The 122,535-nt window shown below is 49.9% G+C and overlaps 1 protein-coding gene and 1 pseudogene across 1 annotated transcript; both read right to left on the bottom strand.

Moving 5' to 3' along the window:
* Nucleotides 1–12,804: 12,804 nt before the first annotated feature.
* Lipc (lipase C, hepatic type) lies at nt 12,805–114,725 on the bottom strand. The gene is given in 11 exon segments (XM_013159945.3): nt 12,805–12,936; nt 12,939–13,021; nt 15,826–16,050; nt 17,002–17,119; nt 22,585–22,827; nt 24,900–25,133; nt 27,383–27,500; nt 27,798–27,971; nt 28,908–29,095; nt 99,271–99,404; nt 114,344–114,725. Coding segments are annotated over 10 exon segments (1,497 nt in total). The 5' UTR covers nt 99,356–99,404; nt 114,344–114,725; the 3' UTR covers nt 12,805–12,907.
* LOC134477122 (prostate-associated microseminoprotein-like) lies at nt 17,130–22,548 on the bottom strand (annotated as a pseudogene).
* Nucleotides 114,726–122,535: the final 7,810 nt, after the last annotated feature.

Genomic DNA, 122,535 nt, shown 5'->3' with positions numbered 1-122,535 from the left:
AGGTGAGTCAAAGACAGGATGACGAAAACAAAAGTTTTGGGAACGGGAAGCGGGAGGAGTCCTGTCTGTCTCATTAGACCCGCAGAGGTCGGGTCCTAAGTGGCAGTGGGGACACAGAACAGTTTAGCTTGTTAGGATTCGAGAATCAGTCTTTTAGATTCCCTTATGCATATGACTAAAAGTGTAATATATACACTTTTGTAACCCAGCATTTCTATTTAACGATACATTGATGTTATATGTTAATATAGTGTACATTTTTTACATTGACCACTTCCCTTTTATTTGGACATTTAGGTTCTAAGTGGTTCATTATTTTAAACAATTCTATGTAGGAATCCGAAGTCTAATAATATGAAAATTTCTAGGCAGAATTTTGGAGTTGAAGGTTTCTTAAAAGTCTTTGATAAAATTATACTATCTTTTACCACTAATGTATTAGAATACTATTTTAGAAAATGAGAACCCCAGGCTTAAAAAATGTGTCTCCATCGCCACACAAATACACCAGAACTAATAGTGAAAGGCTTCTGCTTAATTTACTTTGTCAGCTTTGGATTAACTTAAATGAAGTTCAGATTTAGTGCCCCAGCTATGGTTTCTAAATGGGTTCTTTTTGTTTGTTTGGATTTGTTTATTTGTTTGTTTTTGAGACAGGTCTCACTAGGCAGTTCAGGTTGGCCTTGAGCTGCCTGTGTAGCCCAGGCTGGCCTTGAACTTGCAGGGATTCCCCTGCCTCAGCCTTAGTCATGGGCCACCTCACCCAGCTTTAAAGACTATTTCTATAAAAGCAATCAAATCCTGGCCACTAATCCTAAATGGTTAGTTCCCGTGTAGGGGACGATATGTAAAGAGAACCCAGAAAAGTACCACTCTGGAGGTCTATTGGATCACTCCAGAATGCACCCAGAGTAACCGCAGCATCTGTAGGAACAATATCTTTGTAAGAGCTGGAGACCAATTCACAGCGCCTACTGGGAGGGATATGCTGGTACAGACACAGCATAACTAGCCAGCCTGGAATAAAGCTTCAGGGCAACACCTTCGTCCAGTGATGAGTGGGTCCAGACATCCAGCAGTTAGCCCAGCGCTGCCAGCCTCCCAAGGATCATGCACAGATTGGGTGCCTTCCGCCAGTCAGATGGGATGGTGGTCAAACTTCCACATCTACCCAGATGTCACTAGAAATGCAGGCCCAGAAGAGAGAGGATACCACGAGGCATCGGACTGGAAAATGGTGGGATGCAGGAGCCTGTCCAGCCACCAAGATGCGAAGAGAACAGAAAAATGAGTTAAATGGAAATAGACACATACACAATTTTTTTTTTTTTTGTACCCAGAATCAAACTCAGGACCTCATGCTTGCCAGGCTTGCATTGTGTGGCTGAGCTATATCTCCAACTCCACATACACAATTTATGGACTTGTGAACAAATTAAAAAAAAAAAAGACAGCTGGCAAATGTGGAAATCGTGTATTTGATCACCTTAAGCGTTTTTACAATTATTTTTAGGTGTGATAGTAGAATTGTGGTTAAATTTTTTTTTTAATATTGTGGTTACATTTTAAAGAAGCCCATATCAAAGGAGAAGATGCAAATTGAAGTGTTTAAAAGTGAAACATGATTGCCGAGATTCGTGTGAAGGTAATCTCGGTATCGCGGCTGGCTGGCGTTGGGAATGCAGTTGGTAACGGTTGATGCTGGGTGGTGGGTACCTGGGAATTACGTTATTTTCTCTGTCTGTATTTATATTTTAAATTTTCCACTGAAGCATCTTAAATGTGAATTGAATTCTTAGCCTTAGTCATTACTGTTTTTATTTTAGCAGTAATTCATGGTAATAACCTCTATCCACAATGATTTTGTTAGTGGAATTAAACTTGAACCAGTAAAACTAACTTAATTAATTATATTCTGTTCCAGTTAACCATGGATGATTCATTGGTTTTGGCTACGAGGCTGAACTTTTAAAACTATCAGTCATTCAACGATTTTCTTTAGCTGGCTATTGGATCCTCCCTTGCTGTCTGGTTTTTGTGAGACTTGCTAACTTTTGTGACGTGGTACTGGGGATTAAGCTCACGATTTTACACTTGCCAGGCAGGCACGTGTGCCACTGAGCTAAATCCTTGGCCCAAGACCTGCTAACTTTTTAGAGGAAATAATTATTTTCTGCTCATTGTGTTAGGGAGTCACTTGGTGTAGTGAGCCGGGCACTTCCCTTGTGTAAATGACAGTGACCCTTGGAGGTAGAAAGGTAGCTCTCAAGAGGTGCCCTAGAATTGGTTTTAGATACAGCATAGGTTGCCTTATATAAAAATGTTCCCATTGCATGCGTTTTTGGAAACCAAAGAAGGCTGTTTGAGAATACAGGTAATTTTGTTCTTCTAAGTGTGTGTTTTGCCATCTTTTTTTTGCTCACCTTTCGACACAGGTTTTCTAAGTTGAGGTTTCCCTATGTTATGGTTGTTTCCCCAGCTTGGTTAATTTCATCTCTGTGAGGACTGGGTGCCTCCTTGGTCAGCACCTCCTTCCCCCCTGAAGCCATGGGAACCAGGGACTCCATGGCCCTAGGCCCAGACCCTCACCCCACCACTCGTCACCCCAAAGCTCCTTTTCACTCTAGTTCTTTGTGATGCTGGGGATGGAACCCAGGGCCTTTGCCCTGAGCTGCATCTCCAGGCCTATTTATTTTCGTATTTTAAGGCACTAAGTCACTTAGTGGCACAGGCTGGGCTCCCTGCTGGGGTCCTCCTGCCTCTGACTCTCAGCCTGCTAGGGTTCCAGGCCTGCCTTCCTGTGCCTCCTCTGCCTCTCCTGGAGCTTCCTGGAGGGAGATTAAAATACATCACCATCACAGTGAATTCCGCCTCAATTCCCAGTCACTGATCAAACCGTCACCAGAGCAGGTTCTCGGTGGGGTGGGGTGGCATGTGTAGGATCTTGTCTATCGAGCGCTTTGGGGGGTGAAAATACAGAAGTGGAGAAGTTCTGAGAGGCGAGGAACAGTGGGTTCCTGGGGGAAGCAGCTGGAACACCTCCTGTCTCTGCTTCTCAGGAGAGGCGGCTGCCAGATCCCCAGCGCTGACACAGCCACAGGCCCCGGCAGACCCCGGCATCAAAGGCCGGGCCAGTACTGGCACTGAGCAGAGACTCTCCGGGGCAGGGGCATACAGGTTTCCCTGGCTCCCAGGCAGGAGCACAGAGCACACGCTGCTGCCATCAGGGCTGGAGGCTCTTAACAGGGCTCCTGCAGCACTGGGAGTGCTGCCACCATGGGAACTCAGGACCAAAACAGCCCTGAGTTTACCAGCAGAGGGGAAGACTCAGGTGCGGCCAGCACCCAGGGAAGGGAGGTGGAGTGGGGTCCTCGATGCAGAAATAGCAACTGGCGTTGGTGACTTGAACCAAATACAGAAAGAGGTTAAGTGCAGGAAACCCAGATTTTCATTTTTTTAAAATTTTAAATAATTATTTTAAAGGGAACAAAACAGAACCTGATATTGGATTTCAAAAATAAATCAGTAGGGAATCTGCCATAGTTGCTACATTGTGTATTGTTATCCTCCAAATAGTTGCTCAGACTACCAGCTTTAGGCCTACAAAGTCAATCAAGACAATACAAGCATTAGGTTGTAGGTTGTTTCTTTCCTTCAGATGTTATCATCCCTGTGTTCCTCAGAATCAGCTGATTGCTTATGGAGGGGGGTGCGGGTGGGGAGAGGGCTGTTCTCTTCTGGCCCATGTGTTGGTTGGCTCCTGGGGGTGGCTTGGCTTCCCCCCTGGTTCTCCCCCAGCTGGCGGGTCCCCCACCGGCTCATGGTGGGGGGGTGTGTGGCTTCCCCAAACAGATTTTCTGGGACCAGAAAATAATAATTTTGAACTGAATTTTTGAAAGAGATGGATTGGAGAAAGTGGATCCTGTTGATAACTGAATGAGAGAAAAATACACAGATCAGAAGGTAACAAAAATCCAGAAAAGCGGTGGGGGCAAAGGGTGTAACGGAAGAGACCACTAAAAATGTAGAGATGGTTTCTGAGGGGAAGAATCTCAGTGAGCTTCAGGAAGGTGGGGAGGGGAAGACACATGCCTGTGTCTGAGCCAGGAGAGCAGACAAAAGCAGGTGACTTTCCACGGGTGATGGAGAGAGAATCGTTTTGGGCTTGAACTACTCTGCTACAGCATTGGAAGCCACAGTATGGAAAAGTGCCAGGCACGGCACAGACAGAAAGCAAATGCCAGGCAGACCTGCCACTGGGCAGGCACATCGCCTGATCCTTTCAGTTGGTGATGAATAAGCTCAAGGTCTCCAGGAAACGTGGGAGAGGCCAGGAGAATATGGGATCTTAGAAGAGAGAAGGCTAAACAGGGAAGAAGATTACCCCAGGTCAGCATGTACTGCAGCATGTGAACGGCCAGAGACACTTACCGTCTCTGAATGGCACTGGGCCCTCCACTCCGCAAAGGTCTGTTCTGCTTCTGAGTGGATCTCATCACCATCTTCCTTGATGGCTCTTCTAAAACAGTCTGGTGCTGAAAACTGTAAGTGAATTTCAGCAAATGTGGGTATCGGGGGTGGGTGGGAAGGAAAGAAGAGTTCCAAAGTGCTCATCTGGGGAGAGGCCGTGCAGCTGTGGGGGTAGCCGAAGTCTGGGTATGAGGGATGAATTGGGGGAGGCACAGTGTTCTGGTGGGAGAACATACATGGTCCTGGCTTCAGAAACGGTAAGGAAATATTTATCTGATTATGAGCAATGGAAAGGGAAGGTAGAAGGAAACAGAATGGAAGTCTATAGAAGAAGCCATATTAGTAAGACAGAAAGAGAAACTAATATCAATTTGACCAATGTACAAAAAGAAAGGCAAGCAAAAAGGATGAAGTAATTATTAAAACCAATAAATATTAGGAGTCCACTCACTACACTAAATATGAACGGGCTAGATTTTCTCTAGAGTGAGAAACAGACTTGAGTTAAAAATTTAAATTAACTATATTCTACTAGAAGAAATAGTTAAGACAAAGTTTTAATTTTTAAATTTATAATTTTATTAGTGCACATCTGTAGTACATAATGATTACCTTCATCATGGGGAGTTTGTGCCTGTATATAACACATCTGAATTCTTTTTGTATCCCTCTCTTTTCTCCTGCTCCTCCCATCTCCTAGAACAAACTTGTAAAGAAACTTAACATGTAACTAAAAATTGACAACAAATGAATAGATTGAAGATACAAAGAAAGTATTATGAGAAAGAAAATACGAATAGGACAATTAATTGTCAAACAAAAACTTTAAATGTTATACAGCAGCATGGTTGGTAAACAGAACTTACCGGAGTAGTTCTAAATCTTTTTTTTAGAATCATTTCTAATATGCAAAGGATAGTGATATTTTTTGAATAAATATAATCAGCAAACTCATCATAATTTAATGTAGGTAATGTTAAACCTCTCAAGCAAAAAACAGAATATTTTACTGTGTCCAACAAAATATTATAAAAATTCAATCTTTTTTTTTTTTTATTGGTACCAGGGATCGAACTCACTACTGCCTGCTTGCAAGGCAGGCACTTATGCTGCTGAGCTAAATCCCCAGCACCCCCCCCCCCAAATTCAGTCTTTGATTACACAGAGCAGTTTAGGAAATTTAGACATGAAATACTTTTGTAGCCACGTTCAATAAAATTAGAAATAAATACCCTAAAAGTGGCCAGAACATCCTATTTGTAAATTGAGTAATGCTTCCTGGGTAACCCATAAATCTAAAACTGCAGACTGCCTAGATATTTGGGCAAAGGAAGGCTTTCTATAGACATCTATACTCAGAGGAGGATTTGTAGGCCTAGACACCATTATACAAGAAGGATGACCATGAGCAGGAGGATAGTTGTGAGTTCAAGACCAGCTTGGCTACACAGCTCAAGGCCAACCTGAACTGCAGAGTGAGACTCTGTTTCATAAAGACAGAAAAAAGACTAAAAACAGAAGTTCTTTGGGGAAGACAGGCAAAGCCAGCCCCTTCCTGTTAGTCGGCACCAATGGAGGGCTGCAGGGAGACCAAGAAGCAGCCACTTCCTATGAGTTGGTGCCACGTGTGGGCCTCAGAGAGGATAACCAGGCCAGATGCCAGCCCTACCCAGCGTGCAGGCTAGGAGACAAGAAGAGCCAAGGTTTGTCGCTCCTACCCCTCTGAGAATTTGAGACCAGCGTGGCCAGCATGGACTGAAAAAAGAGATGAAGAGGACAAGGTCACGCCTGCATCAGGCCCCACTGTGCTGACAGTGTCACAGTGCAGGCTCTGTGTCACTCCCTGGGCTTTGTGACCTTTGACCCTGGTCATCCCACCCTACCAGGAGAGGAAAAGCTGCTGACTCCGGAGAAGCATTGTGGTATAGATTGTTTATAAAAAATTGAACTAATAACGTACACATGATTTATACTCGCCATTGTGATCCCTTTAACTTTAGTGTTTTATCCCCTGCCTAAAAGAGAAGAATCAAGAGAGGTCTTAACAAAATAACCTACTGTAGTGTGTTAAATGTTTGTCTTTTAGAGACTGGTTTTTCTGTGTGTGCATCAGACCTATTTTGCCTTGTAGTCCCAAAGTAATGGGCCTGTTTTATGAGTCTGCATATGTCATTGTGGTTATTAAAATACAGAGGAGGTCCTGAGACTGTACTTGTAAATCCACTTGGCATTTCAGGGTATAAGGCTGTCTGTCCTTGGTCACCAGACCCAGGGAAGGAAAATCCACCCTCAGAGACAAAGCAGAGTGAGAACTACTTCAGATACTCCTAATAGATACATTCAAATACATTCCAGTGCTGAGCAGCTCTAGAATTCAGAGGAATCTTGCCATCCTCCAGTTTAGTTTTCCCTGCAGTTTAGCTAAGCTATTTAACTATTTCCAGAGTCTGTGAATTTTTATTTAAACTTGATGTTGGATGAGGCGCTGCTTAGAATTCCTGTGGCTTAATCTTATTTTCCACGGTAAATGTGTGTATTTGCTTCACATCTCTCAGAGAATTAAAATTGCAGAATTAGTTTTGGATTTTTCCCGTGCCTTAATGTTAGACCTTCATTTTCCTCTTTATTCTGTTTGTGTATAACTCTGTGTCTCTCTTGCTTGAAGATATTGTACAGAAAAATCTTTTTTTTTTTTTTTTTTTTTTTTTTGAGACAGGGTCTTACTGTGTAGCCCAGACTGGCCTTGGATTCACAGCAATCCTCCTGCCTCAGCTTCCTGAGTGCCTGGATCACACGTGTGCACCTCCACGCCCAGTTTTGTACAGAAAATCTTTTTTTTTTTTTTTTTTTTTTTTTTTGGTCTTTTTCTTTTTTATCCGTACCAGGGATCGAACTCACGACCACACACTTGCAAGGCAGGCCCTTATGCCGCTGAGCTAAATCCCCAGCCCCTGTACAGAGAAATCTTAGTAAGTATTGTATGTAATAAATGAGCACAAGCCAAAATTCTAAGAATATTACATGCAAAAGCACCAATGCCAGATGGTTTTGCAGCTAAATTTTTCTCTAATTAAATAAATAAGATTTTAAAATCTTCCTAATATTACTGAACTATTCAAGGCCAAAGATAAAAGCTGTAAAATGGCAAAGTACCACTATGACAGCTTCTTCCAAAATGTTAGAACCACTTCTCTTACAAAAACAAAGGCAAATTTTTAAATAAAATCAGAAAGTCCAGCAATGTAACAAAGAATGCATTGTTACCATTGCCAGTTTTACTTCCAGAATGCACATATTGTATAAAAAAGAACTCGAGGATAGGTCAGGACCAAAATAAATTATACTATGAGTAAACTGCAGAGTGAAAACCATGTATTACTGAGGCGCTTTCTAGATTTTGGGATCCATTTCAGGAGAAAATAGAAAACCAGTTACATAAAGTTTACTGGATGACTAAGAGCAAAGGAGTCCCCAAGGAAACAGATGATAATGAAAAATGTCGCTGCCACTTTCCTGGTGCTGGGGGTCGAAGGCAGGGTGCTCTGCTACCCAGCTACAGCCTCGGCCTTGTATTTTTACTTGAATTGGGGTCTCACTGGGTCACCTGGGCTGGGCTCTGTCCTGCCTCGGCCTCCCTGGTCGTGGGGTCATGGGTGTGCGTGCAGCAGGTGTGGGCCGCTGGCTCATGCACCAGGGACAGATGGCTGCACGGCTGCTAAATGCTTGGTCCACAGCACGCAGAGGCCTCTCCGGCCTCACAGGGGCCACAGACCCCACCGTCAGCCTCGCATCCAGTGGCCCGCATGCAGCCCTGTCCCGAGTGTGGACCCTGGAGAGCCACACCCAAGAGGACAGAGGTCCACAGCGCACGCTCCCCACAGGATGCTCCTGGGCCCACGTGGGACCAGGCTGTGCCGGCCCATGCTGGGGGTGCACAGCTGGCCTTCCGTGTGTGCAAAGCACACTCATGGTGAGAATCGTCACAGCCCTGATGTGTGGCAGCCTCTGCCCTGGAGGAGCTTATAGGCCGTGACGGGGCAGGTGGGATGCGGGAGGAGGGTCCCCTTTCCTGAGGAACCCTGTGAGGTCCCATGTCCACCAGAGAGGAATTCAGAGCCAGAACTCCCAGGACCGCCGAGTCCTTGGGCCAGAACTGGCATTTCCATGAGTGATGCAGATCATGAGGGGCTGGGGGGCTCTGGGAGGCTGTGGGGATCCTGGTCTGCATCCATGCTTGTCCAGGACCAATAGTCAGGAGGGCCTCACCCCAGATCGTGGAAAGGAGAACGCTAAGGTTTCACTGGACGCAGGCAGGTACAGGCTGAGCCCGTCAGGGCGCTGGGAAGCTGGCTCTGGAGCAGGATGGTCGGACACAGTGCACCCAGACAGAGGTAAGTGACTCACTGTTCCACCTGCGTGCATTGCAGATGCCAGCTCTGCTCCTGGCCAGGGCTGGGCACTGAGCACCAAATGTGGCGATCCCACCAGGCTTCAGGTGCAGGGAGAGGGCTGGGTGCTGCAGCAGCAGGTCCCACCGCCGGCAGGGACCAGGCAAAGCTGGCAGGGCACTGGCCTTGTGTACGAGATTTAAGGGGTGGGCTGCAAACATGCAGTTATCAAGATGAATTACATTTTTAAGGCCATATCTCAAGAAACAAAATCTGTGCAAAAATCCATGAGGAATAAAATATCAGCATGTTATGTAAAGATAGGCTTACTATTCCTGATATTTCCTTTTGCCTCAAGCTCCAAAGGGTCCTGCCCCGAGTGACCCAAACTTGCTTTACCAGAAGAATTAAATGTTGTTAAGACTGTGGGCATCGAGGGAGGCCACTTAGGCTTGGACAGGATGGGCTGATGGCTAAGCAGCCCTCATGAAAGGACATACACTGCAAAGCCCTTCAAAGTTTCCTTGCCTGATGGGCGTGGTGGTGCACACCCTGGAATCCTAGCATTTGGGAGGCTGAAGCAAGAGGATCCATGCAAATTCGAGGCCAGCCTAAACTGCACAGTGGAACCTGTCTCAAAAAGACAAAAAGCAACAATAACAAAAATGGTCTCCATGCCCAGGCCACACCCAACCCAGGCCCTGGGCAGACGACCTAGTGACCGGGTCCACAGTGGAACATGAGGCTGGAGACAAAAGCAAAGGGGCCCTGTGGGAACTTGAGGCCCAGGGAGGCTTTCTGGACGTCTTCCAGAGTCCTGGGAAGTCACTGAGGGGCATAATCGGGAAAATGGTACCAGTTAGCCTTTTATAAAAACCCTCTGATTGCTGGGCGCCAGGGGCTGAGTTGGGAAGTTGAGCTGGCCAGGTCCAGGCTGGGTTAAGAAAACATCTTGGGGTTTAGTGACTGAGCCTCAGGGGCCAAAGGGGCAGAGACACAACCCGAGACCCCCAGTTGGGCTCAGCTGCTGCAGGGCCTGCGATGACACTGGCAGATGACAGCTGAGGACAAGAAGTGTGGACCAGAGCTGGCTGCAGGGCCAGGATGTCCCAGGCTCCCTGGAGGGTGTGTGAATGAGGCTGGGAGTGGGGGCACTGTGTAGGAGTGGGCACAGGGAGGCAGGGTGGAGCAGAGGAAGACAGGACAGCAGGAGACCCCCAGGGGTCCCTGGACCCCAGCAGAGCTGGCAGTGGCCTGGTGTCCCAGCTGGGTTGCATAGGTAACAGTGCCTGGGGGAAGCCCGGGCCTGGATCAGTTGCTAGGGGACATTGCACAACAGGGGGAAGTGGAGGGAGCCAGGCTTGGACGGATGTGAGCCGCATGGGGCAGGTTGGTGGGGCCTGCAGCAGGTGGCTCCGGAACCTCCCTTCTGTATTTCCCGGCCCTCTCACTTCCTCTCATTCTGGCTCAGGGGGCACAGCCTGGCCCCAGGCAGCTTTGTATCTGGCTGTTGCCCCACAGATAGGCCAGCACCCCGCAGCTAGCCAGCCTGAGGGACTCTGGCTCCTCCTCACCTGCCTCGTCTGGGCCCAGCTGCAGACCCACATGAGCAGCGCAGGCCGGCTCCACCCACCAGGCAACACGGACAGCACCACCCTGACCCGACCTGAGAAACATGACAGCCACTCCCGCAAGAGCCTGTCACAGGGTCCCTCGGCTTCCTGCTGAAGTTGGGGTGTTCTGGGCATGCAGAGAAGTGCGTTCATGCAGCTGCCCTTCCTTTCCTTGCATCTCCAGGCTGTGGCCACGGCTCTGACACCAGCACCCCTGTGTCACTGCGCCCAGGGGAGATGAGAGCATTCGGATCCCGGGCGCTGCAGGGGCTGCCCCTTCCCTGAAGTCCCGGTAGCATCTTTGTCACAGGAGTGATTCTATTGCCTTTACTTAGAGGTTTCTTTGCTCCCTGCCTCTCTGTCCCTGACAGCACACACAGGCCTCGCTGGTACCACGCTGCATGCATTTACTGTGTTCTTGTGCAAATGCACACCCAGAAGGCCAGTTGGACAGCTCACCTGGATGCCCTGCTTCCCCTCAGGGTCCCAGTCCTGTTCTGCCAGTGTGCCCAGCTTTGGCTCACCTTTTTCACTGCTGCAGAGTAGTCCACTAGTGAGACCTCAGTGCAGTGCATTTATCATTATAAGACTATCTGAACTGTTTCCACATCTAGTGATTCCAAGGCCTACATAAATGTCCTTATACATGTTGTCTTAGTCACTTTCCAGTTGCTGAGACCAAGTACCCGAAACTCACAGTTTAAAGGATGGCAGCCTGCGACAGCAGCTCATGTTGGGCCAGCTCCAAGGAAGGAAGGACCTTGCAGCAGAAAGCCGCTCATGTGGTGTGACTAGAAAGCAGCCAGTGAGGGAACTGAACTGCAGCAAGCAGAACTAGGCTCCACCCATGGGCACGCCCCCAGAGACACACCTCTTAACCAGGCCCCGCCTCCCAACTGCAAGTCTACTATAGTGGCCCTCATGGCCCAATCTTCTTCCAAAAGCCCAGCTATGCTGCAGGAGGCCTTCAGGGAGCATCTAGATGAAACGTTCCGTGTGTCTCCTAAGCCGCATCTACACAGATTCGGATGTACAGGACAGTGTTCATGCTGCTTTTTAAAAGTTATATTTTAAATTCCTCAGGATTGCTAATGATAAAATGTTTCAGTCCAGCGCAAGTTATTTTATTGTGATCTTTCATGTCTTAGACGTAGCGGAAAATATTGTTCCTCTTCGTATCTATGTGCAAAGGCGCACGTACGCACACACACAGGTGAGCATTTTACCTGCATACATAAGGTAGGATCTGCACTCAGGACAGAAGGATTAATTTTGTTTTGTTTTGTTTTGAGACAGTCCAACTAATTCAGGCTGGCCTTGAACTCACCATGTAGCCCAATCTGGCCTTGTGCTCCCGATATCCTCCTACCTCAGCCTCCTGAGTGCTGGGATTACACACGTGTGCCACCGCGCCCAACAGAATGATTAATTCTTCATCATCAGATTGTCCCCTTCTCCCATCCTTTAGACTCTTGGGTCTTCAAAGGGGAAGTATCTTGCAGATAAGTTAGTTGATCGGGCCGCAGCAGACCTCTCCTCGGGATTTCTGTTTTCCGGCTGCCTGTCGCCAGTGATCACAGACCCAAATCTTGATTTCTCACAGCTCTGGAGGCTGAAGTCCAAGGCTGAGGTGTGGGCGGTCTGGGGTCAGGTGGCCGCCTTCTCACGTCCCCTTGGGCCGGACTGCAAAGTGCTCCGGCCTCTTCACCCACGAGGGGACGCTGGTTTCTGGGGGTGCGGTCATGTCCCACAGGCACAACCTCCAAACACCGTGGCTCTGAGGATTTAGGCTTTGATGTAGGAACTGGGGCCAGGGCACGCACATTCAGTTTGTAGCAATTCTTTGAAATATCCTGTGTTCTGTTAACTTTCGGGGCAAGCATTAGTAAAAGAGGGGGCCTGTGTTTATTTAATTAGCAACCTGGTCATTAAAATGACCACCTGCTCAGTTTTCACTTTCCCTGCTCATCGTTTTAATAAAATTCTACTTCTGTGCGTCTGGTTCAGTGAAACAATTGTGTGATTTGTGTGAGATATCTATTAGCTTAATTAAAATTATTTTCCTTTGGGCTGTATTGTCTTTTTTTTAAAAAAAAAGACCAGGCTCGTGCTCCGGTGCACAGAGCTAGTGATTAATTACAGTGTTGCTCTATAGAAGTGCTAGTTGTGTAATAAACCTTTTCCAGCACGGTTCAAAAACAGATCAGAATAAGCCATCCAGGACAAATTTGTGCTTACTTACAATTATTAACACTCAATCAGAGATAAGATGGGAACTTTTTAGTTGCACTAAGACTTGAAAATATTTGTATGATATAGTTTTTAAAACTAAGTTTATAGTAGTGAAATATCCCCCTCTTTAAACTTTATTGAAACTTTATGCAAGATCCTTTACAAAATTTTGGTTTCTTAAATTCACTTTACACCATGGCTCATTCAGCTCATCTGCTCCTGGGCTTCAATGCTTTAGAGTTTACTTCACATCTCAGGAAGACTTTCTCCTGGGCTGGGTAAAGGAGGTCTTTCTTGTTTCCTGAGCAGAACGTCATTCTAAAAAGAAAACGTAAAATAAACAGGCATTAAGTTTGAGACAGAAGTATTTCCTGCTTGGTCAAATACTACTCAAATTGTGTGGTACAGGTGATGGGCATTTCTGCATTAGATTTTTTGTTGTTGTTGTTGCCTTTTTGAGATGGGGTCTTGTTATGCAGTTTAGGCTGGACTTGAACTCACTTTATAGTGCAAATTTATAGTCTCAAATTCACAACAATCTTCCTGCTTCAGCCTACTGAGTGCTGGGATTACAGGTCTGCACCATCATGCCTTCCTTCTGCACTAGACTCTTATATTTGGAAATATCCTCAAAACTCAGACAGAAATAAGACCCCAGGCAGTAGAGGCCTGGCCTGAAGACCTGGGGCTCTGCTCTGGGTGAGGTGCACTGTTGAATGCACACAGCCGGGGCTCAGGGTTCCCACCTCCCCCTTCCAACAGCTCGTACAGACACAAAGGTGACCATTGGCCTCCAGGCTAAACATTCTCGTCCCTTGAGTCATCCCATGTGAGGCAGAGCTGACCCCAGCTCTCCCCAGTTCTCAGGGACTCGGGGTGCAAGGCCCGCCCCCTGGTGCTGGGTCAGCCTGCTGCCCTGCCTTCCTCGGCTGGCCCAGGGACCTATCTTCTCTCTCTGCAGCAGACAATGTTAATATATGGCTTCTTCTGTTTTTGGTTTGCATCTATAGCCAGATCTTTACTAAATCATACTTTTTAAAATTAAAAAGTGCTGTGAATAATTTAGGAATGCATTCTTGGAAAATTCAAATGGCAAGGAAATATATAAAGCCAGGTGTTAAAGATGGACTTTCCCATCGCCCCTTCCCTTTCCCCAGTGCCCCCCACTTCCGTGGTTTGGTTCATGTCTTTCTTAGCCCATTTTTATCATTATGCACATAGCAATGTTCACATACAAATGCAGCTTTGGAACAGGAGTGCTGTTTCACTGTCTGCATTCTCCACAGCTTTTCCTTTTCATCAGCTAATGGTTCATGGGGCCTGCTCATGTAAACACATTTCAACTCATTTTACTGTCTTTTTTTTACCTGCTTCATGACGTGCCATTTTACGGATGCACCACAGGGCATTTAGTATTTCCCACTGATGAGGGAATGTTGAGATTGTCTGCAAAGAGCTCTGCAAAGTACATTTTTTGTACACACATACCCCTTGTGCACGTTTTTAGTGTGTGTTCAAACACCCCAGAGGTACAGCAGACACAAGTAAAATCCTGGGCTGGCATGTGATGCAGATTTAACATACTGATAATGTAAGCTCCTCGAGGCCAAGGATGGCATCTTTCCTGTCCTTGGCTGTGTATCTGGTGCCTACCATGCTGCCTGGTTTAAGTAGGTACTCAGTAAACATCCAGTGAGTGAAATTTCTCTGGAAAGCTTCTGTAATATAATTTTTGAGGATGTCCATTCTTGTACTCTTTACCTTGGATATTACCTCTTTTAATTCCTGCCAAACTCAGGGGGAACCAGTGATGATTTATTGACTTTGGCTTTGCGCTTATGTAATTGCTTTGGAATTGAGTATCTACTCAGCATGCCTAGCCGACTGCTTAGGTCTTACTTTTTCTCTTCCCTTCCCTATCTGACCTTGTTGGCAGGGACTGGCCTTGTGGGGAGGGAGATCCCTCCCACTAAGGCACAGAGTACAGGGCTTAGCTTACTTTCCCCTTGTGTCTGCCAGCGTGGGTTACAGCTATGGGGGCTGGTGTTTGCTTCCTGACTCTAGATTTTGGTTTGCAAAGGGTGCAGAGCGATTGGTAGTTGCTACTGGTTCTGTGACTGACACCTTATGAATCCCTTTTAGGAAAAAAAGTCCAAGGGGTGGGCGGTGGAGTCGGGATCCTGGTTCTCCGGTGCAGCCTGAGCCGGGAGCCCACCCTGCCCCCTAGCACGTGACACATGCGAGCCCTAAATGTGGGCTCTGGTGGGGAGTTCACCATCTATAAAATCAGTTCATCTCCTTTTCCTAGCTAGGCCCTGGATTTCTTTATCCTGAGAGCCACACTCAGAGTATTTTTGGGGGTGGGTTGGGGGTGGGGCAGCCCCTCAGTGGCACTGGGTCCTGTGTAGACACAGACACTGATGCTTCCTACTTGAATAAATGTTCCCCTTGAACGCGCTGGCCAGAGCCCTGGGAAGGGGCAAGAACCAGCAGATTTGCCCACGGCTCTGCTCAGGGGGATGCAGACGAAACTAAAGGAGCATGGGCATGGATCACATGGAGCCAGGCAGATCTGCATGGCAGCAAGGCCCTGGCTGTGCCCCTGCCTGGCCACTGCCCACAGGGCCTTCCGTCCCCTCTTTCCTGCTGCAGCCCCTGGGGCAGCAGCTCTGTAACTCAGAGGAGAGACGCGGCCTAGTCTTCTGGATTGCTCATGGGAGAGATCACAGAGAGAACTGAGACAGCCTTTCTGGTAAGCAGAACTGCCCATCATCTGCTTTCCAGGGAAGTGACCCTTAGCCCTAGGGGGTGGGAAGAGGCAGCCAGGGAATTAGAAGACCAGGTGCCACCGGGCATGGTTGGGCACACCTGTCAGCCTAGTGCTCAGGAATTGAGGCAAGAAGATTGCTGTGAGTGTGAGTCTAGCCTGGGCTACAAAGAATTCAAGGCCAGCCTGAAGTGCATAGTGAGACCCTGCCTCAAAAAAGACTAAATAGATAAATAAACAATATGAGGTACAAATCTCCATCCTCTGCCTGTGGCTGTGAGGACCGGGGACAGGCAGGGTCGCTGAGTGTCCAGGGGGCCCCTCCCTACACTGAGTCCACGTGGGTCACTGTCACCTTTGCTGTGTCTCGCCGGCTTTCGCCTGGAGGGCCCCCAGCTTGAGGCCGAGGTGAGCGGAGCGTGGGTCCCTTCCCCACGGCATGATGGCCTGCACCGAGCTCCAGACGCCGGCCCAGCCTGTGCCATGCTCCCACTTGAGCTTGACCAGGACCAGCTCGCCCACATCTAGTTCCAGGGGAACCAGAACCGAGTAGGTCTTGTTAGCAACGATCCGATCGCCCCTGTAAGACACAAAGGAGATCAGGAGCAGCTTGGTTTGGTCGTAGCGGTGACAAGAAGCTCTGGGGATGCATGAGGCTGTGGGGACGTGGGTGACACTTCTGCCCAGTTTTGTTAAGGCAGCAGAGATGGCAGTGAGTGTCGCTGGGTGAAAATGGACAGAACTGGGAAAGCTGCACATCCCCGAGAGGCAGTCGTTACAGACTGAACGTGTGCTAGCAGACATGAGAAACAAAAATTAAAAATGGAGACGGGCTGGAGAAACAAAGATCTCTCTGAGAGGAGCAACTGGGGAGATTCAGTGAGTGCCCTCTTCCTAGTTCCTGGGAGAAGCCCCTGAGACTGGGGCTCGGGCCAGGCTGCACCCCGATCTCTGCTCCTTGGTGTCCTACCCGCCTTGTAAATGTCTGCACAGCACAGAGCCCAAGAAGGGTGAAAAGCACATAGAAAAAGCACACATCATGCTCAGCAGGGTCTTGTCAGCAGCTTTCATCGCCAGGCACTGGGGAGGTCTGGATGGGGCTGGGGTGTGGTGGGGAGTTGGAGGGGCCCTCAGATGAGCCAGTGAGTGTGATGGCTGGAGGCTGACATGTGGTCTTCAGAAGCTCACAGCCAGCCCAGAGGGGTGCGGGGTCCTGACCTCCCAGAGTCTGTGTGAGGCTGGGGTCCCAGGGTGCTGGGGAGCCCTGAGGTGAGAGGTATGGCAGGTACACAGGGTGTGTGGCAGAGGACAGGCTCATTGGGAGGGAACCATGGAGCCCACAATACAGCCCCATCTTGCTGTGGTTTCCCCGGAGCAGTGGACAGGATTTGGCGTCTCCCTGTGGTCTCCCCTCCGCCCTGCCAGCCTCCTTCCCACATAGCCTCTGTCACACACACGAGCTGTCCCCTCCAGGTCTGCCCGAGAGGACAGTGAGCCTGGTGTCCCCACTCCTGGTGGCCGTTGTACTCACAGTGTGAGGGGCACCCGCTGCTCTGTCTCCTTGGTCCCAAGCAGTGCCAGGGTGAAGGTTGGCTCCACAGGGCTCTCGATTTGGTTGAGGAACTGGATCTTGAACTGGTAATGATAGACTGTGGCGGAGAGACAGTGGGGGCAGTTCTGAATCTTATAGTCACATACATTCTGAAATTTAAAAATGCAGGGAGACCCCAGATTTAAAGACCTAGTGCAACAATGGGCATCTGAGATGAATACGCACTTCTCAGATGAAGAAGTATAAACGGCAAATAAATACATGAAAAAATGTTCAACGTCCTGGTCATTTGAGAGATGCAAATTGAAACAACACTGAGATTCCATCTCATCCCAGAAAGAATGGTTATTATTAAGAAATCAACCAGTAACAAAGGCTGGCAGAGCTGTGGGGAAAAAGAAACCCCTTTCCACTGCTGATAGGAATGTAAACTGGTGCAACCACTGGGGAAATTAGTGTGGAGATTCCTCAAGACACTAGGCATTCTCTTTCTTGGTATTTTCCCAAAAGATTTAAAAAGTTATACCACAGTAATATTTGCACGTACATGTTTACAGTGGCACAGTTTATAGTGGCAAATCCTGGAAACAGCCCATATGCCCATCAACTGGTGAATGGAAAAAGATGTGTTTTTTTATACAATACTCTGCCATAAAGAATGTGCTCAAGACATTTCTAGGTAATGGATGCCCCTTGAGACCACACTCTTATGTGAAATAAATCAGACACGTGTAAATACATTGTTTCTCTGGTGTGAAAAACTGAAAGTGTTATTAAGGACCAAAATGTGTAATAGATATTGTGAAATAGGAAGAAAACTGTTATAGCTGATACACTGTGTCAATTTGAGGTTAAAATTTTAACTAAGAGACTGAGCAAGGAGCCAGGATCCTTACTTTGTAAATATACTCAGCCTTTGTAAATATACTGCAACAGGAGGACACAGACATTTCGTGAGTGCTATACCTGCCCTGGGGGGTGTGGGGAGGTGGCCTGTGTACAATATAAGGGAGAAAAGAGAGGCTTGCCCCTTCCTTTGGTTCTGGCTGCTGCCTTGATGTATTGCCCCTCAGCCATGCCATCCTGCCTGGGGCCAACTGATTATGGACTGAAACCTCCACAGAGGTGAGCTAAATAAACCTTTCCTACCTTCATTTTAGGGTTGAGTGTTTTGTCCCAGCAACGAGAAAAAAGTAACCAAGACAAAAAAGTTCAAATGTGGAGGGGAACAAGGGAGGGAGGAGGGGGAAAGAAAGGAAAGGAAAAAATGAATGAGAAAAGAAGGAAAACATAGAAACAAAGCTTTTGTGAATGGGGAGGCAGGAGGGGTTGAAAGGAGGGTAGAGGGATGGAAAAAAAGAATCAGAGTATATCATGTACAGGCACAAATTCTCTGTGATGTATGTGATCATTATGTATATCTAAAATGTACCGATAAAATCTGATTGAGAAAAATAAATGAGTAAATAGTATAAAACACTCCAGGGGGAAAATGTGGATGGACAGATACCAAAAGGCCAGCCACACCCACCTGGGTGGGATTATGAATGAGTGCTTTTTGTCTTCATTCTCCTTCTCTGTCTGAAATATCTATGTGGGACTTACATCGTGTCTGTGACATAGTAATGATAAGGGACCAGGACGTAGCTCAGCGACACAGCGCTGGTTTGGCATCTGTAAGTCCTGGGTTCAATCCCCGGCACTGCAGGAGAAAAGCGGTAAACAGCAGGAAAGCCTGCCAGGTGCCCGTGGACACCTGGGGTGGTTCATGTATGTGGCCAGGGCACCCTCTGGCACCGAAGGCACGGTGAATGAGAACACTCTCCACAGTACTCTGCCTTTGTCTGTGAGGCTGATTAGTGGGGTGCATACAGTCCCGGCTACAAAGCATGGGCCACAGACCACAGACCACACACAGTCCTGGAAGCCCAGGCTGGCCCTGAACACCTCTGCCCAAGTGATCCTCCTGTCTCAGCCTCCTGAGTAGCTGGGAATATAAGCACACACCACCAAGCCTGCCTAGTAATAATTCTTTAGCATTAACTTATTTATTCAGAATAAATTGGTGGATGCTAGTGGTCTCTCTGGAATGGTGGCAGCAGTGAGCGGTCAGCAGATGGGTGGTTAAGTGAGTCTAGCTGGGGTGGGGAGCAGAAGCCCCGGGAATAGGGGTGTTAGCTGAGCCCCACTCGAGGTCGGCCCTCCACCTCTGCAGGGCCACCAAGGATCAGATTTTTGCACCAAGGAAAACTGGCAGGCTCCAGCCTCCCCCCCAGCCTCACCCAGCGGGGAGTCGATGGGGATGCTGAGCCACACCAGGCAGCCAGCGCTGACAGGACGAAGATGGGCAGCAGAGAAGTCCTATCGGAGCTCAGACTCCCCAGGGTGAACTCTGTCCTCTCCTCCCACAGGGAGCTCGAGCTTGGAAGCAGCACTTGCTGTGGGCTCCTGGGTACTACAGAGAAGCAGCACCAAGCAGATGACTCCTGGCCTCCCAGAGTCCCCCCTGGCCTGGCCAGCCCAGCACATCCTTCAGGCCATTCCTGCGGGACGGCCCTCTCAGACCCTAGATTCTGCGCAGGCTACTCTGGTCTGGCCCCTCTGGCTTTCTTTGCTTGGCTCCTTGAGTCCCACTTTTTCTCGCTCCCCAGACTCACACCACTTCCATGCCTTCCCCACCTAGCAATAATCCTCACAACTACTGTTTAATGCTTTGCTACGGCACAGACACCGAGCGGTTTCACAGGATGCTCTCATTTCTCTGCGAACTTTCTGGGACACTCACCGCATCCCTGCTCCTAGGTCACTGTACAGAGAAGGAAGCCAGGGCCCTGTCATATCCTCCCACTACCGGGCTCTTACTGGCCTCTTACTGGCAACTCACCGGCCGCATTTCAATCCCAAGTCAGACTGCTGGACCGAATTAGGAGCCCTAACCGAGTGGTTTACTCTTAGGAAGCCATGAAAAGGTATTTTTGGAATGATTCTAATATTCACGAATGAGGTGAAAAAGAAAAAAAATCCCAGAAGGCTATGAGATTGTGTTTCCAGTACAAGGCCAACTCCACAAAGCAGAATGTGCAGAAGTGGGGAATTCACAGAAATACCGACAAGCTCCAGGGAGCACACAGGCAATTTCATTCTCTTCTTCATGCTCTTCTGCCCAATCCGTTTTCCACGGTAAGCACCAAGTTTAATTAGAATGGAAAAAGAAAAACTTTTCCCGCAAACAGAACACATAAAAGACCAGAAGCCATCGTGCAAGAGGCCCCTCGCCTTCTGCCTGCCTCCCAGGCGCCAACCTCTGCTGTGACACCCTGATGATGGCTGAGGGGTTGTGTCAATGGCTCGATTCTCTGCAAGGCCACGGGGCTTGCCGGTTACCGGGGGTAGTGATGGGCACTGTGTGTGGAGGCCTGGACCGCACAGGACCGAGCTGCACCGCAGAGCCGCAGGAGCAGGAAGCCTGAGCCACACCTCGTGTCTGCAGAAGTCCGACACGCATCTGCCATGCGCTAACTCCACGCTGGGCTCCTCTGCCTGCCTGGGCCCTGGCCTCCGTGCTGAACTGCTGCTGGTAGGGTTTCGCCCCTGGTGAGGCCTAGCAGGAGATAGAGGTACGGGACAGAAGCAGGGTATTTCCTTCCTGCCGAGTGGCAGCTGTGACTATCGGCGGCACCTCCAGCCTGCTCTGGGCTTGGTGCTCATGCTCACATCGCTACCCTGCTCCTTCCTGCGGTTTCCCTACTGCTACTGCCTCTGCAAGGCGCACCCCTCTCCTCTCTTTCCCACTGCCGAGGTGAACTGAGCGCTGTTTCCTGTGGGGACTGCGTCTGATCTGATGGTAAAGATGCTGACGACCTGCAGGCGAGGAGGCCGAGGTTTGAAGAGCGGTGGTTGCCTGTGGTTAGACAGGGGACGGAATTTGAACCCAGGCTCCTCGGTTCTGGAGGAAGATACACCCGCAAAACCGAGTCAGCACTCGATAATCGCCAAGGCCTGACAGTGCAGGCCGTCCCCAGGGGTGTCACCGGGGCCGAGCAGGAGGTCGCATCTGCGGAGCCCCAGCGGGTGTGCCCAAAGCTCAGGGGGACCAGACCCGGCACTGCGAGATGGGTGCAGCGAGGCTGCTGAGATCGATTTGAGGCAAGGCCCTCAATGCTGCACGGCAGCGAGGGTTCCGACCCCTGGCCGGCCCGGCAGGTGGGACCCGGCAGGTCTGGCGTTGGGGGGGCAGCGCAGAGCGCCCCGACCCTGAAAGGACAGCAGTGCTCCAGAACCGAGGAGAACGTCGTGTGTCTCCTCTTCGCAGAGGAAGCTGATTCGGATCCAGAAGATGCTGGCTCTGGGAGGCCTCACGGCTCTCACATCCCCTTGGCCGTCGGTGCGGGACAGCAATGGTGAACACGTGTTCGGTGAGCGAGTGTTTTCTCGTGGCGCCTAGGTCCCTGCTGGGCATGAAACTCTGCCTAGCTGGAGACCTTGGAGCCCCAGGATCCCCACGGACGCCGCTGGTGCCTGACGCAGTCGCCAGGGAAGAGCAAGGCATGAGGGCTTTGTGGTACACATGCGTACATGTGTGTGTGTGTGCATGCGGGCGTTTCTGCGAGCCTGTTTATGCGCATGCATATGTGCGTGCACATGAATGTATGTTCCGGCGCCTGCATCAGGCTGTCATAGCACGGCGGTTCATGGTGCCCTGACACCACCAGAGAGGTCGCAGAGGAGGCCGTGTGCTAGGTGGGCAGGGCTCTCTCAGCCACCAGCCTCCAGCCGCCAGCTCTTCCTTCCGGGGTGCTGCCTGACGACTGGGCAAGGGGGACCCGGTGGAAGGGCAGATCCTGACTTCAGTCCTCTGCCACCATGATCGTGTTGGCGTCCTCCCTTGGGGCCGCTTTGGAGGGAGCTCAATTTCCCCATCTGGGAGGCGGCGGGGGCGGGGGGCATGGAGGTCCCTTATTTGGTGATTCGTCCCTGCCTGTCACTCCGTTGCTGAGGCCCACGACGGTTTCGTCACCAGGTGGCCGTCACAGGAGCGGCTGGCAGCAAAGCCACGCTTACCAATGCTCTGCCTCTTCACCCAGGCCTGCGTTTTCTCACCAAATGTCTCCCCGGGTAGCTGCAGTGAGGCTGTCATCTCACCAGCCAGGGTGACAGAGACGCTGGCCAGCTAGAACCATGTTCTAGTCTGACGTGGAGATTGTCCAGGTCACTGGACCATGGCAGTGGGGTGGCCCAGGCGACTTCAAGGACCTTCGGCATCCAGCCCTCTAGGGGCCACGGTGATGAACACAGAAGGCAACTCAGGCACCATTTCAGAAATGACAAGGGGGAGGGATTTAGCTCAGTGGCACAAGTGCCTGCCTGGCAAGTGCAAGGTTGGGTGTTTGATCCCTGATACTTCCCCCCCACCCAAAAAAAGTTAAAAGATCTCAGGGCTTCTTCTTCTGACCCTTGACCACAGGGTGGCCTGTTCTTGGGACAAGGAAGTTGGCACTGTGCTGCCCAGGGCCTGAAGCACTGAAACCTCAGGACAGGTGTGGAGGGCTGCGTGGTGCTTACCTCGGAAGGGTGCCTGGGCGCGGGTCACCAGGAAGAGGCTCTTGCTCTTGGCCCACGGCTGCTGGCGCACGTGGTAGCCCAGGGTGTTGCAGCGGCCTTTCCTGCAGTCCAGGCACAGGCCCTGGCTGAAGCTATCCATGCCGCTACACTGGTAACCCGTGCTCTGTGCATCCTCGTGCAGCAGGGAGTCGATGAAAAGGTGCACAGCCCGCTCATGGGCACACTTTATGGTCCGGGGGATGGCTGCGACACAGGCAGGAGGACGGCGTCACTGACCCCCGCAGCCTCGGCTCAGAGGATCACCTGGTTTCTCAGCCCCGAGAGGTCAGCAGTGATATGCGGGGTGAGTGGGTTCCTGAGGGTTGTGTTGGATGGAAAACTACAGACGGTTCTCCCTCAGGCCAGCTAGCATCTGGGAGAAGCCCTCTGTACTGCGGGCTGGGAGGACCCTCAGGGACGGACACCCCACTTCACCTGGCAAAGCGTGGATTATTTAAGGAAGCAAGGAGGTGAAATGGCCAGAGGTGATTTCTCCAGTGGCTAAGATGGCCAGACACGGGTGGGAGGGTGAGCTGCTGGGAGTAGATTGCCGGGACGCCTCTTCTCTTTTCTTTCTGCAGTAATGGGGATGGAACCCATGGGCACTCTACCACTGAACTGCAGCCCTGTCTTTTTTAAAATTTTTTATTCTGAGACAGGGGCTTGTTTACATTGCCCAGACAGGCTTGAAGTTGTGATCCCTCTGCCTTCGTCCCCCGGATTACCAGTGCTGGGGTTATAGGAGTGTGCCACCACGTCTGGGTAACTTTCTTTTCTTAAGCTGGATCATGAGGTGTTCCTGGGTTGTGGGGGTGCCCAGTGCAGGCCAAGCCTCTCCCACAGCACCCACCTCGTGTCCCAACTTGGCCACTGAATCCCGAAGACCTAGGAGTGGATTCAGGAGGACGAGCCTGCACACCAGGGTCAACAGGCCCAACCTCAACAAAGTTGTGACCCTTGAGCCTTCTTTCTTTTTTTTTTTTTTTTTTTTTTTTTTGGTCTTTTTCCTTTTTATCGGTACCAGGGATCGAACTCATGACTGCCTGCTTGCAAGGCAGGCGCTTATGCCGCTGAGCTAAATCCCCAGCCCCGAGCCTTCTTTCTTTCTGGATTCCTCTGGTCCCCAGCTGCAGGGGACATGGGAAGCTGTCTTCAGGTCAGAGGTGACTGGGAGAACAGCTCCAGGGTGAGGACACTTAAACTCCGGGCTGAGGAAACCGAGGATCCCCCACCCCAAAATGAGGCTAACTGAATGCATAGATTGTGTCATTTTGTTTTTTGTTTTTGGTATTTTTGAGCCAGAGTCTCACTGTGCAGTTCAGGCTGGTCTTGAACTCACTTTGGAGCCCAGACTGGCCTGGAATTCACAGCCTCAGCCTCCCAAGAGCTGGGACTACGGGCATGCGCCACCACGCCTACCTAGTGGGTTGCATCATTCTGAAGTTTAGCAACTGGCCAAGCTGGAGATGTCAAGGCAGGAGTGGGCTGGCAGTGACTCAGGGATGAAAGAAAGAAAGCCGCGGGGCTGGGGATTTAGCTCAGTGGCATAAGTACCTGCCTTGCAAGCAGATGGTCATGAGTTTGATACCCAGTACCGATTTAAAAAAAAAAAAAGAAAGAAAGAAAGTCGGGGTGAGTGTGTCTCTAGCAGGTTGCTGGGGCAGGGCGGAGGCGGGGACTGCAGCCAGAATGGGGTGTACAGGGACAGGGGTGGAGAGGTCACTCTGGGGCTTGGGGATGGGTGGCCCTCAGAATGCTGTGGCAGAGGGGAGGGGTGGGAGGTGGCGTGTGGCCAGCCTGCTCTGGAATGAAGTTCTATAAAAGCTGCGGCAGGCGCAGCTGTGATGGCTCATTCTGTCCTTCAGTCCTGTGCCTTTTACTGCCCTGTGTGGCACTACTTAGGCCTGGGGATTTGAGAGGGAGGTGGGGTCACGACCCAGGGGCTGTCATGTAGGGGATTAGTCCCATTCCTGTGAGTCAGGGATGGATAAACCAGGCCCTGGTAAAGTGGATATGCAGTTGGCTTGGGACAGAGGGCCCCCTAAGCTGGGAACTTCCAGAGAAGAGACAGCACCAGTGCCAGGACATGACCTCTGGGAGGCCTGGCGCCCTGGAGAGGCCTCTGTGGGGACTCCCAGCAGGGTGAGGAGTCACAGCACCAGAAGCTGGCTCCTCGGCTTGCCCTAAGAGTGGCCTGCTGGGGACTACCAGCCTGGCCCCTGCCAGTAGGCTTAGGGACTACCTCCCCAACCCCCTTCCCTCTGTTTCCCCCTCACCGTTCAGACCATACTGTGCCAGGTGTTTGTAGAGCTCCAGGAAGTGGCAGCCGGGCTGGAAGCTGCCCCCGTTGGGGTAGAAGTCGTAGTGGGCAATGGGCTGTTGGATGCCCACACTCAGGCCCATGTGCGCCTGGGTGAAGGTGTGGATGGCGTCCACAAAAGTGGCATCATCTGGAGACAGGCGCTCACTCTGGGGTGTCCCCTCGAACAGGGGACCGGCAGCGTCCAGCCCTAGCAGGAAGGCGAGGCAAGGTGAGGCGGAGGCAGGTGAGGGCTGGAGCAAGATGGGAAAGCTCGCATAGCCCTTCCCTGGTGAAAACCCACAGCAGTTCATGGTGCTGGAGCTTAGACACAGGGGGCATGGTGGAGGGGAGAGAGGCAGGAGAGTCACCTAATGTACTAAGATTCTTAAGGGGATGGGGACACTGGATTGAGTTAAGCCACCTTCAGGAGCATCTGTTTGCATGAAAAAAAAAAAAAAAACAAAACCCACCACACTCATCATCTGGAGTGCAACTACCCAGCAAAGAAAGAATTCATGCCCTGCAATCACCGCAGTAGCTTTGTCCTTAAGCACAGCGGCCTTTCTGGGCACTAGCATCATTTCTCTGGGACACCCAGAGCGGCCTCTGTTTGGGGGGAAGATACAGCTGTTGGACAGGGCTTCTTGGGGCCACAGGTGCTGGCCAGGCTGCTGCACTTACCCAGCAGATGAAGATGAAGAGAGAGAGAACCAGGAGGTGACACGCTGCTTTGGTGTAAGTGACTGCCACTCTCTCCTTCTTTATTAGTGTGTGTCTATGACCCATAATAATTACATTCACCATGTGGGAATAGGCACGTAGCCTGTATTTCTCCCAAAGGAAGACCTAGCCAGAAAATAACCCCCAGCAAGATTTTTCAGGATGCTTGTAATCATAAGCCTGGCACCCCCTAAATAAGCCTGGGTTAGGATCCTCAGCCTAGCAGACACGTTTAGTACCTTGCTTTGTGGCTCAGGCCCAGTGTATGGAATTAGAAAATAATAATGCTAATATGGAATTAAATACTATAAATGACACGTTAACACTTAAAATAATGATAGTATAAATCATAACTAGGTGTTAGTGAACACCCAAGCCAGTGCCCTGCATGGGAGGTGAAGTCCCACGTCCACCCAGGATGCTGACTTGTGCCCAGGGACTGAGCAGAGCGCAGACACAGCGCGGACTGCGCCTGTGCGAGTGGGAGGCGTGGTCATGGTCCAATCGTCCGGGGGCCTGGATGCAGTGAAAGCGGCTGTGTGGGCCCTGGTCCCGTGGGAAGAGGAACTCGGCCAGAATTCGGAGCTTGGAGACTTAGGGGTGATGCTCAGGTGATGGGAGGATCATGTGCAGATGAGTGTGGATTGCTGTACGTGGAAAAATAAGACATTCCCCAAAGATAAGTTCTAGTTTGCCTTTTGGGGCAAAATTTTATATAAGAACTGGGCTTGTTTTGGCAGGAAATAAGATACTACCACATGTTGATCTCATGTTAAATATGTTTTTTAGAATGAAGGATAGTAATAGAAGATAATAGAAGTTTTAAAAAATGCTCCTAACCCAGTATTTAATATAATTTTTAAAAAGTTCTTCCTTGACAGGAAAGTCCCTACAATTCTGTTTTTTATCTTAAATATTCTTTGGTTTAGCCTGGTTGGTCTTGAGGGATGAATAGGAGTTTGGTAGGTTGGCTAGGGCTTGGAATTATATTTAATTCTATATAAGCAGTATTATTTTCTAATTCCATACACCGGGCCCGAGCCGCAAGGCAAGGTACTGAATGTGGTGGGCGCAGGGGATGTTGTGGGCAAAGGCTCCAGACACAAGAGGCTATGGTGTGTTTGTAAAGTGGGGAGGAAATCTTGTACTTTTGAAGTCTAGAGCTGCAGGAAGGGCTGGCAGAAGGTGGAGCACTCTGGGTCCTGACTGAGAAGGGCCTGCGTCCACAGCTGCAGGTGTCCTGGCCCGGGAACCTGGAGGGGATGATCTGACCAGAACCGAGTTTGACATGTCCCCGGTGTGGGGACCTCCTTGTTACACACGTGCCAGGCCCTGCTCCTGGGTTACCGAACTTCCTCCTTCCACTCGGGGGCTCTGGAGCAAGCCTGGGTGCTCCATGAAAGTGGAAACTGAGGCACACACTGTGAAGGCTGGGACTTTCCCTCCCAGTTCATCCCCTAGGGTCTGTCCCTAGAGCATAGGTTGGAAACCTGCTGTTCCGTGCGGTTCTCCCTGTGGAGCTGCACCGTGGGCTGACTCTGTGCCTCGGGGTCTGGCTGGCCTGCCTAGGAGGGGTTACCACACAAGCAGAGGGATGGGTGGGCCACCGGGCTGTGGGTGGCACCCTTTGCCCTGGAATCTTCAGGCACGGCAGCAGCTTGGACAGCCGGGGAGTTAGAAGAGGAGAGGAATGTGCCCCATTGACTCCCCACCAATTACCTGTGGCCTACAGATTACCTGTGATCCTCCCAATCTTGTGCCTTCTGTCCATGAAGCTGCCTGCGAATCCTGAGACGTGGGCACCCAGGCTGTACCCGATCAGGTGGACATCACTCGGGGAAAAGTGCATGGATTCCTGGGAGACAGTAACAGCCCGGGCAGGGGAGGCATCCTGTGGGCTCTACTCCCACCCTGGGAAAGCCACGTCTCTGTCCCTTGGGGGGCTGTCTTGGGGTAGGGGTGCAGCTAGCTAGGACCCTGCATGCCTGGGACACTGATGCCCTGCTGGAGGGACAGGTCTCCTGTGTGAGCTCTGTGACCTCCAGGTTGTGGTAGGGTCACGCAGCTCAGCCTGGGTCACCCCTGCCTGTGTCCCTCGACCTTTGCTGCCTCCCTGGGGGACCTCAGCTGCGCAGGTAGGGAGGGGCCTCACCTCCAGCCAGCGCAGCATCATGGCCACCTCCTGGCCAACCAGGCGTATGTTGCGCACGGCCACCGAGTAGTGCTGGTGGGCCAAGGCCAGCCAGTCCGCCAGCCCCACGTTCACGGGCCGGGTCCCCAGTGCGGCCACCAGCTGATGTACCCAGCCCTCCAGTGCGCCATCCATCTGTGGGTGGGAAAACCACATGTGCCTGAGCTTTGGCAGACGTTCCTGGCCTGATGACCACAGTGTGTCATCACCCGGCAGGGAGCTTCGTGAGCCTGTAGCAAGGGGAAAGTCTGTGACCAAGGCCCTGGGAGGATGGCCCCCTGTCTCAGTGTCCCCCCATCTGCTCTCTGATGAGTTCTGGGGCTCCCTGAACTTCCCAGCTGCAGAGTTGGAGGAGAAGCCCCAGCTCAGAAAGAGAAGGAGGACGGCAAGGAGAGTGGTGGCCTTAGGTCTAGGGAGGTCCAGGAGGAAGGGGCAGCAGCAGAGAGGGCAGAATCGTGATAGTACAGGTCCTGGGTGGAGAAGAGACCGTAGAGGTGAGGCGGGGCTGCTGTGCTAAGGTCCTGAGGTCATCCCCTTTACCACGTCTACCAGGTGCCTTTGGGCACAGGTGACATCTGGCTTCCAAATTATCTTGTGCCGCCTGGAATATAGATGTGATGGCTGGCTCCTTAGTGCTACTTCAGATTATGAAAACAAGAGCTGGAAGGAGTTGGAGACTTGACTTTGCTGACCAAAGCTGCCTGGTCAGTGCTGCTTTAGGTTTCTGGAAAGGAGCCTCTGTTTTATCTGAACCACTGAGGACCCAAGTGTGTGTTATTTGCAGCTGGCTTTGCACCTCTCCGATAAGACATCTCACTAGGCATCCTAGTCTCTGGTTTCCTAGCCACTCCTCAAAGCCCGAAGCACCAACAAGGGCCTCACTCCTACCTGTGTCCCCTCCTGCACCCCAGCGAGCCGTGTGGTCTGGGGCCTCAGTTTGCCTAGAACATGAAGCGGCCACAGTGGAAGACGTTGGTCACTCGGGGCTCCCCACCTGCCTGCCCCCCACCCTCAAGCGTGGCCACCGGAAAGGAGAAGGTGCCCAAGCACCAAGGCGGGAGCCCCACGTACCGACCACCCGTGGATGATGAGCACCAGCGGCTGGGACGCGTTGAAGCCGCACTCCTGCAGAGAGTTGGGCAGGTGTGGCCCGATCTCACAGCCCTGGCTACGCCCATCCGGGAGCAGCAGGAACTTAGTCTCCGGCCTCTTCGGGACTTTCTCTGTGTCTGAAGCTCCAGGGCTTCTCCCCACCAGCTCTGCAATATGGAATCAGGGGCTGAGCTCAGCCTGGCATCCATCCCACCTCTGCCAGCCCCAGGACCACCACAGCTTCGGAGGGCAGGGCCAGCGGAGCACCTGCCACATGACAGCCAGGCACAGAGGGTGACCTGGAGGGCCTCTGTCCCTCTGTCCTGCCATCCCAGGGACTGGCCAGGAAGACCCGGGAGGGGTGACCAGGGTGTGAGGAAGCAAGAGGGGTGAACCTCATCCAACCACGCTGACAATGGAGGAGCCAGGATTTGAACCTAGGCCTTTCTCCTAACACTAGGCAGACAGCAGTTGGAGCATTGTTGCCAGGCAACCCTGTGCTTGGCTGGCAAGGTGCCCTATGTGCCTTGCAGGGATGCAGCATTGGGTTGGGTGATGGACCCCACTGGAAGGAGGGGCTCCGCAGAGGCCATCTGACCTGGACCGCAGGAGTGGACAGCCCTGCATGTTTGTCTGTAGGGGCTCATGGCCTAGGGGGCAGCTTGAACACCCACTGAAATTGCAAAGGAGGATGCTTGGATAGGCCAGGCATCCTGCGGGCTCTGGACCCTGGATTACTGGTGGCTACAGGAACTTTGGGGTAAGAAGGACACAAGATTGTCCTCAGCAGCCTCCAGAGACCGAGGGGAGATGAAGCGCTTGAATCTCACCCTGAGCACGGCTCCGCTGGTGGGGTGGGTAGTACCTCACTGCAGACAGCCTCCCAGCCCAGGACAGGACGCTGAGTTGGAGGTCTCAGGAGGAGCCTTTTCCATGGGGCGGATGGCAAGACAGTGACATCCGACCCTCAGGGGCAGAGGTTGGAAGCTTCACCTCCCTTGCAGCCAAACGTGAGGCTGCACCTCTGGTCAGTGACTCTACTCTGCCCCCTTTCACAGTCCTGGTCACTCTTCCTGAGCATAAAATCACCCAGGCTTCCCGAGTAATAGGTCCTGGGCTGCTGATTTCTGGGGACAGACAGCAGGGCCAAGGGGTGGGGTGGGGTACTAACAGAACCAATTTTCCTACTCAGAGGTTACTAATTCAAAAGATTCTGACTTTCCAGCAAAGAGCTGTGCTTTGTCACCGTGAGGACAGAACCAAGTGCAGCGTGTTTTATTCAAAGGCAATGTGAGTGACTTTCTGGGTACCCTTCTGAGGGAATGCAGGCAACTCCTGCCGCCCAGCAGGGCTCCCCACACCCGTCGCTGCTGAGGTCAGCCTCGCCCCCTGGAAACCAGCCCCAGCCCCGCGCGTGGACCTCAGTGTCAGAACCAGCTGTCACCTCACTAGTGTTCCAGTCAGTCCGAAGCCTGGTGTCCCTAAACGCCCTGGAACCTGGTGCGCTCATCCGCACACTCGCCGTTTTGTGTCTGGTCGGTTGAAGCCGCTTCCTGACCGTTCTGTTTGGGTTTTTCCACCCTCACACACATAGCTGCTTAAATGATCTTTCTGGATCAGAAACCATGGATTCCCTCGAGACTCCCAGTTTTCCAGTCTCACAGTGAAGGCCACCACCTTATCCCACATCCCCAACCCTTCCCGTCTCTTAGTACCAATGGTAACCCCCAAGCACTTAGCACTAACGCGGTGCAGCTTTGGACTCTCCTCCCCTGGGTCTCTGCCTTGAGCTCTGGTCCACATGGGATAGAGATGTGCACCTTGTAGGAAGCCTGCTCCTGTGGCCAGAGGTGACAGTGCCCCCCTCTGTCACCACTGCTGCTGCTGTGCACTGCATCCCTGGTCCTTGCCACCTGTCATGTGGGCTGGAAGTGTGTTTGTTTAGCTGTATGTTCCCTCCACTGTGCTGTGACCCCACAGAGGGCAGTGCTGGACATGCAGTAGGTGTCCAGTGCCTGCTCCGGTGCTCACAGGATCAGAGGCCACCACTCTGCCCAGGCCCCTTGTGCCCTGGACCTGGCGTAGCTGTGATCCTTCTCCTCAGTGACCCAAGAGCTCTGCCTTTCCTTGTTTCAAGACAGCTGCTTCGAATGACAAGGGGACCACATGGAAATCAAACTCAGATAAAAATAGTCCCTGTCTCAGGAGGTCAGTACAAGGATTAAGTGAGATATTTGTAAAGAGCTGGCAGCAATGCCACACACCTAATTAGCACCTGTGCACTGGCGTGTTTGCAAATGCTGACGGGACCAGCTCACAGCTTGCAGTTTTGATCTGTGAAATCCCTTCTTTGAAAATGCACCTTCTTGCCCTTGGAGGACCAGTTCTGCTTTGTACCTATTGACCCTGGATTTAGCTCTGAGCATAGCGTGGCCTGGTGCTCCAGCTCGTGGCTGTGCAGCACAGATGGGAAGAGAGCAGAAATGTGACTGAATGCAGGGTGCTGCTCCTCCTCCTCCTCCCTGGGCTGTGGGTTCCTTCATTCTGGTGTGAGTGAGGGAGCAGTGTGCACAGTGGACTTAAAATTGCCAGCGGGCCAAGCATGGTGGTGCATGCCTGTAATCCACTTGGGAGGGAGGCTGAAGCAGGAGGATCGATGCAAGTTTGAGGCCAGCGTGGGCTACACAGTGAGTTCAAGGCCAGCCTGAACTGCAGGAAGACCCTGGTTCAAAAAGGGGCAGCAGTCATAGTGGCAAGCGGCACCTAAGTCATAGCAAGGCCCTGAGGCACACCTCACTGTGCCCCCACAGCAGCCCCATGCTGAGGGAGGCTGTCGCATGGGGACGGATGGGGTGAAGCCCAGAGCCACATGTCTGACCTCCACAGGAATACAGGCTGACCATCCCCTTCCGGAACCTGTGTACACCCAGGCTCTCAGCCAGGCCATGGCTATGCAGACTCACTGCCCGGGCCTTCATGGCAGCTCCCCCCTAGCCTCAGCTGTGACCTCATGGGCTCTGGGCACCACTTTCCCTGGGGGTCTCTGGCCCTGCAGGACCAACGGGCCATTTGGAGTCCATTCTCCCGCCCTTTCCTTTCCTGCTTCCTCCACTGCCCAGTGGGGGTCGATACACCGTCCTGCCTCCCTGCCTGGATAGCTTAGCATGTCTGTCCCCTCCTTCTGTTTGGTGGGTCCCTAGCTACTGGAGACCATGCCTCAGAATGCAGTGGTCTTCTGCACATTGCCCCTGACCACCTCATCCTTCCAAAAAACAAAAAACAAAACAAACAACTATAGTATTGCAATAGACTCTCAGCTGTTTAATATTTTGTTTTGCTTTTTGTAGAACACATGCTCATTGCATATATGCAATTTAGAAAATCCTGAAATGAGTAAAGAATCTGCTCACATAGACAAACACAAGGAACATTTTTCGTATTGCCTTCCAATCTTTTCTTATGGAGATAGTTGTCCTGTGCATGTTTGTTTGGGAGTGTTATCTTAGCTACTTCTCTTGTTGCTAAGACAAAATACCCACCACCTACAGTTAAAGGAGGAAAGGTTCATTTGGTTCACAGTTTGTAGAGGTTTCAGTCCATAGTCAGCTGGCTCCAAGGCAGGGTGGCGTGGCACAGGGGAAACGGTTCATGGTGGTTGGAAGGCAGCAAGCAGTGAAGCAGAAGCAACAAGCAGCTTTCTGTCCTTTATTTTCTAACCAGGCTCCCCACCCTTAGGGCAGGCAGCACTGGCACCCAGCATGGGGAGCCTGAAGCCTAGCATCGCACCATGAGTGGATCCCAGCATCACACACCCCAGATGCAGCCACCCCTGGAAGTCCCACCTGTGACGAAGTGAGGTTTCGGGGGCATAGCTAGACACAAGGCCTGACATATCATAGAAGTGGGTTTATATCCCTCTTTATCTGTCAGGACAGTTTTTGTGTAGCACCAAACATGCTCACAAATGTGCTTTTGAAAAGTAGCATAATTTACTCCTTCCACAACTGTTGGAAATTTAGGTAAACAACTCGTCGTTGGAAACTTACATAAAAGCAGGTTTTTAAAAATCATGAACAAATCTCTGCTGACCATCTGTACACAGAAATCTCTGGAGCTATGATTTTTTCCCGCAGGATATTCATGAAGTAGAATTGTCCATTCCTTAAGTACAGTCCTATTTATATCTCTTTTGTGTGCACCTATATCCACGCTGGATTTCAGCCTCTTAAAAGCTAACATATACATTGAGACCTTCGCAGTCACCGTAGAAAACTCACAGAGGGCAGAGACAGGCAGAGGCCCTGAGCCACTGAAACTTAGGGTTCACGCAGGCTTTTAAACAATCGTGTTTGTATCAACTCATTTCAACCTTGCAGCTCTACGACTGGCTACAAGGAAAACAAATGGCTCTTTCAGGGGTGAGGAAGTTGGTGCTGTGTTGTATGAAATAGGAGCAGGCCCTTCTCCAGAAGCATCTTCTGAGATTGTCATTTTCCCAGGTAAAGCTACAACACTGATAGCATTCACGGATCATTCTGTGGGTTTTGGAGAGAGGATTTCACCTGTGACACGAGAGAGGTCAGATGGTTGGAGTGAACCAGCCTGTGTCCTAGGAAAGGAAGTCACAGGTGGGAAGGTTTGGGAACGAACTCTGTACCAGTGACTCCCAGAGGCAGCCAAATTCCTCTCTGAGTTAGGCAGGAGGGGAAACTGGGTCCAGCGGTTAGATTTCTAATACCGTTAGTTTCCTTGCTGCAGGTGAGATGTCTATTCCAAAGCCGGGAATGGAGATATCACAAGAACAAATGATTTTGCCTTTTTTTGGGTGAGGAGTTTGCTGGAGCTACAGGGTGGGCCATGGGCAGTGGGTGGGCAGCCATAAGCCTTCCCCTGCAGGTGGAGTGGACAGTCTCGGCAGGTAATCAGGTCACCAAGTGCCTTCTGGACTGGCAGGTTAGGTCAGTCCTGGTTTTGGTTTGAAATTTCATAGGGATGCACAGTGACAGGCCGGCACCTACCCTGGGGTTTCACTGACCTCCCTCACACACCTCCCTCAGCTTTGGCCTTGACTTTTGAAATCACTGTAGGAAGCTCACAGAGGGCCGCAGCAGGCAGAGGCCTTGGGCCACCTAACCTCAGGGCTCATGCAGCCTGGGGAGCAGGTGGCACTCTGGCCTTGGCATTGCCTGTGCCCATGAAAGGCAACACAGCTGAAGAGAGAGAGGACTTCAGCCCCTTTCAGTGCGACCCTGTGTAAGGGGAACCTGGGTGTCCCACGGGAGAGCTCAACAGCCTTGCTCTGTAGCCCGGTTGTCTGGCTCACTCCCTGCTTTGTGACTCAGGCTGGTGCCCCTGGGCGTGTTATCCAACCTCTCTGGACCTTACCTTTAAAATGAGACTAACAGCAGTGCCTACCTTATTGGATTACTGTGATTTACAGGTTAAAACATATCGTTTGAAGACAACTTGATGGAAAGATCTATAGATTTCTTCTCGGCGAACCTTAGGCACAATGCACAGTCCAGTACATTTGTCACATGACCGGTTGCTGAAGGGAGGGAACGTGGCGATTTGCTTATGACAGAAGGCCAGCTTGTTCCTGAGGAAGGGTGCCCTTCAGCGACAGAGTGGCAGTGTGATGCCCAGTGGGCTCTCCGGGAGCACCTTGAGCTCTGTCGCTGAGCAGGACCCGAGGGGAGAGCTGCACGGACATCGTGAGCATCTGGTGCACTCACCTGGCTCCTCCACCCCTGTCTACCGCCCAGCTCTGTGCACGCTCAGCCTGAACGCTGGCCGGTTTGGCGTTTGTCGAGTGGGATGTTACATCATGGATTTGAGTTAGCAGAACTGTTATTACAGTGTTGGAGGAGAGCACTCATTAAACACAGACCCACACCCAGGTGCGCAGCACAGAGCTGTGATCCAGCACTTACAGCCAGGATGCAGCTACCAGCAGAGGCAGGAAGATCTCGAGTCCAAGGCCAGCATGGAGCACGTGAATGAGACCTTGTGTTAGAACAAAAGCAAAAACATCAACACACACACATGCGCACACACACATACCCCAAAATACAAAAACCCAGGCTTGCCACTGTGTGAGATCTTAGCTCACAAAGCATGGTGAGAGGTAGCATCAACCTAGAGAGCTCCAGGGCCCCACTGGGAATCTGAGGTCCCTGACTTGGCAGGATGTCCCTCTGTGAGGTCCCTGCTTCCTTCCTCAGGTCCAGCTCTAACCGGGCTTCATCCCTGCTGCTCTCTGCGAAGCCTTCGGAGTGCACATGCCCCTCATCAAAGCTGCCTGGGCTCGTGCCACCCCGAACCCCATGGCCTGTCCCTTCCCGGGCGGGGAGTTAAGGACCTGCTCTTCTCTCTCCCCTGGGTGTCTGGGATAATTGTTTGGATGCATTTAAATTTTTACAAACGACAGGAGAATATGCTGGATTCCAATGGCTTCTGCTACTTTTTGGTCTTGAAAATACCTTTCAACCAAGGACTGGCGGGGTGGAAAAGCAAACACAGATGATGTCCCGATAGCTGCTTGTACAGTAGGAAGGTGGGGGCTGAGACGCAAAGAGCTCACTCTTCTAAGCTCAGCTGGCAAGAGGGAGCGGAGCCGGAGCCCAGCCTCAGTCCCGTGCCTGCCTGGTGCAGGCCCTGGTGGTGTCTCCCGCCTTGTTCTGTTCCAGTCCAGTCCACTCTCAGTGGCCGTGTGTGTGCTGAGCTGTGGGCGGAGGTGGTCTTGGTCCTGCTCAGAGTCGCAGTGGCGTTGGGTGGGCAACCATACTGTCACCCACCTGCTCCTCCCTCAGCCCTTCATGAGGACCTGCTCTCTGCCAGGTGCTTTGCCACAGGTGGGAATCGCCCTCAGCAACATCGCTCCTGAGCAAGCAGCAGTTTTTCATGTTTCTTTTAAAAAATGTATGTATCGTGCAAAAACCGAAGTGAGAATAGAAAATAAAATTTGCATAACACAAATACATAATTACAAGCTCACTGTCCCAACAGTTTGGCTTTTTACTTATCTGTGTTCCTATTCTGTATCCAAAGGCAAATACATTTTTCACATAGTTGCAGTTACAACTGTCCCTGCTTTCTTCATGTCACGTGACATATCAGACACATCTCTATGGTCCTAGGATGTCCTGGCCGTCCTTTCTGAAGGCGGAGTAATATTCCAGAGAGGGAAGCGGGCTGATTTAGCTAGTCACCTTCCACACACACATCCAGCCCAGGGAGCCTAAGGGTCCACGTTAAGGGCAATGATGGGGTTGGAGCAGGGAGCCGGGCTGTCTGTGGGGTCTCCCTGACTCTTCTGGTTGCTGGGCACAGTGCCTTTATCCAGTCCTCAGTCTTCCGGTCACTGTTTCTGTTCCAGGCAGTCTCGACCGAGGCATGGCCCAGAGGGGCCCTCCGCACCACTGGCCCTGGGGCTCGTTCTTCAGCATCCTGTGAGCGGACCGCCTGGAACATACTGTTCTGGGCCGGCTCCTCTCCCTGGCCCTTGCAGGCTTCCCAGTTCTGTGTGCAGAGCCTGCGTCCCTACTGTGGCTGTGGAGCCATGTGTGCCGCCTCTCGCCACCTGGGTAACTCTGTGCCACCTTCTGGAGATGCCTCCTTGGAAATGGTTTGTGTGGTGGCTGAGCCCGAGGAGGTGGAGTTCAGAGGGGCTGCGGAGAGCCCCAGCTGTGCAGTCCTGTCTCACTGCCAAGCCCTGGGGCCTGGATCCCCCTCACAGCTCAAGTTCCTCCTCTATTCTTTTCCTGCCCTAGAGCTGCCTCCATCCCACCACTTCTTCAGGCACCACTTGGAGCCTGGTTTCCAACAGAGTGTTTGTGCCCCCTCTTATTATACCTGGGCAGCAGAGACTATCTAGAGAAGCATATAGTTGTCAAACCCAGGGGTAGAGCGGGGTGTAAGTGCCATCCAGTGGGGAGAGGCCCAGGATGCTGCCAGTCCACAGTGCTGGGGCAGTCCCCTCCCCACCTCTGTCCTGAGCGAGGGTCGCACAAGTCAGCCCCGCTGCTGTCCAGGGACCCTGGTCCCCCAGGGGCTCCGGGACGCTGTCTTTTTTTCTGACACAGGAAGACAGGAAGCAGTGCAGATGGAGATAGAAGCCTGGAACTGGGGCCTCACCTCCTGCCTCGTTGAAGTCACCCATCCTTGACAGGAGCGTTTTCTCCTGTGTTGCTGCTTCTGTCCCTGCCGGCCTGTGAGGATGGCGGGTGGTGTCAGGAGAGTCTCTTGGAAATGCTGCTTGTCCCAGGATCTGCCAGTGGTGTGGGTGTGCAGCGCCAGTGGGAGGGACACTTGTGGTACTTTGTCTCCTGTCTCCAGTGTCATGGCCTCATGGTCCTGTTGGTTTAGGAAAGGAGTCAGCCACGGGGTGTTTCCTGGAGCTGTGGGTGCACCTTCTGACATTCCCGAGATTCTGAGTCTGCAGCTCCAAACATTACAACATTTGGTCTAGAAATTGTCTTTGGAATTTTTGCTCCAGAAAAGAAAGCTGTTATTATTATTATTATTTTTTTAAGTGCTGAATCTTGGGTTTGCTTCTGTTGCTTGAGATACCCAAGGCTCCAGTCTGCCTGGATCACACTGGGTTGGGACAGCATTGGTCTAACAGCGCTGCTGAGCTCATGTGTCATCCTTGTGCTGAGAGGCACAGGCTCTACAGGAGGCCAGGGCCTGGTGCTGTGCGTGGCAGGGGCAGAGGAAACGTGCTCTTTATTAGAAGGCATCATAAGCTGTGGCAGCGAATGGTTCTGCACAGCTGGAGAAGGCGACCTAGTGGAGCGGGCATCTTGTGTCATCTTATCATCATTAACCACCTAAAGGATGTTTTCACCATGGACCAACTTTTAACGAAAGCCTCAAAACGGTTCCCAAGCAATGTAATAGGACCGAGGGGGTTTTATCCTTGAAGTGAACCACGTTGAATTCTGCATTCCAAACTGTTGCAAGGACTCCTGCTTTTCACAGTTGAGTCACGGTGCTTCTGTATATCACACAGAACTGGACAAAACCTAGGCCCCCACGTTAAGTTCTGATCTCTGTACCTGTGGGTGCAGTGGGGCTTTTCCTCTGCTTTCTTTTAATACTGCCTTTTTTAGGAAAGCCGAGGATGCTTAACTTGATGTAGGTTCCTTCATGTTTCTTGCTGGTCAAGTTGATGAGAATAGACAGCGTAGGGAAATGAGGCAACTGTGACAAGATGACCTATGGCAGCAAGGGTTTTTCCACCTCCTCCAGACCGCAGGACAATGACTCTGTTCCTTGGTACCATCAAACTAACCGGGACACAAAGCACTGACACAGTAAAATAATACAGAAAGGAGACACACGGGAAATCCCAAAAAGCAATCTTTTATCCCGGAGGAAGACTGACCTTCCCAGACATTCTGCCTGCACGGTGGTAATTATTCACCGCCCCTGGAATCCGGGTTCTATGCAGCACAGTCTGGAACCAAGGAGTTCATTTAATAGTGGCATAGCAGGTTCACATTTTGCTAAAATCCTGCTTCCCTTTCTGTCGAGAAGCTGTTTTGAAAACTGACGTTCCCTTGATGTGAATTTGCAGCCTGCCCCATTAACAAGGCTTCACTCAGAAAAAATTTTCAGATCCACCCTGCTCCAGACATTTGCTCCCAAGGACAAATGAGAAGAAACTGCAACCAGTTCAAACTTTTCCGGGCTCTTTGAAGATCAGAAATGAGGGGAAAATACTAAAACAAATATTATTAATCCAAATATCCTCAGCGAGCTTCAAAGCCAAGCGCTGCTCTGTGCTCCCGGAAGCACGCAGGGCTGGCCCCTCACCCCCAACTCCTGTTAGCCAAGCTCCTTAAAAACAAACAGGGCTCTGAACAATGCTGGAAGCGTTAGAAATCAGGGCAGGGAAATGGACAATCGAGAGAGGCAGGCCAGTAAAGAAGGGAGTGAGAATCGGAAGACTGACTACCATTAAAAGTGCCTCGTTTTAGATCTATAAAGAGGATGCAGCCCCCAGTGGATGCAGGGCCCTCGTGGAAGCCCCCTCACCAGCTCTCATGCAGCTGGGAAATCTGCCAGGTCCCACATGCAGCACAGCCACCACAGCCCGGCTCCACTGGCATTGACTGAGGACCCTCGCTCCTGCCCAGACGCAGTGCCCCAATCCTCTGGGGTGCGGTAGGATGGGCGGCTCCGTTTCCAAACCTCAGAGCCATTTGTTCTCAGATACACAAACATCTCCTCAGCCAATGTCCCCAACAGAAATTAGGAGCCTTCAACCACTTCCATGGCAAGCTGGAGACAGACTGGCATGGGTGAGCAGGCTGGAAGAGGTGGCAACGGGAAAGGAGAAGGAGCGAGAGCATAGAGTGGGGGGACGTGGCCCTGCTTGTCGCTTTCCATGTGCTCCCCTGTTCAAGGTGCATGCTGATCTCCACATCATAGGATTGTTTGGAGGTCTGGGTGATGCCAAGTTTGGCAGGCCAAATTTACACTGGGAATGGGCCAGGTGTGGTGGTGCAAACCTGTGATCCCAGAACTCAGGAGGCTGAGGTAGGAGGATCGTTGCAAGTTCCAGTCCAGGCTAGGCTACATAGTAAGTGCAAGGCCAGCCTGAACCGCACAGTGAGACCCTGTCTCAAAAAAGACAAAAAAACAAAAAAAAAAAAAAAAAAAAAAAAAATTACTGGGAATGGTAGAAGTAGCGGCAGTGGAGGGATTAGAAGTATTTTCCATTCTTTTAGCTGGCATATTGTGCTGTTCCATGTCACCTTTTCCTCTCACAGGAGAGATTTTTTTTTAACACTCTTTGGTTGAAAGCAAAACAGACACCCAGGAAAGTCAGATGTAAGAAGTTAATGGGGAAGCAAGGAGTCGGCATTCGACTCCTGCTGATTCTGTGACAGACACTGCCGATTTAATGACCTGAAACAGGCACCATGCTCCTGCCCTTCTGGAAGTCAGAAATCTGGACACTGAGGTGTTAGCAGGGTTGCGTGCGTTCCGGAGACCCCGACGGCCTTCATCTTCCCTGGCTCAGCTTCAAAACACAGCAAACCTCGGTTCCAGCCTATTCCGCCTCCCTTCCAGAGCCAGGCTCTTGGTGTCTTCCAGCTGCTTTTTCTAACCCTCCTGCTGTCTTATGAGGAGCATGGTGACCACATCGGGCTCATCCAGGCAGCCCAGGATCCCGTCCCCTTCTCCAGACCCTCCACTCTGTGGCCAGAGCTTTGCTCTCTACCATAACATGTTTATGGGGGCGTGGGTGGGGGTTGGGTGCTGTCAGGGTGTGAACATCACTGAGATGAGTTACCCCTCTGTCTACTGCAGGCTGGATCTTACTCTGCAGAATATAACTAGATGGGTTCAGGCTGAGCTTTTTGGTCAGTGAATTTTGTTTTGCTTTTTTACTCTTAGACATATTTATTCAGCAAATGCTGTAGAACAGCTATTATGCTCAGGGCACATGTATAACTTCTAACCTGCACCTCTCCAGATAGAGCCACATCAGAATCAAGCTTTACTAGTAAGAAATGAAAGTGATTGGGACACAGGTTGCCTAAAATATCACAGGAACCTGGACTTGAAAAGCAAAAAGAGCCTTGGGAGTCCATTAGTCAAGCACCTTTCTTGTAAAGGGCAAATTCAGACCCAGAGGAATAATATGACTTCCCCTCAGTGAGGCTCTGCGGCCTGAATTTGAGATGGAAGGAGGAAGTGAACCAGGAGGCATTTGGAGACCAAACCAGTGGGCTTCAGAAACCGTCTAAAAGTGCAGTGAAAGAGGAGCAGGGTTAAGGGCCTTTTTTGCTGAGCTACAGTCAGGCAGAGAGGGAGAACGTCTGCTCAGGAAAAGAATGTATTAATGGGTTCTTTTTTGTGGGCTGTGAACCTATCCCTTGCTCATGCCCTACCTGCCCCCTCTCATGCCTACAGCCACAGGGCTGCAATTGCCCTCTGCTTGTGGCCCATTCTGGCCCCTTCTTCTTGCTATCTTGAGTGAGGCTTCGAGGGTGACTTTGTCTCAACTCTGCAGACTCACAGTGGATCCTCTTCCTGTCGGGGGTTGGCCGGGCCACCTCAGCCAGAACCCCCCCCTAAGGTCTGCAGCTGAGAAGAGCTTAGTGTCAGTGGGGAGAGAACTACCGGAGGCCAGGGAAAGAGCAGAAAGGAGCAGGTGGCACGATCCTCATCTAGGCCTGGAAAGAGTGAAGAAGCCTGGTCAGCAGGGATAGGCTGGGCCACTCAAGAGGGCTCGCGGGAGGAGTGGGCAATTAGCCCTGCACCAGAGACTGGTCTGCCACTTGCCAGCTAAGTTTTAAAGTCAGTCTCAAGAGGCTCTAACCGTTCTTAAGTAATTTAACCACATCCCAGAACACAGCTAAAGAAAATCAAAGTAATGCAAGAATATCCAGCGCCAGAAAGGCATGAGAAGGTGGTATCTGATGAAAAATTAGCAGGCATTCAAAGAAGGCACGCACAACCCACAATGAGACCAATGGATGAAACCCAGAGAGAAAAAAGACTGAGAAAAACAGAATGAGAGGGCGGGGCAGGGGTGGTGTCCAGAGGCCTCCTATGTATGTATCAGAGATTCCACAGGAAACAAAGAGACAAAGGACAGAAATAGTGGCAGGAAAATGTCTCAGTGTGACAGAGGCGGCTGCTGCTGTGTTTTGTGGCTGAGGCCGGGACTTCACTCCCCTGTGCTGGCTTGTGTCTGGAGCCCTGGAAGCTCAGCCCGTATTTGATGCTTAAGCTCGGGGTGCCCATGTCTGCTAAGGCTTTGAAACCCTGATGGGGCCACTTGAAGATGGAATGGAGCCCTCCAAAGGGTGCATTTGCTCCCTCTAAAGACTTCAGGCTGGAGGAGTCTCCTCATAGTCTTCCATCCTGGCAGCTTCCCCCAAAATGCCTTCCTTATCTCATGGGCCCAGCCCAGTCCATGTGTACCCTATATGGATAGCTTTTTTCTCTTAAAAAACAAAACGAACCAAAACCTGAAACCAAACATTTTCATATTAAATTCAAAAGAACACAAATGTCTATCGGATTTTTTTTGAGACAAGGTCTGGCTATGCAGTTCAGGCTGGCTTTGAACTCACCAGGCTGGCCTCAAACTCAAGGCGATCCTCCCGTCTCAGCCTCCTGAGTGCCAGGATCACAGACGTGTGCCACTATGCCTAACACAAATGCTGGCTATAGGAAATGCAATGTCTTCATTTCCCTTTGATGTCAGTAACTGGCTCTGACAGCCAGAGTGTTGTGGCACCAGCGTGACCCAGGCAGTCTGTGCTACAGTCACTTAAGCTGTCCCCATTTTCCCCGTCCGGGTAAACAGCTCTGTGCTGTGACCTATGCATGGACTGTTCTCTACACCCTAGATGAACACCTCCTACAATGCATTCCTGGAAGTGGAATTATTAGGTTAAGTGGCCTGAGCTTTGGAAAGACGCTTCACAAAGACGCTGTCAGTTGCCTGTTGGCTCCAATCCAGCCCTCGGTAATGCAACCGATGCAGCCTCTTTTTTTTTTTTTTTTTGTCTTTTTCGTTTTTATCGGTACCAGGGATCGAACTCACGACTGCCTGCTTGCAAGGCAGGCGCTTATGCCGCTGAGCTAAATCCCCAGCCCCAGATGCAGCCTCTTAACAGAGCCCTGCGTTACAGAGGAATCTTGTGGGATCTTTAGCACAGTGCCTGGCGTGAGGGGCCTTCAGATTCCGGTTATTTCGTGAGTTTGTGGGTTGAAGAAGCTGGGGTGTCGAGGGGACCCGGGGCAGCGCTGGGGGTTTGCCTGTCTCCGAGCGGCTGTCCTCCATAGGAAGCTGTTCCCTAGTTTTTGGCTTTGCCAGGCAGCAGGCAGGGAGCAGTCAGGGTGGGCTCAGACCATGCTGCTTGGCTGCTGTTTATTCGATTGGGAAAGACATAAAAGCCAGTGGCAAAGCCCTTGGTGAGGAAGCTGCAGAAGGCTCTGAGGGATCCAGGGTCGCTTACAGCCAGGCGCTTTCAGTAGAGCAGCAGAGGCCCAGGGACTCCCCAGGGTCCCACGCTGCACAGTGGGAGAACCAGGACAGAAGCCCAGAATCTTCCCAGGGCGAGGGGTACACAGCCGAGTCCCCCCCCGTCTGGGGATGGTCACTACTTGGTGCCCTGGACAACAATCTTTCAGCTCCTTATTTTTCTCTTGAAGTCTCCCTCGCCCAGCACAGAGGTGGGGTCCCCTCAGCCTTGGAAATGTGCCATAGTGGGTGACAAGGGAGTGGGCACCACAGGGGGGTAGGGCTGGCACCTTCAGTCCAGGGACCGCACCCATCACATCCCATAGCCCATTGGAGATTGCTCCCCTTCTGGGAAGGCCTTGGGCATGGGAGTGGCCCGGAGGCAGCCTTTGGGGCTCCTTCACTGAAGAGGTCACCTCCCAGATCTGGTGGGGTGAGGCCCAGTGTGGGGCAGCATTTCCATTCCAGAGCCTGCAGTGGTGGGGTCAGCTGAGGTGCAGGCTGCACTGTGGCTGGGCCCCTCCCAAGGCCTGCACTTCCCTGAGCGTGGACCCCTAGCTGCTCCCCCAGGGTCCCCTGCCCATGTACTCTCTCAGCACCTGCCTTCTAAGTTCCCAGACTGTGTCCTTGTTAAATAAGGTCCAGCTGGCAATCCTAGGAGCTGTTGAGGTTTTGCCTGAGAGTAAATGAGACAATGGCAGTGTCTCCAACTGGGAGACACTGTGCCCAACTGGGCTTTGCCACGCACATTCACGATGGAAAGAAAGGTTAAAAAGGTAAAATGTTAGGGGTTACTGAACAGTTGAATTTTCCTACCTGTGATCAAGAACTTCCCTGAAATCTGTCCACAGAAAACCCACAAGGTCCTCGAGCCCTGGGTGAAGAATTCCCAATTTAGAAGTTTAAAAGAACAAGACAAGGAAAGGAAAAACAAACAAAAACAAAAACCCAATGTAATTACATAGACTGGTTTACTTTGCCAAAAGGGTCATCAGCATAGAAATCAAAATACCTGTTGATTCAAATTTTAGGTAAGCAGTGAACTGTTTCAGCTCAAGTGTGTTCCATAACATACTTGGGGTGTGTTACATTCAGTCAGGAGGCAGCAGTACTGCAGGCCGGGGAGGAACAGGGCGGAACTCAAGGAACTCCCCGCTCCAGCTGATTCGGAGGAACCACCGAAGTAAAGAACCTAATGCTTGCATTGTTTGATTGACTTTTCAAGGCCTAAAGCTGATAGTCTGAGCAGCTATTTAGAGTATAATAATATGCAATATAGCAACCATGGGACATCCTACTATTTTTTTTTCTTCTTCTTTTTTTGGTACCAGGGATTGAACTCATGACCTCACACTTGCCAGGCAGGTGCTTATGCCCCTGAGCCAAATTTCCAGCCCCCCTTATCACTGTTTTGCTTCTATTTTTTTTTTTTTTTTACTTTACTCCCTTTAAAATTAAAAAAAGTCAGGAAAACTGTTCAATGGTTTGAAAGAGTTTAGGAGTCTTCCAAAATACATGTTGTAAAGGACACAACATAAAGGCATGGGGAAACTTCAGAGAATAAAACATTCCAACTATAGAAGCAAAGATGCGGGATTTGCCCTCTCCAGAGTGGGAATTCACTTCCTGCCCCGTTTTCCCATAGGTGGTGATGCTGATGCACACTGGCTTTCCCAGAAAAATTAGAATATTTTTAACTCCACATATTGATGGGGTGTACTAGTATTTTTAGAATATTTTTATTATGTTTGTATTATTTGTATTATTACTAAAATATTTTTATTATGTTTGTAGCAGATTAGCTATGTGGAGGTCTGGCTTGTGACCTCATGATGTATTGTTTGTGTTTCTAAGTAGGACAGGATTTCTGAAGCAGGGATCAATCCACTCAGTGCACATGGATTCTTTTGCACCTCAGGGCATTTGCACCTGGGATTCCTTGACCTGCTTGACTTCTCCTTGGCTACTTGTCCTCAGAGAGGCCTTTGCTTCTAGCTTTCTTTCTTTCTTTCTTTCTTTTCTGAGACAGGGTTTCACTATGCAGTTCAGGCTGACCTTGAACTCACTTTTTAAGTGAGGCTGGCCTGGAACTCAGCGATTCTCCTGCCTCAGCCTCCCAAGCATAGGAATTACTAGTGTGTACCATCACACCAGGTTGGGAGAACTGCCTTGATCTTTCTAAATAAATTCAGTTCTTCTGTTATTCCCTATCATGGCCTTTAGTGTGCTGTTTCATGATACTTGCAGGACCTGGAGTGATTTGCTCACTTGTTTAGTACCCTGTGCACTAGCTCTAATGTGTCCTAGCAAGTTAGACACCCCACTGTTATCTGCATCCCTGGCAAGGAAAAAGAAAAGCTGCAAATTAAACTGTGGCGTGATGTCTTAATGACCGCCCTGTGTCATGCATGGATCGGCCGCTGTTTGAAGATTTCTTTCATCTACTTGAAGGGTTTGGCGGTTTCTCTGTCTGTCATTGGCTCAGACTACCCTTTTCCGCACTCATCATTAAAACCCAACGTCCTACATTGTGATCCTCTTTCCATAAACCGCTTGTTTGTTATTCTGTGAGAAAACAGGCCGAGGTCATCACTCATCCAGCGAGGGTCACCTAATTGATGCTTCATTCTGTCCCTACGCCTTTTAGCGTCCAGACCTCTGGCCGGCCACTTCAGAGACACTGCAACCGGCAATTAAGCTCGGCTCTCGCAGCCTTGCAGCAGTGCACAGCGGAAGCAGAGGGGAGATGAGCCCTTGTGATTAATGTCACAACTGTGACTTAGGCGGCAGCGTTTGTGAGCTATATCCCAATTCAGAAGCTGTTAAATATGAACAAGGCGAGTCTTGGAATTGATGACTAAAGTGTCTGTGTTCTCTGTCAAGGAGCAAAATCCCTATGTATCGTGTCCGCTGCCAGGCACCCAGCACCCAGCACTCCGCACGACCCTGCGTCCCAAAAGTCCTTGGGAGCCTGTCATTGGCGACGGGAGAATCAATGCACATTTTATCAATTGCAAAACTAATTGCGGAACTTAACGGAAATACAACAGTACATAAATATACTTTGTCATTTCTAAAAACTCCTTTGTTCTAATCAGTTAAATCCATGATACCAAATTACTAGGCCATACTAGGCAGGGGGCTACCATCATTTGAAGGATGATTTCCACTGTTCCAGTGCATGTGACGGCATGGCCCTGGGTGACCAGGCAGCAGGCATTCTGGGAGAACAGTTACATCCATGAAAACGATTCGGCAAAGCACTCAGTGCAGGGGGCAGGCAGGGAGAAGCCGGTGCTCTTGAGAATTGCTGGAAAGAGCTTTCGCCTAGCTCTGGCTCTGGGCTCTGCCTTCAGGGTTGAATAATCTGCTTGCAGGCCAAGCCCATCCTTCCACCTCCCCTGTTAACTAGTTCATCAGGTTTGATTCCGACCAAGGGACTGGGAGTGGCTGTGGGAAGGAGAGAGCCCTGTTCCTCTTCAGAGCAGGGGAGTAGAAGCAGAATTTTGTCTTGTCTTTGGGGTCCAAGCTATCCTTATTTCTAGAGGGACCACTTTAGGGAGCCTTTTTAGTTATTGGAACTAAAGCAAATATCACTGCTTTTGCTGGTGGGGGGAGCCTTGACTCAAAAGAATTCCAACCTAGACAGGCCCTGCCATCTGCATTTAGATGGCAGATAACATTTTAGGGTGACTTGTACGTTTACTGTGGGTTAAATCAAGTCGGTTTGGCTTATATCAATTACTGTTTTTAAAGAAAGAACAAATCAGAAAAGACCTCACTTGCTTCTCTCTCTTTCTCATCTATTTTTCTCTAAGGGGAGATAAAGAGAGTAAGAATTTCCAGCAATTAGCAATGGCAGAAGCCAATGTCATTTCCTGAGCCATGAGAACTGGAAATCATCCTGGCCTCCCCGGTGGCCCACACTCCTGATGTCTCCTCCACAGGGGCTGGGGTGCAGGATGCCGGGGTCTCTCAGGCTTGCCAGGCTCTGAGTTAGAGCAGAGTGACAGGGGAAGAGGGATCCTGGGTTGGCTGAGACCCCTGGGCTTTGGCCCTCACAGCTAGTGGTAGCTTTCATGGAAGTATATCTTGTCATCCTGTGGAGGTGGCAGGGTGACAGAGCCCACACAAAGCCCCTGTGCCAAAGCAGTTGGACATAGCTTCTGTTTCTGCCCATGGCAGAGCTGTGGTTATTTACAGGGCAGCAACACAACGCCCTGTCCCCAGTGATGGCCTGGGGATGCAGTCTTCTTCCTGGAAAGCCCCTCCGGCCCAGGTGCACGCAGTTGCCCCACTCAGGGGTGTGTTAGGGACCAGCGTTCAGGGTTGTTCCCGAGACTCTAAGTGTGGCCTGGGCAGGGTGCATGCCATGGGAACATCAGAGGACGCTGACTATGGAGCAGTGCTCCACCTGCAGGGGCAGCCCCTCCGCATTAAGGACAGATGGACGGAGGGAGAAGATAGATTCAGTGATTCCCTGTCACAGGTGCAGGAGCACAGGCAGAGAGGCCGACAGTCATGTCCCGTGGGGAGGGGGCTGTGAGGAGCAGCTCCCCGTGACAGAGGGGATATAAGTGGTGCTGGGTGAAGGCTTCGGGCTGGGCCAGGTGGCTGGGATGGCACTGGCCATGCAGAAGGAGGTTTAGCACTTTGTGCATATGTCAAGGAGAGTGGTCAGAGGGCAGGGGGCCAAAATAGGGTGTCACCCAAGGACCACAGAGGACGCTGTTCTTGGGAAGACAGCAGGACGACAAGTCTCTGGGGAGATAGTTGGAATCCTCTGAGGAGTGGGTGCTGAGCAGGTGTGCCTGTCTCCCCACATGCGTCCCCCAGCCCGGCGACTGTTCAACAGCAGCTACTATGGAGCGCTTGTCCTGTGCCGGGCCCAGTTTGTGACACCGTCTTGTATATCAACATGCTCAGTCCTCAGCCCTACGAAATACTTCCATCTTGTACTACCCTCCCCCATAGAGACAAGGAGACTGAGGCACAAGGGCTACACCACCTAGCCCACACCTAGGGAGAGGTGGGCAGGGCAAATGGGTGGCAGAGACCCTGGCCTGTGTGTGGCCGGGTCCGATCCGGCCAGCCCTGCCTGCAGCCAGCACCCGGTGGTTTGTGGTGGCATCTGTATCCTCAGGTCTCTGCCCCTGCACAGGCAGCTGACCTCCCCAGTGTGGGCACATCAGGCTTCTGATGTCCCAGAAAACTGGGGTCCTTTGGGGTCCATTCTTTGCCTTTGTGTCCCTCCCTCTTTTGGGGCTCGGGTGTTTGCAGCTAGCTATCGCTAACCACATCTGAGCTTGCCTTCTGTTCTTCCTTGGTGTCCCAGGGCTTGAGAGGGAAAAGAAGCTCATTTCTTAGCTAGCAGAAGCACAGCAGCCTTCTGAAACAGAGCTGGGGTGCCCACTCTCCTCGTGTCAGGGTGATGGGGCGCTGGGACCGGTGGCTCTGGGTGGCCCTCAAGATCCATTACGCACCCTGCATGTTGCTTTCTGGTGAAGAGAACATGGGTGTTTGAAGGCAGCAAGTTATTATTTCAGTCTTGTTTCTGACAATAATGGTAGAAATTTCTTCTGATGCATTTGAGATCACCAGGAGGAGAGAAAGATGAAAAGAGAGCTGAATTTATTCCAGACAACCAAAACACTAAAAAATGAATCATTGGAGGCAGTGAGGAGCCCAGATGCCTGGGGCTGCAGGCAAAGGAGTGGGGTGTCAGGGTTGCCAAGCCCCGAGGATTCGCCCTTGCCCTGGAGTCCTGTCCCGCCCATCTGCGGAACCTATGGGCCTGGCCCTGTAAGGGTGTGAGGCCCCTAGAAATGGAACTGGCTAGGGTAGGACTGCCTCTAGCTTTGGCTTAAAAAATTTCCCATTTGAGATTGTGAAACCATCTTTTTCTGCAAAGTCCAAAGGTGGCCATACAGTGTAGAAGAGAACAATTTCCAATGGGTACCTGCTACTGCTTTTCTGCTGTGGGCTGTCTGAGACGGCATATTTATTTTGCTCTGCTCTGAGAGGTGACACCCTCAAATGGGCTGGCATGACCCCACCATTAAGGAGACGTTTATGTCGGCAGCCGGCAGTCTCAGTGGAGCCTGGTGGCCTGGGCACTGACCTGTTACAATACGAGTTTAAACTGGTGGATGGAGTTCTCAGAATTTCTCATCTTTCCTCCACTTGGAAATTATGTCCCATCAGACCTGGAAACAGATTGTGGCTCAGCAGTGCAGCTCCCTGGTTTTATGAAAATGCCCACCTGTGGCAAGGGACCCACGCACATGTGGCTGCATGCAGTGTGCATGTGTGTGAGCATGCATATGTGTGTGCGTGCACATGTGTGCATGTGTATTGCATATACAAGTCCATCCATGGTTTCCTCATGCTGCAGACTCAGAGCTGCAGAACACCCGCCGGGCCAGCCTCCCCCTCGGTTTCCACACTGTCCTGGCTCTGGGGACCCTGATCTGCTTTCAGCGGCTCTCTGGGCTTTGTCCCTGTCCGTCATGATGTGTGTCATGTCGGCTCCCTGGCCACTATTGACTGCACTTGCATGGCCTCTGTCCTCAGCAGCATCAAGAGCAGGACCCTGCTCCACACCCTGCTCTGAAATGAGCAGGCAGCTGAAGTCAGCCTTGCTGGCTGTGATGCACTGGTGGGTGGCGCCTGTTCGAGTATGCAGCAGGGTGGTGACGGATGCTGGTGTCACACGCAAGCCTCCACTCACACACGCTAAGCCCTTCTTTCCCAAGGTCCTGCCAGAGAAGCCTCGGACCTCCAGGCCCTGCCTCCCAGCGGCCCGTGATGCCCCTGAAGCCTTGGGGAAAGCCTCCCCTCTCACTTCCTTTTTCTGCTCTTCCACCTTCGTCCTGCAACCTCAAACCCAGCAACGGATTCTGGCTGGGCCTGAAGGGACCTGCTGTGCCTCTTATCCAGGAAAGAATATTCTGGGGGAAATGTTCTGTCCCTATCCCTTAACAGGAGTGTGACTCTAGGCAAATTAACAGATTTTTTTTCTGGTTATATCCTGGGCAAATTTGTTGGCTTTCTGAGCCAGACTGGCAGTAATGTCCTCATTCAATTTTGAGGGTTAAAAACGACTGCAAGTCATTGTGCTGTCTGCACCAGAGCAGATAACCAACCGTGGATCAAGTATGCCAAAAGTTGCATCTGACCTTAATGGATACAGACTTTTTCTTTACCATTATTTCCTCAATATAACAGAATGGTGCTGGGGTGTGGCTCAGTGGTACAGCTCTTGCCTTGCATGAAGGCGGCCCTGGGTTCCAACTCCATTTCACACACATGAAAGCAGAATAGTAGAATGGCTATCTACATGGCACATTTTCATTTAAAAGAGGGTGGGCACAGGTTACATGTGGATCTACACCATTTTACATGGGCAGATTGTGGGGAGGGGGTCCTGGAACCACATTCTGGGGATACTAAGGGACAACTGTATCCATCCCTGATAATAGACAATTAACTGTCTGTGCTTTGTGGAGTTGTTACGTATAAAATGAATTGATATTTATAAAGCACATGTATAAATTATTTTTAATGTCAGTATGCTGCTCCAGTGTGTGCATGTGTATGTGTGGGCAAGCCTATGTGTGTCTCCAAAGTTTGTACTTTGGAAATGAAATCCCCATGTAGTAGTGTGGGAGGCAGAGATGACTTGGGAGACGCCCAGTGAGGAATGTCATTATCTCAGGAATGAGAGGTTGCCGTGAAAGTTAGTTCACCTCCCTTGCCCACTCTCACCCTGTGATAGCTTCTACCATCTTACAGGCAGCAAGAAGGCCCCTTATCAGGTGTGACCTTTGACCTTGGACTTTCCACCCTCCAGAACTGAGATCCAAACACATTTCTGCTCATTGTAAATTACAGTGTGATGTGCTGTTATCACAGCATAAAATATATTTATGTACTGTGCTCACCAATGCTGATACATAGAAGTGTTTGATTAAAAAAAGAGGCAGGCAGGGCTCAGCGCCTGCTGGGTTCAACACTGCTAAGCCATCAGGAAAGGGCGGAGAGCAGAGTTCCTCGGGTGGGGTGATGGTAACCATTCCTACCCATGTTTGTTCCCCAAGTTCAGTGGGCTGTTTGGTACGGGGGAGTGTACCCCTCAGGTTGCACATCAACGCCAAAGTGATGAGTGAATGTGCCCTGCTCCCCTTCTGCCTCCTGCTCAGCATCAAGAGTCTTAGCCGTAGAGCACCGATTTCTGATTCGGGAACATCAGCTCTTTGGAGCTGACTGCTTAGGCATCTGTGACCTTAAAGCAAGTGCACTAACAAACTGAATGATGGTGCTTTTGCAAAAAGGAGACCAAACGACAGGGGATACAACATGACATTTGGGAACCCAAGCTGGGGCTCTGTTCACTGAGCACCTGACCTGGATGTGTGGGTAAGTGCATGTCCTGTCTCGGGGCAGAGGTGGGCTCTGCGCATTCAGAGGGGCATTGACCACAGACCTGCTGTGGATGGAGCGAGGCAGCACCCAGGGACAGCAGAGGAAGGAAGATAAGAAGGTGTCATGGTGTGTCACCTTCCAGGAGCTGTAATGTCCCCAGTCTTGCCTGGCCCTGTCTTTCTGTCCCAGAGTCAGCCTGGTGCATTCTCTGCACCTGCTTCAGCCACACATCCAGGACGCCCTTAAATCCTAGCCTGCCCACCATACAGCTAGCTGGGCTCTCACTTCTACAGCTAGATCTAGAGACATCCCAGATGCCTGTGTTTTCTCCGTCTCCCAGTTTCCCTTTCTGCCGAAGGCAGCAAAGCCCAGAAGGGCGGAGAGCCAGAGGTTTCAGGATGGGACCAGTCTCTTTGGAATCACAGTGCAAGAGCCTGGTGAACTGATTTAGGTTAGGAAAGAAATTTTGAGTTTGCTTATTCTAAAAAAAAAAAAAGCCTTGGAAAGGAGAATTTTTCTTCTAAGGAAATTGGCTTCTGCAGAGTTTTAAAATGATATTGTAAAAACTGATAAATACATTCAAGGCAATTGAATGTATCCTTCCCTTTTCTGACTAGATCCAACCAGATGTCATATCCCGCTTCAACTAGCCCTGATGGAAGTTGCTGTAAGAGCTAAAGCTGATTAAATCCCCATCTTTCTCTAGCCCCACGCCTTTGCCAACCGTAGTTTCTTTATTCTCTGATGCAGATGTTAAAAATACGTTAAAAGTGTTTCTAAATTCTTTGTCACTTTGGGAGAAGAACTGTCACCACCAAAGAAATACTAAGAGTGTAGAACTGAAAGCCAACAATAAAAAAGAAATCACAAGGCTTTAAACAAATAGTAAGAGTCCCTTCCAGGTCAGGAGTATGCTGGCGTGTGGGGGGGTACACCTGAATATACGTCGCAGAGCTACCTTGGATCTGTGCTACCTTAGAGGAGCAAATTATAAAGGGAGCTGTGTATTGCAGGTGGTAACATCCCTACGAGGGGACAGAGTGTGGAGGTGTGGAGGAGTGGCCGCCTCAACAAGAGCAAGACTGGGGACCCAGGGGACACCTCCAGATGGAATCCAGGGAAGCTGGTGTTCAGCCGGCGAGGAGGTAGAGGATGGGGCAGGACAGAAGACCCTGAGCAGCGATTTGGATTTGTTTTCCTGCGAATGTCCATGTGGAAAAATGGGGAACTGGACACTGGCTGCAGGACTGGCGAGGCTGACAGTCTCTGTGCCCAGTAGGAACCAGTGAGTGGATCATGTGCTTGGGGCAGGTGCTATGTCCTCGCCTAGGTCTGGTCCTTGGCTTTGTCTTAGTCAGCAGCTTTGTGACCGATTTGGAGAACACCATGGAGTGGTGGCAGCGAATCTTTGAGGGACAAGGGACCAAACTGTAACCCCAAACCAGCTTATTTATTACAAAGTGCTGGCGCCACAATTAAACCTGAGTGCTGAAGTTTTAGTTTAGAAAGAACAACTCCTACATTAACATCCTTCATCTTAACAGAAACAAAGAAAAACAAATATCATGCATGCCATGGGTTCATCACCACTGCTGTAGGGTATGACTTTCCTCAAATTTATGGGGTCAAACATCTGGAAGTAATTCCAGAAACAAATGTTAAAGGAAGGAGAGAAAGAGACAGATTGACAGACAGACAGTGCGAATCTGAAAAGCTGCCCTTTTCCAGGGCTGTGTGTACGTGGCTCCTAAAGCCACCTGCACCAGGGAAGGATGGGCTGCTGCTTGGCCAGCACACAGGGAGGACCCGAGTGTCCGTGTGCCTCTGAGCCAGAATAAACACTGCACATCTCTTCCCAGGTCCCAGGTGACTACAGACTTCGCACATAAGCCTGTCCTTCAGAAGGGGGACAACAGTCTGCAGTTCTGTGCCATTTAAGGACAAAACGGCATTACGTTCAGATGAGAACAGCACAGAACCCTGGAAGCCTTCAGGGGAGAGCAAACCACCATGGCTGGGGGCAAATGTGGTCACCTGGACCCCAGCATCACTGACACCACTTAGTAATACTCCCCACTCAATCCTCTCAGAACTCAGAAGCAGGCATTTTTATCCCCACTCACTGTACACGAATGGGAAACTGAGGCTCAGGGGTGACACCACTGCCTCTGCTTCCACAGCTGGTATGATCCACACTTGCACCCTAAGTGCACCCCTCCTCCCTGTATCCCACACCTCAGCATCTGATTGGTGAGACATGGGCGCCCCGAGTTTCAGTTGGAACCAAGCCTGTCCCCCTATCCTGCCTCTGAGGTCTGTTCTTGTCCAGGCTGTGCTGCAGCCTTATCTATGTATCTGTCTGTCTGTCTGTCTATATATTGGTATAAATTGTGATCATTAGGATCTAACATATTCCCACAGGGCCAGGCTCAAACATGGGTCAAGAGTACATGCAAAGTTCATTGTCGGTCTGTTTACTCAGGTTCTCCCTGATACTCCAGTTTTGTGACGTAATTTTAGTGGCACTAAAGTTGGACAGTGGTAGGAGAGATCCACAAGAGCAGATGCCAGCAAATGCAGGTGGGCGGGGTGAGTGCAGAGAGAACCCCTCCAGCTTCTTCATGCTGCTGAGTATACTTTGCTGAGAAGCCCTGAAGTGGCAATGGGTGCTTTGGTCTGGTGCTGATGTGGGCGGGAGGGTGGGTGGGAAGCTCCCTTATTATGACTTTGTTTATGAAGTCAGTTTTCTTTTTTGACAGCATGGAAGTTCTGGCTAATGGGAATGATGAAAGAGATGTGGAATTAAGAGGGTCATCAGCAGAATGCAGACTCTGATGTGCATTCCCATCAAAGCCCTCCTGCTCCAGCATCCCCCCGGGGGACCTCAGCCCTGTTCTGTTTGCATTCAAGGAGAAGACAAGGCCTTAAAATAAGGGAACACACAAATGAATTTCAGACACCCAGTGAAGATAGGATGGAGCGACGTGTTGAACAGAGCAGAATTCCCCAACCCTAGTTGGTTTCTTAGAACTTTGTCCCTGGAAAGTGGCAGCTGGGAGAACAGGACCACAGCCAGGTCATCCTGAGTGGGAGTTTGAACTTTTATGGACTGTGTTCTTCAGCAGGAAGTCAGACTTTCTGGATTGCCCTTCTCTATGAAATGGGATTGAATGATGTAGCTGCTGCCTAACATGTTTGTGGGGGAAGAGGCTAAGAATGAGAGAATGCTCCCGGGTGTGGTGGCCCACGTCTGTAATCCCAGCACTCGAGGGGCTGAGGCAGGAGGATTGTGGAGAGTTCAAGACCAACCTGGGCTACATTGTGAGACCAAAACCAAGCCAAAACCAAAACCAAAACCAAAACCAAAACCAAAACCAAAAATATCCCCCAAAACAATGGGAAAATGCTTAGCACAGACCTGCCACGTTGCCAGAGGAAAGAGATGATAATGTGTTTTGTATTATAGCTTTCTATGTATAATAGCAATCTCATACTAATTATAGTAACCTTGATCTAGTAGAGCTATAATAATAGTGTCCAGATAGTCTCCAGGGTCATAGCAGAGAGCCTGTGGAGGCTTCTGTCACCAGCCTAACTTCCATGATCAGACGGGCCTGAGGCTCTTTTGCGGACTGCGATTCCAGTGGGCCACAGGCCACCGTGGGGAAGGCAGTATGCTTCTGGGGGAAGGGTTGGGCACCTCTCCCTGCTGCCAGATCAGGGTGGCACTCTGTCCTTGGCAAAGGCAGAATGCCCTCATGCCAGGGTGGGCTGAACAATGGGTGTTCTGTTGCTCACTGGGACCATGTAAACGTGTCCAACGGGGTCAGAGCTACAGCTACAGAACAGGCCCCAGCTCTGGGCCTCCTGTGAAAGTGTAGGCAGAGAGGTCTCCTCATCTCCAGCTCAGAAGGGTCACCCCGAATGATGTGGCAGGAGGCACTTCCGTTACCACTGAGCTGTCCCTGGATCAACAGCCCTGTGCTGGCCCAGAGCTCCCAAGGTTGACCATTCGAGCTGGGCGTGGTACAGGATGGCAGGTTCCCTGGCAGCCTGGCTGGCCAAGTCCTTTCTGGGAAGCTGTGCCTTACACTGATCAAAGATGGAAAGGGGACTGGACTGTGCCACTGCCCCTGCCTTGGGACACCGTGTCCTGCCCAGCCCCAGGCATCGGTATTGAGCAGGGACATCACTTGGGTGTCCATCAGGATTGCTCTGGAGTTGGCAATGGGTGGGGGTAGAGAGGACGGTTTCAACTTACCCTGGTGGCTTTCAGGGCTCCAGGAAATCTGTCTGGTACTTTCGAATCCTCTTGCCTCTCAAGAGGCAGGGTTACCAGTCCCTTTCTATGCCAGCAAACTGAGGCACGGAGTTGAGTGACTTGCCTAGATGTTGGAGGCCCTGAGAGGAAAGGTTAGAACTTCTGATGTCTGGTGGAAGTCCTGGCCGGGGAACCCTGGGACACAGACACAGCTGGATCTGCTTTTTGCATGACCTCCGAGATGCCTGCTTCTGCACCCTGAGCTTCCAGTGCTCACTGCAGCCAGGCAGTGTGGCGTGGGCTGGATGCCTGTCCTCTGGGGATGTGGCTGTCAGAGCTGAGGTCAGGAGGGGGTTTTTCACTCATCCTCCAAGGGTGTTTTTGTTACTTCTCCTTCAGGTTTTAGGAGATAAACTTGAGAATGACGGAGCTCCAGTCCAGAAGCCCTGTCCCCTGTGAACCCCATTTCTTCCCATTGTCTGTGGGTTGGTTTAGGAGAGCTATGGCCTGGCTTCCCCCCCCCCCCCCGCACCCCCCCCTCCCCGGTGACTCTCTAATCTGCTCGCCCTAGCTCTGGTCCTGGAGGCTGGATAGCTGTATGTGCTTTTCTCCTGTCCCTGATAACTGGCTGGCAGCAAACCGATCACCAGAACCGAGCCACAAGTCACACCTGTGCTGCCACCTCCCCTTCTCTACCCCGCATGTGCTTGGGACACACAGGGGCCTTGCCCACTCCCACCTCGGGCTCACTGTGGCTTGGTGAGAGAAGAAACAGCGTCTCCATGTTTCACTGTTGTGTTTTCCTGTTTATGCATCTGGAGAGTGGCAATTTGAGGTTGTGAGATTATCAGGGGTAAACAGTTTCTAAAAATACAAGTGTTGCTAGCATGGTGGGCAGGACCTGGAGAGGGGGTGCGGACTCACTCCCAAGGTGAGGAGATGAAGTGATTGTCCACTGGGCAGCTGGCTCCCACAGGCTCCTGGGCCGAATATCTGTGACCCTGTCCACCCACTCTGCCACCACGGGTGGTTTTCAAGGCACCCCGAATAGTATTTCTAGGTTGGCTGGAGGGGACATGTGGTTTCAGGAAATGAACAGCATGAATATTCTTTATTCCTTTTCTGGCAGGAACTCTGATGTCTTTGTGGGAGGGCAGAGCATTTGGGGGACAGGGCCAGAAGTTAAGCATGCTGAGTGTTGTGGGCCCCAGCCTACTGCCCTTTGAGCCCCTTTCTGTTCATCTGGAACCTCCTCGAGGTAGTGTCCTGATTCTATCACTCCTGTGACCCTTTGCAGGAGTTTCCTAAACTTCTCGAGACTCATTCTTTTGGTTTTAAAGATGCATTGAATCATTATCTTTGTCTCAGACTGGTTTTGGATTAAGTGCCCCAAAGCACCTGGGGTATGTCAAGGGCCCAGGGAATGTAATTTCTCTTCCTAGCGTTACTGGGTCATTACTGGCAAAGCTACTAACTCAGTTTCTGGACAGGAGAAGCTAATAACCCCCACCACCCACCCCCGTGCATCCTAAATAGCTGAATTTCAGGTGTGGGAGGAATAGTTTTGGAGAGGTGAAAGTTTGGGTATTATTCCAATTCTATTATGGAGGTAACCATCTCTACAGTGTGCACGTAAGCTGACAGATGCTATTATCTGTATCTGTGGGGGACAGAGCTTATCGTCTACTTGCTTTTCTGAAATAGAAGGCCAAGGGGTCAGGAGTAGAACTCAGTGGCACAGCACCTGCCTGGCAAGTGCAACGTCCTAAGTTTGATTCCCAGTACCCACGAAAATTTACCAACGAGACCAGAAGTGGGGGGCACAAGTTGCCCAGGCCCCATGGCCATGGCAACAAGGCTGCATGGTGCAGTCAGGTTGCCCGAGAACACTCAGCTCAGTGTTCTTAAAATAACTGTTGTGATCAGGTAATGTGTCGGAGGCACTGGAGGGCAGTGGGGGAAGAAAATCCTATAAAACCCGCTAATTGCCCGTTTATTTCAGTCCAAGCTCCCGAGAAAGCGCAGCCGCCTGGTGGGTGTGTGAGGGAAGGGCTATAATTAGCCGGCTTGTTGAGGCTGTGCAGTTCTCGGGTAGACTGTCAGGTAGGAACCACTGTGATAGGACTGAGATTGGAGACACCAAAACGCACCCGGTTTGCAAGGATGAGCCATCTGCCTGGGGGGCGATTTATTAGGGGACTGCCTTTTGCCTCAGAGACCTGGTGGCCTGCCCAGATCAGCGGCCCAATTTGAAGTATGAAAGCTGTGCTATCCCCACCACTAAAGATAGCAGCTTTGGCTTACTGAGCGCAGGTCTCCCTATTTTACCCTCATCACGACGAGGTTGCGAGGGACAGGCCTGAGCTTCCTTCACACGTCGGGGGGGACCCAGAGTCCTGCGAGCTGAGGTCATTCATTACAGAAGATCACTTTGCCACCAAATAGTATAGCCGGAGCGCGAACCCAGGGGCTTTGACTCCAGGGACTGGAGGCTGAGTTGTGGTAAGATCAACATACACCAGAGCAGCCTTGGGAGTCTAAACACGAGGCAAGCAAGTGTGGGGCTCAAGGGCGTCAGGTGAGATCTTTCCCTGAGGTCAGGGCAGTGCTAGAGAAAGAGGCACTTCCTCGGAATCCTCACTGCAGCAAGGTGCCCACAAGGAGGGACCACTGCGGGGCACTGGCTCCATAGCCCCTTTGGTAGGCCCTTGGAGGGGAGACAGTTGTGTTTCCATGATGACCCTCTCTCCTGGACCTGCTCACTTGTTCATGGTCAGGCTTGGAGCTGAAACTCTGCATCCGTGCAGGACTCCCCCAAACCAATGTGGGCAAATGAAAAAAAGAACAAGTGACTTCTTTGGCTTCCAAGCTGGTTCATGTGCCCTTTTTCAGGTGCCTCTGAGGTGCTGCTTGCCCTCACCATCTGCTGGGATCCAAGAGCCATCATCTACCACAGATGCTCTGATTTTGCACCTCACGGCATGCGAGGTACAACCCACAAACATCACCTGCACAGCTGGGCCTGCGGGCCACACTCTGCCTGGCAGGGACCTCATCTGGAGGAGCAGCGTCTTTCGTCAAGGGGGACACTTGCTGCCTGGCAGGAGGCAGAGGCGGTACAGGGAGGTACCTAATCGGATGACCAGCCATCCCGGCTTGCACAGGGCTGACCTGATATGGCACCCCAAGTCCGGAAAACTGGAAAATCCCTGAGTCCCAGGCAAACCAGGGTAGCTGTTCACCCTGTGCTGGGTCTGGGAGGTGCTGGGAGAATGCCCTGGCTGAGACCTCTCCAGGGGGAAGAGAGGGAGAGGAGGAGCCACCGCTGGCCAAATGAGAGGGTGCAGGAGAAGCAGGTGAGGAAGCAGGTTGAGGGCAGCAGGGGTAAAAGTTCATGGAGAGGTCCAGCATTCGAGGGCGCTCACTTCCAGGAAGGCAGGTGGGGGGGACCCCTGGGAGTGTGTGTGGGAGCAGGTGCCCTGGAGGGATGAATTATGGAGGAAGAGAAGAGGCTTGTGCTGAGGCGTACCCCTGGGCTCTGGCTGATGCCCTTAAACACTGCAACATGCATCTCCCCACGCACACCCTGCAGGCTCTCGGTGGTGGGCAACCCCATGGCTCGAGAAGAAGAGGGGCTAGCCCAGCATCCTGTGTGCTACCATTTGCCCCCAAATGCCTGGCTGGCTTTGAGGACTTCTCCAGCCAGGCATGCCCAGATCTTCCTGGGTGTGGAGATGCCACCCTGCATGGTGCTGCCCACACTACAACCCTGAGCTGTCTTCCTCCTCTACCTCCTGGAACCCAGCTCCAGGTCCCCCAGGATCACTGCTATCTATCCCCTCCTCCTCCTGTCTTCTCACTCCCGCCCACCGTGTGTGCTGCAGTACAGCCCTGGCATTCTCCGCCTGCATTCCTATTGCAGATGGTTTTAACCAGCTGTCTGAATTGGGGGCAGTGCCATCCAATGGTTGGGGCACAGGCCCCGCAGAAAGACTGGACTCAGAACCTGGTTCTGACACTGACTGGCTGCTGCAATTTGGACAAGTTATAGCCTGGCTCTATGCCTCAGTTTCTCAGCAGTGCAAAGGGATGGGAATAGTATGCATCTAAGTAAATGATTGTGATGATAAACAATGTTGGTAAAGCCCTCCCCAGCCCCCGGCCTCGCCTGAGGAAAATAGCATGTAAGCTCCTGTCACATAAATACAATAGGTCATCCTGGTTCCTGGGCCCCTGCCCTGTGGCAGTGACTTGGCTTCTCTGGAGTAAGGATTAATATCAGGGGTTGCTGCAGCTGGTGCCTAGGAAGGTTTTAGGTCCTGGAGCATAGGGTGCCACCAGCAGATATAGCTGGGCTCAAACGACAAGGTAAGGACAAAGAGGGACAAAGGGGTGTTGAGACGCCGGGCCCGTGTGTGTGTCCTGTATCAGCTTGCCAGGCACCTGGTAGGTGACAGGCAGGGCCAGGAAACATACAGTGCCTCAGTGTTCATCAACTGCTTCTTGTGAACTCTAGGAAGAGTCATCCCACTTTCCACTTGCAATTTTCTGAAACAGCTCTCATTTCAAGGAAAGCACCCTACAACCGGGATTCCAGTTTAACAAGATGATGAAATGCAAAAGTGACCTGGAGCAGCTGGGAATGTCTCTTTCAACGCCCCCTTTAAGAATGGTGAGAAATGAAGGTATTTGATTAACAGAGAAATCTTCCAGAGAACAAATTAGAAAATGTTTAGTTTTCTTGTTTCAGTAGCAATTTTTGCAGTTATTAAATTACAAATACTAAGTAAGAAAAAAAAAAACAGATTCATTAAAAATTGATTTAGGACAACTTGCTAAGAGATATTTTTATTCAGTACCATTATCGGAGGCAGCCATGCTAACTCCTCAGATTTACTTAAAAAATAGGTAACGAGCCCTCTTTTTCCTTTCTATCTGTGGCTTGTTCTGCAGAACGGAGTTAAATGCCAAAGGTGACAGCACAGCTAGAGACAGGAGAGAGGGAGCCACTTCTGTCCCCACAGCAGGGGCCTCTGAGCCTGGCCCTACCCATGCCACTGATGGGATGGGTGTGTATGAGTGCATGTGTGCGTGCGTGTGTGTGTGTGTGTGTGTGTGTGTGTGTGTGGACTGTTCCTGGGAAACCTCTCCCGAGTATAAAGCTCCCTTCTACCTCCTGGACCCTGGGTGTCACTGTACATTGCAGGTCTAGCATGACGGGTGCCCCTGGCTAAGGTCGGTGCTGAGCCCCTGAGTTGGAAGGGACCCTAGAGTAGCTCTGCCCATCTCCCGCCTCATCGATCTGTGCTGGTAACTTCTGCCCCTGACAGTCATTTCTCAATCTCTTTGATACTGGTAAACTGGAGCTCGACAGAAGGGACGCCTCTCGGTCAGTGTGACACAATTAATTTCATAATGATGAAAGTGAATGTGAGATCATACGCTGGTTTTGAAGAATTTAATCCTGCCAGCTTGGAGGAGTTTAGTTTGTCTCATCCACACATCATATATAACTATGTGGCAGAGGAATCACAGTGCAGCTGGGACTCCACCCTGCCATCTGGAGTGCCCTCCAGCCACCCTTCCCTGAGTGAGAGGCGCTCTGATGCCTGCCCAGGAGGCAAGGGTGGGTGGCTGCCAGGGTCTGGGTCTTATGGCCATCGGATCTATACAAAGCTCAGGCAAGACAAGGGTTGCTCCAGAAGGCCCCAGGAATGCAGGGTCGAGGCTCAGAAACAAGGTTCCTGAGCTAACTGTCATGGTGCATGCTGTAATCCCAGCCCTCTGGGAGGCTGAGGTAGGAGGATGGCAAGTTCAAGCCAAGCCGAGGCAACTTAGCAAATTAGTGAGACTTTGACTCCAAAACAAAACAAAAACCAACCAACCAAACAAACAAAGCACATAAATAAATTTAAAGAATAGAAAAGGATGAGGACATAGCTAAGGGCACAGAGTCAGTCCCAGTATTCCTGTCCCAGAGCTCTTTTAAAAGTCCCCAGCTAGGCTGAAGAACTGGGTTAATCACCAGCTCTGCAAAGTTTCCCGTATACTGGGGCAGCGAGGAGGAAGTTGCTCCGTCGAGCTTCAGGGTGGTGGCAGCTGAGTGACCTGTGTGCTTCTCCAGGTATGCTTTACACGCTTACAACAGCCTCGGGGGATGGAGGTGGGATATGAGGGGGATCAGATTCCCATTTTACAGATGCAGCAGTGAGTCCTAAGGGTCTAGTAATTCCTGGAGTCCCAGGGAGCATTCTCACTTATCCGAACAAGTGTTCAGCCCCCTGTGGAGGCCTGAGGTGGCTGTGGAAGGGCCCCAGGTTAGGCTGGAAGGCAGAGACAGTCAGTGGAAGCTTCCCCAGTTCATTTCCCGGTGATTATTTTAAAAGAGAACACCGCAGTGCACAGATGGCTCTGAAGGACAGAAGAGTCCCACCTGTGGCCTCTGGAGTGGAGACTGAGTCTGGGTGCAAGGCTAAGAGGGAGACGCTTTACTGTATACTACTCTGTCCTTTTATAATTTGGTACATGAGAATGGCGTGTACCAAAGCATTAAAATAAATACAATGAAAATCCAATCAGGAAAAAGAAGAGGAAGATAACATACACATGCGTTAGAGAATTTAGTCCGTATGGTGGGAACACAGACACAGCGACAGTCTTCCCTGGCCGACCCACGTATCAGGACTTACTCCTCAGCCCTTGCCAGCAGACAGTGAAATAGTGAGTAGTGTCTAGTCTTTCGCTGCATACGCAGCTAACCTGGTGGTGAACATGGCCCTTGGTGCTTTGCATCTATGTGCTGCTCAGTCTGTAAGGTAAACATTCTTACAAGTATGATTACAAAGGATATTTGTGGATCTTTAAGTTTCTTAAAACTCGTATGTTCAGTTTAAAATTTGTAATAACTGTTCATGGAAACTGCAGTTTTGCGGAAACCATAAATGTCCTCCTTGGTTGGTTTTTTGATGGGAATTTTGCAAGTGGCCAATCCCAGAGTATTATGTGGTTCTCCTTGCTGCTGATTGGCTGCTGTCCTGTACCCCATCCCTGGCAGATGCACCAAGGTTCCCACTAAGTGACACATTGCTGTAATCCAGCTCTCTGGAGTATCCTTAAAGCCCTAAGGTCCCTTAGATGCCACCAAATGCCCTGTACCTCATAAGTACAGTATTAAATTAATTTGCATAACTCCTGGAGATATAGCATAGTAAGGATTTAAACTGCGAAATAGTCATCTCTAGGCATTTTTCAGACCATATCTGAAATTTGCATTTTTTCATAACTCACAGGTGCTCTAGGAACGTAACCCCCATGAGTTTTGGAGGTCAATTGTAAGGATGGTATGATCTAGATTTTTGTGGTTGATTTTAAGATAGGTTGAAATGTAGCAGAGTAATCATACTGAATAACATGGTACTTACGTAAATTATTTCAGGGACTCTGTTTAATAAAACTGGCAATCCATATTTACATGTTAAAAAAGAAGATAAAATCCGAGAGCTATTGGCCCCTGTGCCCTGAGGGGGTTTGCATCATCCCTCACTGTGAGGCAGGAGTTCTCGGGAGAGTTTTGGCAACACAGAACATGTCTTCTATGGAAGATGAATCTTCAAGGACATGGTGAATTCTGTCGAGAGCCACAGGGAGGGTGGTTGGGCTCTCCAGGGCAGTTGGGGGACCCGCATAACTCCAGAGCATCTATCAATTTCTACCAGGCCTGGACAGTCCCCTAGCTGATCAACCTGGGACTATTTCCTGAGAATCTTGTGGTGTGCCTTGCTCTTAAACCAGGAACTATGGACATCATCAGGAATCAAAGACACTGGCCCTGTCCCCAAGAAACCTGTGATCAAACTGGGCAGCTCAGAAATCCCTTGTGAGAAGAGAACCAACAGTCCTAAGCCTCAAATCCTAAGTTCTCAGGGAGGCCAACTGAAATCTTGGGATTCCGCGGAGCCAGGTCACACTTTATTGGTGTGATCTGGGAAAGGAAGGCTTCTCAGACCAAGTGGAGGTCGCCTCCAAGAACAGTAAGAGTTTGGCGGGTTACCAAGAAGGTGGATGTTAGAGGTGAAAGACGGAGTCTTAATTTTTAAGCAACAATTGCCCTGTGCTGATCGCATGCCAGCTACTGTGTAAGATATTTATGCATCGTTCAAGCAGCATGTTATGTCACTCTCTGAATCCCCGGAACTCAAATGATGGGAACCCACCTGCCTGTCTGTCTCGTTTCACAGAGAAGCAAGCCGAGGCCAACCGAGTGTTTCCTGTTGGTATTTGAAAGGATTTTGCAGTATTTACATCCTAATGCTTTCCGAATGCCAGCACTGGAGAGCAAATACACGGAAGGAAAAACACAGAAGGCCCATGCAGGAAACAGGATAGAGGCCTCACTACCAAAGACAAATTGGACACTAGATTTCAGGTCTGTTGTAATTGTCTGAGCGGCATTCCTTTGTAACAAAACAATTCTGTAAGAAAAGATGGCATTTCTATGGTCTGGAATGTCACACCTCATATCAGCAGTATTTATTTTTTTTCTCCCTGAATATTACAATCTGCATTGACATAATTAAGGAAATCACATGGACCTAGAAGAAAAAGAAGAATTCAATTGATTGTTTTTATTGTTGTAGAAGTCTTTTGTAGGCAGGCTGGGCAGAGACTCAGTTTTATTTGCTTGTAATATTGCAAGCACTGTTAATTGCCTGTCTTTAGGAAAGGATAGAGACAAAGGAACAATCAAAGGTATTTATTAGAAATTCTGTTTGGGCAAATTAGCTTCACGTTTCAGTGGCCTTCAGCACCGAGCACCACGACTGTGCCTTTAATAAGGACAGTGGTGACATCACCTTTCCTGCTGTGTCTCCAGCTGTCTCCAACGATGATACCACAGTACTACCGAATAGATTATTTTCAGGCTGATTTTTCTTTCCCTGCAGAGTTTGAGTTATCAGTGGATTGCTATTCAATTCAATTTAGTCATTATGACAGTTGGAATAACTACATTGCATCTTAATGTGTGCGTCTCATGCATAAATCACATTGTTTGCCAAGCAATAATGAGCAGAGGAGCTGCTAAGACACTGGAAATCAGTCCTAGGAGGCTGGCATTGTAAGCTGGAAAGTGGGGGTTTATCAAGTATCTGAAGGTCCCATGGACCTTGGCTTCCATTCTGGGGTTCAGAGACCATCGGCATATGGGCCATGTGATCGGTGCTTAGCAGATCTTTGCTGACATGCTGTCCTCTAGTCTTCGTGTAAGTTATCCTCCCTCTGATGAGCATTTTCTTATCGCTAAGACTTGTGCCTAGGGATCCCCAAGGCCTCATGTGCTCATAGGCCATAGGTGGGGGTTTTTCAGAGGTCCTGGATCTGGAATGTGTGCAGTGGCATTAAGGGCAGGTGATTACTGAAAGAATCTTGCCCTAGGCTAGACACTGTAGCTGGGAGGTGGAGCCAAGGGGCTCTATCTTCCCTGCCCCTAGGAATTTACCCGTGGCTCAAAATGAATACCAATGGGCTACCTGTGCATCACTAATGCCCCTCAGGCACCACCCCAAACCTAAGTTACATGTATGCCCCCACACCACGTGTCTGACAGAGAGAATGCCAGCCCCCTGGAGACAATGCCGGACCCCAGAGGGTCAGGGTGTCTCTCCCCACATTCTTAAAGGTCATTTATATTTCACACTTCTTATCTTTTCAGCCGTGCCAAAATTCTATCGATTACTAGATCAGCACACTGATCGCTTGACTTCCACTGTGAGCCAGGTAGCCTAAACAGACTATAAACGAGGCAGGAAGAGACTGCTAAGGTCACTCAGACTCTGCTTGCCCTCCTTTGCTAGAACTGTTGCTCCCGAGCTGTGCCCCTCTGCCCTGTGCCCTGCCTAGGAGCCAGCCTTGGAGCACTGTAGCCTTTATATAACCCTTCCTCCTCTGACTTGGGTGCCGGGTACTTTGTCTTAGCAATGGGAAATGTAGCTAAAACACTCAGAACCGTGTGTGGTCTCTGGCTGCTGAGCTGTGGCCCTGTAAATGTTATAAACAAGTTTGCTGAGATTTTTACAGGGTTCGGTGGGAAGCCATTGGGTTGGGGTGTGAAAACAGACCTGCAGGGAACTGATTTCAACTCTGGTGGAGATGAGGACTTGGGCAATCTGTGTGACTTCCTGTCCTCAGTTTCTTATTTGGGAAGTGGGGCTGAGTTGCAGTGATTCTTCCCCGGGAGGGTAGTTAATGGCTGTAATGAAAGCTAGCTTTGAAGAGCTTAGATCTCCACTTCAGTAATATGAGTTATATTATTTATTATTCTGGAGGTTCAGTTATTACTTGTAGCTTCCAGGCATAGCAGGCAGTGGTAGAGTTATCAGTGATGCTGGGGGCTGATCAGGGAGCCTGGGCCCCCTGGGATGGGGCTGTAGGGTGCAGACCCCTCTTGCTGGAGAGGAGGGAGCTGGGGAAGGTAGGATGGTCACATCACAGAGGAACTTATAGACTCCTACTTGAGGTTCAGCCTTTCCCCAAGAATCTGGCAGGTCCTGGAGGTCTAGGGGAAGTGACACAGTAAGAACCAATCCCCTGAGGCCTGCTCCTCCAAGGGGAGGGAGATCAAGCCTTTTATGCTAACCATGAAATTATATCATTGCTCAGCCTGGCAGTTCCCTAAATTACAGCCGGTAGAAAACACAAGCATCTTCTCTTTTACAGGGTCATCTCTGAGTCTCTGGGGAGGGGCAGGATGAATTCAACCCTTTTCATTTCTCTCTGTGTTGAATTTGTGCCCTTTAAATGACAGTGCACTCCACAGGCCTTTCCTCTCTCGGCCCTTTCTCACACTCATTGTTGGTCACAGCGGGGCTGTCGCCCCTCCGCTTCCTTCCTTCCCTTCTCTGAGGCTTCTCTTCCATCCCAGAGACTCACGCCTCACATTCTTCCTGGAGGAAGGTCTCCTGGGCTGCACACCCAGCATGTGCAGGCTGGAGCAGGAGGGGACACGTCCCTGTGAAATAGCTTAGGGACAGGTCTGTCACGGCCCGATGTGACACTGCCATGCCATAGGCCCAACTGGTTCTGAGACAGGGCTGGCTGCTCCCGAGGCATGAGCATCTGGTTAGAATGAGCCGATTGTCGTCAAAGGGCAGCAAGAGCCTTGGGCACAAGAAACGGGACAGAACAGCAAGGCGAAGCAGGCCGAGGCTGCATGAAGATCCCCCTGCCCTGCGCACAGTTGACTGCGGCACTGCAGCCTGCACTGCCTGTTTGGTTCTAAGGCGGCCGAGGCACAGGGGTGCTGGAAAGCTTGTGCAGAGGTCATAGAGCTGGCCTGGCACCACCAGGCTCTTGCAACCTCACGCTCCTCCTCTGCATTTAGTGCATGAGGCCTGCAGTGTGGGAGGACTGACTCCAGGTCACCGTTGCAGCCTCAGTTTACCCACATGCCCAAGGCAGAGGACTGATTCCAACCCTCTTCCCCCATGCTATGAGCCAAGGAGTTGGATCTTTTTCTCATCTGCAAATACAAAGAGCAAAACAGGTTCTCAGTAAATACTGGAAGCAACATTTGGCCTGCCATCTCCGAGATCCGAGGGTGAGATTATACTCTGCAGGTTCAGGAAGGGCACAGCTGTGCTCTGGGCACAGAAGATGGGCTCCTCAGTGGCCAGGACACTACTGAAGGACTGTCTTCTCTTCCTCTGCCCAGTCCCTGGACACAGAGAAAGGCCATTTCCTTCACGGTCCATGGGGAGGACTTGGGACCACAGGGCTTAGTTGTGACCTTCCCATTCCCAGCACACACCTTTCTAGATATGTCCGGTGTGGCTGACAGCGAGTCATAAATAAAAATCATAGTGTTTTTCCTTTACTGGCTTTGTTTCAACACAAGACAAAGGATGGGAACCAAGGTAGACTTCCAGGAGGGCCAGAGCAGACAGTCCGATCTAGCCAGGTCGGGGTGGTCAGGCTTTAGGGCGTCCTGCAGGAGGCCTAGGTCACTGGACTCAGCACAGGTCAGAAAGGCTGGGGTGGACATGCCTTTGTCCCTCGCCAATGGTATGACCTAGGACAGTGCCCGGCCTCTGGGGCTCACTTTCCTCCTTCTCTGTGTTGTCTGATACCCTGGAAGTCCTGACTGTGCCGGCCATGTGGCAAGAACACAGAAAATATGGGCCGAATCCATCACTGGATACTGACTCGAGAGAGACGCTGACGGGGTCAGCTTCTTCCTCCCACTTCCCTGTGTATCCCAGATCCTGGCCCAGACCCTTCCTGGGGAGCTGGCCTCGGTTGTCATTTTGTCCCACACTGGCCGAATAGGAAGTAGGTGGGGACAGCTTCCTTCCCCTGGCCTCCCGTGGGTCTCACTGTTGTGTTCCGCACCACAGGGGGCTCCTCTCACCTCTAAGGATTGTTTTCCTTCCATAAACTGCGTATTTTTAGACAAAGCATTTCCTGTTTCCCTGACAGGTCTCTGGTTTTTCATCGGCATCCCTCTGCCTCCCTCTGGGGACAGGAAACCCACTGTAGAAGAAGGAACACAGGAAACACAGGGACCTGGGCCCTCCTGTTACGGGCAGCTGAGTTAGTCAGAAATCTTAGAGGCAGTCAGACAGGGCTGAGGCCTGGAAGGAGCCAGTGCAGAAGACCAGATATCTTGTGACCTTGAGGGAGACAGACACTGCCTGTTGTGGGCCAGATCTCAAAACAAGAGATCAAACAAATACACCTGCATCCTAAGGACTGATATTCTAAGTGGGTGTGGATAACTTTTAGAAAGCTAGGAGTCACCATCCCAGCCCCCTACAACAAGAGTCACTGCTTTGTATGCAACGTGCATGTACAGGCTTACAACATGACTTGCTTCCCCATTGTTCCTGATTTAATCAATTTTACCCGAGCAATTAATCTTACTGGTTTACCATAGTTCTGTCTCACCCTATTCCCACCTTGCGAGGTCCCAGGTTTTCTCCACCTTGAATCAGTTGCTGTACACAAGCAAAAAGAGCTGTGTTGTGTTTGTGTTATGCCTAAGTTATATGACCAAAGTACCTGTAACACTGCCGTAGTGTTCTGTATGCGTTTTTTTTTTGGGGGGGGTGACCTAATTGATATGTTAATCAATGCTCCCCTCTGTAAAGAATTGTAAATCCCTGGGAACCTGACTAATTGATATGTTAACCACTGCCACCCTCTACAAATAACAGATGTTGTCTAAAATTGAGTGCTGGAATGAGTTGACAAAGTTGACAAACTGCTAGACTTCTCTTTCCTCTGCAAAAGAAAACAAAAGTCTTCCTCATTCCTTAGCAGATTTCCTGATCCACGCCCACAACCCCTTACTTTGTAACTGTGTTTTCTACAAAAAGTCTGGAAAGTTTTGAGGGAGACACACAGCTTTTTGCAAACTCCAACTGCACTGCGTCACTGGGCCCAGGATAAAATACATCAGCGTTGCTTTTTTTAAAAAAATGTTTTGCCCCATTTTTGGACTAGAGGTTGGGGGCTCTGGGGAGTTCGTTTGTGGATTACAAGATCAGTTTCACCTCTATAAAAGTCCCTAGAAAAGACAGAGTCTTTAGCACTCCACTCAGGACCCTGTCTGTCTCTCAGACAGAAGCTTTCTCTTAACAAATATATTCTGCTCTGAACCTCTGTTGTTCCTAAAATTCATTCTTTGATTTTAGAGAGCACAAACTCATACCAGACATATAGTAGGTCGGGAGTTTTGTTCCCTTACATCACTTCCACTTTCTCTGCTCTGAACCTTCAACCTGGGAAGGCCAGGGGGTGTGGCTGCCTCCCCTATGTCCAGCTCCTCTCTGCTGATGCTGCAGCGGGTGGCAGTGAGGTGGTGGAGTGACCGCAGATCTGTCCTTTGCTCCTTCACACCCAGGTGGGGACCACATCCTCTGCTCTACTCACCCACACTCTGCTTAAATGTTCCAAGCTTCATTTCTTTAAATGTCAAAGGGAGAGGACTGCTTCACAACCCTCATGGTTTGGTGTAGGTGATGTGCTGAGCTCTGTGCCTGATACATAGTTGCTCTTATTATTTCTAATTTAAATAATGATGAGGATTTAATTATATTTTAAATTTATAACTTTAAGAGTTCCGTAATTTGTCATTTAATTACAGTTATTTATGGATGTGCGTTGCCTCTTCCACATGGCATGAGCTCCATGAGCTAAGGGATTGGATTTTTTTAAATTTGCAAATACAAAGAGTGGACTAAATTCTCAGTAAACACTGAGCATGTGGCCAGAGGTCTCCAAGGTCCGAGAATGAGATTATCCTCTGCAGGTTTGGGAAAGGCATGAAAGAGTTTTGGCCCAGACAGGACACTGTAGCCGGTAAAGCCTCAGGTGGAACCAAGGAGCTCCATCTTCCCCACCCCTAGGAATTTGCCTCTGGTGCCAAATGAGTGCCAATGGGCTACCTGTGCATCACTAATGCCCCTTAAGTTCCACCCCAAACCTAGGCTACTTATATGCCTCCACTCCACGTGTTCCATGGAGAGATTGCCGACCCTGGGGGGAGATGCTGTGCCCCAGGGGATTGGGAGTGTCTCTCCCTGCATTCTCAAAATAAAGGTCATTTATATTTCATACTTCTTATCTTTTCAGCCACCGCTGGTCCCCCACAGTTCTATCATATGGTTCCCTGGTTGGGAATGACAGACAAGAGATTCCTGGGGCCCTCCCAGTTTGAGTCCCCTGCCATTCAGGACCAGGACCGACTACATCCTGCATTAATTCCTCACTTCTACACTCAGGAGCTGTAAACTTGTCGCTGCTGGTTTGCAAACAACATCGACCCAATTTACCACAGGTGAGCAACCCCTGAAGATTGCTGCTGGGCCAGGCCCCAGGCGGGTTTTCTCCCCCTTTCTGTGGGTTCCCGTGATGCTCTCACATCCTTAGATAGCCCAAGGCAGAGTTTTTCTGGGCCAATCTGTGTCCAAACTGGGAGACTCTCATGTCCTTCAGAGCTTTTTAAGTTCTCACAGGCAGAGTGGTTACTAAAACCCACGAGAAATCCACTCATATATACTGGTGACAGCCAATTATTACAAGCTTTGGAACCATATGATACTAATCAGTCTAAAATAAGTAAAAAGTGATGACTTACACTTAGTAGACCACGGTCTGTTGCCTCATCTGGCTATAACTCTGTGGGCCAGACTCCACACCAGACTTATTTTGGGGACCACTTCCTGTCCCCCCCAAAAAAACCATACCTATCTATGGCCTATCACACTGACAACAAGTTTACAAAACTCTCTATCTTTAAGCCTTTGTTTTGAGAATGTGTGTCCTTTCCCACTCTTCCAGGATCCCTCCCCCTCCCCATACTTAAAGAGATAATAGCATCTTTCCTTGCAGCCTTTCGGAGCTTTCTCAGCATCTCCTTTCCTCTGCTTTCCCACCCCCTGCTGTGCACGCTGACCCATTCCCCGCCGAGATGGGAGGTACACCCAAACAGTGTTGAGAGATATGTGCAGGCTGCTTTAAGCTTTCACACCATGCCCCGACTCTGCACGGTATCTCGGCTCTCATGCGGTGCTCCAGGTCCACGTGGGGCCAGCTCTAACGCCATGCCCTAATCCGCGCGCCCTGCAAGCAGTTCCGGCTCCACGTTGTGGCTCAGCCGCCTCCCAGCTCTGCGCCCCCGTGCACCTCGTGCCCGCCACCATCTTGCGTGCATTTCCGGGGCAGTCCCAGCCCTGCCCTGCACGCCATGTCCTGGCGCTTGCCCCACCTTCACTCTGCATGTGCTGCCCCCACCCTGGGCATGCCCGCCCAGCCTCAGAGTTCTGTCCTGCCTTAGGTACTGTGCGTTTCCCAAACAAGCACGTCTTCCAAACACAAGTGCCCCTTTAAACACAAACACAGATAAACAGCAGCTCGGCGGTTCGGCTCAGAGATGCAATTTTTTTACATTTTCAAACCATTTAATCCAGGTTAAATAAGCTGGCAATAGATAAGACTTTGGCTGATAAATGGGAAAGTGGCCACCTGTTAATTTTACCAGCCTTGTTTATCAATTAAAGTCTTCAGTAATCTCCTAAACATTTAACAACAAAAATTAAGAGGTATTTATAAATTCCTTTTGTTGTAAACCACCAGTAATATTCTATGTTAAGCTTACTGCCTATATTATACTGTATTGTCACCGATCTCCTGTTTAACAACTAAAATTAAAAAATAATTATAAATTCCTTTTGCTGGGAAACACTAGCTCTTTTCCAAGACAAAGGTTGTATGATATATATAAAACAACAAGACCAACACTGTAGCAGAAGCCAAACTTAAACCTTTCCAGCCTGTCTGCCTGCCCTGGCTCAGCCCTCCACCAAGCCGTAATTAACTATATTCAACTGATATTAAATAACACCATAGCTGATTTCTCTCCTAAATAAAAAGGTAAAAATTAATTAAACAGGTCATCCTCTAAAAATCAGATGACATTAGACATTTTAATAACATAAAGAGATAATCATATATATGACATAAATAACATGTCAGTTCCTAAAATTCTCTGGAGCTTTCCTCCTTATGGGAAGTCATTAATAAAATTATAAATACCCTGTTGATTATATTTGACTCCTGCATACTTAATTCTACAGATAGCTTCTACCGTAGTCCGGATCCCAAACAAAAAAGGCAAAACTTGACCTTTAATCCTCATAGAGACCTTAATATGGCTTTTCATATTTTCAACAACAGAGATAACAATAACACTTGTGACACTTGGAGTTCTGAGACAGGTAAACCAACACAAGGTGGAGCTGCCTGGGCCCCCCCATGGACCATGCTCAAATGCAGCAGGAGACATTGGGCAAGAGAGTGCCCCATCCTTGCGTTCCTTTGAGACCTTACCCCAGGGCTACTACTGGACTGTCCTAGCCACCAGAGAGTGGGTAAGCCATCTTAACATCTAGCCCTCACAGGAAATGCCAACACTGCCAGATTCATCGCTGATAAATCTGCTTAAACTTGCTGCTGAAGACTGACGGGGCTCAGGGCCAACAACAGCCCCCTTTAAGGTGACCTCCTCAGAGCGCTAAGTCCCACTAAAAGTCTCAGGTAAGACATTCTCTATACTTGTGGACATAGAGGCCATATGTACAGAGTTCTTCCTGAGTTTTCAGGCTGCGATAGTAAGTCCTCAATCTCTAGGAGACATAGAGGGTCAACCTATGTCATTTACAAACAGGCCCTATTTTGTGCAGGTTCCAGACTGCTTCTTCCCAATCCACCCAGTGATGCCAAATATTCCCTCCACCACTCACTCTTCAGTCCTAAATCTTAAAAATGCTTTTTATTCCTTTGTGTTTATACAGGCTGCCCCAGACACTGAGGCCTCAACAGCTTACACCTGATATCACTAATAAACCTCTCCTCAATGATATTAGACTACCCCCTTCCTTTCTTAGTCACCAATTTCTCAAACAACCCCGGTTAAGACTGACAGATTAATTTTGTCTTCTATTCCAAGGACTACAACCAGGTTAGAGCGACCCATACCTGATATTCTTGGCAACCTCAACAGTGATCAAAGTTGCTAGACTGCCATCCTAGTTTCACATCACTCAGGCTAAGTGGTGTCCTTTCAGCCCTAGATCTAACTATCCTGTTGCCTACTCATCTCTGCCTTACCAAGGCCTCACAGCCACGACTCTCAGAGTGTCATGTTTTGTTATCCAATTTGATTTCTAATTTCTTATATGTTTTTACAGCAGGATTCTCAACAATATTTCCTAAAGGCTCCAACATCATGCATACCAGAGACAAGTCTTATCCTCTTAACTTTTACCCTTTCAGATGGGGGAGTAATCACCTCTCATAACTTCACTCCTCCTAACTCCACATTTATTTTTCAGAATTCTACCTCACTGTGACAATGATCCTACCTCAACGTGGTCCTGATATAATGAATGACATGTCTAAATCAAAGGCACCTTTCCTTTTACCTCACCTGGGTCCTTAAATATGACAGTGCTATGCCTCCTCATAACATCTTGTCTCTTTGTTTTTCCAGTCTAACATACGTGCATTCACCAGTGAAGTTGTCCTGGCTAAAACACCTGGCACCAGTTTCTACCTGGGCATTAACCGTCATCCCATCAACTCCCCTAGACACCAGTACAGTGCCCCCTTCCAGCAGGAACCAGTAAAAAAGAAATCTTTGCCCCTTTTCATAATAATAATCATAAGACGGGATATGAAAGAGTTTTGGCCCAGACAGGACACTGTAGCCAGTAAAGCCTCAGGAGGAACCAAGGAGCTCCATCTTCCCCACCCTTAGGCATTGACCTGTGACTGTATCTTGCCCACCCCTAGGAATTTACCTCTGGCACCAAATGAGTGCCAATGGGCTACCTGTGCATCACTAATGCCCTTTAGGTTCCACCCCAAACCTAGGCTACTTATATGCCTCCACTCCACGTGTTCCACAGAGAGATTGCCAACCCCGGGGGGAGATGCCATGCCTGAGGAGATGGTGGGGGGTGTCTCTCCCTGCATTCTCAAAATAAAGGTCATTTATATTTCTTTTTTTTTTTTTCATCTTTTTCGTTTTTATTGGTACCAGGGATCGAACTCACGACCACACACTTGCAAGGAAGGCGCTTATGCCGCTGAGCTAGTCCCGGTCATTTATATTTCATACTTCTTATCTTTTCAGCCACCGCCGGTCCCCCACAGTTCTATCAGGGCACAGCTGGGCCAGGGAGGCCTGATGTGGCATGAGGAAAGCCATGAGAGGAGGCACATGACAGCAACTCTGCCCTGGGGTGCTTCTATGGGACCAAGAGGCATTCTGGCAGGGGAAAGTGGTTGGCCCCCTGAGGACCACCATGTCTTCCCTTTCTAAATCTCTACCCAATGAAGACTGGCCAATGAATGGTCATATATTTCTGTTTGGTTTAACTGTTCCTTCAGTTGAGTCACAGTTCTGCAGCAGTGACTGGGATAAATCTCCATTTTCTGTCCCTTCCATCACTAAGATGTGTGTGGCATTCAGACCACGCCTGCTCACTCCCAAGGTCATGACAGACATAACTAATGGATAACAGCATCCAATCAGTTTTCAGTCTTTCAGCTGCTCGTCATCTTTAGCTTAGACCTTGGATTCCTGGGTAGATCCAAGGGTTCCATGAATCTCAAAAGTTTATCACTCTCCTTGCAAAATCCGACCATGCCTCAATTCTTTCCACCTTTCTTTGTGGAAGCTATTTCCCACTAATTGCTGGAAAGATTAGCAAGTTTGTGGGAGACAACTCCAGTGACTCCCTTTGAATGCAAAACAACTATTGTGACTTTGATTATTTGGAGACCCATTTCCTTATACAGATATGTAAAAAGCTGGCTGGTATTTCCTTCTCTATTCAATTGGCTCTGAGCATTGCAAATAAGGCTAATATGTAATCTCTAAAGCGAACAGACAGTCCTGTTTCCTTGCACAGTGTTCTCCATAAGATACAGATATGTACAGGATAGTAGCACTGTGGATGTTACAGCAAATAGCTCCGGGAATGTCAGCCTCAAGAAAAGAGGCTATGACTCCCCAGGGCACGAGAGTTTGCATATCAGAAACCAAAGCGATAGCCCCCCAAAACAATTCCACTGCTACCTTAATTGGATTATGTAAATTGATCCTTCTGCATATCTTTATCTCTGCAATTTACAGAGTTGCCAATCTTGCACCTGGCCAGCCAGCTCAAGTTACAGTACACCCCCCCCCAATCCTTACTGTCACTCATCCCTAAGCCACCCACCCCTTTCTTCACAAGATAAATAAATGCTGGGAGAAGCCTAGGATCAAGGCCTTTGTCCTCACAGGGATTGGATTTATGACCCCTTGGCTGCCCTTAACTTGGAACATGTCTTGGTGTCTTTACTCTTGATGACCCTCACTTTCCCTTGGGAGATCAGCTCTTCCAGGGTGTGACTTCAGTGGGCTGTGGGGTGCAATTTCCCTCAAGGCCTTCTGAATAATTAGTCACTGTTTACTGTGGCTCATTTCTTGCTGTCACCTTCCCAGAGGCAGCAGGCCAGCCTTGGCCCTTGAGAGCCAGGGGGATTAGTTTAATTCCTCACAGGAATGGCAGGAATGAAAGCCGCTGGATGGAGTCTCTGCCAGACAGAACCCAAGGCTCACAGGAAGAGAGGAACCAGTGTACTGGCCTGGACTGCAAAGCCTGCAGACCTTAACAGGGTGAAACTCTGACAGGCTGAGCGATCCACGGAGCCTGGTGATGGCTCTGTCACTCTGGTTGTCTGAGGAACCTGGGAAGCGCTGGCCTGGTGTTGCTAACCCCTGCCCTGTGGGATTCTCCTGCACCTCCGGTGGCGGCAGCCGGAACAGCATTACTGTTGTTGATCAGACATGCCTTGGTCCTTCTCAGCAGGTGAGGTGATTTCACATCGGGGATCCCTCCAGGCTCTGGCCACCGCCCCTCTCGGAGTGATGGAAGACTCAGAGCAAGAGATGAGCTATGACTCTGTGGAGCAGGACCTCTTCTGTTAGTCAACAGCTGTGCCTCTCCTTGGCCTCTGACCCTCAGGACTGGGGTGGGAACCCCTGATTGTGCCACAGCTCCTTCTCCACTGTGTAGAATGGAGCGGGCCACAGAACCTCTTTTGGTTCCAAGTGTCACTGATGTCCCTGTGGGGTGCTCTCAGGGGCTTTGCTGGTCCCCAAGTTTGGTGATGAATGGATAGTGATTCTCACTGGGCCCTTACCAGAGCCTGATCACTTTACATACCTTATTAATGATTTCAGTGAATCCTTCCCGCGTTATGGGAAGAGTCCTACTATTCTGCAGCCTTAGAACCTGAGTTCAGGAAGTCACAGTCCTGGTTATGGAATGCTCCTGGCTGACCCCAGCACCCAGGTGTGTGGTCCTTAACTCTCACTGAGAAGCTTGGGCTGGGCCACCCGTCCTGGAGCTGACCTAAGTGAGCAGGACTGGACCGAAGCCTGCCCTGGTAGGGCGATCATCACACGACAGTGAGGAAACCCAAGAAGGCAGGTCTGGGCAGGAAGGGAAGGCTCCAGGAGCAAACAGCATGTCTGTGTCTCACTGTTCGAGAATGGGTTGCTCTGATTAGATGCAGACATCAATTAGGAGGAAAATGGAATGGCAGACTGTGGGCTGGCGGCATGATTAGGGATGTTACAGCCTGCCTAGAGCCTGGGGAGGCCTGGAACCAGGTCGCAAACCCCACGGCTGGTTCATTAACAAGGGAAAGAGGTCATCCTGGGCAAAGGGCAGCTCTGAAGAATGAAAACAGCGCTCCGCAAGGGGACCAGAAGAAGCTACCAAGCAGAGCCAGCAAGGCCCTGGGAAACACACACCTTTGGGTGCCTGTGAACAAGAGCTCGTGGTCAGGGGTGGATGGACAGATGACTACTAAAGTCTACTTCAGCTCTAATCCCCCAGATTGGACTCACGCTGCACTGATCTACCAGATTTCTTTCCCAGGATATGTGAACATTTATATATGATTACAATGAATTTTCTTTTTGACTCTCAGAAACAGTTTAAGAGATGTTGTGCTACAGTGAATTAGGAACACAGGGGTAGGAATGTTATATACCCAATTACTTTCTAGAAGATGAGATTGTCCTCAGGAGTCAGACAAGACCATGAGTGTCAAGAAGGGCTTTGAAAATTGCAATTTTTATAGATGGGGGTGGTAGCACTTGAGGCTGATGCAGGCCATTTCAAGGCTGACCTGGGCTACAAAGTGAGTTCAAGTCCAGCCTGAACTGCATAGTGAGACCGTCTCGAAAGAAAGAAAGAAAGAAAGAAAGAAAGAAAATTGCAATTGTTCTTTATTTTTTGTTTTACTTTTTTTTGCAGTTGTTATTAAATAGTCACGTCCAACAGCTGCGATCATACGCTCCATGCGGAAAGTAGCCTCATTAGTAACTGTAGTAACTTCCACAGATGAGTTTTCCCTGATGTAGAAAGACAGAAAGACATCCTATACATTTAGGAGGTAAAGCACTCAGCAGGTTATGACAACAAAAAAGTTTTACAGGGCTATAGGAACAGGTAGGAAAATCGAAGGTGACCTTCAAGGCACACAGAGCTGTGATGTGTTCAGGGCAAAGTAACTCCAGGCAAGTATGAACTGAAACTCTGAACCACCCGGTACGCACTGGAGGAGAATTTTCATCTTTGCAGCCCTTTTCTGTCCTGACTCTAGTTTGGGTAGGACCACAAAGAAGGCATCTAAAATATCTCTAGCGCCTTGGAGATCGTGTAGTCTGTTGATCACCAGAATCTTACAGATGGATAAACTGACAGCTAAGTAGCCTGTCGAGGTCCAGCAGCTATGTAGAGAACGTGTTCTATACAAGATGGAACATATCCGTCTGCCTTCCGTGATACTAAAGTACTTGGGGAATTTCCAGAACCCTCTTAGGTTACTGAGGTTAATGAGGTAGAAGCCTGCCAAATGCACCCTGAAATGTCCCATTGCAGACAAAACACTGAGATGGATAGACAAACACCCCAAGACTGGTCAGATTGTTCCAAATAACCTTATGAAAGCAGTTCCTAATAAATCAACTAAGGCTTCATGGTGAAATCATGCCTGAGTTTACTACCAACATATTACTGATAGCCCAGATGCCTGTGAGTTAGGGGAGGAATAAATCTGCTTTCTGGGATGAGGCAGGGAATGACCAGCAGACAGTAGCTCCTAACTTGAGAGGCCTTTAGATTTCCTCTCCTCTGTGTTAATTAGAATCGGCTGGCATGGGGGCTGCCCCCCTGCAGCTTCAGCTCTACCTAAGAAGACAGAAGCCGCAGCATCGGCACCCTCAGCGTGACTCCCAGTGATGGCGTGCTGTGTGTCCCTGGTCTGTGGCCCTGGGGAATCGCTGAGCCTCTCCACCCTTGTCATGCTGAGGCCTGCGCACTGCATTCTCTTGGCCTCTACATCAGACCTCGCACGGTGAGCTGAACGGTTGGTCTCCGTCTCTTCCAACCAGGCCAATCCCGTGCTTCAGTAATCTCCAGGCATCTTTATTTCATCCATCACTTTAATTAGCCATTTAACATTGTTGCCACTGTTCATGTGGAATTTCATGGAATTCTCCAGGCTTAAAAATCTTCAGCCTGCCTTGGGCCCCCCTAAGAACTTGTCTGTGTCACAGTTGCCTTCCCAGGAGGTGACAGTCGGAAGTCCCCTGCCGTGGACAGTAAACGTAGTGTGATCTCAGGTTCAAAGAACCGAAGTGAGGCAAGCAGCAAAGCAGAGGATACCCCATTTTAATCAGAAGAACGGGATCGACATGGCTCATGTGAGGGGCATATGACAGCGTCTTCTTCCTCCATTGGTCCCCAGAAGGATGATGTGCACCCAGAGGAGCAGCAAGCAGCGGCCATGGGAGCTGGTCTTTGCCCCTGGGCAAACCAGTCACGGTCACATATGGATTTACAAATAAAGCAGATAAAAGACCCCGCACATCTGGATGGGAGGGGAAGCCATGGAAACGTCTAGGAAAGCAAGAGGCCTGGGAAGGATTGATCACAGGAAGGCGGAAGGCGAGCTGGAAGTTTGTGCGCTGCTCAAGTTTGAGAGAATGCAGGATTGGCTGGGGCCCTGGGCCGAGCTCTGGTGTGCACCGTGGCTGTCCTGGAGTCTCGCTCTGGCAAAGACGCCTGTTGGCACTGGAGGAGTGTTCGCTCCGATGTGCAGGTTGGTGGGTGTTGGCAGGGTTATTTATGACTGTGTAGATGGGGAATTCGGCTCCTCAGGCCCCAGTCCAAGCCTTTAGGTGGCATCAGGACCCAGCAGAGCTCACCGAATAGGTGTCAGGGATGCACACCAGCTGGCGGAGTGGTAGCCTGGGACATGGAGCTACTAAAGCCACAGCCCGGACGGCAGGAGGGATAATCATTAGGGGACCAGAAGTCTAGAAGGTACGCCTGAGTTTGGCCATCATCTTTTTAACACAGAGTAGTGCTTTCGGCAAAATTTTTTTTTCAAGCCAGAAATGAAAGCTCTGGATTTTCAAATGGGGTTATTTGCCTTTCATCTGTGCTTTCTCCACTGTTCTATTTTCTGACCCATTACTTTTATCTTTGAAACCTGTCACTGTGACTCTCGTATCAGTGTAATCGTAACTTAAAAGGCTTTTTGCTTTTTGAGGGGTCAGAAATGTTTAATATCAGGCAATTTAAATGATTTTATTTGTATTGACCTCATATTTGAGAGTCCCATAAGAACTATTGTGAAATCAATTGCTCCAAGAAATGAGCGCTTTGATTGGACTTTTATTTATTTTTTACCCAGATGAGCAGGATATTTGAGGGTCCTAGGGGGAGGGGGAAATTGGGAAGCTGGTCAGGACCTAGGTCCCCAAGAGAGAGGGCAGGAGACGGGTAGGGAGGTGGAGCCAGGACAAGGACCACATATGCATGGTCTTGGGCTTTGTATCTGAAAACCTAGATCAAATCCGCTCTGCCAGTTACCAGCCTGAAGGGCTCAGCAAATCCTGCATTTTCTTGGGGCCTTGCTTTCCTCATCTGATGAATGGACTTGTAAGACTATGAGCAAGGTGGGAGAGAAGAGCTCAGTACCTAACGTGTTGAGTACCTGAGTACTTAGCATGAATTAGCAGTAGGTGTGTGTGGTCTACAGAGGGAGAAGGGGAAGCGTCAGTATGAATGGGCTGTGTGCGAGACCCACCGGCTCTGAGCAGCCACATTGAAGAGGAGCTGGGGTCCTGTGGTTCCAGCCTCCCGTGCTGCTGAAGCCCCTGCCCGGCCTCTGGTGTGGCTGCTCAGCCTGGGAGGAGGGGGTGACTACCCCCGCGTGTGTGGCATGAGCCCGTGTATGCAGTGAGTCTGTAGGGGAGCTGATTGTGAAGCCTGCCATACCAGGCAGAGGAGACAGCACAGAGGGACCAGCCACAGGGATGAGGGTCCAGCGCTCCGCCCTCCCCAGGTGTCTGCTGATGCATGAGCTTCTTGGCCCCCCATGTCACATCAGCCCACTTCTCTGTGCTTGGTCCCCCATGTCTGCTAATGGGGGCTGTGGTGCTTGCCCCTGAGCAGAGAGAAGTAAGAAGAGACCAGTGACATTGTTCCGAGAGGCTGGAACCCAAAGGGCAGGCGTAGCCCCAGCCTTTGTTCTGGGCAAGTGGCTATTGGGGCCTCAGAGGAAAGACACCCTCACTTGGCAGAGGTTTTTACATCACAGTCCCTTCTTCCCTGGAGTCTGATTCCTGGCTGCTGCTCTCTCTCTCAGGATGTCTCAGTGTGGACCTCACCTGGGAGGGGCAGGTTGGAATCAATCGATTATATTCTCCTAGAAGATTTCAAAGGCTGGGAGTCTGCAGCCTTCTGGGGCCACTTGGTGATGCAAGTGCTACTCAGTGCTGTGGATCATTCCTGGGACCTGTCTTGGGCAGGTGGGGCCCAATGAGGAGCTGAGCTGCCCTGGGAGGGCGTCCCCTGTGCTGACCTGCAGGGCCCAGGGCACAACTGGGCTCCCCAAGACTTCCCTGGGAGGAGTGGGCATGAGATTCAGGCACACAGTGTGGCAAACCACACTGGTGTTACAGCGGCACATCCTCCTTCCAGGGCTCAGTCCTTTGTGCTTAGAGTTAATTTCTCTAAACAAATTGACAGAGCTGCACGGAGATACTCATTTCTTTGGCTTTGATCTGGGTCCATCAGGAAAAGAACGCATGTGTGTGTGTGCACGGCAAGCGTGTTTATCTAAGCCGCAGGGCTGGGTCATGGACAAAGCAGGGTGTGGACCAGCGCTACCAGCCTTCAAGAAGGCATCAGCGGCCTCTGCAGGGAGCACTAAGAGTGGGCGAATTGACTGGTGCAGGAGGGGCTGGGACCGGAAGGGTGTCCTCCTGCCCCACTTCCTCCCTTCCTTCACCCCACAGTTGGTGGAGCCACAGGGTTCATTTGCACTGATGCGATCCAGCCCTGAGTTGCCTTGCACAGGGAGGCCCAGGAGCCCCATTGCTTCTCTTACGGAGCTGGGACGGCCAACTGCTGCTGCTGCTGCTGTACCTCAGAGCTGTTTGAGGGGTCCTTAAAGAGAACAAGGAGCCAGCCTTGATGGACAAGGCCTGAGAGCAGAGGGTTTTGCAGTATTTGGGAGTGGGTTTAAAAGGGGCTCAGAGAGGCCCCCTCCTGGAGGACGCAGGGGCTGTCCCCCGCAGGCGTGACCCTGCCATCTAGCAGCATAAGCTCAAGACAGAGGACTTCTGTCCCCAGCCCAGGCAGGTGTAAGCTGGCTGCACCTCCTGGGTCATTTTGCCCTCAGAGAGCTGGCCCATCCTCAGGCTCCCGAGTGCCCAGGACGTCATGGCTTGCTCAGGGATGCAGGCTGCAACCTCCTCAGGTGACAGAGTGGAATCTGCTGTGTCCAGGCCTTGGGTGGGGTGGAAACCCCTTCCTCGGACAGCCATGGAAGCAGCTAGAATGTGCTCAAAGCATGTTAGAATAGGCCCATTTGGGAAATGTAAACAAACCCAAAAACAGGAACAAAAGGTTGCTCATGTGATTTAGAAAAATATGGAAGCACCTGTTTGCTGGCGGACTCTCTCATCCGTCTGTTTTTTCTGTTTTCAGGAGTGGCTGGGATTTCCTCCAGAAAGTGCCACTTTCCTGAAAATTGGGGGAGCCTTGGGACTTTTTATATTTTTTTATTTGATTTATGTGTTTTATTGTTAACTCAGGACCCCTGGAGGGAAAAGCCACCTTCCCAGAAGTTTCAAAAAGATTTCCCTCAGTCTTTGCAAAGTACAGAGATACAGCCTTTCCCACACACACAGGCCCGTTCACTGTGAGAACCATCTGAAGCAGGGTCTTGAAGGACAGACAGACAGACAGACATTTGGACACATGCACAGTGTCCGTTTTGCTTTCTGCTTGTCGGGCAGGGTCAGAGGGCCTCCCTAGGCCCCCTTGAGATTTCCCAGTGCATTAGGGGCCCTCCTACTGCCCACCTGGCATTGGCCTGAAAAATTGCTTTTGTCCTGGCAGAACTAGAAAACTCATTCCTCACCTGAAAAGAGGCAGCATGACCCAGAAAGGTGGTGGATGACTTAGGGACCCAATGGCCAAGGCCAGGGCTCTGGTGGCCCCATGAACAAGGGTCCCATGTTAAACTAGTAGGACCCTCGTGTGCAAATGATGGAAGATCAGTCCTACCACACTTGTATTCATACTGCTCTGAAAAGTGCCATTGTTCCACTATTTTAGAAAAGTTACAGGTAAGGCCCTGGTGAAGGTTTGCTTGCTATGTTCCTAGAGTTCCTATAGACCTATTTCCGGTCAAACTTTCTTTCCTGTGACCCAGTAGGTTGACTTGACCTTGAGAATCAGATCGATCTGAGATGCAGTAATTTTTGTGCATAAAAACCTGTAGACAAGCCAGGTGTGGTGGCACACGCCTGTAATTCCAGCACTTGGGAGGCTGAGGCAGGAAAATCACCCTCAGTTCCTGGGCATCCTGGGTGATGCAGTGAGTTCAAGGCCAGCCTGGACTACATACTACGTAAGTAATAAAAACAAACAAGAAAAAACAAACAACCTATAGATGAAGAGTCCCCATGGCAACCTGCTTCGATCCTCTCCTAGTATTAGGAGCTTTTTGATTTTTCTCTCTAATAAATTGTTTTTCTTGATTCTCTCTTGACTTTCTGCCTTGCAGTTCTTTCTGGGTTAAGAGGAGAACCCACCAGCCAGATGGTAACAAAATGCACCCACCATCCTTCTCTCTTAGACAGTACTGCACCCAGGGCCAAAGGGAAACACCGCTGCCTCCCATTCCATGCTCTGTGACTGCTGCAGTCCAGATCTGGAATGTTCCCCAAAGGGCCGTGTGTTCAGGGCTTGATGCTCCTGGAAGCTGGTGTGAAAATTAAAGAGATGGCGTTTCCATGGAGGGTGTGTTCTTGAAGGGACTCTGGTCTTTTCCTGTCTCTTTCTCATCCCACTCACTAGTGGCCCCACCAGGAGGTATGCTGTCTGCCATGAACCCCAAAGCAGAAGCCCAACTGACCATGCACTGAAACCTCCCAAATGATGAGCCAAAAAGTTGCATTTCTTGAGGTGTTTGTCACAGTAGTGGAAAGCTGACTATCACAATCATGGTTTCCTCTTAAATATTAGAAAAGAAATAAAACCATCTGAATCAGGACTTTGATGGTGTTAGCCAGTGAGATTGGCTTGTTCAGGGGTATGGTCGCAGACTTGATGGTGTTCGAAATGGCAGACTTGGTGGTTCCCTGATACACAACTTAGGTCACCTCTTAAAGACAGGAACGGGTTGTAGGAGACCCTTCTCAGAAGGTGGCATGGCTGCTTTTTCCTTATGCCCCTTGGAAACCACATCAAGGGCTGGGAACAGGAGGGTCATCAGATTCTGTGTGAGAGGGTTGGAAAACAGGGAATCCTTTAATTTCTGAGCTTTGAATGGGGGTAAGAACTCTGGACTATTATTTAGAGCTGGGGGAGAGTTGGTCCAGGACCTGAAAGCACCTAAGACTATTAGAAGCTGGAGGGAGGACAGCCTTGAATGAAGCTCCTTCTTTGGGCGAAACTGGCCTAAAGCTGGGTGAGGACAGGGTCTCTGCTAGTAACAATAGCACAGATACTAAGGGAGAGAGCAGTGGTGCTAAGGCCTTGCCTACAATGGGTCAGCTGCAGGAGGGAGGGTTTGCGGGGAGGGGAAGAGGCCCAGCAGCCTCTCTAATGGATCACACACCCAGCAGTCCAGGGAAGCTGATTCCCAGACCTCAGGGATCAGACCTCACATTTTGTAAGCACTTCCTGATGACCTCACTTAAAGGTTTTACTTTTCTTCCAAGAGGCACTGGACAGAAAATATGGGCATAATATTTCTCCAATGATTTCCCCATCTCTGTAGGAGAAAAAAATAAAACAGGAGCAGATGCTTATTTATTTTATTTTTAAAGCTCTCAGCTACTGGGGACAGCGTGGATTTCTGCCATTTAATTTTTGTTATCATCTAACTCAGGAAAATGTATTCCTTAATCCTCTGGCCACCTATGTTCCTGATCAGAAAATGCATAAACCGGTAGTCAGTCTATCCCTTGCACTCCAGAGGCACCTCATTTCACACTTAATGATGTGGCCGCCCACAGAAGGATGTGCAGAAAATCCCCAGCGATCAGCGTTAGAGAGGACAGGCCTGACTCGGAGAGAACGAGGAATTGTGCAAAGCCTAGCTGTGGACAGGTGTTTTATGTACGACATGGAAACCCTTGGTATTTATACCCACTCTGCTCAGGTTCACAAGAGGAAATGACTAACCTGGTGTTTTTTAACCCCCTTTTTGGGGGGTGCTGGGGATTGAATCCACGGGGATTGAACTTCACCAAGCCCTACCTGCAGCCCCTCCTGGCCCCTCAGATTACCAAATGGGATCAGCCAGCTGATTTGGAAGAGGAAAAATAGCTGCGCAGCTGCACGATTCCCAAATGAGGCAGCTTTAGTTGTACTTAGGCTTCTGTGGAGAAGGAGCATTTGGGGTCTCGCTCACCAGCGGCCAGGTCAGGGCGGCCTTATGCACGTGGGAGACAGTCCAGGCGTTTGGGGCTCAGGGGCAAAAAGGCCCGCTGCTGGCGTTCTGCCTGGAGAAGCCACACTATGCGTTCTGACCTAGCTGCCCCAGAGGACTCAGGAAACTGAGGAAAGATTAGATTTCTCTCTGAACCCTCCGGCTCTACAGGCCCCTCCTGGTAACCAGGCCCTGAGTTGTCTGATGATACCGAATGCGGAGGTGGCACTCCGTCTGGGCGTTGTCTCTGCTGGAGAGGAGCCTTTGCACAGCTTCTGTCCCTCTTGACAGCTGCAGTTTTCAATTTGTTATTTGTAAACTGGATGCACTCGGAGAGGTGATCTCTCTGTCTCTTGCAACTTCTCTATTCCTTTGCATGGTACTTGGGACTATGCTTAAAGACTACATCTTCCATTGGCAAAATAGCAGAGAAAATCCTAAAAAGACAGAGGACCACTTGCTTGTCCTAGTTTACTTTGCCTTTGTGAATGTGGAGGGGGAAACCTTTGCAAATGAGGACCAGGAGGTGAAAGGCTGAGCAGACCTCTGTCCGAGCTATGAAGTGGGGGGTAGACCCCTATGTGGACAGGGTTACCTTTGGCCCCTGGAGAGGAGCCATTAACGGGCGGCCTTCCAGCAGCTGGAGATTCCCCAGCCCACCCATCTCCAGTGCCCCGCATACTCTCCTGCATTGGGCTCTATGGGTGTGGTCTGTGGCTATGAACTCAGGTCTGGCCCAGGACTTGGTGCCCTTCATACTGCAAATGTGCATATGTTTCATGCTATTGCAGTAATACGCACTGCTTGGGAGCAACAGGAAGGTACAAACAAGTGTGAGAAGTGGGGAATTGGAGCCAGCTATAATCTTCTCACTGGTGCTATTCACATTTCAGGGCATTTTCCTCTACTGCGCTTTCCTCCCTTAACGTGGATGTGTATTCTGTAAACTGCCATGGATGGCATTCTGTAAATTGCCCATTTTGGCTCAGCCTCCTCACATGGTTCCGTGTCATTGTTTCCACGACCTTCTGTGCTAGCCCTCTTCTCCGGGCCCCGGTATCCAGGTCAGGCATTCCATCACCTGCCCGATAGCAAGCCTTCTCCTTTCGGCTTTTCAAGCTTCTGTTCTTTGGGGTCCTGTGTCCTCTGCAAGGCCTTCCAGGGTGGCATGGACAGCTCTCCTGGTAGTCTGTCCCTCCCTGCCCAGGCTTCCCGAACTTTGGGAAGACTTCTGGTTTCTGGCAAGTGCTGCTCTGGACTTTATTGTGAACCCCATAAAGCCAGTTGGTCATCACAGAAAGCTATTGGTGAACTCAATTCACAAGCAGATCCACTGTGGCAAATGACAAACCTGTGTGTCTCCTCTGAGGTAAATATTGGTTGCGGTTTTCATTTAATGAGTAAGACAGAAATGAAGCAACAAAGACATATATTGGAATTCTATTCAGCAATAACACGAGCTGCTTCTTTGCCGCATCATATAACTATTTTTCAATATACAAATACATGGTTTATGTCTAAATGTCCCCCATGTCCCCAAAGCCTCATGTGCCCATAGGTAAGGGCTTTTGGAGAGTGGCTGGATTATGGTCTTGTGTTCACTGGCTTCATCCACTGACTGGTTCAGCACATTTTGGGTGTGAATGATGGATTCACTGAAGAAGGAAGCCCCACCCTGGGCATGGGTGGCAACAACCAATAGGCTCATAGTGCAGATGAAAGAGAAACGGAAAGAAGGCAGGCAGGACTGCCGCCTCCTTCCGGCACTGCCATGGACTGCTGTCTTCTGTGATTCCTCTCTGCCTTGCTGCCCTGATTTGGAGACAGCCAACTATGGGCTGAAACTGTACAAACGGTAGGGTTTGTGCAAACCTTTCTTCCTTCAACCTGCGGGTATCAGGTATTTTGTTCCAGCAATGAGAAAATAACTAAGACAAGAAAGAAGGTTTTCTCATTTTTTTGGTGTTATTTATAATCAGAATAGTTACAGACATAAGACACTTTTAGATTTAATCTTCGTTATCAGTATTTTTTCCATGGTTTTCTTAAGTCTGAACCAGGGGCTGGCAATTTATGGCCTGACACATTTAGCCCATCATCTGCTTTTGCAAATAAAATTTTATTGGAAAACGGCCATGTCCATTGTTATCTATTTGTTGTAGCTGGTTTTGGCCAAAACGGCAAAGTTAATAGTTGGAACAAAAAGTTTATGTCTTACAAAGGGAAAAATATCTACTACCTTTTCTCTCATAGGAATGTTTGCTAACTCTTGCTCTAGGCTGTCAGCAGAACCAGAAATGAAACCCTTGTAGATAGAGTTTGCAATTGCCACGAGTAAATATAACCATCGTCCTGGCTATTAGGTCACCCTTGTGGTGTTACAGGACATGGCAGTGGGCAGAGGTGTCTGTTAGCACAGGACTGTGCAGTGCACATGGTACAGTTCATGTAAAGACCAGAAGGACAGAGATAAAGTCCACGGTAGCACAATCATTAGGAACAGAAGTTTTCAGTATTATTGCTGGTTTTAACGTAACTGATGGAAGTTTTCTAATTTCACAATAATGGCTGTGTTTAAAAATCAATTCTCAAAGTTCTTGAACCCCTAATAGTTGACTCTGTGAGAGGTCAAGGCTCTGACCTTCCATGTGGCTGGACATCTGACCCCACCCTGCTTGGGGGCAGCTCCTGTGCCCCGCTAGTCTTACACGTGAAGGAGGAAGGCCTTTGCCTCTTGGGGCTGTGACCCTATTGACCAGAAAGTCCTGAGCCCTCTGGACAAGGGGGAGGAGCACAACATGGGCCTTTGCCTGCCACACATGGAGCTGAGTCACACTCAAAAGGGCTGGCCAGAGGGCATGGACAGTGCCCTGACTCTATCTGGCCTGGATTGGGTTCTTCATGGAGCCTGGGCACAAGGTCTGGCTGCTCAGTGCTTCAGTCAGAAAGCCCAGCACTGAAGCCAGCGCAGGCTTCCCTGAGCCATGTGCCCTTGGTCTGGGGAGGCAGTCTGGGATATAAACTCAGGTAGCTGGACATTGCTACTGTGTGAGGAAATCATTTCCTGTTTTTGCTTAAGCTAATTTGGGTGGATTTCTGTCCTTATGACCCTAGGTCCCATGTGCTCCAATCACTGGGTTTTCTTTCTTCCTCTTATCTTCTCCAAATACACAGCCTCTCCTCTGTCTCCAGCACGCTACATCACCTTGGGCCTGGGTCCCTGTCAGAGTTGGGGCCTTTGACTGTTCTGGGGACGCCTGCACCCCAGGGATTACTTCCGACGCGGAGGGTGCGGGCAGTCTGGCTTCTGTGCACAAAGTTTGTTCCATTGCTGGAAGAGAAAGGCAGGCTGAAAAGCAGCAGTCCTGGCCTCCGTGTAATTTATACGTAGCCTCCCAGACAGAGCAAACTCTGTTGTCTGCCTCTTCCTGATGTCTTCAGCCTGTACCCGTTACTGCCCTGGGCTTAGCTTCTCGGGAACCCTGACTGCCGCAGGGAAAATTTCTTCGGGACCACTAGTGTGAGCCAGCAGCACAGCTGTTGTGTCAGCACCGCCCCCACCAAGTTTCCAAACACTAGGGTGGCAGGAGCATGATGTTCGGGTACCTCAAGGTTCTGACTGACCCAGCTGGAGGCAGAATATCCATGGCTCCTGTGATTCAACTTCATGTGTTCCCAAAGACAGCCAGACTTACAGCTTCTTATAACCGAAGAGGTCACAGAAGCAGAAGTCACATATCACCTAGCGAAACGTAATAAAGCTCCCTCTCTTTCAGATGGCACTGTTTTCCCCGAGATGCTGAACCCTCAGGCAGCCCATCACCCCACTCATGGCCTTCAGTATCCCCACTCTTGTTCTAAGTGAGTCGTCAAGCGGACCCAGGACAGCACAGTACAAGAGTTCACATTTCTGGTCCTCCCTTAGGCCGCCTAGCCAGGAAATCTGGAGAGGTCCAGCAGCTATGTAGCAAGCTCTTCCCGGGGTTTGGATGCATGACCCAGTCCGGCTGATTCAGCTCCTGCACCACTGATTCAGCTTCCTCCACGCCCCACCCATGACACCAAGGTCCAGAAATATGGAAGAGGGGCCGCTGGTCTCCTGCGCCAAGCTCCTTGGGCATCTCAACCCTTGGGCGGGCGCAGTTGTGCTGCTACAGTGCGAGGGTCTCTCTGGGTTCTCACACTGGTGACCCTGAAGGAGGAGACACAGGCTCCTTTTGTCATTGCTGCAGAGCCTCAGAGAACATAGGGACAGAGAGATGGGCTCACCCTGCCAGGCAACATGGCGTGAATGGGAGACGACATCTCCAAGGGAAGGCAGGGGAGGACCCAGTCCTCTTGGTGAGCGGGTGGAATATAAAACACATCCATCTTTCAAAGTAAACACAGTTGGTTCTCAGGATGGAGGAGCCTTTCAACAACAGTAACCTACACTGATACCCACAATGACCCCCGCATCTCCATTTCTTTGGGAGAGAATGTTGGGTGGCTTTTTAATTTGAAGCCACAGAATAAGAACAGAGAGAGGTTTCTCTGCCCAGATCCTACTGGATCCCAGGAAACCCCTGTGATGAGTGTGGAGTTGGCATGAATGCTCGAAGCCTGGAGCAGCTGAGTCCAGGCCGTGGATCACAAGGATGTGGGGCCCGGAGCTTCCCTGTGGTGGGGTCCCTTCTGCTCTCCCATTGTGGGTGGCCTTGGCCTTTAGGGTGTGGGGACACGAGCTCTTTCCCCCACTTGGTATTCGCTGTGCCTGGGACTGCAGGTGGCTGCTTCCATTCCTGCTCTGCTACATGGAAAGGATTTCTGGGTGCCCTGATTTACTGCCGGCTGGATGCTGCTGAGTGTTTTGGGGTTAACAATCTCCCATAACACTGGTTAACTGTCCCTTTCCCTTTGTAAGCTTGTTTTCTCACTTTTAAAATAGGGACAGTGAGATCACTGTGTTGTCAGCTTTCAGGCAGGGTGGGTCTGCGGGGAAGGGTTAGCATCCAGGCACCTACCCTTCCCTGTGACTCAGCCTCCTCAGTGTCTGTGGTCTAGCCGGGTCTCCTCCCTGGGGAGGGATGGCTTTAGTTACCTCGGGTTTCCTGCCCTGGGCACAGGGTCTAGAGCTCAGTGTGTGTTCAGTGTGTAAGCATGAGGGATGGGAGAGAGAGGGTGCAGGGTGAGCCCCAGAGACCCTGGGACCTGAGCCAAGAAGACCGGGCCAGGGTCCCTGAGTGGGGACGTAACAAATGCTTTCACCTGGCTGGTGGGGCGGTCAGAGAGCTTTTATCAGAGAGGAGGGAAGTGCTGTGAACAGCTGCCTGCCTTCTGAGCCCAGAGAGGGCAGCGATTTACCCAAAGTCACACAGCCAAGGGTGAGGTGACGTTGCTGGATCTGCCTATGGGTCTGCAGGTCAGCCTTGGTTTTAGCCTCTGCATCCTGTTATCCCCCTTGGGAGCCCATGGTTTTTTCTACCAAGCCTGGACCCCTCACCCAGCAGTGTCTTTCTGGCCCAGCTTGTCCCGGGGCACTAGCCACCACACTACTCTCCCTCAGACTCTGCCAGGGTGAGGGGAAGGCAGGTGGGCAGGCATGCGGGAGAGGGCAGCTGGCCTGGGTCCCTCCTTTGGCTGGCTTGAGCCCTGCCTTGCAGTGGGCTGGCTGGCAGTGGGGAATGTGTAGGGAAAATGCCCCTCACCAGAGTGTGTGTCTTGGACTCCCACCTTCCACACCCATGCAGATATGAAGGGTGAGAATTTTCATGACCCGCAACACCAGCCAATCTAGTTTCTGGCCAGTGGTTGCCTGGGCTGCCAGGAACCATTAATCACCCCACAGAAGGGGCCTGCTGCCCTGTGCCCTGCCCGGCACCTTGCAAGCTGCCGCTGGCTCCAGGTTCTTAGGCAGGGTTGAGGCTCCCCACGCCCTTCAGCAGGGGCCCCCTATTTGGGTCAGTCAGATTTAATACGCCCTTCCCAGTCTCAAGCATGTTGAAGCCTCATTTCTAACCCCAAGCCTCTCCTGGTGGGCATCAGCAGAACCTACCATAGCCCTAGTCCTGACCAGGGACGTGCCCAGAGCAGGGTGGGAACTGCTTGGCCAGGTAATGGGGTCCACATTAGGCAGAGCCGCCAGGTGAGCTCGAAGGCTGGCTGGGGAGCGATGGGTTTGGAGTCAGAGACAGGCCTGGCCAAGAACCTTATCATTTCAGAACCCCAAGCCCCGAAGCCTTCATCTGCAGGACTGGGATGATAAAAGCAATCCCACAGAAGGTTTGCATGGATTTAGTGAAATAAATAGGTACAGCACTTGGCTTGTGTAAAGGTTCTTAAAAATAGCAGTTGCTATTCCATATATCTTGGTTCCATTCCACTAAGGCAGGGTAGGGGTTCGCTTCCAGAAAGCATCAAGTGTATGTTTTCACTGCAGAGTTGGGTCCCAAAGTGATGTGCTCGGGGCCTTCCTGCAGGAGTCTGGGGACCCAAAGGCAGCTGTGTGAGCTGAGGAGAGCTCAGGGCGGAGCCTCCCGTTCCAGTGGGTTGAACCCTTGCTTCCTCCTCTTCCTGGTGGTGTTTGGGTGCGGGTTGGGGGGGGGTGTTTGCTCTCCCAGAGATTGGTGCCATGGTAGCCACCAGAGCCTCCCTGTTTGACACCCAGCTGGGGTCAGAGGTTAAGGGGGTGTCCCAGCCTGTGCCATCTGCCCTATGCATAGTGCATCCGTGTCAAGAGACTTCAAAGACATTGCTGGAATTCCTCGGCAAGAGAACCGGAAGATGGCACAACAAAGCCAGAGCGGCCAGGCCCTGAAGTTGCAGCAGAACCCAGGCTATGCCCACAGAATCCAGCCACACGTGCTGGACCCCAAGACAGGGAGGGGTCCACTCTGAGATCAAACGCCTGGTGATGCTGTCCCACCCTAACTGGCCAGCACCAGCTCGGCCTCTTCTAGTCCCCCTACCTGCTGGATCCCAGCTAAGTACTAATTAGTCAGCCTCAAGCAACTGCTGGATTACTGTGCTCCCCATCACTGAAGCACCTGCCCCACTGGGAGAATCCAAACCAGCACCCTGGACCTTGCTTAGCCACAATCAAGCCTGCCCCTGGGCAGCCCCTTTGGATTCTGCCTGCTCTGGGAACTTGGGCTTCTCTGAGGAGCCTTCTCCCTGTCTGCACTGAGCTACAAAACCATACCCTGTAGGATATGCCAGTAAAATAGGGATTTAGCACCTGCCCAGCATGGATTATGGGTTAGTGTAAGAATCTGGCGATCTAGTGCTGGCAGGAACGACTTTTTTTTTTCTTTTTTTCTCTTTTTGAGACAGGGTCTTGCTATGCAGTTCAGGCTGACCTTGGGTTCACTTTGGAGCCCAGGCTAGCCTCGAACTTGCAGTGATCCTTCTGCCTCCTCAGTGTTGGGATTCCAGGAGATGAAATTGCCATTGGTTGATAGCTAGTATGACATGGAATTTCCAAACACTTCTCTTTGGGAAATAACTGTCCAAGCTTCCTGCTTTGGTTTCACCACTGTAAAACTCCCATGCTTTGGTGTGTGGAGCCCCGATTAACAAGAACACTGCAAAGAGACCTGCCCAGTGCCCCAACCTGCCTTGGGGACTGTTGAAGGTTTCCAGGGTGCGGGGCCAGGCTGGGTTGCACTACTGGTGAGCCTCACCCCAGTCTTCTCTCTGCTGACATTGCCTCCCGCAAGTGCATGGAGGGGAGATCAGCTGTCAGCCAGGCTGCAGGCGGTCAGTGAGCATCCTCCCTGGGCTCTCCAGTTTCCCTATCATTTTCAAACCTCCACGCAAGGCCCGGACTTAAGAGTTTTCCTTCAAGGCTCCACTCAGATGTCACTCCTCTGTGAAACTTGGGCTTCACACATAGTGCCATTTGCACACTTATTAGGTGGAAATTATGCCACACACAGTCATACACAAACACAGTCACAGTCACACATATGCATGCACCTCTGCAGGGGCTGGAAACTCCGTGGTGAAAGGTTTTGTGGGTTTTTTTTTTTGTGCGGACCCTGGAGCTGGCACACAGGAAATGTGCCAATGCTGTCTTTTGCTTCTGCCCCTCTTGGTTCTCAGCACATTGGTGTCTCTTGGGACAGGAGGTTGGCACATTTGTCACCAGAAAGCTTTTCTCTGTCCTGGTCAACTGAGAAGCCCTGGGCCCTGCCAGCTGGTAATGCCCAGCTCATGGGAAAAGAATTTCCTTGACTGTATTTTCGGGCTGCTAAGGCATAGTTCAGAGCGGATGGTTAATCAGCCCTGGAGATGACTGCTTCCTACCATCATGAGGGAGTCTCCATTTGGGAATATTTCTTCAGAAACTACTTTATTACACGAATGAAAATTTTACAGAACTGCTTTCTTTTCAACCGGCCAGTGTCTTGTTTTGGAAGAATGCATTTTCATGAATGTCTTGGGTTTAAAAAAAAAAATTCAAGCTGAGGTTGGTGGAGGTGCAGAGGCACCGTGTGAATCTCCCCACCCCCCCACCCCAGCCACCTGCAGGCAGAGACCAGGCCTCCAGGCCCGGAAGCCAGGCCACCCAGGTCCATCTTGCTCTTCCCAAGCACTAGTTTTGTTTTGCTGGTGGTTCTCTGTGGCCCCCAGGCCAGCGGCACCCCGGGAGCACCGATGTCCAGGCCACGGGCGGACAGGTCCAGAGCCGGGCTCCCCTACCAGCCTGTACCCTCGCAGAAGTATTTTAAAATGCATTTTTAAACCATTCAGATCAGTGAGGAACGGACATGCAGTGCTGACCACTGTGAAGCGCGGGGGGGGGGGGACAGTGACACACACACGTGCCTGTGGGGCATACGAGGCTCGACATTTCCTCCCTGCCGCTTCCCCACGCGGGGACCACGCCACACGCAAGTCACGCCCGCTGCCTTCTGCTCTTTTCACGTCAGAACAAAACGCCGCGCGGCGTGGTCAGAGATGCATTTGCCTAAAAACAGTTTCCAGGCCACGCAGCACGCGTGGACACTAGACTGCAGGCACTTAGTCCTCCCGACCCACTCCCCCCCACCCCGCCCCTCTCTGTCCCCGCGTCTTTCCGGTCCCTTCCCCGCCCCTGGCCCTGCCCCTCGTCCGCCCTCCCCACGCCCCCTACTCCCGTCCCAACCTGCCCCTCCCAATAGCCGGTGGGCGGTGGGAAGAGGCTTCTCCTCTCACGCCTCTCCTCCTGCTCCGCAGCAGGGGAGGTTATGAGTGTGCCTGGAAACTGCTCGCCTGCGGAAAGGCTGCTCGGCCACCAGCCCAGGGATTCCCAGGGTCACCCCGGTCCAGGGGTCCCCAACCCTAACCGCGCTCCGGGACCTTGCCCCCTGGCGGCCGTGCTGAGAACTGCATCGCCTGGGCGCCCCGCCCCGCGTATGCTGCCCCTGTGACCCTGCTCTGCCCTCTCTGGTTCTCCGCGGGTGAATTAAAGAAACGGCCCGAGACCTGGGTCCCTGTGACAGGCAGGCCGACGATGCCAGGCGTCTGTGCTGCCCGGGGCCAGGGCGCCCCAAGGGGTCGGGTGTCTGCGGAGAGGGGGACGGTGCTGGGCCCCGGGGCTGGCCCTCTGCTGTCCGCTGTGCCCACGCCCTGCAGCCGGGCTCCTCCTCTGCAGCCGCCCGGGAACACCCTGCAGGGCGCTGGCTGAGCCCGCTGGGCGCCCAGGGGCAGGTCTGAGCCAGCACCTTCCGGAGTGATAAATCCAAGCATCCTTCTGTCTCCAGCAGTGCACACGTGCGCACAGCTATGATCCAGCACGTGGGTTATTCAGTTCCCGTGCACTCCCCACATCGGTGTGTATAAAGTTTCCTTACACCTACTTTTAAGAGCCAGGAGACGCGTCGCTATTGAATTTTTCTAAAGGTCACAGGTCCCTTTGAGAATTGCACAGCGATGGTCATCCCTTCCCCTTCTCGGGTCCTTACACCTGGCTTGGTGGGGGGGGGTCTTTGGATGCTCTGACCCTGCGTGGAGTTAGGGTCCCTGAGCTAACGCGGAGTGCCCCAAGAGGGCTTTTCTTTCTGAACCCCCTCATTTTTGTCCCCAAAAGTTTCTGGATGTTTTAATGGCAGGTGCTGAAACAAGGCTTGGGTGAAGGGCGTTGGGGTTGGTGCTATCAACACTTTTCAGTGTGTGTGTGCGCGCGTGCCTGTGCGTGAAGGTGCTCGTGCCTGTGCATGTATGTGCGCGTGTCTGTGTGTGTATGTGTGCGTGCCCTTGTGTGTACGCATGTGTGTTCTTTCCAGGTGGCCTGCTTTTGGAACACATGCTTTCTCAGCTCTGTACCTCTGCTTCTGTATAAGGAAAATCTCTCTTCTATCTGGATCCATCCTTCCAATCCTGCATAGACACTGTCTCCTCCCGGGATGCTGTGCGACAGTTGACAGTGGACTCTGCCTCTCTGTTCTCCTCTAGGGGGACTCCTGAGATTCCCTGCTGAGTTGGTACAAATGGATATATGCGTGTCTTACCCTGCCGAACGCTTGCTGGTCTCTCTCATGCACTGTATTAACCCGCCAGAAGGAGTTGTTTTTTTTTTGTCTTTTTCAGACCAGGTTTAACTATGCAGTTTAGGCTGGCCTTGAACTCATTTTGTAGTAGCCCAGGCTGGCCTCAAACTCACAGTGATCCTCCTGCCTCAGCCTCCTAAGTGCAGGGATCACAGGCATGCACCACCATGCCTGGCTACGATGAGCAATTTTAAAAGAATAAATTTCAACTTGAAAATATTCAAATGCAATAATGATATTTCCTGCAGGAACTGAAGCTTCTACTTTCCAAACCAAATCTTTTTTTTTGTCTTTTTCATTTTTATCGGTACCGGGGATTGAACTCACGACCGCCTGCTTGCAAGGCAGGTGCTTATGCCGCTGAGCTAAATCCCCAGCCCCTCCAAACCAAATCTTATGCCCCACAGTGCACCATCTTTTTTTCTTTTTTAACTGCTTTACATTTTAAGTGCATGCAAACATTCTCAGGGGGAGTCACAAAGGATGTCAGAGTTGCAGTCATTCAGGTTTTGTGTTTTGTCTTGCCTGGCACCATGTGGCCATTGTCTACTATGAGCTTCTGTCTCCTGCATAAACTGACAGACAGGCACTGCATGGCAGGCTCTGAGGCAGGAGGTGCACCAGGTGAGCCGGAAGGTGCCGGGCCATTACTGCCTCCCTCCCGCATGCAAACGGTGCTGGTGTGTGTGTGTGGGCCAGCAGGTAACTGGGAGTTTTTTCAATTAATGTCGAGATAGAACACAGTATTTATTCAAGAGTAAATAATAAAAATACCATCATGTGAAATATATACATATATATCTCCATGGTAACCATAGAAGTGTTTTTAGAATTTAGGCCAAAAAAATCTGTTTTCTTTGAGGAGCTTTTATCACTAACATTAATAAAAGGAAGACTGATTTTTGCTTCTAATGTATTTAAATTTTGTCATGACAAAAGTCCTGGTTTCCAGCTTCCAAAGCTGAAAGCTGCCATCTCACCAGGTGGCCAGCAGGTTCCTGCATGGCATGGAGGGTGACAAGGACCAGCTCCCCAGAGCAGCATCGCTCAGCCAGCAGCGGCCACACCCTGGGGTCACGAGGACATCCCCCTTCCTATATGTGGCCGGATTTTCCATGAGGGGCCGTACAAAGCGACATATTGCCAAGGTTGGATACAGAAACAGGTACCAGAATCCAGCTGTCTTTATCATGCCACATAGACCAGAGGTTGGCAGAATTTTTTTGTAAAACACTGTAATTCTTCTGATTCTTTTTGGGGTTATTATTTGGAAGACACAGCTTATTCTTCATAAAGCTGTGTTACATAGGTTAACAGAGGGTGGTTGTTTTATTCTCACTCTGAAAAGCACGGATTTTATGGCTATACAGTTTGGTTGGGGTCTGGACTCAAGCCCTTGACGAGGGTCACTGTGCCTCCTGGCGGTGGGCCCTGCTGTCCCTGGGCTGTGGGGTCAAGGCCAGGATGGATGGGGTGGGCAGGTCCCTGAGGGTGACCGTGGTTCACAAGCCTCTCTGTGTCTGGTGGCCCTGGGTATTGAAGCCAGAAGTGACTATCACCCTGCCTCCTGGTGAGCAGAGGTCTTGGGGCATTGGCCGTATCTCTGGGCCCAGGTACATGCTCAGGGCTGCAGTCTCTGCCTCCTCTGCCCCAGCAGAGGAGTCCTGGGGTCCTGCCCTGGGCAAGATGAGGACTGTGTGGTTCTTGCAGTGAGGGGTGAGAAAGACACATGACACTGTTGGACCTGGTATACTGGGCTGCAGGCTCGTTGGTGACACCAGTAGGAGCAGGGCAGGGGTAATGGGCTCAGGAGCTGGTGGCCTGGGATCTGCTGAGGAAGGCGGGTCCCTGATGTGGTTCTTCTGGCCTTTGACAGGGCCACCGAGGCTCGGGAGGGACCCCAGCTCCTCAGCCTGTGTCTTAGGCCAGTCTACGGCGCAAAGGTCACTGCATGATAAGTTTGGCTGTGTCCCTGGGCTCTGCCCACCAGAGGCTGGAGGGACAGCACTCTGTCCCTGTTCGTGACACCCAAAACATCTCCAGATACTGCTCATGCCCTGTGGCAGCCACCGGTACAGAAACCATCAGACAAAGCTCTGGCATGGGGCATCAGCAGCCCAGGGGGTGTCATACTTCACACACACCTGGGTTTCTGCTCCCAGGGATCAAGGGGCCTCTGCACCCCGTCTCTCTCCTGAGGACCCTCTGGCCCATCGCTGCCTTCTCTCCCAGCGCTTGGATAAAACAGAACCAGCAGTAGAGAGTTCTGAGAAAAATCTGGGTGACACCAGGCAATTAGAGGAAGCCATGCCTCCCTTTACCCTCTACCCCAGCCCTGCGGCTTCCAGTTCCGAGTTGTGGCAGAAACAATGGGGCCATCAGCAGTGGGGTAGACAATGAACATCTCTGCTAGGACGACGAGAATGAACAAGCCACAACTGCAGGACAGTGGGAGGACCCGGCTGACCGACGCCCGCTGGAGGAGAGAAACCACGCCAGGGAGCGGCTACTGTGTCTCCATTCCTGAAAAGCCCCCACTGGCAGAGCATTTGGTGTCAAAGCTCAAGGGGGACAGGGAGGCCCCGGAATGCTGGCCTAGGCTGTAAACCTTGTGGGGCCCCTACAGTACACCTCCTAATTATGTTATGCTTCAGAAAAAAGCCAGCAAACAAACACAGCATTTGGGCCAAAAGACGGTCTCACAGGGCATCAAGAAATAACCAAATACAAAGAAACAGACCTTTTTATCAAAGGGGGGAAATTTCTAGGATTCTCAGGTAAGTACCCTGTTGTGTCCCAACTCTCAAAGTATTTGGAACTCGGTTCAAACATAGCCCCTAGGAAACCGGCACCAGCACCACAGTGTTATTTGCTCCTGATTGAAAATAAAGCCCCACTCATCTGGGCGGGTCAGGTGGTTTGGCTAATGTCAGAGCCATCATTTATTGATCAAATGCACTGTTCTGCTGGGAACCTGGACTCCACCTGGCTGATCAAGCGTTTGGAGCCGTCTTTGGCCAACAGTCTAGTTTATGAAGTCACAGACAAAACAGGAGAGACTGCTACCCAGTTCTGCTCCCAGCAAAACATTGGCAGAAAAATAAAGACCAGAAAATAACACAGCAAGCAAGGTTTCTCGTTTAGATCCAACTACACGCATCACTCATGAATTCCTCCCTTCAAAGACGGCTAGGCCAAGGGACAACCCCAGCAAGACAGAGCATTTCACCTGTGCTAGGCTCCCCGATTGCAAATTAGATGCCAGATTAACTCGCAGGAGTTCCCCAAGTCTTTCATTCTCTGCTGACAATGTCTTAGCTCCACTGTTCCCCATCACATCTTCAAGAGACTTCCCTGGGAGCCGCAGGCACCTTTACACTTTTCTTCCTGGGGTGGTTTCCTAAAATTTCAGTCCTGTTTGCAAAATGCTGCATGTACCTGTGGACCCTCGATGCCGCTCACAGACCCACCCAATACACTCTGCAGCAGGCTTTGTCCCCACGGCATGTCTGTGTCACATGAATTTAAGAAAGCAAAACCTCGCCCATCTCTAGAGCAGAGATAGGCTCTTACCTGGCCCCAGGTTTCGTCCGTGGGCACGTGACTGGGTGAAGATGCATAAAAGCAAGACAATGGTAATGCACTGGGCACTTCCCATTTTTCCTGTCTCTCGCTTGGGTGGGAGGCCTTCTTTTTCACTTCTGGAGCTAAAGAGACCAGAATGTTTATGGATACTGTGTGAGGGAAGGCTGCCCATTAATCATTAACCCACCACGTGTTACCTGGTCCATGGGCCCTTCCTTCATGCCCCCGGCCCCACACCCAATCGTATCTCATACGGAAAAGATTGACCTACAGCAGTACTTTTTACCCTGATGTGTTTTGAAAACCAAGGGTCTTGGTGCATCTTCTTACCTTCTTGGGCCGTGGCTCTAGTTCCCAATTAATCCATTTTAGGTTAATGTGTCATGTTTGGAAATTCTGTCACAGGTCAGGCAGGTGACTTCAACTTTGCCTAAGTCTCCCTCGGCTGCAGAGCGAAGGGGCATGGGCCGCGCTGGTGTCTGAGTCCAGGCAGTGACACACAGCCCTGCTGCACTGGGCCCTAAACCTTTTCTGGGCCCCGTTCAGCCCAGACTGACAGGAGTGGCACTCACAGTGCTGTGGACATGGACAACGTTTCTAGAGGGACAGGAAGAGAAATCCCGGAATCTCAGAGTAGGGAGCAGCCGGTAAGGAGCACAAATGCCCAGGCCGAGCCTGCGGAGGGCCTGCTCGGAGGGACCCCACTCTTTCCTCTGTGCACTGCTGAAAGCTCAGCCGCGAGGCTGCCCAGCAAACTAGCCAGCGAGATTTCTGCCATGTGCAACTCCTATGCATGCTAGTCCTTGCATGTTACTTACATTTAAAGTTTAATCAACACACACACACACACACACACACACACACACACACACTCACGCACACACACACACTTCCTGCTACGTGCCTGTACCAGACCCTGGTCTAGGCACTTGGGCTCTACAAGTGGTTACAGCAAAGATCAGAGTCCTTTGGCCCAGTAGGGGTGGGAGGGGCGGATGACGTCAGCAGGGGCCGCGGAGGAGGTTCACGTTGATTGGCTGAGCGCACTGGGAGCCAAGCAGAAAGAAAAGGCTTCCCAATGGAGGGGGAGGATGGTAGCGGTATTAAACCGCGTGTCGCAGTACGTCTTGTTGGGAAGTTGGCCTAGCGCAAAGGATTGAGGGAAGAGAGGGCACTGCCCCCGTGGACACCCAGGAAGTTCAAGCAGTCTGTGCCAAGGCCCTGAAGCTGGCACATGCTTGGTGCATTCACAGAATAGCAGGAGAGCCAGAGAGCGGGGTTCGCCCTCCCTGCACTGTGCATGGCTCTTGCACTGTGAGCTGTGAGAGCCATTCTCTCTCTCTCTCTCTCTCTCTCTCTCTCTCTCTCTCTCTCTCTCTCTGTCTCTCTCTGTGTGTGTGTGTGATGTGCTCTGCCTCAGGTTTTCACGAGGCCACTGATTGGCGAATGAGCAGGGGCGATGGGGAGAGGCGAGGACAGCTGGGTCCAGCATGGCAGTGTGGGTGCTGGATATATTTTGAAGGATCTCCTGACTGCTGGCATATGGGATATGGGGGAAGGAGAGAGTTAAGAGGGACTGCAGGGTTTGCATGGAGCAGGCAGAGGAATGGGGTTTCCAGCCACCGGGGCAGGGAAGGCTGCGAGGAAGCAGCTTCGGCCTGTGCCATCCAGGGGGCTCTAGACCTCCCCGAGGAAATGCCGGGTGGGCAATGAGATGCCCCAATCACTCTCGACTGGATAAGACTGAAAAGCTTAAATGGTCATGACCCCAAGCCAAAGCCGGGCTATGCACTACCCCAGACTTCCGTTTCCTTCTCAAGGGCTGCACCTTAGGGACCATGCGACAGACACGTGACTTGTGATCCAGATTTTGCCTTGGACACCTGGCTGGCTCTTCTTACCGTGTGCAATTAAGGGCAGCGCCTGGAAGGTCCACTTTTCTTTTCTTAAAAGCTGAGTCCAAAGGACTCCCAGCCTTATCCCTGAACCTACTCTTGTCACTTCTCTGCTGGGCACTGCCGGGAACCACCCTGAACTCCGCAGCTTTGCAGGTTGGTTACTGACGATACTCACAGATCCGAGTGCCCCACAGCGCCCCCCATTCCACCAAGAAGTTCTGCAGAATTTGCTTTCTTCCTACTTTCTACACTTTAGCCTTGTGCTAGTTCTTGGAATTCCCACCCCAAATTCCCCTCTGATCTGCTCATGCCAGCTCCTGAGGGTGGCTGGAAGAAGGGGTGCTATGCCTGCTTGAACCTGCTGTTTCCTCTTGTACCCCAGTTCCTGTGCATCTATCACCGGTCCTGCCTCCCTGCTATTTTAAGGCACAGTCTGTGCAGTTCTCTGAAGGCTGCTAGGAGGGAGAGAGTTGGGGCCTCTTGGGGCGGAATAGGAGGTTCCCAGAGCCCGAGATCCTAGATCTGCCGTCCATTAGCTTTGAGGGACATCCTACTTTAATGAGTCCTATTTCCTCACCTGCTAAAGGGGGACACACTTGCCTGAGAACATAATTTGAGTTATTAACGAGGACTGGGGTGTGGAGAACACTCATTTTAGGCCAGCTCCGGGTTCCTCTTGTCCTGTGGACCTTGAGACCCATTGCCACAGAGACTGACTTGGGCATGTGGACAAAGTAAGAAACTTTCCAGAGTTTTCTTTACATCATGTTTAGAAAATTTATGTTTGCATATGCATGCTTGTAATATATTAGTGCTCTACTATTTCTAAGTACAGGATGTGCTCAAAGTTTCTTTAACTAATAAAGATGCTCTTGTCCAAGAGGGGATGTCCCTGGCATAGAGGGACAGAGTGGCCATCGAGATGGCATAGCAATGTTGCCTTCTTCAGTGCATCTGAACAGTCATGTTGGTGGCATCTTTGGTCATTTTTGCTTCTGAGGAACAGCAGAGATCTCTGGGAATTGTGCAGTTTCTGTGGGTTTGGAGTGGGCACTGAAGTGCCTCTGAGGCTGGAGCCTCATTCCTGCAGAGCCCAAGGGCTTCTCCCTGTGCAGCTCATCAAAGATTTTTCTGTCTGGGTAGCACTGTGCTCTGGTGTGTAATCCTCAGACTTAAATAATAATGGCTTTATAATTAGATTCTTAAGAGTTGCCCTATTCTTGCTCCCTTTTAATTGGAAGAGGTGCTTGAGAAAATAGAGATTTCAAGAGATTGGCGTTTAGTGACCTGGACGACCTCCAGAATCGTGGTGATAAGGAAGTGAGCCCAAAGAGGAGACGCACGCTTTATAGAGATAAAAAAGGGCAAGCGCTAGGGGTCAGGGTGGGAAGCAGGCACACGAGGTGCGGGCTCGTATTCAGGAGCACACTTGTCTTCTTTCTTTCCCCTGACAATGGTGAGTCTTGTTGAGGTCCTAATAGACGAGCGAGCAGGACTACAGTGTTTGGACTGGCACTGTTATTTCTCTGATTTTGCCATTGAAATGTAAGAGATCAGGAACTGTATCTCAATGGGAACAGTCTGTATCTCACCAGAAAAAGAGCCGAAGATTGGGGATATTGGGACGCCTGAGTACAGTGCCCAGCGACAAACCCAAAGTCCCACAGCACTGGTTTTCCGTGGCCCAGAGCCGGACTATCCCACACCTCACCAATTCCACATCCGAGATGCAGTTTGTGAAGTTTGTGGGGCTCACGTCATAGGCAAGTGGTTCACCCTGTTTCATTTTTGCCTGGGCCCAGCCTGCCTGAGGGAGATGACAACTTTCTGTCCTATCACCGATCGATCTGTGTGGACATTTGTGTACTCTTCAGGGACATAGAAAAACAAGCTGAACAGAGCAAACCAAATAGGGAAACCTTGTCCGTGTGGGCTGGCTTGGGGCCTTCCTCCATTTGGAAAGGGGAAGCTGAGCTGGAGTTTAACCTTGTCTTTATCTATGTTAAAAAATGAAACAAATGTAAATGAACCAAGGGTGGAAGCAAGATTGCAGAGGATAAGTGCAGGTTTCAGGCATTCCGCCGTGTTCAGTCATGCAAGGGTACGGCTCCCAGAGATCAGGTCTTTGCCTGGCTCTGCCTCTGTTTCTCAGACTGGAGGTGAACTCTGCCACCTCTCTCTGCCTCAGTTTCCTTCTGTATCAAATGGGACTGTGAAGATTAAATCATGATGGCTAGGAAAGGTGGGAAAGTTAGGCTTCTTTGATTTTCATAACAAATGAGGTAGAAGTTATTTCTCCTGTTTTACAGATGAGGAAAACGAAAGCCGGAGATTCCTTATTCCAGGTCACTGTGCCTGACCAGTGAAGATTAGACCTAGAACTCTAGGTTGCAGAAACAACAACAGGGAAAAACCAAATGGGAATAGGAACAAAACTCCAAAGCCAGACAGTCTTTTATTGTGTCTTGGGACTGAGGTTCTAATAATCCCTTGTACGATTTGAGGTATCCCAGGAGACGAGAGACCTTTTTTTTCTTTCTTTGTATTATGCTTGGAAGCAAAAAGAAGGAAAAATTTTAATTGGCTTCAGACAGCCAGATAGTGGACAATGCTGACCCCTTGAAGTGTGCTTTGCTGGGGGAGGGCAGGCCCTATTCTCCCAGTGCGCACGCAGGGTGCTGGCTGGGCTCATAAGGGTGGTCGAGCTGGGCTCCTCAGAGACACCAAGTAAAGCCGAGAACTGTGTGATCCATGGCAGCAACAGGGGGTGCCAGCCAGGAGGAAGGAGTGCCCCCTCAGCGCGGGGGCTCTCCGTGGGTGCTAGTGCTTCTGGTTGTGGCTCTCCAGAATCCTGTCCTCACCTGGGGGTTGGGCCATCTGGGGACACTGGACAGACAGCACAGTCCCCGCCTCTCTGCAGCAGCTGGTCTTACAAGAAGACACTGTGCCTTGTATGCTTCTTGTAAGAGCTGAAGCTATGGCACCTGAGCGCAGGGCTGCAAGAAACCAGGTCCAGATTCCCATTTGTCACCTTATCTCCACCAAATCCCTGAGTCCCGAGGAGCTGGTCACTCACTTATCCCTGTGCAGGCCTAGACAGTCGGGGTTAAGGAGCTGCAGGGCTCAGCTCCAGCTGAGGTTAAGAATGTAGGTTTGGCTGAGGTCAGCCGTTGTGCGACCTCAGCTGACCCTCAGGAAGAACTCTGGACGCAGGCACGATTATCTCTGGCTACAGAGGGAAGCCTGGGGTAAGCGGGTCACCAGATTGTCCAAATCCACATGGCAGAAAGTGGCAGGAGGGATTCCAACTATGTTTGCCTAACTGTGAGGTCCATCCAACGAAAATAGCTTTGCCAAGCACTATAGTAGTTGGTCATGAGATCTTTACACAGCTGAGATTTTGTGTTCAGTGGAATTGTGTTATGCTCCTCTCATGCATTGCATATGTATAGATCACATAATTAGTATTTTTTGCAACAAGTGATTTGAAACCCTTTCTCAGCTGTTTAATGGAGATGGTCCTGAAATAGCCTGGCAGAGGATAGAATTAATGGAGGTATTAGACTGGGATTGGACGACATCATTTATGAAGACCTGAGAACAGGCTCAGGATGTTCTGTATTCGATCTGATGTGGTCAGGGTGAGGCTGTGCTAGCCTAGGCCCAGCTCAGAGCTGCTGTGGACAGGTTGACCAGCTTCCCTGGAATCCCTGTGGGCTGGATCTGCTGGGCATCTCCAGAAAGTGGCAAGCGAGATGCTCTGATGTGTTTTGAGAATCCTGTGAAGAGATTATTTCTAAAGGGACCATCATGACTCTTGGTTCCATCATAAAATGAATGAACAGATGGTAAACATTTTAGTTAATTCATTAATGAAGAGATAGGTAGTGGGGTTCAAAGGAGAAGCCAGAACCCACAAATATACATGGACAGCAGATGTGCGAAACTGGCTTTTCCCACAGCACGGGAACCGAGACAGTGGAACGTCTGCAGGGTGGAGGTCAGTTTGCATTTTGTGGTGCTGTTAGTTATCTCCAAGTTACTGAGCTGTAAGATCCTCGGACGCTGGAATCAGGTAACCAGGAAGGTGGCACTGAGGGTAGGCCATGCATTAATGTCCAGTGAAGCACATACATTTCTCTGTAACTCCTAATGTCAAGAAATGATTAGGAAGCCAGGTGTCACTGTAGCCTACATCTGTGCTCCTAGCACAGGAGGGCTCCATGTTTGAACCCAGCCCAGGAAATTGAACAATTTAACAAGACCCTATATCAAAGTAAAAAATTAAAAAGAAGTAAGTGGCAGCTGTTGATGTGTGTAGCAAGGGGTGCTTCTGGCCAGACTGTAGAAGTACATTTGTGTTCCAAATGTATCAGAACCCAAATATGTCCACAGTCTGCAGTGTTCCTTTTGCTTCTGGGAACAGGCTTGCTAACCACAAGATGTACGAGCTGTACCCAGCCTGTTTATGTTTTCAGTTTGTTCCCATACTTGCAAAGTTCCAATGGCTCACAAAGGATCCCCGCCCTACCTGGTAAACGGTATAAAAGTAACTTCCTATGCTAGCTCAGGGCTCAGACTTTGGAGTATGCAGCTCCTCTGAGTCCCTGGTGTAATAAAGCTTGTTTCCCTATACTTCTCTGAGTGCTGCTGGGTTCCTTCATCTCTGGAAAGCTTAAAATTGCTGTTATAAGATCTGGATTGTAGGTACCCAGGCAGGAACCCACAGGGTTAAACCCCTGTGCTTGGTGGGGCAAAGCTGCCTGTTTTTTCAAGGTGTGTTTTTTGTTTGTTTTTTGAGACAGGGTCTTTCTGTGTCACCCAGGTTGGCCTCAAACTCAAGGCAATCCTCCTGCCTCAGCCTCTGAGTACCAGGACTACAGGTGTATGCACAATGCTTGATGTTTGTTTTGTTTCAAGTAAGGTCTTCCAGAGCTGATCACAAGGAACTGGTTTAATAGCCACCAGAGCTGTGCGGCCCTTTGTTCATTGTAATCTCATGCTAAATCCTGGCTGCCATCTGAAAGATGCACTGTCTAGAGAAGCAGGATGTCCTCTCCACAGGGATGGGAATGCGCTTGCCTCTTCTGTCTGGCCACACACAAGCGCCCTATCCAGCCCCACCTCCTTCCTTCTCAGCATGCGGCTTTGGGGCCTTTTCCCTTGTCCCCACTGGCTGCAGGCCATAGCCCTTCTTTGCTCTGTGTCCTACTTGTGCACTTTGGCTCTGTGTCCCCTGGATGTGCCCGCTGTGTCTGCTTACAGGACCAGAGAGAGGGACTGGGTGGGAGGAGGGCAGGACCACTGTGACCTCGATGGAACAAAGGAACGCAGATAACAGAAGCGGGGTTCCTGTCTCCTGAGGCTGCAGAGGAAGATCAGAGCCCAGACATCCCAATGTGTGAAGAAGAGTGCTTGGGAAGCAGGCTGGGAAGGCCTGGGAAGAGTGCCTGGGAGGAAAGGACTGGGCTTGATGACATGGAGAGACCTGGGGATGTGGGGAGCGGAGCTATTCCTGGTCGCAGACGGGGGAGCAAGCAGCACAGGCCTGTTGCAGGCAGCCCCTCACCCCCGTGGGTTAAGATCCTCCTTCAGGAGAGCAAAGCACAGTGTGTGAGCTGTCACCAAAGTCCCGCCCTCCGGAACGGAGACAATGGGAACCCTCCACATGGCTGTCTGAGGTTCCCTTTCTGAGGCTCATTTTCCTAACCAGCAATGTGATCTAAATAGGGCTCAGAGGACAAGCAGGAGCCTGAGGTGGTGAGGGGCTTCTCAAGGGGACCCTGGCGGAGTCTGGAGGGAGACATGGAGCGGGGAACAGGAGGTCTGTGTGAGGTCTCTCGAGGTCGTCTTTGTTGTTGGCTGATTTTACAGCGCTCCCATCATCCTCTTCAGAGTCAGACTTCCTGTGTGTGACCACAGGGCGATCCCTCTGGGCTGCGGCCGAGGCAGGGTCATTCCTGGTCCAAAATCCTCTGCTGAGGACTCCTTGGACTGGGAGGGGGAGGTGACTTTTGCTGCCGTTTGACGTTAGACGCTGCTTTCTGCTTTCACTCTACATAGAGACTCTTGCTCAGTCTTCTTTTCTCTCTGTACCTTGCAGTTCTCTCTGGGTTGAGCGAAGAAGCCAGCCAGATGGTGAGCCTCAGCCTCTGGAGTGGGTGCCTGAGCTCCGGGCCCCTGTAAGCTGAGTGCAGTGGCATGGGGGTGCTGCTGAAGACTCCCGTGCTCCTGGGGGCCAGGCCAGGGCTCATGGTGTTGGCACTGCCCTCACAGCACGTGTGCCAGGTGGCTTGCTTTGATGGCCCTCTGACGCTTTCGCTGTCCCAGCTTTTCTTCAGGGTCCACTCTGGCCAAGCTCTGCACTCCCAGGCTGCCCTAAATCCCGCTCCTGGGGAGGCCTCTGCTCCAGCCTGCTTGCTTCCTGGAGCCCCCAGGAGACAGGGCAGTGCGGGAATCAGGTCCTCTGAGCAGGGAAGGTGTCAAAGGACTGGCCTCAGGGATTCTGACTTTGGTGAGCCAGGGACTTGAGGGACCTTTCTGATTTTTCCAATCTATTGAGTGTGTAAAGAAGACGTGGTATTTATATGCAATGGAGAGCTACTCTGCCATCAAGAAGGATAAACGAGGCATTTGCAGATATATGGATGCAGCGTGCAGCTTGAGAGCATAATAGTAAATGAAATAAGTCAGACGCACAAGCTTAAATGTAGCATGGTTTCTGTGATATGAGAAACTCAAGATATATGCTGAGAGGGAGAGAGAAAGACAGTGAGAGAGAAAGAGCAACATAGAAGGTAGACAAGCGAGGGATCTTTGTCAGATAGATGGGGAAGAAGAGATGTAGGGAGAGGGAGGGAAGGGGAAAGAGATGAAAAGAAGAGAGAATTGGGAGAAAAATGAAGCTTTTGCAAGTGAGAAGGGGACCTAGAGTTGGAGTGAGTGAGGAAGGAGAGAAAAAGAGAATGAAAAAGAGAAGGAGAAGAATCAAGATGTGTTCTGAGCAGGGACCGATAAAAGAGGATGGACTCTTAGGGGCAGCATTCCTGGTAGACAGCACAGACAGCACGATTCTAAACGCATGCGTGGGTAGGCAGCTCTGCTAACAGTAGATATTTTTTTGGTACCAGGGATCAAACTCATGACCGCGCACTTGTCAGGCAAGCGCTTGTGCCGCTGAGCTAAACCCCCAGCCCCTAACATTAGATATTAGCATTCAACATGTCTTGGTCATTCCTTTATACTATGTAAACTGTCGTCTTCTGACTGTCCTCATTTACATTTCTTTGATTTCTTGTAAGAATTAACATTGCCCCACTGTGTTTGTCTACTAATTGTCTTTCCCTTGTGGGAATGGTCTTGCCCTTTACCCACTTCTCTTTTGCAGTCTAGACATTTATTTTACAAATTCGAATTAGCTATTTATGATAGATTTTGGTACTTCAGAATGTTTGATAGAAATATTTTCTCTCTTAGAAAATCTTTAGTGATGCTAATTTTTATAGCATAATTATTTCAAGTACTTCAAAGCTGAGAAAGTTAAAATTCCCCCCGAGAGATGATAAACACTTTTTCCAATTTTCTGCAAGTTCTTCCATAATTAGATTTTAGATGTTAAGTCTTTACTCAACCAAATCTTATTTTGGTGACTTTTATTTTTTATAACATTTTGCATGATAAAATCAATAAAAGTTTATTATTAAAAAAATAAAGAAAAACACAAGTAGATCCATCATTTTATACCTAGAGAAACCACTACTGATATTTTGATGTGGGCACCTCAAAATCATTTCTCCTGTGTACATATTTATTTTTGAAAACCTAACTGTAACACAGGTTATAGGTTTGCCAGTATGCTGTGTACCTCACAGCTATGTACTGACAACTTATTAAAGACAAATGTCAGTGCCCTTAAATATTACTTCAAGAGCATTATTTGAAATAACTAGAGTCGTGCATGCTATTGCTGTATCTTAGAAGACTTATTTGCCTATTGTTTTTATTAACTTTAAAGAGTCTACGATATCACTCTTAGGAACGATACTGCTGCAACTACTGAAGGAAAGTTTTTATATGTATGTACCGACCTGCCTACCATCCACATCTGGTTTGCCTTTTCATATATATTGTTAGATAAATTTAAATCATTGTAAGTTTCTGCCCACAGTGAACGGGCATTTCCTCCTTTTTGTCCCCCATTCCGCCTTTGTTAATATTATTAACAATTTCGTAACTTCAGGCCAGGTGTGGGGAGCACATCTGGGATCCCAGCACTCATGAAGCTGAAGCAGGAGGATCATGAGTTTGAGGCCAGCCTGGGTAGCTTAGCGAGACCCTATCTCTAAACAAACAAATGAACAAAAACAAAAACCCAAATCATAACATGAAACCTTATATTTTTATAATTTCGTGCTACATTGATAAACTCAAATGGCACACACATTTTTTAATTTATATTTTTTAGTAGTGCATCAAAATAAGATTTACCCCATCCTCATTTTTATTACATATTTTCTTCATTAATTCCCTGTTGATATTCTTGCCATATTTTATATATTTAATATGCTTTTATATATTTTTAAAATTGGGGAGCAAAGTTTTAAAGTTTTAATGAGTAGAGTGAATATTTGTAAGTGTTACCTACCTCCTGGCTCCATCAAATCCTGTTGGGTCTCTGAAATAGGTCCCCAGCCAACTGGGAGAGAAAAACTCCCCCAAACAGATCTGTTATTCGCACCTAGTGGGTCGTGGTGTTCAACAGGAAGCGAAGCTTCCCCACATAGCTCAATCCACAAAGAGCTGGTTCCATGAAATCCACGAGAGACACGCTGTGCCTGCCAGCATCCCCTGTACCAACACTGCCCTGTCACCTGGCCTTAGACCCCAAATCAGAGACCCCAAGTCTTGCACCCGTTTTAGCAGTATCTCCCTCCCCTACCTGAACTCTCTGTAAAAACACCCTCACCCATGCTCAGGGCCAATGCTCTTGTCACCCTTGGGCCAATCCCAACTGGTTGGCAATAAGTCCTCACACTCTGCTCCAACCTCGCCTGCCTCAGTGGTCTCAGATGCACCTTGCTTTAGCCTAACACTAACATTTGCCCCTTCTTATTTTTAAGACATACGATGACTATATTCTTGTGTACTTCCTCCAAACCTAGTCCAATCTTTCCCTGTTCAGGAGCAACTCAATATGAATTTGATGTTTGTGGATCTTTGTTTGTTTGTGTATGTCTGCAGCCTATGTGTGTAGCTATAAAACATTTCCATGACTTTGTTTCTAAGCTGCTATACTCTACATTTCGAGCTGCAACTCGTGTTTCTACTCAATGCTGTATTTTGACATTTGTCTCTGTTAGTAGAACTGTCACGAATGGTCCTTCTAAATGAATTTCTCACAGTTTGCTGGGCTGGTGGATACTGGTGTCATTTATTCACCTTTTTGGTTTTGCTGTTATTTTTTTATGTTGTGTGTTACAGGGATGTTCACGCTCCGCAAACAAGAGCTTCTAGCATTTATGCCCAGAAATAAAATTCTTGGATTGTAAGCTATCCATTCCTTTAATGTTACTGAATATTGACAATTTATTCTCCAAAATGGTTATTTTAATTTCACCAAAATGTGAGTGTTCCTTCCATTTTTCCACATAATTGTCACCACTTGACGATATCAGGTTGTTTCATTTTCACCAGTTTGATAGATATTAAAGGGAACCTCACTGTTTTAATTCTCAGCTATCTGATTACTGGACATCTTTTTGTGTGTGCCATTGGTCGTTAAGATTTCCTGTGTTGTAAATTACTTATTTATATCTTTTGCACATATTTCACTGGTGTTTTTATTACTGCTTTTTAATATTCTTGGCGACTATTAGCATTATTAATATTTTCTCCTGGTTTGCATTTTGTCTCTTTGCATTCCCTGGGCTATCTTTTGTTCACATTTTCACATAGATTTATAGCCTTCTCTTTCAGTGGTATCCTTAGTGTCTACTTCTTGAATTTTCTTTGAACTCTTTCACACAAACAGAAGTGATTCTTTATGAAGAGGTGTTCTATGAGTGATTATCATGTTTAGCATTGGTAGACTTCACCTCCCGAGATACCATGAACTTTTTAATCTATAGATGCCTTCTATGAGCTCAGGAGAAATGGCTTTTCTGCCTGTACTGTCAATCCAATCCAAGTGGCTAAACAGATGCTAAAACAAGCCATTCCTGCCCTCCACGCCCTCAGTAGACACTGTTTTATGCAATACACATCCATATATTCATATTCAGCAAATACTTTGGGACACCCTGGTACATGCCCGAACCTGGCTCTCACCTTTCAAGTCAGCTCTGTTGGAACTGGCAAGTGTGCACATCGCCTCCCCCTGCCCCAGACTGTGCAAGCATGTGTAACACACCTTTGTGGCATTTTCCACAGTGTGCAGTAGGGCGTCCACATCTGTTAGAATGAGCCGGCTATCAGTGATGCCTTCCATGACGGGGAACTGATGGCGTGGAAAAATCTGTTCCTCCGTGTGTACAGATACTGCTCAGGAAAGTTGCTCAGGTCATTGAATTTCTTTAAGCAGATGAGATATTTCTTTAAGAAGGTTCCTGCTTTGCCCCTCTTCCTTACGGTTTTCAAGTTTTGTATATCTTGTCTTGAAAACTACATTTGGTGCTGTCTGTTCTGCCAAAACACTTCAGGGTGATTATCATCAACCATGCACTGCAGTGATTTATATCTTTAAATCCTTTATATCAGGTCATCAGTCATTCTAAAATTTGGTGCATTTATACCTTTTATTTATTATACTTCTAAAGGTTTTAATAATCTTTTCAGAGAATGAACACTTAAATGTATTTATTATTTCCACAGATACTTTTTTAGTTTTTATTTCTGTCCTTTTTATTTGTTCCTTTATTTTCATCCTGACTCTTCTGAAAATTTTAAGTCAGTTTTAAAAATAAAAACTCGTGGGTCCCCATCTTCAGCCCTGAGCCCTGCCGTGGCTGCAAATGCCCTTCGCTTTGGGGGGGCAATGTTGGCAGTAGGCTTTGCACCCTTCCCTTGCCTTTTTGCTGAGATTTTTGTTGTTGTTGTTGTTAGAAGTTTCTCCCCATTTGATATTTTTGTGGTTGTAAACTTTTATTTTTAAATAAGGTTAAATTTACAGAAATGTTACAAGAAGAGTGTGATGAACTCTTATGCATTCTTTACCCAGATTCACCTTCTGTTCGTACTTTTTCTGGTTACTCAATCATCTTCCCTCTTCCTAGGCCTGTAGAATTTCTTTCCGTACCTCTTGAGAATAAGTTCATAGAAACGTACAAACCTGGTACTTCACCGTCTCTCTCCCAAGGCACACATTTTCTCATAAACATCAAGAAATGTAACAACTCAAGTTAGGAAATTTCATATATGGACACTTTATCTATCTATCCATCTATCTATCATCTGTCTGTCTGTCTATATCTGTCTATCATCTATGACTATCACCTAGAGAGTGATACAGAGGGAGAGAGATTGATGCTGAGACACTGACGGGAGATTACAGAGCAGCAATGTAAGGGTTTGTCTACACCGCCATTGTCTACACTACATGGATCCATCAGTATTGAATCTCTTCCTGTACCCTGTTCTGAAAAAGTCCATTTATTGGATCCATAGTTACTCTTTCTTTCCTGTGCACTTACTGTGTGTTCACAGTGGAAACATTTCAGTAAGGAAACAAGATGACCAAAATTACCATTGACCTCAGAGCATGGAGAGAGATACTGTTAGCCCTGAGATATCTGTTTTCTAGCTTTTGCTTTCAATCACCAAAAATTCTTGGCTACTTGTGAGTATATTAAAAAATGGAATCATACTGCATGCTTGCAGTTTTGACTCTTTCTAGGCTTTGTTTAGTTTATGTGCTTTGGACATAATCTTTGTGCCAATTTTGCAGAGTGGTGACACCTTTCTAGATGCAGAATCCAAGTTCAGAGAGATTCATGAACTCACTCAGGTCACAGTCTAAACCCTGGGCTGTCTGCTCCAAGGCTGTAGAGTAGGTCACGATTTTGCCCAACATTCCTTTCATTGTTTTTACTTATATGATTACCATTTATTTTATTTCCTGTTGTGAGAATATGTATTTTTTCCCCTTGGTTCAGTTTTGGGGCCTTGTTTAGATGACATGTTTTCAATGTCATCTAAGATACTGACTATTGAAATTCGTCTTTAATTTTTAAGACTAAGTTCTTAGCCATAAATATGGACCCCATTGTGATGGTTTCCTTTTTATTTATTCTATTTATTTTATTTTATTTATTTATTCTGTTTCTCTTTTATTTCTAACTTCGGTCATTTATGCCTTTCACAGTTGATTTTACGTTTTCATGATTATTGGGAGCTTCTTTGTACCACCTGCTCCATCATTTTGGCTTTAAAAAACCTTTTATATAACACTAACTTTATCAGCTGTTACTTTTTTGTTATATGCACTTTCTCAATAAATATCTTTTATTTAGTGCTTCTGCATCTTTTTCTTACAGATACCTTTTAAAAATGATGATGATGCTACTTTGGGAACTGACCCCAGGACTTTTGTGGTGAGCTCCACCCCCTGCCCTTTTTAATTTTTTGATTCAAGACAGGATCTCACTAAGTTGAACCTGGGATCCTCCTGCTTCAGCTTTCCAGATTTCTGGGACTACAGAAGGGCACCCCCTTGCCCAATTGGGTCTCAGATTTTAATCCAGTATGAGAGTTTGTCTTTTGGAAGGTGAAATGTCCTATATACCCAGAGTTCTTGGGGGTCAGGTGTGTCTGGACCGAGGTCTCCCTTAACCACTGGCTGTGTACTTTCTATAAGTCACTTCACTACCTTGGGAAGGGGTTGCCAGTTTTTTCATCTGTAAGATCATGTTAATGAGCACACCAGCCTCACAGAGTTTTTGTGAAGGGTAAAGGAAATCAAGAACACTCAGAAATGGAAGCAAATTAAAGTAATTATTTATGAACTATAGCTGTCATTACCTGCTATTATAGACCTCATGTCTGGAATATTCAAAGCAGGTATCATAGTAATAACACATAAAGCAAATATCTGTGCTCCAAATAGAGGTCACCAGCTCTATGCAAAATTACACCTCAGACTTCTCTTTGAGACAAGGAGCATAACTTACACGAAGGCTTGCAGGAAGTAGTCTCGGGTTTCGGGGCGGTGGGTCCCTGTCGCCTCTGGCTGCCAACACAGCTTCCTCGCTTGGCCTGGAGCAGGGGTTTCAGGAATCCTGGCTGTGAACCTGTGTGCAGCTGCACTGACATGAAGTTTGCACTTGCACGGGCCGCACCACAGGCGGATAAAGCAGAAACCCGGTAAAACACACCCACCCAGCTGTCCACTTCCTGGATTGCACAACTCGCGGGTTGGTGGAAGGGGACCAGCAAGGAGGACTTGAGTCCGTGCAGGCCGCAAGGCCCCGCTGTCCCTGTCCGGTGTCTGTCCTGGCTCTTCGGGCTCAGGGCGTGCAGGAAGACTGTGGAAGTCGGAGGTTTCAGCTCCATCCTGTTTTTAGCTTTTCAAAACCTCCTTGGTGTTTTGGACTCTGGGTAACCTTCAATCACACAGTGCAGGGAGACCAAGCCAAGGAGTGACCAGTCCATAATACTACGATCGGGTGACTCCAGGGTGGCCCAGTTTATTCTTAGCTGTGGCTGCATCGCATCTCCCACAGTATCTGCTCCTTCACCAGCGGGAGAGCCGGGCTCAGCTCCCGCCCGCCCCAGAGCAGCCATCTCCTTGGACTTTGTGGAGAACTATCACTCCCTGGCCTCTTGCTCAACAGAGTATCTTCAGGTCTCTTCCCAGAGGTTCTGGCCCTGTGGGTCTGGGTCTAGGTCTGGGATGGGGCCTCAGATCTATGTTCTGGATCTTTTGCTTCCCGGCTGTGTGACTTTTTGCAAATTATTTAATTTTCTTCAGCCACATCTGAACATAAGTGAAGATAACAACATCTTTCTCAAGATGCTGAAAGAATCAAGTAACGAAATCTCTGCATGGCATCTACTCGGCTTTGATTCATGAAGTCGCCTCTACCTGGGTTAATGTGCAGATGACTTGTGAAATTATTTAACTCAGGCCTAGTGCTTCTAACCTATTTTTGAATTTATTTGGCATATTTTTCATGATGTTTTTAACCATTTGCAGGAGACTGGGGCTTCCAGAACCCACGAATCCCCTCCTAATGGTGTGGGGAGTCTGTGTGTCGCTCCACTCCCAGGCTTTGGAAAGGACACCCAGGTTACTCCCTGGGCAGGAGTGTCACATGCTTTCCCTCCCTCCCTCCCTTCCCCTCTCTCCTTCTGGGATTCAGGATGGAACCCAGAGCCTCCCTCACGCTGTACAAGTGCCCTACCACTCAGCCACTTCCCAGCCTCCAGTTATCTGGACACAGCTCATGTGTGTATATTTTTCTTCAATAAAAAATAGGATGATAAAATTACTCTATTGGATTTTATGTAGACTACATCCTAGGAAACTTGCGTGATGTGAATTTCCCTTCCTGGACCTCAAAGCCTTTGTGCTTTTCTCTCTCTCTCCCATCTTAACAGTCAAAATTCAGTGGATTTCTGACGAGTGTATTTATATTTAGTTTTGCCTTAAAAGGACTTAGGGCACTTTTAAAAGATACGAGAATGAGAGATGCTTTAAAAAGAAAATGGAGATGGGACAGTTAGGAAGGAGAGGAAGGGCATGTGTATACCTTCCCGTCCTGGGCCAGCCAGTGGCTCTGTACTCCTGGGCCTCCCAATACGCCCTCTGCAGGGCAGAGGCGTGGCTCCACCTTTGAAGTGGTCACTACGGAGATCAAGCATGTTTTAAATCTTCCCCCAGCTCAAGACTTGGGGTCCTCATCCACCTCGGGGTCATGCGGAATCTGTGGAAGACTCAGGGGTGCCATAGATGTGCACAGAGGTACTCTCCAATCCTGCACAGTGAGTGGGTCAGGGAATCAGGGGCCCTTGTTGCAGTTGGAGGGGCGCTGGCCTGAGGTGCAGTCACCCTGGCTGTAGAGCAACGCTGCTCTTGCAGTTCCAACGGGCACCGAGGATAGCCTGTCTCACATCCGAAGAGGCCTCTTCTATGGATGCTTTAAGCATAGGCACGGGGAGCAGAGGAAACACCCCCTGCATGTTCACTTCACTGACCCAGTTCGGGTAGGGTGTCACTGTCCAGACTGGCTGGGTGCAGATGCGTCTCAGCCCAGGAGACCCGGAGCCAGTGTGCGGTACTGGAGCCACACAGGATTCTCACTCACCAGGACGGGCCCCGGGGAGGCTGGCAGCTTTGAAGCCAGCACTGTTATTCACCTCGTTCACTTAACAGACTTGCAGGCCCCATGTGCAGAAACAGGGCCCCATCCGCTGGCAAGTGGGGCTTTGGATCCCACAGTGGCCGCCTGGTCACAGATGTGATTGCTGGACCCTATGAATGAAGGATATGTTGGGAGCCAGGAAGCAAGTCTCCCAGGGAGGCAGAGATGACAGGGGATGGCTCGAGAGCTTTCGAAGGTGGGCACAAGTGCCCCCAAAAGAGTGAACCCTGAAGGGCTCTGGGTTGACCCTGGTGGGTAATTTGCAGTCTGTTAGGGATTTCTGCATTCTTTGTGCAAACATGGATGAACTCCTCACAGATGTCTGAACTGGGACTCTGCTGCACCCTCTGGTCCTTCCTTTTGGCTGAAATTGAAACAAACACACAAAAACCATGGAGAAATGAACTGCGTTAGCTTTAATTGAGTGTCTTCCTGGCCTGGCACAATTCCAGGAAGGACGACTCTAAACTGAACTCTAGGGCTAAATCCCAGATTTTTAAAAAACGGCAGAACTTTGGTGATGGTGTTTATGGCAAAATTCAGCTTCTTTTTGAATAAAATCATATGAACACTTTTCTGCTTGTGGCAAAAGGAGAATTCAGTGAGATTTGAAGTCCAGGAAGGGTTTAGAGCACCCTGGCTGGCTAAGAACCCTCGGCAGGTTATTCAGGCAACAATAGAAAAAGAAATGTACAACGCACAGATGGGTTCCAGGGTCTGTGTTGCAGCTCAGGTGAGGTTTGTTTTCAGCTCTAGCCTTCATCAGGACTCAGACAGTTACCTGTGCAGAGGGAGCTACTGTGGACCGTGCAATATCCACTTTACACTTTTCCCCTTATGCATCGCAACTCCCAGCTCTGATGATGGTCACTAACGTGAGATTCTCGCCTTCTCAGACACTTTCGCTGCTGGAGGAGTCATGTGACCCAGGCCTGACCTTGGCAATGCCCTTTAAGGACAGGATGCTAGCTAGAAAGGTAGCAGCCACTTTCTAGCTATGCGCGGACAAGCCTCAGGATTGTACAGTAGAAAAAAAGAAAGGAAGGAAGGAAGAAAGAAAATGATAAGCAAGCTATTTGTTCTTGTAGGGTAACTTTAAGTTAAGATGCCAACTCTGGAATTAGCCACTTTTACATCTCATATCACCTGTGATAATTAAATGCATTCACTGCTTAAATCTATGGTAACTGGGTTTCTGTTGCTTTACTCAGAGTATACCTTGGCTGGTACATTATCTTTCTGCCAAAAAGCGTAGTAGGTAAAATGCAGAGATGTCTGAGATACAGTGTGCATTAAGATTGAGGGTTAGGCCTTTGGTACAGGCAAGAAAAGGGCTGTGAATGTCCAGGGTTATGAAGACAAGTAGCCCTTGAGCAACTTCTAGAATTACTACCTACAAGTGGGATGGATACAGCCCAGCAGATTTCTTTCTCCTAGTGCCTTCTACGATCTGAGATCCACTTCCAGTGTAAGTGTAAGTGGTCTTGAGTGGAGGCCAGGTGTAGGACCTCAGACCTTCCATCTGACCTTGGTAGGCATCAGTTTACCTTATCTGCAAAGTGGGAGAACCACACTTTCTGTCACTTAGTTTTATGAAAATCCGAACTTGCTTTGGGAATTTCAGTGGGCAGTGGCGGTGTCATGGGTGGCATGGTGTCCCCCACACAGCAGGTGTGGACGTGAATAGGTTTCTGTGCTGTGCGGTTGCCTGCACTGCACTGCGACCTTGAGTTTGAGAGCTGCCAGACTGTCGCCTGCTCCAGATGACACCGCACAGGTTTATGAAGCACTTCCTTCTCAGCGGTGATGGATTAGGTCCAGCAGCCTGGCTGAAAATCCTAGCTTTTGTTTTCTGTGTATTTTCCACTAAATATGCTGAGACAAGGTGTCTGTTTTGATCAGGATGCTGTCAGTTATTCCATTCTAATCCAGACCTTCTCTGTGATGCAAGGTTTGAAGGCATCTGCGGGCTGCAGTCCTGCACGGCTCTGCGAGGCGCCTTGGCAACACTCAGCAGGGCTGTGTCCAAGGCAGGCTCCCCCACCGTGAGCCCCTGGCCACTGGATGAATCCCCTGCCAGTGACAGATGGTCCCTTTGAGACATTGCAGAGCAAAGTGAGACAGTCATGCTTGGGCCTTTACAAGCGTTTCTCTGAGAGACAAACCAAGAACGGACCTACTTCCTCTGGTCTTGTTCCTCGTGGCCTCACACTTATCCAGGTCCTCCTTCCTGGCACCGTGCTAGGATCTTGCTGATTCTCTACCTCTCCCGGTCGGGCTCCTCAAGCTGCTGCTCGGCGAGGACTTTCCAATCCTGCGCTCTGCCTGTTCTTGGTCTGCTGTGTGCCGTGCTATGCTGCATGTGAGACACACAGGAAAGTGGGGCTGACACCTTGGTGTGTAGGAAAGGCCGTGTCAAGCTCCTTCCCCAAGGGGATCATTCTGGAGACAGATCAGCCTCCCGGGAGCTCGGAGTCACCAGACCGTGGGTCTGGAGATGCTGCAGTGCTCTGCAATTGGATGAGAAGCAAACAAATTAAGACAGCATTTAAGCACCGAGATGCAGAAGGAACATGCTGGATGGAATAGGATGCAGTGCGTAGGTCTAGGCAGAGAGCACAGCCACGGCAAGCACAGGAAGGACTATTGTGATACAGAGGAGGCGGAGATGGCCAGAAGAATGGTGGGCATTCGAGACTGTCCCCCACTTCTGCTATTGGGGTCTTTAGGGTTGTGCCTTGGACTCCCCCAAGCAGGGCGCCTCTGCCTGAGAGCTCAAGGAGCACTGTGCTTTGTGGTTGACCTGAAGAGCCACACAGCTGTGGAGGAGTCAGTAAAAACAGTGAATGTTGAATTTCCCTGGGATTTCCAGTGTATTTTTTTTATATTTGATAAGCAAGTGGTATGACTCTGCATAAATTATGGAGAAGAGTTTCCTGGCCTGTGCATTTTCACCCCAGAACCAACTCCCTATACCCCTGTGTGGCACAAGGAGACTGAAGGGCCTGAGTGGGAGGAAGTGGGGCAGCTTGGGGATAGGGTGTGCTTCAGACAGTGGCTGGCCTGGGACGGGGCAGCCCCACCCACGCCTTAGAAGCCCTTGGCTTCTAAGTCCCTCGCTGAAGGCACTAGTGGAGATGGTCTAGTTTGTACCCTCCGGCCTGTTGGAAAGAGAAAAATAGTCAGAGAGGAAACTAGCTTTGAGTCTAGAACAGGACCTTGTATATATTGCTAGGTGTGCGAGGCAGCCTGGAACCTGCCCGCTGGTGGGCACCCAGGGTCTGACTCAGCTCTGCTGTGCCCAGGTGCTGCCTTCTCCCTGCCCCCTGCCCTGCCGACCCTGCTGCCAGGCTCCTGTCTCCTGCCTTCTCCGCCACTGCCCCTCCTCCCCTGCCCTTCGCAGCCCATGTCTCCATCGTTCTCCATACAGCTGGCAGGTATTTCTCCTCTGTCTCTGTCTCTCTGCACTGTCTCTGGCGGTACTGGGTATTGAACCCAGGGCCTTCACACTGAACTACATCCTTAAGGTTTTACTAAGTTGCCATGTCTGAGCTTGAACCTGTGATTTTCCTGCCTCAGCCTTCCAGAGTGCTGTAATAACAGGTGTGTGCTTGGACGTTTTCTTTTGGGAAATGTCTCTTCCTACCTTTTGCCTGTATTCTTTACTTTCTTAGTTTTGAGTTTCAAGAGTCCTTCATATATATATATTTTAAATCAGTACTGGGGATCGAACTCACGACTGTCTGCTTGTAAGGCAGGTGCTTATGCTGCTGAGCTAAATCCCCAGCCTCATCCTTCATATATTTTTGATATTCCTCTTTTGTCAGACACATAGTTGGTGATTGTTTCTCCCAATCTTTTTTTTTTTTTTTTCTGACAGGGTCTCGCTATGCAATTCAGCCTGGCTTCAAACTTGCAGCAATCTCCTGCTGCTGGAATTACAGGTGTGCGCCGCCGTGTGGGTCCCACTCCGTGTCTTCTTTTATCTTTCAGCAGAACCTTTAGTGGAACTGTTTCTTCAAAACTGAGTCTGGGAAAGGAACGACACCCGAGAAAGTCAGGGGGTGGTGAGCAGCTTTACTTGTGCTCCCAACCAAGCCAGGCACTGCTTTGCTTAAGCAGGAGGCACAAAGGAGGTCCAGAGGCGAGAGGAAAGGCCTGGTGGTTCTGCTGATCAGCTAGCGGGGTGGGACCATCAGCTACAAGGCTAGATTACCGGTCATGGAGCCTGATGCACTCGTGGTTTCAGGGATCAGGACGGTAATTACACAGCCACAAAGCAATTACAGAGCCAGGCAGCTTCAAAGAACAAAGCTTTTTAAAAAGAACAATTTTCCTGGTATGGTTTCCCCTTTCAGAACAAATGTTTTCAAATGTGATGAAGCCCGAGGTATCAACTTTTCCTTTTATGAGCTGTGCCTTAGGTGACAAGTCTAAATCTTCGCAAATGTTTTATTTCTAAAAATTTCATATTTTTGTATGTTACCTGGCCTGTACTCAATTTTGAGTTGCATTTCTATAAAATGTGAAAAAGTTGGGTCAAGAAGTTTCTTTTCTTTCTCAGCCTCCCCCCACCAAGGCCTAGATTATCAAATAGTTTCAGGATGATTTTTTGACAAAACTATCATTTATCCACTAAATTGCCTTTATACCTGTGTAGATAGTCAGTTGGGCATATTTTGTGAGTGTATTTCTGGCTTGTTTTTTCTGTGCCATTGATCTGTGTGTCTCTCCCTCTGCCATTACCAGATAGTCCTGATGGTATCACTCTGGCTGTGTAACTGGGCAAACAGATTCTTCACATTTTATCCAAAAAATATTCTGACTACTCTTGTTCATTTTGCCTTTCCATATCAATTTTAGAATAATCTTTTGTATTTCTACAAGTTTTTTTTGCTGAGATTCATATAAAAATTATATAACCCTCCATAGTACCTTGGGGAGAGTAAGTCTCTTTGGGTTGGGTCTTCCAATTCATGAACACGCTATATTTCACCATTTTTTTCTGTATTTTTGAGACAGAGTCTCACTATGCCGTTCAGGCTGGCCATGGCCTCACTTTATAGCCCAGGCTGGTCTCGAACTCCCAATAAACCTCCTGCCTCAGCCTCCCAAGTGCTAGGATTACAGGAGTGCACCACCATGCCTGACTCATTTCACTATTTTTTAAGGTCAACTTTGATTTCTTCCATTGATAGGTAGTTTTTGGCATTCAAATCCTGAACATATTTTTTTTAGATTTATACGTATGGTATTTTATTTTTTATTTTTTTTTTAAATTGGTACTGGGGAACAAACTCACAATTGCGTGCTTGCAAAGCAGGCACTTATGCCGCTGAGCTAAATCCCCAGCCTCACATATGGTATTTTAATATTTTATTTTATCTTGTGATTAGCAATGACATTCTAATTTCAGTGTCCTTATTCACTGGTATACTGTACACACACACACACACACACACACACACATACACACACACACAGTTTGTGTATGTTTATACTGTATCCTGCCACCTTGGTGAATCATATATTAATTTTTGGAGGGCTTTGTTTTGTTTTGTTTCATTTTGCATTTAGAGTCTCTGGAATTTTCTGCATAGATAACCTTGTGTTTTGCAGAAAGCTTTCTTTCTCCCTTTCTGATTTGTATCCCTGTTATTTATCTTTCTTGCCTCAGCATACCCCCCAAGCTTCCAGCACTGTATCCAACATGATTGGTGATAACTAATAACCTTGCCTTTCTCCTACACCTGGGAAGAAACCATTGAGATTTTTACTATTCCATATGCTGGCTGTAGAATATTTTTGGTAGGTGTTTTTTCATGAAGTTAAACAGATTCTCCTTTATTTCTGTTTTTTCATTCATTTTAAGCATAATGGCTCATTGAAGCATGTTTACCTTGGCTGCTTTAAAATATTTGTTGGATAGTTCCAGCATCTCTGCCATCTTTGTGTTGGCATCTGTTTGCTGCCTTGTTTCATTCAGTTTAAGATCTTCT

Source organism: Cavia porcellus, unplaced genomic scaffold (assembly GCF_034190915.1).
Source record: "Cavia porcellus strain 051 isolate PalLab524CR breed Dunkin Hartley unplaced genomic scaffold, mCavPor4.1 scaffold_8, whole genome shotgun sequence".
Taxonomy (NCBI): Eukaryota; Metazoa; Chordata; class Mammalia; order Rodentia; family Caviidae; genus Cavia; species Cavia porcellus.
The sequence above is the reverse complement of the archived record's forward strand: the minus strand, read 5'-3'. Positions and strand labels throughout refer to the sequence as shown.